The 121427-nt window shown below is 62.0% G+C and overlaps 6 protein-coding genes across 13 annotated transcripts; 4 read left to right on the forward strand and 2 right to left on the reverse strand.

Annotated features, from left to right (window-relative positions):
- The first annotated feature begins 5703 nt into the window (after positions 1–5703).
- On the forward strand, positions 5704–59011 carry CBFA2T3 (CBFA2/RUNX1 partner transcriptional co-repressor 3). 3 transcript variants are annotated; one of them, XM_068527494.1, is made up of 12 exons: positions 5704–5718; positions 39648–39794; positions 42847–42924; positions 47274–47515; positions 47623–47712; positions 51941–52122; positions 52799–53022; positions 55613–55698; positions 56288–56486; positions 56931–56999; positions 57272–57462; positions 58705–59011. In XM_068527494.1, the coding sequence occupies exons 2-12, from the start codon at positions 39674–39676 to the stop codon at positions 59002–59004; spliced, it is 1782 nt and encodes a 593-aa protein (XP_068383595.1). In that variant the 5' UTR covers positions 5704–5718; positions 39648–39673; the 3' UTR covers positions 59005–59011. The 3 variants fall into 3 exon arrangements, with proteins under 3 accessions (XP_068383595.1, XP_068383594.1, XP_068383596.1); XM_068527493.1 differs by lacking the exon at positions 5704–5718 and adding an exon at positions 6692–6773; XM_068527495.1 differs by lacking the exons at positions 5704–5718; positions 42847–42924 and adding an exon at positions 6692–6773.
- An 8021-nt stretch (positions 59012–67032) lies between these two features.
- On the forward strand, positions 67033–69809 carry PABPN1L (PABPN1 like, cytoplasmic). The gene is made up of 7 exons (XM_068528925.1): positions 67033–67281; positions 67695–67833; positions 68160–68212; positions 68714–68820; positions 68917–69004; positions 69498–69640; positions 69770–69809. The coding sequence occupies exons 1-7, from the start codon at positions 67033–67035 to the stop codon at positions 69807–69809; spliced, it is 819 nt and encodes a 272-aa protein (XP_068385026.1).
- A 3043-nt stretch (positions 69810–72852) lies between these two features.
- On the reverse strand, positions 72853–78503 carry TRAPPC2L (trafficking protein particle complex subunit 2L). 2 transcript variants are annotated; one of them, XM_068528356.1, is made up of 5 exons: positions 78444–78503; positions 76507–76679; positions 75277–75364; positions 75063–75142; positions 72853–74244 (listed from the first exon to the last, which is right to left on the reverse strand). In XM_068528356.1, exons 1-5 carry the CDS (start codon positions 78474–78476, stop codon positions 74199–74201), a joined length of 420 nt encoding a protein of 139 aa, XP_068384457.1. In that variant the 5' UTR covers positions 78477–78503; the 3' UTR covers positions 72853–74198. The 2 variants fall into 2 exon arrangements, with proteins under 2 accessions (XP_068384457.1, XP_068384456.1); XM_068528355.1 differs by having other exon boundaries at positions 76507–76737; positions 78444–78478.
- Positions 78504–78699: 196 nt separating this feature from the next.
- GALNS (galactosamine (N-acetyl)-6-sulfatase) lies at positions 78700–101029 on the forward strand. 3 transcript variants are annotated; one of them, XM_068528318.1, is made up of 14 exons: positions 78700–78902; positions 85269–85392; positions 86119–86193; positions 86705–86807; positions 89263–89406; positions 90182–90248; positions 90329–90456; positions 90732–90871; positions 92591–92694; positions 92970–93106; positions 93670–93772; positions 96771–96892; positions 97414–97531; positions 100065–101029. In XM_068528318.1, exons 1-14 carry the CDS (start codon positions 78786–78788, stop codon positions 100149–100151), a joined length of 1569 nt encoding a protein of 522 aa, XP_068384419.1. In that variant the 5' UTR covers positions 78700–78785; the 3' UTR covers positions 100152–101029. The 3 variants fall into 3 exon arrangements, with proteins under 3 accessions (XP_068384419.1, XP_068384420.1, XP_068384421.1); XM_068528319.1 differs by lacking the exon at positions 86119–86193; XM_068528320.1 differs by lacking the exons at positions 96771–96892; positions 97414–97531; positions 100065–101029 and adding an exon at positions 94228–94838.
- Positions 101030–101818: 789 nt separating this feature from the next.
- On the forward strand, positions 101819–104238 carry APRT (adenine phosphoribosyltransferase). Of its 2 annotated transcripts, none has more exons than XM_068528737.1 (5): positions 101819–101940; positions 102076–102182; positions 103263–103396; positions 103658–103736; positions 103853–104238. In XM_068528737.1, the coding sequence occupies exons 1-5, from the start codon at positions 101861–101863 to the stop codon at positions 103993–103995; spliced, it is 543 nt and encodes a 180-aa protein (XP_068384838.1). In that variant the 5' UTR covers positions 101819–101860; the 3' UTR covers positions 103996–104238. The 2 variants fall into 2 exon arrangements, with proteins under 2 accessions (XP_068384838.1, XP_068384837.1); XM_068528736.1 differs by having other exon boundaries at positions 103987–104238.
- On the reverse strand, positions 103691–109023 carry CDT1 (chromatin licensing and DNA replication factor 1). 2 transcript variants are annotated; one of them, XR_011071492.1, is made up of 11 exons: positions 108730–109023; positions 108139–108264; positions 107908–108059; positions 107211–107408; positions 106966–107111; positions 106708–106808; positions 106113–106301; positions 105685–105825; positions 105406–105607; positions 104436–105040; positions 103691–103777 (listed from the first exon to the last, which is right to left on the reverse strand). XR_011071492.1 is itself a non-coding variant. In XM_068528735.1 (10 exons), the coding sequence occupies exons 1-10, from the start codon at positions 108958–108960 to the stop codon at positions 104877–104879; spliced, it is 1650 nt and encodes a 549-aa protein (XP_068384836.1). In that variant the 5' UTR covers positions 108961–109023; the 3' UTR covers positions 104411–104876. The 2 variants fall into 2 exon arrangements, 1 of the variants encoding a protein (XP_068384836.1); XM_068528735.1 differs by lacking the exon at positions 103691–103777 and having other exon boundaries at positions 104411–105040.
- Positions 109024–121427: the final 12404 nt, after the last annotated feature.

The raw sequence follows: 121427 nt of genomic DNA on the forward strand, positions 1-121427 counted from the left end.
CTCCAGCCCTGGGTGGACGGCGGCTTTTGCTGGTTCCCTCCCTCCGGGTCTCACTCCCACTCCCCTGCCCCGCCTTCTGGCCTTGACCGAACTCTGGGGGGACCAAATAAGACAGTGCCGGCCACTTGTTCCCATCCTGCCCCAGAACAAAGCATTTCCCAGAGGCTGTTTCCCATTCCCAGAATCCAGGTAGGAAGTTCAGCCTGCCCACCTGCCGGGCTGATTCCACCTGAAGGGCTGGCCTGAGCACCAGGGAGAGGAGCCTGCCTGTGAGCGACCTGAGTCATGCTTTGGGGTCCTGTTTCGCTCAAGGCGGCCTTACCCTCCCCAGAATCACGTGGAGGACAGGGCAGAGCAATGCTTGTGTGATGCAGGCTCCGGGGCCTCCCAGCCCTCCTAATCCCATCTCAGGGGAAGGACCCAGGCAGTGCCCGGCTGTGCGGCCTGACCCAAGAGGAGAAATCAGTAATGGCAATCCCGTCTTTATTTAAAGTTTTGATACTTTGCTCATATGGATTTCTGTCATTTATTCTACTATTTTAAAATATTGGGTTAAAATGTGATTTATCTTGTGTACTGAAGGTTTTTTTGGTGCCCATTAAATTCTGTACCTCAGTACTTGCCAGGTCCCCATCCCAGGAGCCTTCATTTTCACAATCGCTTCAGGTGATTCTGATGTATATTAAATTTGAGACCCTCTGCATCAAGAGTGATAATTAATAACCTGCAGCAGCCCTCAGATGGCTGAGATCAAGACCCTCTGGAAAGGAAGGCATATAGTTAGAATGCTTTTGCTTGCAAGAAACGGACTCAGCTAAAACCAGCTCGAACAAGAGGAAATGTATTATTGAACCAGCAGTTCCATAAGCATGGTGGGTTTCAGGAAGCACGGTGGGATTCAGCAGCTCAACAGTGCCCTGAGGGGCCCCCATCCTTTCCGTCCATCTCCCCCCGCCCCGCCCCACATCAGCGTCACCCTCAGGGTGCTGGCCATGGGGCAACACCAGGAGCAAGGACACAGAAGCTTCCTCTAGGCACGTGGGAGCCAGAAAATTCTCCAGAACCCCCTCTCCGCACATCCCACTGGCTGGAGTGGGATCACATGCCCGCTTCTGAGCCAAGAACGAGCCACTTTCTGAACCTGCGGATGGACTGTGGCCAGCTGGGCAGGGCCCAGGGCTGAGCGGTACCTGGAGCAGCTCTCGCGGGGATGTTCAGCATGGAGACCTACGCCAAGTGGGGGCTGGGCCTGTGAGGAGGAAGAGGGGCGAGTGAGCGGTGGGTGGGGGTCCAGAGGCCCAGGCAGGCAGGGTTCCCCGTGGACACACCAAGAAGGTATTTCAGAGCTGGTTGACAGGGCCCGTTGGTGACAGGTAGAGCTGCCTCTGTGAGGACGAAGGAAGGCACTTCTGCCCCCAATGCAGCCGCACCTGTCTTCCCTGCCTGTCCACTGGGGCAGTGTACTCCCTGCACAATCTTACTCTGCAGCCCTGAAGCCAGGTGGACGGGGTGACCTCACGGATCTCCCGCTCAGCCCTGCTGGTGCGTCTCTGCCTGGGGCTCTGGGTGGGCCTCCCCTTCTGCAGGAGGAACCATCCCTGGATCCGGGTGGGACCAGTCTTGTGTGAGGGGCCGGGGGGAACCAAGAGATGCCCCCAGGGCTGGGGGGGCTTCACACTGGAGCCCAGGACTCTCTCTGCTCAGGCTTCTTTCCCTGCCTTCGTGGTCGACTTAAAGCCGCAGAATCTGGTGCCCACACCAGCCTCAGCTGATGGCCAGGGCAGGATGCCACCCACCTGGGCCCGGGTGCAGCCCCTTTTCCCAGCGTCCTTTGCATAGTCACCCCTCTCTCACTTACCGCAAAAAGGCCGGTGTCTCCCTGCTGGGCCCCCCACAATGCCTCCTCTCCGTCTCCCCACTTGCAGCAAACACAGCCTCTTGCAGTTCGGGCCATTTCCAGTCTTTGCCACAAAACTGAAGGAGGTCTATGGACTTGTCAACTGACAGTCCTTAAAAATCGCTCTTGTGACTGGTCACCTTGGGGTTCGGGGCAGAAAACTGATGGAAGGAGGCCGCGGTGGTATCACTAGGGCACGTCAGCCTCCGATGCTGATCTATTTACTTGTGTGATTGGGGTTTCCCACACTTTCACATTAAAAACCCACGATAGGAACGGGATTAATGTGGAACTTTGTCTTTTCCTAGCAAGAAGTAATATGTATGCAAGGATACACAAACTACTCCGCAAAAATCTGCCCATCCCTCTTTTTAGGAGAGATATTTCTAATAAAAATTTACCTTTTATGTTTAATAATTCTCAAAATGTGTAATAAATTCACATGGTTTGTATCAGCTGCATACTACCAATAATTATAATGATAACCCAATCCAGAAGACAAACTGGAACGCTAGAGAATGTTTAAAATCTTGATATTCCAATGTTTTTACATAGTTCTGTGTGATAGGGGAATCTAAATACTTTCAAACTGAAAATACGTTAGGACAAAATTCTATTGGGTGGAATGGAAATACACGGTGAGGGGGGGAAGGAGCTGTGTGAAAATTCAGGTGTCAGAGAGGAGGCTTTATATACATATATATTTTTAAAGATTTATTATTTATTTATTTATTTTTGGCTGTGTTGGGTCTTAGTTGCAGCACGCGGGATCTTTGTTGAGGCATGTGGGCTCTTTCGTTGCAGTGCATGGGCTTCTCCACGTGGGCTCTAGTTGAGGCACGCGAGCTCAGTTGCTCCACGGCATGTGGGATCTTCCCTGACCAGGGATCGAACCCGCGCCCCCTGCACTGGAAGGCAGATTCTTTACCACTAGACCACCAGGGAAGTCCCTATATATTTTAGATAACAGTTCTTTATCAGGTATGTGTCTTGCAAACATCTTCTCCCATTCTGTGGCTTGTCTTTTCATTCTCTTAATAGTGTCTTTCACAGAGCAGAAGTTTTTAAATTTTAATGAAGTCCACTTATCCAATTTTTCTTTCGTGGGTCAGGTTTTTGGTGTTGTATCTAAAAGCTCATTGTGTCAGCTAGGGAGCTGGTGAAAATTCAGATGTTAAGAGTTCATTCGCGTATTTTTAAATGGACAATGATGCCTATCAAAACGCTCTCACTTCTAGCCCATCAGCCACCCTTTTATTTCGAAATATTCATATTTAACAATATGTCAGATTTTATACTCTTGGCAGCTAATTTAAACTTCTGCCAAAGATTTTTACATATAACAGATACATGTTTGAGGAAGTCCACCATCACTCAGAATTATTATTTTTTAATATTTATTTAGGCTGCGCCAGCTCTTAATTGCGGCATGCGGACTCTTAGTTGCAATATACGTACAGGATCTAGTTCCCTGACCAGGGATCGAACCCAGGCCCCCTGCATTGGGAGTGCAGGGTCTTACCCACTGGACCACCAGGGAAGTCCCTCAATTATTTTTAAAGACAAGTGGTCTGCAGTGGCTGGTGGTCTGGATGCCCAGGCCAAGTTGGCCTGGTGGGACTCCAGCTCGGCCAAAGAGCCAGGGGTTGTTCCTGGGCCATTTCCAGAGTGAGAAACCAGCCCATGGGAGGCAAAAGGGAGCCCAAAGTGTAGCGGCAGCGTGGGCATTCAGCCTCCACCCGTTTGGGTCTGTGTGGCCATGCAGCCGGTCGGAGCCTCAGTCCCTCCATCTGTAAAATGGGGGTTCCAGTAGCATCTGCCTGGCAGACGGGTGAGAACTAAGTGGGAAAATGCAGAGCTTGTGCTCAGCTCAGTGCCTGCCCCCGGCAAGCCCTCCTCAATGTGACAGCTCCTGCAGTGACTCACCATGACTGTGATGTGGCCAGACTGGCCTGGCCGTCCGCCTGACCCAGTCAGCACAGGCCTCAGTCCTCCCAGGTGGGGACATGGAAGCCTTTGGGCTGGCTCGGGGCCTGAGCGTGGTCTCTAATGATTGCAGTTTTATTCTTGGTGTTTTGGGATCTGTCATGTCTCCAGTGGTGTTCAGCACCCTGCTTAAATCAGTGACAATGCAACTGAAAATTTTTAAAATATTTATCTATTTATTTATTTATTTGGCTGCACTGGGTCTTAGTTGTGGCATGCGGAGTCTTAGTTGCAGCATGCGTGCAGAATCCAGTTCCCTGACCAGGGATCGAACCGTGGTCTCCTGCATTGGGAGCACGGAGTCTTACCCACTGGACCAGCAGGGAAGCTCCTGCAATTGCTAATTTAACACAAATAACTGACAACGATGTGCTGTTTGTGGGGGTCAAGGTGCAGCGGACCCCAGGCTGGACCCAGCTTCTGCTAATGCTCTGTGAGAATCTGGTGCTTGTCCTTTGGTCCACCTCCCTGCCTGGCCGAAAGCCCCTGAGGCTGGCTTCAGGCTGTCTGTTTGATGCTCAATGCTCCACCTAGCCCGCTGGTGGCAGGTTAACATATCTGAAATCCAGAGGCATCTGAGGATTATAACGGGGAGACTGTTCTCTTTTCTTAGTGGCGCTTAAAACGATGGTGCATCTTAAAATCTGTGGTGCCTCAGAGTCCATGAAGTAAGGGAGCCGGTATGAATAAACACTGATGTATGAAGTCTGGAACACTTGCTTTTAGATCCACGTTCTTCTGTGACACGGGTTCAGGACCCTTTGCTCTTCTCCCAGGACAGGAGGGGTCCACACCTGATCACATTCTGAAAGCCAGGGGATGGGAGATGCCAGACATTTGTGTTCCAAGTAATCCTTCACCACACCCCTCATTTCCACAAGGACAGAGGCCCAGGAGGTCAAGGGACTGGTGGGGGCCACACGGCTAGTTGGTGACCCAGCTGACAGATCCCGGAGCAGTGCCCCTGGGGGTGGCCACCAGGATGGGGCAGGGGTGCCCCCCCCCAGAGCCTTGCATTGTGTTCCCACCAGCTTCCTCTGCCTAGCTCGCCCCAGTGGGCAGGACTCAGTCAAGAAGAAGGATATTTTTTGGCACATCGCTGTATTTTTGTACTTGGGAATTGGGGACCTTGGACCTTTGCATGCAGATTTATGCCAAATGAGATGCAAATCAGGGCTGTACTGTTCTGAAGTTCTGGCCCCTCTGTCTCCTAAGACCGTGACCTTGGGACCCCAGCTTGTCTCTAAGAAATAGTCTGTGTCTGTTGGAGGAAGAAGGAAGGGAAAAGGCACCGATTTTGCTAAAATGTACCAACCGGGCAAATGCACCAGATATGCCGCAAAGCACTTTAAGGAAAGAGGCAAAGTGGGTGCGGGTAGGGAGGTAGGGCGAGGGTTGCAGGCAGGGAGAAGCGGGGCGCACAGAGGCCAGGGCAGCGGCTTGGGCGTTCCTGCAGGGTGACATTAAACGAATGGGACGCAGATAAATGCCGAGCACACGCAAACGCCCCAGGCCAGAAACTGTGAGCCGGGATTCTGCGCCCCCGCACTCCGCTCAGTAACTCGGTCAGCGTGGGGCAGAGGCCACCAGGGCGCGCGGTGCGGGGCGCGGCGGGAGGGCGCCCCCTGCCGGCCGAGCGTGGAGGCGGCCCCAGCCCGGCCCGGCCCACGCGGCAGGCGGCAGGCGGCAGGCGGCAGGCGGCAGGCGGCAGGCGGCAGGCGGCGGGCGGGGGGGCGCGGCGGCCGGAGGAGGGACGCCTGCCGCTCGCCTCCCGCCGGGACGCCAGACGCCGCGGCTGTAAAACTGCGAGGCGGGCGCCCGCCGACTGCTCCGAGGTGGGTGTGCGCGGCGGCGCGCTCAGCTCCAGGCCCCCACCCGCCCGCCCAGGGCGCGGCCTGCGGAGGCGGAGGCGGCGGCGGCGGCGGCGGGGGTGGGCGCGGGCGAGGGGCCCGCCGAGCGCGCCACTCGAGCTTCCTGCACGGCACCCTCACGGCTCTCCCCACGGCAGCCCGCGCTCCCGGCCCACGGCACCCACACTGCCACCCCCGCGGCACCCGCGACCCCCCGACCACGACATCCCGCGCTCCCGCACTCTCCGCGCTTCGCGGCACCCTGCGCTGCCCTCACGGGCTGCCTCTCTCTCCACAGCAGCCGCTCTCCCACCCCGGCACCCCGCGCACCCGCACTCGCCCCGCTCACACCCGCCCGCGCAGCCCCCACACTCGCTCCCGGCCGCCGGCTGCGCCCTAGAGCCTCCGGCCCCCAAGGCTGGCCCGCGCCCTCGGCCGACTTCTCAGGACGCGCCCCGGGGTCCGCGGCCGCCCGAGTGGCTGGGACGGCGGGGGCGGCCCTCGGCGTTGGGCGGCGGCGGGCGGAGCCACTCTCCCGCGCCAGCCCCGCACGGAGCCCGGCGCCCCGGGGCGGAGCTGAGCGCGATGGGCGCCGAGCAGGAGGCAGGTGGCGCAGCGGCGGCGGCGGCGACGAGGGGCAGGAGGCGGAGGCGGGGCGCGCGGGGCGGGGGCCGCGGGGCCCCGTGAGACGCTCGGGCGAGCGCGCGGCAGCCGGAGCCGGCGCCCGCGAGCCAAAGGCGCGGCGGCTGGATCGGGCGCGGGCCGCGGAGGCCGGAGACCGCCCGGGGCGGCGTGCGCGCTTTGTTCCCGCGCGGGCGGCCGGCGGGCGGAGTGAGCGGCCCGGAGCCCGACTGGGCATGGCCCGGGCAGCCGCCCCGCGCGCCCCGGCCCCGTCTCGCGCCTGAGCGCGGCCGGCGCGAGAAGACAGCGCGCGGATTGCCCCCAAGTTACGGAGACAGGGACCGAGCTCGAAGGAAAAGCCACTTCAGGAGCCGGGTCGCGAGAGTGCAATCGCCTCCCGTCCGCCGGACCCCCGGACCGTAAGTGTCCCGTCTGTCCGCGCGCTGCCGCGCTGTCACCCGACTCCGCCCGCGGCTGCTGTCCTAGGGTCTCCCTGCAGCCATGCAGAGTGCGTGGGCCTCCCGAGGCACCCCCTCCCCACTTTACAAAGTTGGAGCCCACAGCGGGGTGGGACCAGCCCACTCAGCGCCCGCCCACTGACCACCCCCAAGGTGAGCGGGAGCTTGACCTGCTGGGGGTGTGGTCAGACCTAAGGTGGGACCTGCGTGCGGAAGGTGGGGAGTCCTGCGGGTTCCCCTGCGGTGCCCGCGCTTCCTGACAAAGAGGCCTCGGGCCATGTGACAGGGGACTGTTTGGGGGGCAGAGAGGGTGACCCTAGGACAGATGGAGGTGCCTGTGGCCAGGCTGGGGAGGAGGGCCAGAGCTCCCTCTAGCCCCTCCCCCTCTTGTTTTGGTTCCTGGACATGCCTCCCAGCGCAGGAGCCGTTAAACATTTTGAGGGGTGAAGTCCTGGGGGGGTGGGCCCTGCCCCACTCCCCGTGGGTGGGGAGAAGGTCTTAAACAACAGCCGCTGGATCCTGACAGCTCCGGGGCCTCGGGCGCAGCCCCGTGGCAGCGATTCTGCTCACACGCTTTGGGAACCGTCCATCTGCATGTTGGGCAGGCTGGGAGCCAGGCTGTGGGAACGGCGGGGAGGGAGGTGTGAGCCGACGTGGAGGGACAGATGGCTGGAAATTCAGCCCTAGACGGGCTTACGTGGAGCAGGAGGCGGCGGGGCTGGTGGCAAGCCACGCTCTGAGCCACCGGGCTCTGAACACACAGCCCCAGGCTGTTCCTCCTTCCGGCCCCTGGGAGCTGCGTGTGTGCTCAGACCCCTGTAGGAGTGGAGACCCCTGCCACTCCCCCCGCCCAAAATCCCCAAAATAACTGTATTCCCCACCGTTTGGGCTGAGGCTGGCCGACCTCTGGCCTGTTCCAGAGACCAGGGAGAAACATATTTCCTTTGAGAATAGAGATCCCGTGCTCCTGTGGGGGGTGATCTGAGCAACCATCAGGCCCTGACTTTGACTGGCGGCCAGGACACCAAATCATTATGTCTAACTGGGCGTGTGTTTCCTCCCCTGGACCCAGAAACAGGAGGTTCCCAGGGCGGCCGCCCTCAGAGGACAGGGGCTGGCCGGGGACAGAGGGAGGGCAGCTATTCTGTGTCCCTCGTCGCTCTCCCAAGTTGCCGCAAGGTTTGAGAAACTTCTTGAGGTTGGGCCCCTGGGGGGGTTAGCTCTTGCCTGCCCTGGATGCCAGGCAACCCCCGGCATCTTTTCAGGGGCAGGGGCAGGGCACACATAGAGGGCTGGCACTGTGATGGGCACTGGGGTCTCGCTGTGTCACCCCACCTCCCACCTTCTGTCCTCTGCATGGGGGGGGTCCCAGGGAGGCAGGGGGTTCTGTTCTCTGTTCTGTGCGGCTGACAGCCTGGTCCCTAAAGAGCCCGGCTGCGTGGGGCTCTGTTGCCGGGCCACCCTCATACGATGCGAGGGAAGAGGAGGGTAGGGGCGCTGAGCACAGGAACAGATGTGGTGCCTGGGGCTCCCGAGAGCTAGGCGGACTCTGGGTGGGAGGGGATATCACATTAGGACCAATTTTCTGTCGGAATCCGGCGCTCTCTGGAGTTGCCTTGATCTGTGTGTGATGGGGGGAAGGGACGTGGTACCCGGTTGCTCGCAAGCCCACCCAGGGTCCCCGGGCTGGCGAGCTGGACGATGTGGGGCAGACATCTTCCTCCAGGACCCTCTGGGGCTGCTCCGGGCCACCCACCAGCCCTTCCTCTGTCACCAGGTGATCCGCATGATGAGTTACCACTGCAGGAAATCTCTCTGATTTGGGTCCACATATTTTCATTTCTGCATAACTGGAAGAAATTAATTTTCCTTCGTACGTAAGGATCTGGAGACGCCGGCAGGCTGGGTCACTAATCCACAAGATCCAAGCCCACGAGGCTGCTGTAGGGGGGCGGCTTTGCACGCTGGTCACCGGGCAGCAGTGGAGGGTGGTGTTGGGGGAGGCATCTCCCTGCCACCTGGAAGTGCCCTGGCACTCTCGGCACCCTCCCCCTTCCAGCCACTTGTCTGCCCCCTCCAGGACCTGCAGGGTGGTGGTTGAATTCAGTTCTTCTGAATTCCCTTGCCAGTCAGTGTGTGCATGTGTGTGCACACATGTGTGCTCAGAATCCAGAACGTGGGCGAGGTGAAGAGCTAGCACACAGTAGGTGCTTAATGAGTGGTGCTCTGGGGGCGGGAACTGGCGTTTCCGTGGGGCAGCTCGGTCCTGCCCATGGCCCAGCTCTCACCGCGTGTGGTCTGTCCCGCCGCCAGCACGAGTCAGCCTGGGGACCAGGCATGCGTTGCCCAGCCAGGTTCAGCGCTCACACTCACCGCCTGAGTCTGCAGGACAGCCTGCGGGGCGGTGGGACTTCGCCCGTTTCACAGACGCCCGGGGAGGTGTGGGCTGTCGATTCCATGAGGGGAGCCCGGGTGCCCCACCCCCACCCAGACAGCAGCTGCCTTGGCCTCCCTGCGTCTGTGGCCCTCGTCCCCGGCCCGCCTGTCAGGGTTCCTCCCACACCTGGGGGGGCTGGTGGTGACTGCTGGGTGCTAAGGAGGGGTTAACGCCCCAGATGTCAGAACCCTCACCTGGACACGGTCTCAGGCTCGTGGGGCACAGTTGTAACTGACACCCAGGGCACCACCTGGGGCTGGGGGCCACCTGGGATCAGGGCCGGGGACGGTGAGCACCTCTGCCCTGTCTGGGTCACAGAGGCCCAAGGCCAGCCCCCTCCCCCGTGCCACCACCCTGGGCAGGGGAGGGGTAGGAGGTGGGGGGCGTGGTCATTGTCACTCAAGTCCCTCTAGAAGCCACTGGACATTGTCTGTTAGAACACTGGCATTGCTGTTGGGCAGCTGGTGTCACCTCCCAGACCCGGGTGGGGGGGCCTGAACTCTGTAATTTGTAAATGCGGGAATGTGGCCACTGTTGCATTTACTGGACCAGACTGGCTCTGGAAGGTGCTTGTCACCCATCGCTGCATTGCTGGACAGGTGGTCACCCAGGCAGAGGGTAGAGTGATCATGACGCAGCACCAACAGCAGCTCACACCCTGATGGCAGGCTGTTTCCTCTCATTTGACCTCAGGACAACCCTGAAGGTGGGCACCCTTGCTGTCACATTCTCCAGATGGGGACACTGAGGCCGGGAGAGGTCCACCAGAGGGTGGACAGGCACCTTGAGCTTTCCACCAAGTTCCGACTCCGGAGGGCCAGTGTGGGGCCTGCAGGCATGCTTCCTTAGAGCCTCCGACAGATTCCCATGTCCCCCCACCTGGAGCCTCTGCGTCCGAGGGAGGGGCAGGAGGAGGCTGGTAGCTCGTGATTGGTGGGTGTCTGTCTGGGGTGTGGCCTTTGAGGGCCCAGGCTCACGGGGAGCGGGGAGCTCAGAGGGGTTGGTTGGTGGAGGCTCCTTTTTTGCACGAGGTCACAGCTCCTAGAGGCGTGGGTCTCCGGGTCCAGGCCAGGCTGGGCGGGCACCACGCTGTGTATTCTGAGGGTCAGGCTCCAAGACTGTTGGACACACCTCCAAATCCTTTCTGGGCATCATGCCCCCAGACTACTGGGCAAAAAAGGAGCAGGCATGCTTCTGCTGCCACGGTTCTGAGGCCGGAACCCTGTTCCATGGGGGCCCAGATGAGGCAGTGCGGAGGGCAGGGCCCCTAAGCCAAGCACACAAATGCCAGCAAGGGCTTGGCATCTGTAAACAGACTCCTGGGCAGGATGTCACCCTCGTAACCTCCGTGGAAAGAGCCAGGCAGAGGCCTGGCGCTAGGGATGGAAACTCAGGATAAGGAAAGCGAGGAACAGTGGGTCCCCGGTTCCCGCGTCTGAGTTCACGGCGTACCCGGGGCACTTGGTGCATGGCTGAGTGGCGCCTCCGACGAACGCACCGTGTGCAGCAGTTTCCTGCAGCAACAAAACAGAAGTTAGGACTTCTGCTCTTTGTAATCCGGGGACTGCACCGGCAGCCAAATGTCGGTGGGAAGGAAAGCAAAGATGCTTTTGGCTGCAATGAGGAAACCTTCTCTCGGGGCCAGGGCGCCCGCAGCCCCGCCCGGGGGATCACCCACACGCTCTCGGCTTCCGGTGTCCGTCCTGCTCACCGTTCACACCCGCTTCCAGCCTCCCGGAGCCTGGGTGCTTGGACCTCCCACTGCCGCTGAGGCCAGAGCGTCGTGGATGTGGCAGGAGGAGGTTTGGGAGGACGTCCGGCGCTGGGCGCCTTCTGTTTACTTGGGCAGAGAAAAGTCCACAGCGGGGGCAGGGCAGGAGCCGCAGCTGCCGGGGCAGGTCTGGAGGGCTCCTTGTGTACCTGACAGCCCTGGGCCACGTGTGGGACCCACAAGGAAGTACTCACCCTGTGGTCCCGACCTGGGAGCACCCGAGAAAGCCAGGGTGAAGCCACAGCAGGAAAGGAAAGCCCTCCGGCTGCTGTGGCCCCTCTTACAGGCAGGCGGGGGACGTGTTGAGAGGCTGGAGAGGTGGGGGTCTTTAGGACCAGAGGAGGCCCCAGCCCCCCCCCCAGCTTGGGGAGCCTCTGTCTTGTTCACCCAGGCTGTGTGGAGGGGGAGAGGCACCACCCTGGCCTCTCTGAGCCCCACTGCTGAGATTTGAATCCTGAATTCTCTCCTGGTGGCTGTGTGACCGTCAGCACATCACTCACCCTCTCTGAGTCCATTTCAATGCAAAATACAGTCGCACTGGCTCCTCTCTCTTTGGGTTGTAGTGAGGGGTGAAAGGTCGGGTGTATCTGGCTGACTGGTGGCTCTGGACGTGGCCGTCACAGCCCCTCTCTGGGGGACACTCAGTGCCAATGCCGTCACAGCTCTGCAGTCACGCCCTGTTCCTCTGATTCCCAGCTTGCGCCTGTGTCCTCCTGCCCGAACCGGGGTGATCCAGAGAGACAGGCTGTGTCCTCCAGCATAGCCCAGGCCCCCACGCCTGCTGACCCTCCTCCCCACGCTGGGGACGCAGCTAGCTCAGAGCCGGGGACCGGGGCTGCATGCCCTGCACCCCCATGCTCCGCTCCCCTCCCAGCTCACAGGGGGAAACGGGGGCTGGATTCGTGACATCCGGTAGCATCATCACATCCCACCTCGGTGGCAGAGGTGGGACTCCAGCTCAGGAGCCCAGGTCACCTGAGTCCAGAGCCTCTGTGTTTCCGCCACACCTGGTTCCCCCAACAGCTGGTGCAACTTCTCCCTGGGCCTTGGGCTTCCCGAGCCCACCCAGCCCAGCCCGGACTCGTGAGCGCAGTAAACACAGGGGCCCTTTCCTCCGACCCCCCTGCCCCTGAGAAGTCAGAGTGGGGCACCGGCCACCCCTGCCCTGGGCAGAGCACAGACGGCAGCATTCCGTGTCTGAGCTGGCTGTGCACAGGGCGGAGGGAAGGGCAGGTGTTTGTGTGCTGGCACTTGCACACCAGGCTGTGCTGGCAGCGCGGACGTGGACGGCGGGGGTGGCCATGCTCCTGGCAGAGAGGTCCTTCTGCTGACGTAGAGAACATCTGGGCAGGAGAGTACAGGGCACGCGGTCCGATCCACTCCCTTGACGAGCAGCCGTGCTCGCCCCACCAGGTGCCTGTCTACAGGCAGGGGACAGGACGACACCGCCTTGCTGTGACCCCATCTGCCACGCGCCTTGGAGTACGCACTGGACAGCACTACAGGCGTTGCTTTTACCTGGGGAAGATCCCCGCTTGTGAAGGCTCAGGGTCGGGGGTCTGGCTGAGACCCTCTCTGCGTGGCCCGCCAACCGTTGATCTTGTCCACTCACGTGCTCTTTGCCCAGACGACTCCCCGGGGTCCGATCGTGTGTGGACGGAGAGTCCCTGAGCCCTGAGACAGCCTCTCTACGTGCCGGTGTCTCTTTGGACCATTCGGAGACCTCACGGAAGTTTGGAGTTTGCTCGGTTTGTGATCCGAGTAGCTGTTAGAGGGTGGGACATGCCATGTGCCCTCTGGGACCCCTGAGGCCGTGTCCCACAGGAGATGCTCTGAATGACGCTTCTCCCAGGACGTGTCGGCCCCCACGGCCTGGTGAGCCCAGCCTGCGCCCAGCACCCACAAGCAGAGCAGACTGTGTCAGTTACGATTGTGGCCGCAATGAGAAAAGGGAAAAAGGAAAAGGAAACCCACATAATTTTACGGATGTATGTTATTTAACCCAATATATCCAAAATATTGTCATTTCAACAGGCAATTGTTTGTTTTCAATTATTGAGATCTTTCTTAAAAAAGACTTTGAGAGATTTCCCTGGTGGCGCAGTGGATAAAAATCCTCCTGCCCATGCAGGGGACACGGGTTCTATCCCTGGTCCGGGAAGACCCGACATGCCATGGAACAACTAAGCCTGTGCGCCACAACTACTGAGCCTGCACTCTAGAGCCCGCGAGCCACGACTACTGAAGCCCATGTCCCACGACTACTGAAGCCCGCGCACCTAGAGCCTGTGCTCCACAACAAGAGAGGCCACCACAATGAGAAGCCCACGCACCGCAACGAAGAGTAGCCCCCGCTCGCCACAAGTAGAGAAAGCCCGCGCGCAGCAACGAAGACCTGACACAGCCAAAGATAAATAAAATTTTAAAAAAAGAAAAAAGACTTTGAAATTCCACGTGTGTTTTACACTACTCTGAGTCTGAGTTCTGAGCAACCACGTTGGCTGGCTGGTGGCCACCACGTCGGACAGAGCAGGGTGCGGACACAGGGAATTCTCAAGTGGCCACAGCACTGAGGGCTGCTGTGATGGCGCTGGGGGTGCAGGTGTGTGGCATTGTGAGGCATGTGTTGGGGACAACCCTGCGGAGGTGACAGACCACACGGAGGCCAGGGGGCCGGGGCCAGGCGGGAGGACTGTGGGGCATGATGGACCCAGAGGGGACTCTGGTCTTTGTCCCTGGAGTCTCAGAGACCCAGGAAAGCCCCCTGAGCTGGGCTGGGTGGGATGGGGTGGGGTGGGGTGCTGGTTAGACTTGCATTTTGAGAAGATGGTCCTGGGGGACAGATGTGGGCAGACACAGGGCCTGGAGGACGCAGTATCCAGACACGGGCACCGAAGAGGGCGGAGCTCATCCAGGAGAACCGTGCCCCCCTCTGCGCATCGAGCCCAAGCCCCCAGCACGGGCTGGAGAGGCCCCTTCTGTCCCACAGTCAGCATGTGGGTAGAACGGTCTGAAGCCAGGGCACTTATGCCTGAAAAGGTGTGCTTCCCAGCTCACTGCCCTTCCGTCGACTTGGTGAGGAGGGGGCCGGGCTGCAGGGAGGTCCCTGGTGGAGGGGGAGCAGCTCCCTCCGGGGCCCATGGTGGACCTCACCCTGCCTCGGGAGCCCTGTGTGTGAGTGTGCACGTGGGGGGTGCACACGGGGCACGTAAGTGTGTGTGCAAGGCTGTGAAAACCAGGCAGAAGAAGGATGTGTGACCTCCCTCAACTGTCCCGAGGGCAGCAGCCCCGGGGGCACTCATAGGGGAGCTGTGCAGCCAGCCTAGACTATCCCAGGATGCCTGTCACCACCATCTGCATGGACGCCTGTCACCACCATCTGCATGGACTGTCCCAGGATGCCTGTCACCACCATCTGCATGGACTGTCCCAGGATGCCTGTCACCACCATCTGCATGGACTGTCCCAGGACGCCTGTCGCTACACATAGACAAGGACTGTCCCAGGACTCCTGTCACCACCATTTTCAAGGACTGTCACAGGACGCCTGTCACCACCATCTACATGGACCACCCCAGAATGCCTGTCACTACACCTAGACAAGGACTGTCCCAGGATGCTTGTCACTACCATCTACAGGGACTGTCCCAGGACGCCTGTCACTTCACATGTGCCTGGCTTTGTTGTGGGAGAGCCTCGTTCAGGGTGTCAGGCGCCCAGTTGGAATCTCGGCCCACAGGCTCGCCCTTGGCTCCAACATGTTATGTGGTTTCTTGGAGCCTCGGTTTCCTCTCTGTTCGTGTGAAACCTTTTCAGAATCTCTGCGATCGTGATCGTTAAATCCCTGGTTAGGGACCAGCACAGTTCCTGGCCCGGGCGGGTCGGTGGAGGTGTCGGGGCTTGTACGGCCCTGGGGGCTTCGGGGTGGAGGGGAGGACAGGTCAGGGTGGTCACGCGGTCCTGGGCTTGACCTGTGCCAACGCCCCGCGTTCCGAAGGCTTTTGTCTGATTCTCAAAGCGGCTGAGGTTCCTTCAGTTGCCACCCGAACCCCTCTCCGGCTGGTAATCCTCACGTCACAGGGGCCTTTAGTACAGTTAGGCCTCCTGGTTCATGAGGTTATTTAGGCAGACTGTCCTCAGGGTCCCTGCTGACTCCCGAAGGGCATGCCTCCGGATGCGGGGCTTGTGTTGGAAGGTAGCGGGTCACTAGCCAGTGGGGCCCGGCCTCACCATCTTCCTTCCTGGGACCACCAGCCCCAGGGGAGCCTGGGTTGGGGTCAGCAAGGTAGCCACCCTCCTGCCCACTTGCAGGGCTGGGACCCCCAGGTCACCAAGAGCCTTGAGCCTGGGAAGAGGGCCATGACCCTCCCAGTTTGCGCTGCTGCGGGCCGGCCCTGGCCGCCAAGCGGGGAGGGCAGCGTGTCCCCCATCACACGTGGACTCCCCATCCTGGGCTGTTAGCAACGCAGACGGGCCACGGGGGGAGGACAAGGTCGCGTCCTGCCTGCCTCCGTCTCCCCACTGGGTTTCTTTTTTATTGTAAAGTACACAGAACATAACATTTACCGCCGTAACCACTTTTAAGTGTGCGGTTCGGTGGCATTTAACACATTCACAATGTTGTACAACCATCACCACCATGAAACTCCCAAACATTCTCATCACCCCAAAAAGAGGAGACCCATACCCACCAGTATTCACTCCCACCCCACCCCACCCCCCGCCCCAGCCCCTGGCAACCACTGCTCGGCTTTCCGTCGCCGTGGACCTGCCCGTTCTGGGCGTTTCAGGTACACGACTGGCTCCTGCCCCTCAGCGAGGTTCGTCCGTGTTGTCACACGTGTCAGTGCTTCACTCCTTTTTAACAATGAGATTGGACTGCGCGGATCTGCACGTTTTGTGTGTGTCCATCGTCAGTTGAGGGACAGCTGGGCTGCCTCCACCTGCGGCGAGTGTGGCTAATCCGCTGTGAACCTTCGTGTGCACACTTTTGGGTGGGGGTGTGTTGTCAGCTCTCTTGGGCTCACTCCTGGGGCAGGAACCGCTGTGCCGAGTGGTCACTCGGTTTAACTCACTGTCCCCCAGGTTTCGAGGGACAAATTCACAAGAAGAGCCTCCCGCCCTGGTCGCCCGGCTTCCCAGAGTCGCCTAACCGGGTTGGCCCACTCCTTCCACAGGTGACACACCCTGGCCCGGGGCGGGGCGGGGTGGTGTTTACTGGCTGTCGGGGATGCCCTGCCAGGAGCCTGGAGGGTGGTTGGGCCGGCAGGGCTCGTCTGCCCGCAAGCTGTCCTTGTATTTGGTTCCGCAAGCAGTTACCGCGTCTCCTTGGCACCTGCGTCCCGCGTCCGTGGCATGAGCAAGATTCTGCACCTGGTCTCCGGCTTCACCCTTGCCCTCCCCCCACTCACAGGGCAGGCGGTTTGGGGCCTCCACGTGGCAGCCGGAGAGGCCCCCGGAAAACTAGTCAGATGTGGCTCCTCCGGGGACAGAGCCAGATTGCCCAGATTGCTGCGGTGGCTTCAAGGCCACATAGCCCTGCCCTGCAAAACGTTCCCCTGACCCGCCTGCCTTGCTGTTTCCCCGGCACACCAGGGACTGGCGGGTCCCTCTGCCTGCGTGCTCCCCCCACCCTCACACGCGGCTCCCAGTGCCCCCCTCCGTCCCGCCCAACAGTCCTCTCTGCATGAGTGCCCACGGCCGCCCCTCCCCCTCCCCCTCCCCGCTGGGCCTCTTCTTTGCACGGCACCATATCTCCCTCCTGGAAGGTCAGCTCTGTGAGGGCAGGACTTCCGTCTGTCTGTTCCCCGCTGTGCCAGAGCCCAGGCGGGAGCCTGACACACAGGAGGCCCAGGGGATCAGGAATGTGTGTCACCTGTGAGCGCCCCCATCTCACGGGCGGCGATGCCAGGGTCGCGGCTGTGGGGATGCCCTCGCCGGGTGCTGGGAGAGGGCTGTTTGAACAGCAGGGCCCGCCTGCCTGCAAGCTGTCGCTGTATTTGGTTCCACAAACAGTTATCTCATCTGCTCTCCAGCCCTGGAGTCGGGCCGTGAGTCCTGCCTGCGTGGGGGCCGCGGGGGGAGGCGGCCAGGGTCATGCCGTCCACCTCAACCTGACCCCGCTGGCTCCCAAACGGCGGCGTCTCGAGGGCTCACTCCGGGGGCAGCTGAGAGGCAGGAGAGGGCACGCCCCAGAAACAACTCGCTGGGACAGGTGAGCTCGCAGAGAAGTTATCCAGCTCCGCCTGCTGTGGCCAGAACACCCCTCATTCTGTGGCGTAGAACCACCAGGTGCCGGCTCTCGGATTCCTGGGTCGGGAGTTTGGATGGGGCCCGGCGGGGACACTGAGTCTCCACCTCGTGATGTCCTCAGATCCTCCCTCTGGCCACCCAGGATGGGGGACTCCTCGTGTATAAGGAGCCTGTGTGGCGTGGCCAGGAGCCCCCCTCCTGCAGGAAGAATTACGGAAGGTTTCAGGGTGGGGGGTCAGGACAGGCCCCTGGGGGTTGGGACCCTGCAGAACCTGGGCCTGGGGCGGAGGAGGGGAGGGCGGTGGAGATCACTCCAGGTCACCTCTGCTTCAGTCTCCCCAGCCAAGACGGCCCCGTCCCGGGAACCGCTGAGAGATTAGGCATTTTCCTTCCCAGCTGCCAGGGAGCCCGGGCCTCCGGGGCCACTGCAAAGCCAGGAGCAGGCTGGCACCTCGTGGTATGCCTGTCCGCCATCAGCTGACACAGCTTGTCCCCCTGGGCACCCCGGCTCCCACCCCACGTGGGGTGGTCCCTGGAGAAGGACGGATGGACCCTCCCCTCCCAGAGGCGCCGGCCCCTCCCCTAGCCTGTCTGGACACAGGGCAGAATCCGAATACCCAGGGCCTGGCCAGGGTGCATGAGATGATTATTTTTCATTTCTCTCCAAACTGGAAGACAGTGTAGCTCTCGAGCTGCAGCAGAGCTTGAGTTCCTCACTCCTCTGAGCTCCCTGCATGCTGGGGGTGGGTGGGCCTGGCCAAAGCCACCGTGACCCCAGCTTCGGGGGGGCTGGGGGTTTGCGTTCTGACTCCAGGCGGTGCTTTCCCGCCCCCCGCCTCCGCTCACATCTGCTCACAGGGCTCCCCCTCCAGCGTGACCCCGCTTTCCAGCCGTTGTTTCCTTCCTGGACGAAGCCCGGGAGGCTGACCCCAGGGTGGGGGTCACTGCTACCCGGCACAGCCCACGCCCAGCGGCTGTGAAACGCCGGCACAGAGCTGGGTGACATTTAGCTGAGACGAGCCGTCGATTAGAACGATTAGAACGTAGTTGGTTCGGTGGTGCTTGCTCGTTCCTTCGACAAATAGCGCCTGAGGGCCTGCCGTGCGTCGGGCGCTGTTCCAGAATCGAGCGGACGGACCGCTGCCCTTGTGGGGCTGCTACTCTGTTTGGGGAGCGACAGACAATAAACGAAGGGGACGAGGAACATTTTCTCCACCAGGGCCCGCGGGGAGGGCCTATGGCTGGGGGGAAGTTGCTGTCCTTGCCAGGACCAGCTTCTCTGATGAGGTGACATTGAGCTGAAGCCTGGAAGGGAGGGAGCCAGGAGGCCACCAGGGCACAGCCCCTCTGGCATAGGGAACAGCCTGTGTGAAGGCCCTGGGGCAGGAGTGTGCCTGGCACATTGGAGGACCAGCGAGGTGGCCTTGTGGCCGGAGAGACACGAGGGAGGCGTGCAGAGAAGGGCAGAGGATGGCCTGGGAGCCGCCGGTGGGCACTGAGGACTTTGGCTGGTGGAGGTGGTGGCATACATACTAAGGCATGGGGACTTCCCTGGCGGGGAAGTCTAGTGGCTAAGACTCCGTGCTTCCTCGGCAGGGCGTGTGGTTTCGATCCCTGGTCAGGGAACTAAGATCCTACGTGCCACGTGGCCTGGCGAAAAACAGAAAAAAAACAAAACTAAGGCATGAAAAAGTCATGAGCTTCCTGTGCGCCAGGCTTTGCACTGAAGCACTCGCAGGGCTGATCCGACGGGAGCCCTGGCATCGCCTGGGGTCTGCCTGCCCCCCACCCTCATGACCGCACGGCAGCGGCCAGTTTGTCCCTGAGGGAGATCCCCGCGTGGAGCTGCGCCTTCCCAGGCTTGCGGGCCTCCTGGGCTGCGTTGCCCGCAGCCGAAGCCTCCGTGCGGGAGCCCAGGGTGAGGCCGCACGGGACACCTGGAACCGGTCCCGCCGGTCAGGCTGTGACCCCGTGGCTGGCAGCTTTGGCACTCACCCCGTCCTCCTGATCAAGCTGACCGCCGGCGCTCCTTCTCCGTCCGCCCCGAGGCCTGCCAAGAGGGAGGAGGGGGAAGCTCGCTTGTGCCCTGAACCCTGCGCTGCTGGGAGGGGGTCGGAAGATGGGCATTTCAGAGACCAGGAGGGCCCGCGGGCATCCTCAGGGCATTGGCAGCTGAGGGGAAGGTTTGTGGAGCCGGAATAGGCCGGAACTGAGCCCGGGTTGCCCCTCGGGTCAGTGCTGCTCACTCCCCGGAAGCTTGCTGTGCTGGACGGTTGTGGGTCTGAACCACAATGAGCTCAGAGCGCCCGCACTGCCGCGGGGCGTCCCCGGGTCCCAGGAAGGGCAAGCGAGCGAGTCCCGCACACCCGCACAGAGCACCGTCTGCACAGGGGCCGCCCTGCAGGCCGCGGGGGGCCGTCAGGGTGAGGCCTACGGACACAGGTTTTCCCTCCAAGGCGCCGGGGCCTCCTTAGCTGCTCTCTTTTTAAAAAAGTCACCTGGAAACAGTCACACTACCGGGGCGGGAGGGTGTCACGTGACAGGGAGCGCCCCGCGGCCTTGGCCGCAATCAGGGCCCCCCCACCTCTCGGCCTCGGGAAGCCCACCCTGAGGGGAGCACGGGAGATGAGGGCGCAGCCCCGGATAAAGTGCCGCCCGATTCCACACGTGCCCTGCGCTCACGACAGGCCTGGCCTAGCCTCCCAGGGTCAGAGGGGAGACCCCGGGGCCAGTGGTGGCCTCGGCTTTCCCTGCTGTCAGGTGGGGGGATGGCCTCAGAGCCCCGGCAGAGCAGGAGAACGCTCCTTCCTCCGCAGAAAACCCCTCGGCTGTTTTGACTCAGAAGGGCCCCACCCCCAGATCTCCTTGAGGTTCTGTGCGACCATTTGGTGGAATGAGTCAAAACATCCAGAAGGTTCCGCTCAGGAGGGAGGTGTGGAGCCGGCTCCCTGCTCGCCTCTCCCAGAGCAGCTGCCACCGCGGCTGCAGCAGCGCCGGCCCATCTGCCCGCCTGGTGCCGTCCAAGGCGGGAGGCGGGGCTGGAAACAGATCCTCTGCCCTCTGTGGACACAGCCTGTTCTCCGGATCAGGGGACTGAGGGCCGGCGGGTGAGGCTGCCGCTCTGTGACCCCGGGCTGGCTCCTGCCCTCCCTGTGCCCCTCGGAAGCGGCACAGTGATTCCACCTCGGGGCTGATGTAGCAGGTGGACACTCTGAACCTTGGACTTGACCAGTGAGCGCCCGCTAGCCGGCGGCTTCTCATTTCTGCAGGACCGTCCCTCTGTTATAACTGCCCACCCACGGCCTGTGTCACCTCTGAGGGGGTGGCTTCATCTAGCCACACACAGAGGAGGTCACTGGGGTTTAAACCCCGACGTGCGGCCCTCCCGTGGCAGACGTGGCCTCTGGGATGCGGGGTCCCTGCTCTGACTCGGGTCATCATGAGCCCTTGCCTCAGGCCCCGGGCGTGGGGGACATGAGGGTCCCTGTGGTCCTTTCCCTGTGGCCACTGCCCATCTGAAGTCCTGACCAGCAGGTCTGGGTTCCTCCCCGCGAGCAGGCGGGCCCTCTGGACCACGCGGGGCTGCGGGCTGCCAGCAAGATATCTCTTGGCCTGAAGGACGGGCCTTGGGGACGGCTTTGCTTCCTGGCTGCTCCTCAGAGAGCCCCCCGGGCATGGAGATGTGCTCAGGGTGAGCCAGCACAGGGCTCCCCACGTCAGGCCCAGCTGCCCCAGCGCTCTGTGGGGAGCTGCTGTTAGACGCATCTTATGGCTCAAATTGGCCAAAAGGCCCCAGAGAAAGGCCCAGACCCGTGTGAGGCTGCTGGCCGGCGGGTGTTGAAGTGACAGCACGCTGCAGAAGGTCTGCAGGAGGCCCCCACCCGGCGAGGCTGAGGTGCGGGCACGCCAACAGCATGCAGGCGGGCCCTGGCCCACGCTGGCCTTGGCCTCCAGCAGCTCAGGAAACTGCCCGGCCACGTGCAGGAGTTCAGCCTGGTGGCCTGCCTGGAAGAGGAGGCACGCAGGGAGGCTGGCAGGAAAGCCCCAGAATCCTCGCGCCCATGTCGCGAGGCAGGGTGAGGGTCCCCCCACTTCCCGGGGAAAATGCTGAGGCCGAGCCAAGCGAAGGGACCCACTCACAGCCTGCGGCCAGAAAGTGGACAGCCGCCCAACTCAAGCCCGAAGGCTGTGGCTCCCCGCAGCAGCCCGCTGCTTGTCTGGGAGAGGAGCAGGTTGGGTCCAGGCAGCTGTGTGCGCTCAGGCTGGGCGCATGCGGAGCTGCATCGTTGGGTGGAGCCCCACCCCTGCGCTTCCCAGCCGTGTGCCCGGCGGTTACTGACCCTCTGTGTGTGAGTTGCACCTGTAAAACGGGGGGAGTAACATGTCTTATGTTTTGACGTTATTGTTAAAGAGCAGAAAAACCTCACGGGGCTGTTGGAAGGATTAAATGAGCTAATATGTTGTTGGTCACTTAGCACTGGCTGTACACCTCCCCCTCTCCCAGGGCGGGACAGGATTCCAGGTGGGGCCTGTGAGCTGGGACCCGGTCTTGGAAGGGGTTGGCCCCTGGCCTCTGGCCTGTCCATTTGTGGACTGTTCACCACCTCTCAGAGAAGGCCTGGTGCAGGCAGCCTCCTGAGCAGGTGCCCACCGGCAGTAGGAGAGGCAGACTGTTCTAGAACACTGTGGGTGAAAGGTGGACTGAATCCTGGGTACCTCTCCATCCACTTCCTATGATGCCCATGGCAGACGTGGCTTATCATTCTCTGCCCACTCCGATGCCCACGGCAGACATCACCAATCAGTCGGACACATCTTTCCCTTTTCCCTTTTCCTCAGCAGCAGCAGTCTCGCTGAGCGGCTCTGGTGCCCACCTGCCTGATGGGCCTGGAGTGTGAGTGGAAGCCCACCGACCACTCTGGCTGGGTGGGCTCTGGGGGCCAGCCAGCTCTGACCATTTCCGCTTCTGTGAGCCCTGGGAACCTGGGGGAGATGTGGGGAGAGTGTCTGTGGGAGGCCGGGATGTGCCCCCCACCCTGGAAGGAGAGACCCGGGCGTGGAAGGAGGGGGCACCCCAGGGGCCCATCAGACGTGAGACTCGAGATCCCGCCAGCCCCAGCCCCCAGGGACAGCGTCGGCTCCCGAGCTTGGCCTCTGTGATGTACTCGGTGCTGTCAGTACACCCTGGAATCAGGGCTCCCCCGGGTTCAAATCCAGCCCCTCAGGAAGGGTGATGTGACCATGTGACACCTTGGAGGGGTTGCCGCCCTCCCGAGCCTCCTGAGTGGGAATAATGACATCTCCTGGGCGAGCCTCCCTGGATGAGGTTCACTCAGACCGTGTACCGTGTACCGGGCGCCTCCTGCCCTGGGCCGGGCTTCGGGGAAGCAGGCAGAAGAGGGTGAGAAATTACAAACAACGGTGAAGGCTGCGGAGGAGGGGCGCAGGCAGGGGGCGGGTGAGGGGCACTCCTGAGGCGGCTCTAACCGGCCTGGGGACAGGCCGGTGCTCAGGGTGCAGCCATGATGCGATGCAGCGTCTGACCGAGCTGCATTCCCCCCCTCCCGCTCCCAGGCAGGCCTTCCTGGACCAGGCACAGGCCTCCATTCCCTGGCCGCCTCCTTCCCCCAGCAAAATATGGCCAAGATGTGAGTGGGGCGCCCGCCCTTAAGGTCCCTCCTTCCTCTCCAGTGACGAGGGGGGTGGCTGGAGATGAGGGGGGGAGGGCAGAAGGGGGCTCCACCCCATCCAGAGGCCCCTGGAGGAGGTGCCCACCCGGCAGCCCCAGATCAGGGAATCCCGGCTGGCACCGCGCCATCACCTCCCTGCCATCCTCATCCACCAGGAGCCAGACACAGCCCAGATCCTTGCCAAGCTGGGGGCGGGGCGCGCGCTCGGCTTCGCCTACTCCTAGCCATCCTTTCTGCTGCCTGCGTGTAATTAACAGACTAATTAAAAGCAGGATGAGTTAATTGGTATTCATTTATGTGGCAGATGTTTTTAATTGAGGCAGGAAACAATTTACCTGTTTACATAAACAATGGCAAAGGCAGGCTTGTAAAACACATTTTTTAAACTATTTTCCTCCCCTTCCTAAAAAGAATGGAAATCACTTGGTCTCCCCGGCGCCTCTGTGTGAGAGCGCAGGCCCCGCCCGGGAAGTTCGTGCCAAGAGGAAACATCTGTTTAAAAGGTTTGCTTCCAGAGGACTCTGTTTTCCTTAAATCCAGTGAAAGGAGGTTGTTCCCAGGTTGTGTGGACGCTGGCTCACGGGGTTGCCTCCCCAGAAGGCTTTCGTGTCCCCTTAGTGTCATCCCCAGGGCCCGCTGGGGGCTCTGGCCTCCAGGCTGGGTGGGCCAGGCTGGGGGAAGACCACCCAGCAGGGTGGGGGGCAGGGCTGGGAAGTGGCAGGGGACGCCGTCCTGCCAAGTTTGGGGCTCCTCTGGGTGCGGAGGGGGAGGCTTCCTTTCCACCTGCCTTTGTGGTGGCGTGGCGTCCCTCCGTCTCGCGGCAGGGCTCAGAGGAGCACCTTTGAGAAAGCAAGTGCTCAGGGTGTCTCCTGTTGTAGATTGGCACTAATTTGGCACTTGCTGTATGCCTGGCTGCTGCCTGTACTAGTTTTTACTCTGCGTCTTTTTCTTTTTTTTTAATTTATTTTATTTATTTATTTTTGGCTGCGTTGGGTCTTCGTTGCTGCACACGGGCTTTTCTCTAGTTGCGGCGAGCAGGGGCCACTCCTCGCTGCGGTGCATGGGCTTCTTATTGCGGTGGCTTCTCTTGTGGAGCACGGGCTCTAGGCTCGTGGGCTCAGTAGTTGTGGCTCGCAGGCTCAGTAGTTGTGGCTCACAGGCTCAGTAGTTGTGGCGCATGGGCTTAGTTGCTCCGTGGCATGTGGGATCTTCCCGGACCAGGGCTTGAACCCGTATCCCCTGCATTGGCAGGCGGACTCTTAACCACTGCGCCACCAGGGAAGCCCTCTGTGTCTCCTCATGACCCTCGGGGGCGGGGTCAATCCTCCCCATTGCACAGGTGAGGTGACTGCAGCGGGACTGAGCATAGCCTCCAGGTCTCGTACACACGCACAGAGTTGTGTTTACGTAGAAGTGTCTGGAAGGATCCTGGAGACCCGTCAGCGGTGGTTACTGTGGGTGGGGGCTGGGAGGGGTGGGAGCGGGTTATAGTCACGGGTTTCCTGTGTGACTATGACCCCCACCTGGGGCTGGCTGCCACGCTCACCACGGGCACGTTGCTGACTCTCTGAAAGTAGGGAAATAGTGGGGTTCCGGGGACTGCGTGAGGTGACAGCGGGAGTGGGGGGGGGAGACTTATGGCCCATGGCACGCAGCAAACGTGCAAGAAGCTCTCTGCACTGGAAACGGGCTGTGTGTGGCCCCTGAGGCTCCTGGCCCCCCTGCGGGGGAGGGTCTGGGCCGTGACTTTTGGGTGACATGTGATTGGAATTTCTGGAACGTTTCGGCAGTTCCTGGGGAAGAAGATGGACTGTGTGGAATCCATCAGGGAGAAGGGCCCTGGGAAGATGGCGCCCAGGATGCAAAGAGGCTGGGGCCCGGTCCCTCCCTCCAAGAGGTGGCGTGAGGCCACACTGCCCCCAGGCCTCTCCCGCGTTGCGGGTGTTAAATTGTAAAATTAACCACAGGTATCTGAGGAGGTGAGCAGTAGACAGAGCTGCTGGGGCCAGAGGTGCCTGTTGTGTCCCTGGGAGCGCCCAGCCTGCACCAGTGCTGTGTGACCTCGGGTGCAGACCTGGACCTCTCTGAGCATATGGGAAGGGAGGCAGTAATGGCCACCCCAGTGCTATGAGCTTTGACCGCGATAGAATGCTGTAGCTGTAAGGCCCCCAGGGTACCTCGCCTCCTGTCTTTACCGAGTTCTCTGCCAGAGGAAGTGTGAGATTTTCCAGTGGCCCCCAGCCTCCCCCGTGAAGGTAGAGGCAGGAGGACGGGAGGGCCTCGGGCCCAGGGCTGCTGCCCCCGCAGTGGTGGGGTCTCTCCTGGGCCCGGCTTCGTCCCTGGGTGTGCGGGTCAGGGAGGGGCCTGGGCAGGGCCTTCCACGTCCAGGAAGCGAGAGGGCACAGAGGGGGGTTGGTTGTCTCTGGGTGGGGCGAGAGACCACAGGCCTGCCCCCGCCCCAGTCCCGGTCCACAGGGGCTCCCGCAGCAGGCACCGGGGCAGCGCCATGTCGGGCTGACGCCCGCCGCAGCTCAGCCAAACCAGCTCTCGGGTCATCCTTAACGAAAGTGGGGCGTGAGAGCTGGAGACGCCCCGGCCCTCGGAGCAAAGCCAGCCCAGACCACCTCCTCAGCCCCCGCCTCTGCGGGGGGTGACTTCTAAACCTGCTTGAGCGGGTGCACGTCACCACCTGGGATCCCTCAGCCCTCGCGGGCAGCATCCTGGGGGCCACACCCCCTCGTCCGCATCGGTGGCTCCCGTCACGGGTGACCGGGGTCCTCACGGGCCACGTGTGCCAAGGGCGGCCGTTCTGTGTCTCGGGGCTGGCGGGAGAATCATGTGGCACTCTGGAGAGACGCCCTCAACGGTCCATGCGTGCAGGGTAAACCGCCAGCCCCTAATTATTATTTAGCATTCACGGGAGCAGCATTATTATTTTATATTTTGGCAACATTCCTCTGGGGAGTTCAAGGTGCTGTGCAGCCAATCTGCATGTTTTTTAAGCAACAAAAATGCCTTGGGAATCGGCTAAGCCTTCGGTGGTGCCTCGTTGCTGGCAGGGGAGCATCCCAACCGCGTGGCCTAGGTTTCCAGACCCTCCGGCCCCCCCGCCCTGCTCCCCACCTTCGTGCACAGGCGGTACTAGATTGTTCCTGGAGTTCCGACTGCACTGCTTTTGCCAAGCTGCGCCCTCCACCGGGACGCCCTCCCGGCTTCAGCTGTGCAAGTCGCACAGCTGCAGCTGCACCTCTTCTTCAAGGCTTCCCTGCCTCTTCCAGCGACGCACTCAGCCCAGGTGCGCCTGCGCGGATGCAGGACTTCCCACTTCACCCAAACCTGAGCACCGACCATCCTCAGAGGGTGTCGTGGCCAATGAGTTGCTTGCGTTTTGTCAATTCCTTTTTTAAAATAAGGAATCTGGACTAAGGCATCTGTTTATTCGCTAAGTGGCACTTTGTAATTGTCTCTCCGTTGCTCACGTTACTGTCACTTTCGTTCAGAGCTGGGGAGGGGCACAATGCTGGTGGGCGGCAGGCAGTTTAAAAATAAATCAGGAGGTGGTTTAAAAGCGGGGCTGGTCCAGGAGGGAGGCAGAGAGTAGGGGGCCTTGCTGCCTTTGCCCAGGGGCAGTTTTTGTTTCCTTCTAGAGGTTCTCTGTGTACATATCAGATCCTCTTTTATTCCAGGGTGTCCTGCAGTCTTCCTTGGGGTCACAGCCCTTCCCCCCAGGAAACGCACACACGTGCACACTCTGCCCGGCTGCCTCTACCAGGTGCTGCCGCAGCCCTCGGGGGACACATCTTTTTGTTCAGGCCTCAGTGTAGATGTCCTGGGCTCCAGGAGGACTTCCCCCACCAGGCGAGGCAGCTCCTCGGGTGCCAGGGTCCCCCGCCCCATCACATCCCCGCCAGGTGTGTGTGTGAGCAAAGCAGGGTGTTGGGCTTAACAGGCGCGCACCTAATCCTCGCAGGGACGTCGGCCTGAGTGTGCAGTTGAGGAAACCAAGGCTCAGAGGAGGAGGCCCAGCCAAGGCCACCCCAGTGACGAGGGCATGGCTGGACTCCGGCCTGCCCGCCCCCAAGGCTGGGCTTTTCCCCCCTACCGCGCAACCTCGTGTGGTGGCCTGTGTGTCCGTCGCCTCCCCCACCGTGAGCTGCAGGAGGGGACTCTCTCCATCGTGCTTGGGTCACAGCGCCATTCCCCCCGCCTCCTGCGCACCCACTCACGTCTCTCTATCCACGTGCCCACACCCCTCGTGCCTGCCCAGGCACCACCACGTTTATCATCACAACCTGTTCACACTAACTAGGTGTGCCAGCCTGCAGCTGAGCCACTCCCCCTTGCGGGGCAGGTGTGCATGGGTGGACGGGAGGGGACTCCCAGAGTGCCAGGACCGGTGCTGGGAGAGGAGGGCGCCCTTCCTCCCACTGCCCCCCCCCAACACACACACACGCACACACACACGGCGGGCGGCCCAGATGGCGGGCGCCTCCCCCTCAGCTCTCAGGAGCTGCTCTTGGCTGCGCAGCCCGGGCAGCTGGGCGAGGAATGTGCTTGCTCTGTGCGCCAGCCGCGGGGCGAGCAGGGGGACATCTGGGTCACGTTTGCGGCCGGCGGAGAGCGGGGAGGCTTTCCATTCCAGCTGCTGTGAGCTCTCCGCCCTCCCCGCCTCACAACCCTGCTCAGCGCTGGGGCGCCGTGGGCTTGGCTCTGTGACCACCCAGGCTTGGTCCAAGAAGGAAGTCTCGCCCCCCTACTTGTTTGGGGCATCTGCGCTCGGCTGAAGCTCTGGGCTCCTTGGTCCAACCAAACCCCCAGACCCCTCTTGAAAACACAGACACGGGCATAATGGCTCTGACCAGCCTTCTACTTCTACCAGGAACCACGGTCACCTTTTGTTTCTCGTCATTTTTCTGCACGTATGTTTATTTACAAGATGGAGTTTCATGTGTTTCCACCTCTTTTGATTTTCCTTATTATGAGGTGGTATTCCGGGGCACCATTTTTGCTAGTAATCGGGTATTTGAAGTACAGCACACACATAGAAAAGTGTACGTGGGAGCGTTCACAGGGTGTGCAGATACCAGGCAACGTTCCCTGACCTGCCCCAGGCCCCGAGCCCTTCCCCGTCACTGCCTGTCACAGGACTACCACCCTGACCCTAATGCCAGCTTCTGAACTCCATGTAAAGTAGAATCACGTGGCCCGTCCTCTTTGGGGTCTGGTGTCATTTACTCAGCCCTATGTTGGTGACATTTGTCCGTGTTGGTGCATGGAGTTATGTGTGTCCTTTTTCCTTGCTGCATAGTATTCTGCCGTGTGGATCTGCCCCTTGACCTATTGATGGGCCTCTGTGACAGTGGCCAGTGAGTATTCTTGTCCTTTGCTGCCGATGCCCGGCTGTTTGCACTTCCGTTGATTCCCTGCCTCAGAGCAAACCGCTGTGCCTTGGGTGTGCAGTGCTTCAGGCTTGTGGGCATGGAAAAGCGGTTTCCAAAGTGAGAGTACCCACCGCGTGATTTCAGGCTCCGCAGGATCCCCCTGGCCGGAGGATGTATTTGACCTGTCCTCTGTGGGCTCATCCCCCTCACGAGCAATGCCGTGGCAAGCTTCCTTGCAGGTCACTGTCTGGGCCGGATGATGTCCTCAGACATGGTCCCTCGGGTGGCCTGCTCATCTGAGCCCAGACGTCTCCACGAGAACAGGGAGCAGAGTGGCAGGAGCCCTGGTTCAGCTGGAACCTGCCTCTGTAACATCTGATCCTTGGGCCTCTACGGGCCCTCCCAGCTCCAAAATGTTGTGGTTCTAAGTACCAGCGTGTACCTGTTAGTTACTGCTGGGTAACAAACTGCCCAAAACTTAGTGACTTAAAACAACCACCTTCATCTTGCTTACAGTCTTCGGGCGGCTCATGTGTGAGATCCCGGTCCTGGCTGGCCTTGCTCCTGGCTCTGCTGAGGGTGGCTGGGCCCCTCATGTGCCTGGACCCCCAACTGGGGCAACTGGGCTGGCCCTGCCCCATGTGAGCCTTCCTCTCCGGCAGGCTCAACAGGACAGCAAGTGGAGCTGACCGCCTGGTGTCCGGCTCAGAGCTGGCTGACATCACTCCTGCCGCATCCTAGTGGCCAGAGCGAGTCCCAGGGCCAGCACGGACCCAAGGGCGGGGAAATCGACTCCATCTCTGGGTGGAAAGAGCTGCAGTCACATTGCAAGGGGTGTGAGTGGGTGGGCGGGGGGGCGCGAGAATCGAGGCCGTTTTGCAATCCGTCCACCCCCCCAGGTGGCGGGTGTCTTAGGCAGCCACGACCGAGCTTTACTGCTGTGCGGCAGGCTCAGAACAGCTCCACGGTCCCCACCCACCCACACACACACACAGGGGCACTACCTGCTGGGGCCGCTGGGCAGGGGCAGGTCCCGAGCCAAGCTCCGCCCAGGCTCTCCTGCCACAGCCACCAAGCTCTCCAGCGTGACCATGAACGGGCTGGGCCCGGGGCCGAGGCAGCACAAGGGCAGGCGGGGCCGCTCTGGGTTTCTCACAGGTCAGTTGGCACACCTTTGTGGAACATCTTACTGACCACCAGGCGTCGGTGCTGGTCTGGGGTTAGCAGTGCACAGAAAGACGAGGCCCGTGTCCTTGGGGCGAGGGGTGGTGAACACGAGGACCTGCACGGGCCACCATCGCGGGTGCTGACAAGTGCTCCACAGGAGATAAAGTGGGTGATGCAGCAGGAAGGGCAGGGGTGGGGGCTAGGAGGGCTCCTTTAAGGGGGAACATTGGGACCGAATCCTGAGTGAGGAGGAGGAGACAGCCTTGTGTGGACGTGGGGGGCATCCCAGCAGGTGCGGAGGCCCTGCGGCCGCACAGGAGTATCTGGGACGGGGTCTCCCAGCCTGGGGGCGTGCAGCCAGAACAAAGGGGAGATTGGACCGCTCCTGAGGCGACCCCTGGGCTGGAGCACAGTGGTAAGAGTGTGTCTGGCCCCGTTTCACAGCATCTCGGTGGCATCTCGGTGGTAGAAGGGAACTTCCCGTCCAGGCAGACGGCTTCCTCTCAGCACCAGCGGGATTCATGAGCCCCTGCTGATGCGGGGGGCAGCCTGGCCACCGCAGCGCCCCCTCTGAGGCTGTGAGGGGCTGCCCTGAGCAGCAGGACATTCTCTTGTGGACCCCCCACCCCACCCCCAGACAGAGGCTCACCGCCACCCCTCTGGGCAGGCTCTGAGGGTCCAGAGTGAGGGACCCTTCCTGCGACCAGCAGGGTCGTCAGCCAGAGGGCTGCACATGTGTGGGATCTGCCGCATTATGGCCATGTCACCCCGGGCACGCGCCCTGTGCCTCGGTTTCCCCATCTGTAACTCGGGTCTTACACGTCCGGGCTTTGTCAGGATGAGGCGGTCTCGACACCCAGGCGCATACGCAGCTCCCAGCAAAAGGGAGCCCGTTTAAAATCAGAGCTGTGCCCCCGCCTGGTGCCCAGGCCTGTGGGCCTTTAGAAGGAGCCTCTGGCTGAGCATGTCCCGTCCCTCCGCGCCTCTACGGGGCGGCTCTGCTCTCATCCCCATCTCACAGGTGAGAAAACCGAGGCCTCAGGTAGAAAAACCACTGACACACCGGCCGAGAGGCTGAGACGGGTGGAGGGAGGCCAGCTGGAACCTCCCCGACACAGGAGCCACAGTGGCCTTGCTCCTTACGGTTCCTTTTCTAAGACCACCCCCGACCCGAGAAGAGGGAGTTACGGGCCCATTTTACCGATGGGTATACCGAGGCTCAGAGCCATGCTGGGGTGATTTTATGGATTCACAGTTAGTCGGTCACAGAGCAGGATGGGGGACCCAGGTTTCCTGGCTCCCGGCCCAGTGTTGTTGCCATGGCAACGGGTGACCTTGTTGTCACCCACAGGCCCGGCGGTCACAGGGTCCTTGGAGGCAGGCCGGCCGGGGTGGCTAAGCGCTCTGCAGCAGGAAGGGCGGCAGCGGCAGCGGGAAGGGCAGCGGCGGCGGCAGCGGCAATGGACCGAGGAACAGCCCTCCTGGTCAGACCCCAGGACCGGGAAGGGCCACGCGGGAGGATCCAAGGGACGTGGCTGGAGCGCCAGCGGGGGCGGGAGGGCCGCCCAGACCAAGGGAGGGAAGATACTAATCCTTGTGTATATTATTACTGATTCCTCGGTCGGCGGAGACCTTGATTGAAACCAGATGTGGGAAGCGGCCCAAGTTCCAGCTCCTGGGACTCATTAGGGCTGCCCGCCCCCCAGAATTCTCGTTGCTTTGCAGAGCATTGGGGATCAAAGACAAGCCGTCCCCTGACCTTGGCCTTGGAGGGGGTGGGGAGGGGTCAGCCTCCTGGTCAAACCCTCCCATCTCGATGTGAGGGGTCACCCCATGTCCTTGGAGCCCCCCGAGTCCCTCCACCTCTGCCTGAGAGCCCCGTCCGGCGGGGTCACAGGCCCCTCTGAGACGCGGCTGCTTCCTGGGGTGCATGCCTAGTTTTTCCCTTGTTTGTCCCACACGCACCCACTGGGAGGCTCTGGGAGGGTCCATATGCCCCTCTTCCTGCTCCAGGAAGTTGGCCCTCAGGCGATTGCCCGGCTTGCTCGAGACCCCCAGGGTCCAGGAGCTGTGACTCGATCACAGGGTCCAGGAGAGAAACCTCCCACCCACCCTCCGGGAAGCCTTGAGGGGAGGGGAGGGCATTCTGGGGGCAGGAGCTACCTAAGCAGAGGTGTCTGCCCCCGCAGTCGCGCCGCCCCATCTGCGAGCTGGCAGTGGGTCTGTCCCACCTTGCCCAGGCCCCACGGCAGCCAGTGTGCAGTGGTCAGTGGCCTCAAAGGAGGTGAATCTGTCCCCAGGGGGTGCTCGGGGCTGACCGGGTGATGGGGGCGGGGCCGGCCTTCAGGAAGGACTTGCCTGCACCGCCAGCATCGCCTGCATCTCTCACGGCTTCCGAGGTCCCGCCTGACGGTCATAAGGCCAGAAGCCTGCCTGGGACCGCGTGAGCAGAACAACGTCCACCCCTCGTGTGGACGCAGAGGGACCCCGTGGGCGCCCGGCGCGCAGGAGGGCCGCTCGTGGGCCGAGGCACCTTGCTCTCACCTCCACGAGCTGTCACTGCTGGGGGACGGTGCCCGTGCTCGGCCACGCTGCACTGGGGTCCGAGGGCCCCCGCGGTGTCCATGTCTGACACACGGGCACGTCTTTGAGCGGGTGCTGCCCACGAGGGATGCCCTGAAGCCGTGGACTTCACCGTGCGCTGCCTGAGTTCCCCACAGACATACCCGCTTCTGTCTCCTCTACGCTTGTGGGGGGTCGGGGGCTGTTTGTAGCTAGAAGGGGCTTTGGGGCTCATAGCGGTGTTGTAATAGGGGGTGTAAGAAGAAAGGAAGGGAAGGAGGGAGGAAGGGAAGGAGGGAGGGAAATCCTGGCCGGGACCCAGTGGTGCCAGAGTCAGGACTCTGCAGCCTCGCTGAGCTGTGGGCTTGCGTGAACCCCGACCTCCAACCCCTCAATTTCCTCATCGCTTCAGCGGGCAGCGACGTCCACCTGGACGAGGGCTCTGCCACGCGGAGGAGGAGGCTGAGAGAGCGTTGGCACTCGGCAGCCGTCGGGGCCTTGGAGGACACGGAGATGAGGCCGTGTGGGGCCCCGAATGTCACACGCAGAGTTTGGACCTGATGGGAAAGGAAATAGGGGGCCTGGACCCTGGAGGCACCTCGCTTACTGTGACTCTGGGCCCCGCTGTCCCCATCCATAAGCGGGGTGATAGCGGCGTCTTCCTCGAGGGCTGGTGTGGGATGAAGTGTCCCGGGAGCCCAGGCTGGGCCCGGATGGATGGGGTGCCCCGCTCTGGGCAGGATGTCTGTGGGGATGGGACACTGCGATCCTCCCGGGAGAGTCTGGCCTGAGCAGGACAGAGTGTGCCCGGAGGCGCCGGGGACGGGTGGCTGTGTGCCCTCGCTTGGGACACCTCGGGCTCTTCCCGGGACACCTGACACCAGCCAGCTGCTGCCCTGCCCGCAGGCCTTCCGAGGACGGAGGACGGGGCTCCAGAGGACACCTGACTGGGGAGGTTCCCCTCCGGTCTCTGGCCGAGGCTCTGGGCTGGGGGGTCAGGACTGGCATCTGCCGAAAGGGAGCCTGTGGGCCTGGGGAGGATATGACCGTCCCGCTGTCCGTGGACCATCTCCCCGTTCTCTTGGCCCTGACTCCACAGCATTTGTGCAGCACCTTCTGTGTGCTTGGCCCTACTTTGGGCACTTGGTTTCACTGAGAAAGATGTTCGCATTCGGGCAAAGACGTGGAGGAGAGTGTGGGAGGTGAGGGCAGAGAGGGGACAGCCAGTCACAAAGGGTCCTGCGGGCACTCTCAGGATGCCGGCCGAGGGGCAGGGGGCTGGTAATGCTCTTAGGAAACGTGTCTCAGGGACCAGCTCGCCCCTCTGCCTCCAAGAAAGCCCAGCGTCCGGTCCACCTTGGCAGGAGCTTCAGAACCTCGGCCGGCTGCCCGGCCCAGGGCGGAGGCCAGCACTTCAGAGCCGGGCCCAGTGGGGCTCTCTCCTCGCCCCCTACCTACAGCTGAGGCGGAGGCTGAGGCCGGGCAGTGTGCCCAGGGGCCACCCGCTCGCAGGGGAGGGGCCGAGGCACAGGGCTCCTCCTCCAGGTGCAGGCCTCCTGCCGAGCCTCCCACGGGCCTGGGGAACCCTGCCTGCCTGCAGGTCAGTGCCAGGAACTGGGTGTGGGTGCGCCACAGGTCACATCCTGAGACCCCACAGAGAGAGTGGCCTCTGGGCCCTGGGCCTCGGTCTCCTCATCTGCCACCTCCCAGGCCGGGGGACCCGTGTGGCCTGCTCGGCTCAGGCCTGGCTCGCGGTCCGGACTCTGTCACTGTAGCTGTGTTACCTGTCGGTACCGGCCCACCTTCCCACTTCCTGAGGCTTCTGTGAGGGTCAGATGAGGTCACGGCAGAATCAGACCGCAAAAGATCAAAGTGGGGCCCGCTGTTTCTGCGGCAGCACGGGTTGGGAGTGGGCTGTGCTGATGCTAATGGCCCCCCTCCCGTGGAGGGCTCTAGAACCCCAGGGCTGGGAGCGCTGGGCTGTGGCCAGTTCCCAGACGGGCAGGGCGGGCTGGGAACACAGGAGGGCAAGGACAGTGATGGATGGGGTGGCTTGTTGCGCACGTTCCATATTCTTTCCCACCGGCTCCGCCCGGCCTCAGAGAGCAGCTTCCTCTGTCAACGGATTAGTGACGTGTAGTGGGAACTGGAGCCGCGGTCTGGGAAAGACGCAGGGTCTCCCAGGGGCCCTGGGGAGCGCCGCAGGGGTCTGGGAATGTTCTCGAGGGCTGGGAGTGCAGGGCAGTGGGTGGGGCTGCGACAGAGGCCGGAGGAGGAAGTCCAGCTCCGAGGGGGGCCGCTCACGTCTCACCCTCTAGCTCACTGGATATCACCAGCAGGGACCACCCCCCGCCCTACAGGATCGGAATGGGGCGGTGGGGAGGGGGGGACGGACGGTTAGAAGAAGAATGGATGGGGGGCACCTCCAGCGGCAGCCCTCGGGGCAGGTGGTAAGACGCTGGGGCCACCTCCAGCCCTTTCTCAGCTGCGTGAACAGAGCAGGTCACCTAGCCTCTCTGTGCCTCGGTTCCCCATCCGTAGGATGGAGCAGAGCACCGTCTGCCTCCGAGGGCTGTGAGAGGGTCACGAGTCACTGGCTGGGCCCCTCGCCCCTGTCTGCCTACCTCTGAGCCAGGACCATGGGTGAGGGGTCTGGCACCCCTAGAGATGTCTCCCGCCCGCCAGCACAAGGGCCGTCATTCCGGCCAAGGCACTGTGCGGGACTCCAGGAGAGCTGGCGGGGAGCCCCGGTTGGGGATAAGCCCAGACGTGTCTTCAGATTCCGCCCCATCTCCTGCTTCATCTCTGTGCGGGGTTCTGGGGCTGCCAACGGGGCTGGGGAAGGGACAGGGATGCCGTGGCCGGCCCGGTTCCTCCTCCCTGGAGCTCTAACGTCTGGAAAGAGCCCGAGGAGTTGGGAAGGTGGTCCTTGGTGCTCCCCTGCCCCAGAGTCAGGTCGCCCGGGGCATCACCCACTGACTCAGAGCAATGAACCGGCCCCGACCTCAAACCCCAGGCAGCTGCCCTTTCCGTGTTCCGGTCGGCCCATGCAGGGAGCCCTGGGTTGGCTTCAGAACTTTCTAATCTCCCAAGCGATTGCAGGGCCCGGGGGCTTGAGGCTCCGATGGAGAGTCCCCAGGCTCGGGCCCTGCTGCCCTCAGGCCCTGAGACCCTGAGCAAGTCACTTGTCCTCCCCGAGCCTCAGTTTCCCCATCTATAAAATGGGCGCGATGGCAGGACCTGCCTCCTGGGGCTGCTATTGAGGTGCAGTGCGTCCTCGAGCAGGGGTATGGAATTCTTAGTCAAAGTTGGTCCCTGGGGTCCTGAGGGGTGGGCAAGCTGATGCATGAGGGGCGGGCAGGCTGATGCATGAGGGGCACGTGCTAAGCCCTCACGGGGGAAGCTGTTATTTATATATTAATCTCATAAGAAAAAAGGAACTTAAAGCTTGACATACATTCAGCTGCCTGGGCCCCATAACCGACCTGCTAAATCAGAGCTCCCTAAAAGGGGGCTTGTGTAGGAGGACCCCTGATGTTGGGTGGAGGATCTCTGGGGCTGAGGGCCCCCAATGACCCTAGAATCAGGAGTAGGGGAAACGCAGACCTGGAGTGGGTGCAGGGGGACCGTTCGAGCCTGGGGTCCCGCGGCACAGGATGCCACGGTACAGGGGCCCTGACAGCGCCTTCTGGGGAGGCCACAAGGATCCAACAAGATGCTGTGTGGACGTGCAGCACATGGGGCCTGGCTCCCCCCGGGGCTGAGGACCCCTGGGAGTGGACGCTGGGGACAGAGGTACCTGCGAATGGGGTAGGGGGGAAGAGCTGCCCCACAATGCCGGCCCAGGTTTTCTGGGCGGAGTCTGGACCTTACCGGGACGTGCCCCCTGCCAGCTGAGCTGACCACGCTGGCACCCTCGGCAGCCTTGGTGGGAGTGGGAGCTGCCCCCTCACCGGCCCCCAGCACTCAGCACTCGACAGCGGGCCACTCCCCAGGCCCCCACGCCCTGGCCATCTCCTGCTCGTGCTGGCTTGTGGGTGCAGGGTCCTGCCTACGTGGCCCCACACAGGCTGCCAGATGGGCAGTAAGGTTGTGCCATAGCCCTCGGGGGTCCGAGCCTCGCAGTGGGTCTTAGGGGGTGAGGGAGCAGCCTTTGGCTGGCGCGGGCCCTTGAAAGGGGCTGGGCAGGAAGCCGGCTCCTGGGAGAGTGAGGCTGCCTGTCTGGCAGCTCGTTTAGCCGTGTGCCCTCAGGCCACACAGGCCAGCAGGCGGGCAGGCTTGGCTCCAGCACAGGCTGGTCAGGGCTCCACACGCAACTCAGGGGTGCAGAGGTGGTGAGAGGACGGTGATAACAGCTGCCACCATGCGTGGCGTGACCACGGTGGGTGCCCGGCCCCCCACTGAGAACGCTTCTCCTCCTCCTTTGATCCGCGCTGCACCCCAGGGAGGCGAGGAGCCCGGCTCAGATGCAGCCACTCGTCAGGAGGGTGGGACTCAGCTCCCTCTCGCCCTGCTGTCCTCGCGCGGCCAGCCCCGAGGAAGGCAAGCGTGCAGGGCGAGCTGTGGGTGCATCCACAGCCCCTCAGCAGCCCCCGTGTCGGCCCGCCTTGGAGCCAGGGCAGCCAGGGCCCCCCGACCTGCCCCCTCCAGCCCCTGAGCAGGGAGACCCCTCCTCTAGCAGGGCTGCCGGTGGTGACCTCATTCTCGTGTCCTGCCCTGGTGTCCAGCACATGCGTGGCCGGCCTTCCAGAAGTGCCAGCCCAGCCAGAAACCCTGCGACAGGTGAGCCAGGAAACAAGGTCATCTCAGGGGATCACATTCCGGGGGAGCTAGAGAGCCTCATGTCTCATGTGGGGGCACCTCTCCTGAGGACATGAGGTCGGAGCTGAACCCCCAGGAGGGAAGGGGGAGTGGCCCGGGGGGTGTGCGAGGGCTCGGAGCTGGGGCTCTGGGTGTCGTGGGAGCGGGCCGGGGGGTAGGACCCTGGGAAGCCCCACGTGCAGTGGAAGCTGCTGGAGGGTTTCAGGCAGGAGAGACGACGTCTCTGGATGCCGTGCAGAACCTTCACTGGCTCCCTGCTGCCCACCAGCCCGGCCCAGGCAACCTCCTCTCAGTTCCCTGCACAGCTAGAGGCCCTGCACGCCCCCTCCCGCCTTTGTGCTCTCTGTTCCTTGACCACAAATGCGTTGCTCACCGTCTCCGCACCACCTCTGCTCTTCCCCGAGGTGCTCGGTCACTTTCCGCTTTCTGGGTTGGGGTGTGTGCCGAGGGCAGCCTCAAGAGCGGGGTCCCGGCACGCAAGTTGCTCCATAAACCATGACCGAATTTCACTGAGAGCTTGCCGTCGGCCATTACAGAGTCACCTCAGAGAGGTGAGGTGACTTGCCCGAGGTCACACAGCCAGGAGGCAATAGAGCCAGACTCAAACAAGATTCAAGACTTGTGGGGTTTCTGGCACCTGTGGCCCTACTGTGCACATACCTTGGGGACCCAGGACCCAGGGCTGGAGGTGGGACCTGGGAGAGCCGCAGGGGTGCCCCCACCCACCCAGCCCAGAACCTCCACCCACCTGGGTTTGATTCCCGGAACTGCTGCCTCTCCTGCAAGGGGGAGAGTTCGCGTTGATGACAGCCAGGCCTTGGAACCCTGCAGGCCCACCCAAACCATACGTGCTGTGTGCCCTTGGTGGATTGCTGCACCTCTCTGCGCCTGTAAAACAAGGCTGGCAGCAGCGTCCCCCTCACAGTGTTTCCTGGGAATAACAGGAGCCATGACTGTCACGTGCCAGGAGCGCGTGTGTGTCTCCTTTGTAAGTGGACGGCCTCGGGCCTGCTTGCCGGGCACCAGCAGGGCAGTGCCCGCTCCGTCCACGGGCCCGGCAGACACCATGGGGTGGGCGCGAGACTCCTTGCGATGTGGCACCCTCGTCATCGCGGGCACACTCGGTCCACCCTCCCGCCTGGAGCGGCTCCTGTCCATCCGCTTCTCCGGTCTGCTCCGCCCGTGATGTTCCAGCGAAGCCCCAGCATGGAAGGGCTTTGGAAGGTCCGACCAGGCCCCGCATCCCCAGCGTCCCAGCCTGGCATCCTAAGCGCCCTCCCTGGCCTGATGACGGGACTGCCTGCCCCAGGGTGGCCTGGTCAGATGAAGGGCTGGCCAGGATGGGGCTGCACCCCACAGAGGTGGCCTGGAGCCCACGGCGCTGGCCACGTTTTCCTTCTTTGGTTGTCACTGGGGACTGGCCGCCAGCCCTGTAGCCAGGCATGGCATTGACGGGTCCCCACAGCTGTGGCGCACGTGTGCCAGGCCATCAGCCTCCTGACAGGCGGGCTGGTGGGGGGCAGGGCGCCCAGCGAGAGGGAGGCCAGCTGAGTGGACAGCAGGTGCCGCGAGGCCGGGTGGCTGCTGGTGACCGGCTGCTTCCCCCTTCCGTGGGGCCCAGTGGGGAGGGGGCTTCTCCGCTCTCACCCCCTGGGCCCTGGAGTGCCGAGGGCATCTCCTCTGTGTGAAGGAGGACGTGGGAGCGATGCGGGGGGGAGGTCTGCACGGTCTGGGGCACAGGTGGTGGTAAATGCCGTTCATTAGCATCTTGGCTGTCCACGGAGGTGGCTGCCCGGGTCTGTGTGTGTGTCTCCAGCTCTGCCCAGGTCGTGCGGGACCCCGGGAGGGGAGGGTGGGGAGAGGCAGAGGGACAGAGCGGTAGTCCTGGTGACGGCTGGCAGGTGTCAAGCCTGGCCCCATCGTCCCCCTGGCCCCCGGGAGACTCTGTCAGTGTCAGCAGGACGAGCAGTGGCTGGGGCACTGTGGGCTGCGCCTGTCTGTTACAGGCGGGGACGCCCACCCACAATCCCAGCCGCTGCTCGCAGGTCTCTGCGGCCGGCCCCGGTGCTGGCTGACCCTGAGCTAAGATGGAGGGGGAGGCCCAGAGGCTCACCCCCCTCCACCTGCAAAGAATACCTGGGCAGCTGCCGCCCCGGGGGCCTCCCTGGCAGCCTGTTACAAGTGCAGAGTCTCAGGCCCGCTCCGGACCTGCCGAGTTCAGAAATGCGGATGGCGAGGCTGTCTGCGCATGCCCTCCAGGAGGGGCTGATGCAAGCAGAGTGGGGAACCGCAGGCTTGGGGGATGCCACCCGACTCCCCGGTCTGCAGGAGAGGCAATCCAGGCTCCCCCAGGGCCACTCCCACAGTGAGAACTCCAGCCCGGTTCTGGCTGGCCAGAGTTCTGAAAGCTACACCCTCCAGCCCACCTGAAATGGGCTGACCCAAGCCTGCTCTCTGGTCCTAGGTGGGTGGGCTGTCAGCCACCTGTGAGCACACCTGGGGCTTATCTGGGGCAGGCTGGGGCCTGGGACGGGCTCTGTAGGCAGAGCCAGAAGCCACCTGGGGGCCACCTGGGAGTCGCCCACCTGGGCCCCCAGCAACATAGGCCCACGTCCAGCTGCTGGGGGCCTTAGCCGGGAACCAGGTGGGGCTGGGCGGCGCCGACCCCTGTGCCCCTCGGCCTGCTTCACCCGTGCTCTGTCTCTCTGTCTCTCTCTCTCCTTTCCCCCACCCCGGTGGCCATGGCGCCCACAGCGGACAGGAAGGAGAAGGCCTCCGCGATGCCTGGCTCCCCAGCCGAGGTGAAGACGCAGCCCCGGGCCACGCCCCCCAGCATGCCGCCCCCGCCGCCTGCCGCGTCCCAGGGGGCCACACGACACCCCTCCTTCACGCCCCACACAAGTGAGTAACCCCAGGGCCGGGCCCCGAGGGGCGCAGCGGGGAGAGGCAACTCCGGGGGTCCCTCGAGCCCATTAAGGTCCGAGCTTCCACTCTGGACCTGTAAACGCCCCTGTTGGGCCTTTAAGAGGGAGGATCTCATCATGGGTCAGGGCCCAAGCTTTGAGGTTCGGATACCCAGCAGAGCTTGGTAGCTGTGTGGCTTTGGGCAAACTTCTTAACCTCCCTGGGCCTGGTGTTCCTCATCTGTAAAGCCAGGCTGGTCATGGCCCCTGCCTCACGGAGCTGCTGTGGGGGCGAGTGAGTTAATAGAAGTTCTTAGCATGGTGGGCACACGGTGAGCATTCCGTCAAGGTTAGCTGCTATACTGGAGCTCAGAGAGGGATGGGGGCTTCCCCATGGTCACACAGCAGGTCACTTGCATGTGGGTGAATCCTATTGGGCCTGCACGCCCTGGAGGGCCCATCGGAGGCAGCTCTGGCCTTGAAGGAGCTCTGCAGCCAGGCCTGAGCCGGGTGTGTGGGTGGGCCAGGGGCTGGGGTCAGGGGGCCCTCTGACAACGTGGTGGGTAGACCTGACCCCCAGGTGGTATCTCGCTGGCCCTGGGCCTTGGGTTGAGCATCTCGGCACACACAGAGGGTCTGGGTGGGCTTCGGAATTCACAGCCACCACCTGAGCCCCGGTCCTTTGAGTCAGAGCTGTTGGGAAGGAGACCCCTGGCTTGGGCTGGTGTGGGGGACAGTGTTCCCTGTTCCCTCGACCAGGGGCTCAGCAGTGTGTCCTAGGTGTTTCTGGCGGGCAATCCACGTGCCTCCCCCACCCACATGTTCAGAAGCCAGAAAGCCCCACACCAGGGGACCCTTCCCCAGGCTTTGAAACCCAAATGAAGCCCGTTTCTGGGGCAGGAGCCTCAAATGCCTTGGCCTGGTGGCCCCTGGTTCCCAGCGGGTTCATCGGGCTCCACTCCGCCCACCTGGGGTCCTTGGCTCTGCCTAGAGCCCAGGGTGGGCCACAGGGCCTGGCCTGCTCCTTTTATTCCTGGGCGTGAAGGGTACTGGTTCTGCCCTCCGAGGCCAGGCAGCGGCCCCCACCTGGAGAAGGAGGTCGGGCTGGGCCCCTTGTTGTAGGATGTTGGCTGTGAGCTGGTCTCTGTTGGTAGATAGGGCAACACCACCTGCTCCCGGGCGCAGCCGCCGGAAAGCAGGGCGACCCCTGCACAGCAGGAGCTTAATAGTCAAGTACCCCTCCCCACACATCGCTTGGCACAGAATGTTCCAGCTTCTGTCCCCCCGGGGTCGGTCTGAGTGAGGGTCCCCACATGTGACGGAGACTGGGGTGGGCCCGGCCCTGCCTCCTGCCCCGGGATGGGACCCAGAGCAGCGGGGCCCTGCCCTCCGCCATCCTGGGCGCGCAGCCTGCACTGGCCGCACGGGAGTGGCCAGAGGTGGCCGCGCTTTGTCTCATTCACTCTTCTCACCCGGGGACTGTGGCCGGCCAGTCACCCCTCCCTCTTTTCCAGAAGAGTCAGTCCTTACCTCGCACTGAGCCGCAGGCCGGTCTGTCTCCGTCCACCGACCGTTGCCGCCCCATGCGGCCTCTTGGGTCGGGAGGGGAGGCTCCAGCCGGGCTAAACTCCACCCGCGTACGCTCAGCCCAGGCGGGAAAGGGAATTCTTCCTGACGGGGCGACAGCAGCTCCCCCTGGGAAGAGGACCCGCCCCGCAACTGTTGTCCGGTTCCAAGCAGGAGAGACCAGCAGACCATTTGAGGGTCTGGTCGAGGGCTCTGACCCAGGGACCCCGACCCTCGTGGGCGCGACTCCCTGGCCTGCTTTTCTTCCCGGTCCAGTAGCCCGTGTTCCAGAAAGTGCTGGTCTGGGAACCAGATGTTCCAGGCTGCGGACTGGGCCGGGGTCAGCTGACACCACCGGCTCGCCTTCACGAGGCCTGCGAACAGACGTGCGGGTGGCAGCCTGCGTGTGGCTCAGGGTCCGTCCCCTCTCGTTGGGGTCCCGGCTCCGTTTAGAGCATGGAGGTTATGAGAGACAAGAGGGTCTTTCTTTGCTAAGCTGACGCCTAGTGCTATCTGGCTGCTGGGGGCTTTTGTCTTAAGTGTCAGGCTGCCTCCAAGGTGGCCTCAGATTTGCTCCCTAACCCACGAATTCCCTGAAAGCAGGGTGCTTAACTGCATCTGTGCACCTGGCTGATAACAGCCAGAGTAGACGGAGCCTCTGTGTTCCCTGTGGATTCCTGCCAAGAACCTCCCCAGATTCCCCAGGACCGGCCTGCGAGCCAAGCTGACCAGAGACTGACCTTGAGCCATGGCTTGAGGGCTGTGGTTCTTCTTGCCTGGTGACTGCCCTGGGCATGAATTCATTTTAGAGTTGGAGCTGTGGTGTGGCTCGGGAGGGGGGCAGAGGGCTGAGAGAACTCTGGGGAGGGATGTAAGGAGCTACTCGGCATCTGGGAGGACCCTTAAGGGGCTAGCACTCCATCCTGCCCTTGATTACCCCCTGTGATGGGGGCTCAATCTCTGTTTACAGTGGTACAGCTTGTCTCCTTGTGGCTTTTGCCCACTAACTCCAGCTCAGACGAATCAAATCTCTCTTCCTCTTTGGTGCTTCTGCCCTTCACGGCAGCTCAGACCTGGGCTTCGTTTCGGAACCACCATTGGTTTGTCTGTCAACCTCAAGCCCATCACCTGGGCTCCGGGTCCCTGAGGATGGTGCCGAGTGGGGTCACCAGGCGCCTTCCAGAAACACAGCTGTTTAAGAGCCAGGGTGTCCCACCCATACCCAGGGAGGTGCCAAAATTCTTGTGGAGCCCCAGAAGTTCCCACCAGAAATGACCCTAAGAGATCCCCTGATCCAGCCCATTTTACAGAGAAGGAAGCTGAGGCCCAGAGAAGGTTGTGGACTGGCCCAAGGTGGTGACAGAGTCCCAATCCCCAAAACGCTGTCGAGAGGCAGGGGAGGGGCCGACCGTAGACACCCCCCAGGGCAGAGTCCGGTGCCTGGCCTCCTTCCTCACAGCGTGTTTTTCTTATTTTGCTTACAGATCGAGAGGACGGGCCTGCGATGTCTCTGCCCCACGGCCGTTTTCATGGCTGCTTAAAATGGTCTATGGTCTGTCTTTGTAAGTAAAATAACAAAAACCACGGCCTCCGGGGGGTCCTCACCCGGTGCCCACTGCTCTGCCTGCACCCCGGCATCTGCCGGGCTAGGCCTCTCTTAGGGGACGGGTCCCAAGGGACAGACCCAGGAGAGCAGAGCAGCCGGGATCCCCAAGTCACAGACTGAGTTCACACCCAGCCCTGCCGCTCACACGCTCTGTGACCTCGGGCAGGCGGATGGCCTCGCTCAGCTTCCTTTTCCCCAACGCAAAACTGGGCGAATCTGGCAGGTCCCAGAGTTGCAAGAAGGTCAAGTGTCAGTGGCCAGTCCGCAGCCCTTCTCAAGGGCGGACCCCAGCCTGGGGCAGACCCCATTCTTACCCTTCCAGGCACAATGTCCAACAGGCAGGGACCACCACCTGTAGAAAGAAAGTTATGGAGCCAGTGCCAAGGGTGATCACACGGAGCTCTGGGTCACGTCAGCGTGAAGTCTGGCCCACGTGGGGTGCTCAGCGGATGTTGGTCACTAGTGGTCATTCCCGTCCAAGTGCCCAAGCCGCAGCTGATGCCCTCAGGCGAGGCTCTCATCGGGCGATGCTGGCAGTGTGTGTCAGTCAGCAAGTGCAGCGGGCTCGCCCATCTGGACCGGCCTGATGTAAGCCCAGGTGTGGCATCATCTAGGGCCTGGCGTGTCCACGGAGCTGCGGTGCTGTGAGGCCTGTGAGCTTTGTGTGGACAGGAGGATGGTGATTCCCAGCACCAAGGCCGGGAGGGGGGCTGGCTGGAGGGGCTGTTTTCGGTGCCTCGTCCTAGCCCCCCCGGCCCAGGCCCCGGGACTGGGGGAGCCGTGGGGTGCTGCGCTGTGCCCCCAAACCTCGGCCGGGACACGTGTGGTCTATCTTAGTAACACACCTGTTGTGGGAATGAAAGCACTTGTGGCCGAGGGTTATTTTCGGCGTCTCTTTAGCAAGCTGCTGAGACTGCCCAGCAGCCTGGGAGGGAGTGCAGCGAGCGAGGGCAGGCCGGCCGCCGGGAGGACCAGGCGCCGAGGGCAAGCGGGTAAGGGCGCCACAGGGAGGCCAGGCCAGGGGCTGGCGGGCGGGGTCCCAGGAGGCATGGATAGCCACACGTCTTCGAAGCCCCTGAAGATCCAGACCCCGAGCGACGGCCCAGCTCTGCCGTGAGTGACCAGAAGCCCCCGCTGCGGTGAGGTCCCCATGCAGCAGGCCACCTCCCGGCCTGGCTGGGGTGACCGCCAGCGGCTGTCATCAGTCTCGACCGGGGGGGGGGGGGGGGGGTGTGTGTGTGTGTGTGTGTGTGTGTGTGTGTGTGTGTGTGTGTGTGTGTGTGTGTGTGTGTGTGTGTGTGTGTGTGTGTGTGTGTGTGTGTGTGTGTGTGTGTGTGTGTGTGTGTGTGTGTGTGTGTGTCGGCATCCACCGAGGGGTCAGCTGGAGCTCCACAATGACAGAGAAAATTAGCACAACAGCAGGGTCTTCTGGTCCAAGGGTCCCCTGAACACACCTCGGAGAGGGTGAGGGACAGGGCCCTTCGTGTTCTGTGTCTGGAGCTCCTTCCATCCCAGAGCGACAGGAAGTCCCTGGAGCGACTGTCCTGCAGAATTACCCCCGAGCCGGAGTGTCACCTGTGGGTCCTGGAAGGAGCTCCTAAGGTCGCCCAGACCCGGGGGGCAAACAGGTTTCAACCTGCACTGTGTCTCCAGGGAGGGAGAAGCGGCACCAAGGGCCGAGTGAAGGGCACGGGCCCCAGGAGCGGAGCAGGGCGCCACACCTGCAGCCCGCCCCCTCTCGGGACACAGAGGCAGCACGTCTGTTTTGGCGCCAAGCCTGGCTTTCAACCTGTGCTTTCCAAACTTCTGTTACGTGGGGCCGGTTATTGATGAGCCATCACCCAACACGTAAAAGCAATCAGGTCAGGCGTTTCCGGCGCCTTCCGGTGGGAGAAGGATACCCTGGGTCCTGCGAGGGGGAGCGCGCAGCAGAGGGAGCAGCCGGCCCTCCGGGCCCAGAAGCCCCGCCTCTGGTCTGGGCCGAGGGCCGCTTGCTGATGAGGAAGCGGAGGCTAGGCCCGCGTCTCACCCGCACGGCACGTCTGGGCTGGTCCAGGACGTCCACTCCCAACCAGGGTGCTTGTCTTGCGCCCGCAAGGGCTGGGCCGCGTTAGGCTGCCTCTGAGGGTCTGCGGAGTGCCGGGGCAACGGGGGACGGGAGGCGACCTTGAGCACCGTGTGCGCTGTTCGGGGGCTGCGAGGCCCGTCGCCTGCGGCTTAGGTGGCCGGTCCCTGGCCCACAGCTCGGGGCGGGGGGGAGCGTTCGCAGGTGTCGCCGGCAGGCGGGTCATGGAAGCTGAAGGTGCAAGCAGAGCCGACCAGATAGCAGGCTCGGGGTTAACGGGGGTGGGCCAGTTCCAGCTCCCAGGGGGATGGCGCAGGCCTAGGACTGGAGCGGGAGCTGCATCCCCCAGGCCTGCAGGGGCGGGTGGAGCCGGCAGCCGGGACCTGGAGAACCAAGCCCTGGGAGAGCCGAGGCCCAGGGAGGAGGGATGGGCATGCGGCCACCTCATGTGCTCCCGCCCTTGCAGGCTGGGCGAGGCCAAGGCGGCGGAGGTCACCCCCCAGAGCCAGGTCAGGATAGCCGGGCTGGCGTGGTCTGGAGGGGCAGAGCGACATGCCCGCCGTCCGTGCCGTGGCTGTTCAGAAGGGGCCACTTCCCAGAGCCGAGCCCAGCAGCATCCCCACCCCGGAGAAAGGGGCTCCTGCTCCCCCGTCTCCACACACGCAGGCCCCGGCAGATGCTGGAGCCCTGGAGAAACCCGGCCCTGAGGAAGCAGCAGCTCTGAGCTGTCCTGCATCCCCAGATCCCTAGCCCGGCGAGGCGTGAGCGCACAGCCTCTGCACAGACCCAGCCAGACAAGGCGGGAGGGCCAGGGCACGGGCCTCGGGGACCACAGTTGAGTGAGTGAGAAGTGTGCCTGCATGTGTGCGTGTGCTAGTGTGCACGTCTATGTGTGCTGTGTGGGTGTGCACATGGGTGCGCCGTGGGCTACATTGCATCGTGCCCGTGTGTGCATGTGGGGTGTGCTTGTGGGCGTGTGTGTGCACGTGTGAGTGTGTACATAGGTCTTTGTGCACGTAGGGTGTGCACTGGGTCCGTGTGCACATATGTGTGTGCATGCATGCAGTGCATATAGGCCTGTGTGCAAGCACGCGTGTGAGGTGCGTGCACGTGTGTGCACATTTATGTATCTGCATACACGTATACACGTGTATGCGAGCATGAGTGCACGTGTGTTTGGCATGTTGCGTGAGGTGCGTGCAAGGCTGCTGAGGGAGGGAAGGCGCGGGGAGTGAAGGGCATGGGCGAGGGGCTGGGCTTTGGGACGGTCGTGTAGGGAGCACGCACGTGTGCAGGAGCTGGAGTCAGGTGTGTGAACAGGAGTGTGAAGGAGCAGGTCCCATGCAGCCTGCGGCGGCGTGAGCGGCCGCAGGTCGGCCGCGGAGTCTGTGGGCTGTGCCTTGGGACCCCCAGAGGCGTCCAGTCCACCGTCCCATGTCCAGACCCCCTCCACCATCACCAGGGGCCCTGGGAGCCCACGACCTCTGACCTCTGTGCAGGCCCTGGTGCAGGGCAGTGGGGTGCAGGTGGTCGGGCTCTGGAGGGCTCCCCGGCCCTGGGGGCAGACTCAGCTGATTACAGTCCTGCCCCTGGTCCACTTCACAGCAGTCCCAGTGTCTGTCACCACAGGGACCCACACTGCTGCTCCCGGGGCCCCTGCATGAGCTCATCGCAGGCCCCTCAGGTCACCTGCTTGTCCTCCGCACGCAGCTGGGGCCCGTGTGCGCACACGTCCACCCGTGCAGCAGCCCCAGACAGTGTCCCCGCTGCCAGCATCCAACCCTGCTTGTCCCGGGGGTCCAGGCTCCCCTGCCCCACCTTGAGCCCCGTCAGCCTGGCACGGGGGCCCTCAGCCAGGCGATGGCACCTGCGTAGGCACTGGGGCGTGGCTTGGGGCCGTGGTGGGGGGTGGGTGGCCACTGCCCTTTTGTGGGGATGAGGGACCTCTCCCTGGAAGAGGAGGGTGGGCCCGCAGATCCCGGTTGTGGGGAAGCCCCTCTACCTGCTCACAGGAGATGCGCGTCTGCCAGGCAGCGTGGGGCCGTGGTGTCCCCCGGGTGTGGAGGGCCCGACTGCGTGGCCCAGAGCAAAGCCGCAGGGCCGCTGAGCCCGGGCCACACCTGGATCCCGTCCGTACTAGCTGCCCCACTCTGCCGGGGGCCCCAGTTTGTGCGTCTGTAAAGGGTGTCCGTGGGGCCCAGCTGCCCTGCCGCGTCTTCACCCCGCCTCTCCCCGCGCAGTGATGAACGGCAGCAGCCCCTCGCCCACGGCCGTCAGCGGCACCCCGTCCACGCCCAGCGGCTTCAGCAGTGGCCCAGCCACCTCGTGCACCGCCTCTCTGTCCACACAGCAGCTGCCCCCGGCCTGCGGGGCGCGGCAGCTCAGCAAGCTCAAGCGCTTCCTGGCCACCCTGCAGCAGTTCGGCAGCGACATCTCCCCGGAGATCGGGGAGCGCGTGCGCACGCTGGTGCTGGGGCTCGTGGTGAGTCGGGTCGGGGCGCGGTGACCCCGGGCCGGGCCAGCCCTCGGGCTCTGCCCTCCTCTCCCCGGGCTGAAGCGAGGTGTTTTCTCCCCGCCTCCCCACCGCAGAACTCCACCCTGACCATCGAGGAGTTCCATTCCAAGCTCCAGGAGGCCACCAACTTCCCGCTGCGGCCGTTCGTCATCCCCTTCCTGAAGGTAGGGACAAACCCACTTCCCCTGCGCTGGGGCCCCAGGAGCCCCGAGTCTTTTCTCTGCCAGCTCAGATCAGCCACTGTTCTCGAGACTCTGACACCCCTGTCCCCCGGGGGGAACAGGGCTGACCCGTCGCGGCCGACTCCTGCAAGCTCGCTGCCAGGCCGGACTAGTCAGCCACCCAACCCTGTGCTCTGAGACCGAGCTCCCAGGCTCAACCCTGTTATTAGTGGCCAATACACTCAGCCGCTCGACAGCTGTTTTTTGAGCACCTGCTATGTGCCAGCCGACAACAACGGCCGTAGACTCTGGAGCTGCAGAGAGGGTGCATTCTGATGAGGGGGGAGGAGGGCGAGGGAGGAGAGCGGGGAACAGAGCCAGGCAGCGGGGACGGCACATGGAAAGGCCCTGAGGCAGGGGTGTGCCTGCTGTGTTTGAGGAGCAGCGAGGTGGCCGTGTACCTGGAACGGAGTGAGGGGAGAGGGACAGTGGACAGACGGTGGTCATGTGGGTGAGCAGACAGATGGGTGAGTGGGTGTCAGTTGGAAGGCGGCCGTGTGGTCATCACGGAAGATAAACAGTGGACCAGGGCCTCTCGGTAGTTGGTGTTGGCTGGGCGGCAGCAACACCAGGGTGTGTGAGCAATGCAGGTTCCCGGGCCCCAGCCCAGACCCACTGAGTCAGAATCTGCATTTTAACAAGGTGCTGGGCAACGTGTGTGCACAAAACCGGGACAAGCGTTAGACCCATGTCTCCCCTGCAGTACTTCTCAGGACCTTCACTCCCCTATGAGGGTCGCACATCTCCCAGAGGGGGTGGAGATGAAACGCTTCCCGAATGTATTTGACCCCAGGTGCCCCTGCTAGCGCGCATCTCCTCAGGTCAGGTTCCACAGAGCTCGCTTGGGAGATGCCCGCCCTGCAGCGCCTGGCGGGCTCTCGTTTCCCAGGCCCAGGTGGTGCTCCCAGCCGTGGGCCATGCTCGCCTGCACAGCTGCACCCTGGTGGGGCCTGCCTTTCAGAGGGTCTTGAAGACAGGCCAGACCAGACGTGCCCCGATGCGAGCCCTGACCCTGCCACTTAGCCCCCACTGTCCTGGGCCAAGCTAGTTCGCCCCTCTGTGCCTCAGTTTCTGCAGCTGTGAAGTGGGAGCCATTCTCAGGCTATTGGGAAGGTTGTGGGGAGAGACGCAGGTAAAGACTTCGGGACGTGCTCGACGGACACTGGGCGTCGTCATCTGGGGATTTCAAGTGTTCTGCAGACGACGTGTCCTTTGCAGCTGCCCCTGCTGAGCCCCCAGCAGCCCTCGGGGCGGGAGGGGGGTGGCACAGACACTGCCACTGTTCCCGGTTAACAGGCGGGGAAACTGAGGCCCCGAGGTCCCCTCTGGTGGAGGGGTGGAGCAAGGCTGGAACCCGGCTCCCTCCAGCTCCAAGCCTCCCAGCCTGCCCGGGGTGTGCCCAGGCCCGCACCTCGTTCCAAGGGGACCCCACATCCGCTCCCTCCTCCCTCCTTCCCGCCCACACCCCGCTGAGCTCACTCTGAGCTGGGCTGAGGGTTCGCCCATCTGGCAGTCATTTGCAATTCATCAGGAGCCCTTCCCGCTCCTCCCTGCTTTCAACTTACTGCTGACTCCACGCTCCCCATCGTGGGGGACGCAGTGCCTGCTATTCTGTCAGATTAGATATTTACAGCAGATGTCCCACCCGCCCGTGTCAGCTGCCCTTGTTTATCAGAGGGGCAGGAGAAGGGAAAACACTCCGCATCCCCGCGCCCGCCCTGGCCAGGCCCACTCGCCCTGGCATCCCAGCACCCTCCCAGGCACACCCCAGTGAGGCGCCAGACAGGACGCACCGGCCTGGCAGTGCCTGCCTCAGTGTGCCCCCTGCCCACAGCACTGTCATGGGGCTCTCAGAGCTGTGGCGCCCCGATTGCTCTCCTGGTGATGGGGCAGCTGGGTGAGGGCCCTGGGCCGGCGGGCTGTCAGGGACAGAGTCCATTCGTCTGCCTGACGTGGGGCTCCTGGGCGTGGCCAGTCCTGTCGCCGCGGCCCTGCCTGGGGAGTGCCCCGCCCCTGCCCCCCCACTCACTGTGGGACCCTGGCCTCTTGAGCACGCAGAGTGCCGCGGGGAGCCTGGGGGGCGTGCCGGCCTGCTGGGCGGCCTCGGTTTCCCCACCTGTGACCTGGGAGCAGCGGGGGCAGCGCCTTCCTGGGGATTGACGGCCTCCCAGGCCCAACCGTGGTGCACCCACGTGGTGGCCCTTGGCGCCATCTCCTATAGCAGAGGCAGGAGCAGCGGCCAGCCCACCCGGCTCAAACCCAGCTCTGCCCTTGGGCAACTGAAACTCCCACTTCCCAGTCCCCTCCCAGGTCCCTGGGGTGTGACAGCCCACCACCTCAGGTGGGACTGGGAGAGTTAACTCATGAGAAGCTCGTGGGAGCCTCACACCCAGGATGGGAGGAGCCAGAGCTTCTTGCAGCTCCAGCTGCAGGTGAGGCAGAAGTCAGAGAAGTTAAGTGACTTGCCCACGGTCACACAGCACAGCCACGGTGGGCAGACACAGGGTCTGCAGTGGAGTGTGGGGCAGTGTAGGAGGTCCTTGGGAAAGCAGTGGAAATGTCATAAACCCTCACCAAATGGGAGACACCTGCTCCAGTAACACCGTGACTGCGGGTGTTTTTGCAAACACTGATTTTCCTCTGGCCGGAGTTCCCGTCTGTGAAGAGGACAGCATGGAACCTTCTTTCAGGTGGCAGAGCTGGGATTCACCAGCTCGGTCCAGCATCTCAGCGGCAAGGCCTCCCAGGCCCTGGAGACAGAATTGGGACTGCTGCCCAGGAAGGAGAGGACCACCGGCCCCCCATAGTCTCTATGCATTTCTTCTGGGCCCTGGGCCCCATTCCCCCAGCCAAAGGCCCCAGGTCCCCTGCACCCTCTCCTGAGCCTGACGCTGTGCGTGGCTGAGTGGTGGGGCTTTCCGGAAGCTGGGAGATGCCGCCCCGCCCAGCCAGCCCTCCACCCGTGGCCCCGGCTCCCAGCTGGGCCCAGCCGGCCAGGAATCCAGATGTTTCCATGGCCCTAACAGCAACCAGCCAGTGCCCGTGCTGTCCCCGCCCTGCTGCACCGGGAGAGGAGGGGCTGGCGAGGGGGAGGGAGGATGTTTGGCGTCCTCGGACCTCCTGGGACCTCCTTTCCCAGCTCATGCTCCTAACGTGTTCGACAGATGGCGGGCTGGCCCCTGTTCAGCTATCCAAGTAGAAAAAAAACAGGCCTGGCAGCCGGCGCTGCTTGACAAAAACGCATTGGCTGCTTGATCGGGTCCGGGTGGATGCGCTAGTGGGGGCTGGTGGTGCAGAGGCGGGAGAGGCTGCTGAGGTGGCTTGGAAACACCATGAGAAAGTTGGGGAATTGCATTTATTTACAAATACTTAGAACTCTGGCCCTCCCAAGCGGCCTGCTGCCGGGCCCCCATCCAGCCGGCATCCTCCCACGGTGGCTCTGGGGAGACTGCCGAGCCCCCGGGGCCCTGCCGTGCTCGCTGGGAGGCCTAGAGCAGGGCGGAGGCAGGAGGGCACGGCAGTTACGCACGGTGGTCACAGGCGGGATCTGCGTTCGAATCCTGTGCCCACCCCCACGTGCCATTCTGCTCCCTGTGCTGTGGTATCCTTACCCACAAACGTGGAACCCAGTGGTCGTGTCCGACCCCGGGAGGTGGCACGCGTGACGGCCCAGAGTGGTGTGGGTACACTGATGCCTTTATTCAAGGCTGGGCTGGGAACCCGCAGAAAGTGGGCAGGCAGGACCAGCCGGCACACGTTGGGGTCTGCGGCAGGTGTGCTGGGGTCCTGCTCGTCCCCTGCAGTGAGCTGTGTGCAGGGCTGCCCCGCCCCCCTGAGCCTCAGTCTCCTCCGTGCGGGCGGTCGTCTGGGGCCTGTTTCCTCAGGCGCAGGCAGCGGGTCCTGGTGAGGACCCCTCCTCGGTTTCTCCAGATGCCAACACAGGAGGGAGCTTGGTGAAGGGGAAAAACCCCAAACCACTGGGTCTTCTGAGGGGCATGGTCCCGCCCTCATCCCCAGGCTGTAGCAGAGGAACTCGAGGCCCGGAGCGGTTGTGCAGCTTGCCCAAAGTCACACAGCAAGGCTGGCCGTTGGCGTCCCTGCCTCACCTCCAAGCACCTGGCGCCCTGACCTCAGTCGGCAGCCAGTCCAAGCCCCTCCCCGTCCCCCGCAGGCTAACCTGCCCCTGCTGCAGCGGGAGCTCCTGCACTGCGCCCGCCTGGCCAAGCAGACCCCCGCCCAGTACCTGGCCCAGCACGAGCAGCTCCTGCTGGATGCCAACGCCTCTTCCCCCACCGACCCCTCGGAGCTCCTCCCGGAGGTCAACGAGAACGGCAAGAGGAGAACACCTGACAGGTACCTGGGGGGACGGTGGAGGCCCGGCTCTCTCCCTACCTGACTCCGGAGAGCTGCGCTGGCGCCGAGGCTTAGCGGGCGCCCCAGTTCCGGGGCTGAGAGAATGCAGGCCGACACCACGTCGCGTTCTGTGGCAGCCGCTGCTGAGTTGGTCACGTTCAGCCTGAAGTGCAAGGGCACTGAACAGGCTGAAGCACCGGGAGGCCGCCCTGTCTGGCTGTGGCGGGTTCTCCTGAGGACTCGGATGCCCCGGGAGGACAGGGGCGGAGGCAGGACAGACACTGCCTGGCCGGCATGCCCTGGCTATTCCCTTCGTGCTGGACGTGCACCCCGAGTGTCCAGCAGCCCGAGGTGCCCAGGTGCCTGGGCTGGCCCTCACTGCTGGGTCATAGCGTGGGTACCTGTCCTGCTGATGGGGGAGGGTGCCTCCCCCACTCTCTCCAAGGAGGCCCAGGCTTCCTGACCACCTCACCCCAGGAGCCCCAGAGGAGGAGAAAGAGGGGAGCACGGGGCCGGGCCCCTAGCGGCCAGGTCTGATCTCTCCCGTTGTTCACCTCGGTCTGTCTCCTCCTCACTCGCTCGCTCGCTCTCTGCCCGCGCCCCAACCTTCCCCTCACCCCTCTGTCCACGGATCTTGGCCCCGTGACCACTGTCCCCTGCCTGCTCTTGGGACCAGGACCAAAGAGAACGGGTCAGACCGTGACCCTCTGCACCCGGACCACCTCAGCAAACGGCCGTGCACCCTGAGCCCCGCCCAGCGCTGCAGCCCCAGCAACGGGCTGCCCCAGCCCACGCCGCCTCCGCACTACCGCCTGGAGGACATGGCCGTGGCCCACCACTTCCGGGACTCCTACCGCCACCTTGACCCCCGGGAGCTGCGAGAGCGCCATCGGCAGCTGGGTGAGCGGCGCGCTGCGGGGGTGCACGCGTGCGCCGAGTGGAGGTCGGGGGCGGGTGGAGCAAACGGGGCTGCCGTGTGCACGTGAACGCTGGCGCTGCCCGGCCACGTCTGTCCGGGGAGGATGGACACTGAGGACGTGGGTGCAGAGGAGGGATTTGCGCCCAGAAGCCTGAGGGACAGCCATCTTTCCCGGGGGGGGCAGCCCGACACCGCCACCCTCAGGACCAGGAGGGCCCCTCCCCATGGCAGGTGGGCACCGTGGCTGCATAGGTGCCTGTCCTGGGGGCTCTGCAGGGCCAGGTATGGCATCTAGAGCCGCTCGGGATGCACTGGCAGCCGGGAGAGATCCGGCATGTGGGGGGTCCCCAAGTCGCGGGAGTTGCAGCCCCCGCCTCCAAGGCCCAGGCGCCCTGAGGGAAAGCAGAGGCACCACTGAGCACACACGGCCGGTCCTGCTACACCAAAACACCAAATCCGTAGAGGGTGGTCCGTGCAAGAATGAAGGAGATGAGGGAGGCTGGGCGCTGGGGCGACACCCCCCGGGGGCAGGACTGCCTGGTCCTCCGAGCTCCCCCAGGTGTGCCCTTGGGCAGGTCACGTGCTCTGCATGCCTGCTTCCTCGCTGTTGGCTGGGTCTAAGAGCAGCCCCGCCTTCACGGGGTGAGAGGGGGTTAAGACCCAGCTGTTACTGGTGGCGGTGTGGCAGGTCCCAGTGGTCCTCTTGTTGGCATTGTATGTTTTGCTGGGTCCTAGAAGGCAGCACCCCGATGTGTTCTGACACACGTGTGTGATGTGTTAGCATGCCCACATTACAGATGGGGAGACTGAGGCCCAAAGGGGTAACGGACAGGCCCAAAGTCGTCTAGCTACCACGACTGACCTTCTGACCTTCCTCTGTGCTGGGTCAAAGGGATGAATAGGATTAGCCTCCACCCCAGGGACCCCCCCCCCCCAGCGTTTTGGTGCAGGAAACCTGGAAACAGCTGCCCCTGAGGCAGAGGCCCAGGGCACCAATGGTGGGCCCAGAGGAAGGGTCAGCAGAGGCCTTGCCCCTGCCTCCTCCCCCCGGAAGCTTCCAGGGCCCGGGCCCAGGCCCGGGCAGCAGGTGACAGCGTCTGGCTCCCTGCAGCCGGGTCAGGCAGGTGCTAATTCCCACCCGCTTCTGCTAACGCAAAAATAAACGCCAGCTGTCAGGCAGATCTCAGCCACTATTTTGGTTGGGGCGTTGGTGCAGGCCCCAGCTCCTTGGGCAGCAGGGCAGGGTGGTGGACGGCGGGCTGTGGCTACTACCTCCCACCTCTGCTGCAGTTTGGGTAGGCATTTCAGGTTTGGGGGCTAAAAAAGGCCTAAGTAGACCCCAGCCCAGGTAGCATGGGCCGTGCTGGGTCACAGTGGGCGTGAGCATATTCGGTATTTCAAAAAGTGTAGGAGGAGCTGCTGTGAGGAAGCCAGACGCTCTCCCGCTGGCGTGAATTTCTCAGCTCGCAGTTGTTTGTTTTGTTTCTGATTATGGGGTGTGGGTACCCCATTGTTTCAGTCTCTGGAGCTATACCAGCCAGCAGCTAAGGGCACAGCCCCAGCTCCAGCCGACCTTTGCTTTACTTTACCTTGCTTTGCTTTGCTTTACTTTAACATGTCCCTGTAACCAGCCTCAGTTTCCTCATCTATAAAATGGAAATAACGGCAGAACCCCTCCCCCCCCACACACGGTTGGAGGTTGAGGCAGGGATGAACCCGTAAAGCCCTTAGCACAGAGCCCTGCTCCACACTCAGGGCTCTCCCCTCCATCTCGTCTCCCGGGAGTCTTATCACACCTCCGGGAGGCAGGCAGGGTGGGGAAACTGAGGCCACAGGCAAGACAAGGGGCCCAGGTCCCATGGGGAATGAGTGTCAGGGCTCTGGCTTTTCCCGACCCCACTGTTTCCCAGGAGACCACACTTAGACCCGCTCACCTGAGACCCAGCAGATAAGCCGGATCACTCCTCTTACCAGGCTGGAGCTCGGCCCAGGGGATACAGAGGTGAACAGGCCACACTGGCCCTGCCCTGGGGACTGACACAGTCTGTTGGCAGGACTGAGAATAAGCAAAGAAGCACCTATAATTACTACACAACCAGAGATACATGGGGCTTAAGGAAGCCTGAGAGCCCAAGGCTGCTGAGGAGGAAGGAGCCTGTGACCTGTGCTTTGAAGGATGCACAGGAGTCCAGATAGCTCAGGGGAAGCAGTAAAGTATGGGTGAAGCCAGGCAGCCACAAGGAGGCCCTGAGCAGTGGGGAAGCCCCTTGACTGAGGTCTGAGGCCACTATGCCAGCAGCAGGGGGCAGAAAGAGAGTGGCTGGATTTGGAGGTGGGGGAGGGGTGGCCAAAGCGCGGGATGGGGACACGGGTCTCTTCCTCCGAAGCATGAGTAGAGGCCAGGCCTGTTCCTGAGCCCCCAGGGCAGTGGGCAGAGGGTCAGTGCCCAGGGTTCTCTTCCTCACCTCTCCACGGGAAGACACAGCCCGTGGGCGGGGCCTGCGGCAGGGGCGTGATCGGGGGCGGGGCCTGGGAGCGGGGGCGGGGCCTCAGCATCAGCTCCCTCCGCAGCAGTGCACGGGTCCCGGCCTGAGGAAGTGATTGACCACAGGCTCACGGAGCGCGAGTGGTCGGAGGAGTGGAAGCACCTCAACAACGTGAGTGTCCAGGTTCGGGCCACGGGGCGTTGCAGCAACTCCCAGGCGCTCTGCCCAACCTGCGGGCGCTGCGGGGGCAGGGCTCGTGTGCGCCCCCTTGGCCCTGCGCCCGCCTGTCTAGGCTCGCCCGTGCGCTCCTGGTCGGCCCCTCAGCACCTTCCCTTCTAGGGCCCTGCGAACCGTCTCCTGGAGAAAGGTCCCCTGGCCGCGGGGGTGGGACCCCTTTGACACCATTTTCAGGGTCATCCCTGCCCTGCGTCCTTTTGGGGAGGGGACCCCAAGAGAAGGGTGGTCCCCGGAGCGGAGCTAGCCCGTCTACTTCGCGGGGCAGATCGCACCTCGAGGGCTGCAGGGAGAGCCCCAGCCCTGGGTCTGGCCAAGCCTCCCCGCCGGTGTGGTGCCCTGGGCGCCTCCCCAGCCCCGCCCAGCTGCTCAGGTGTTTTTCCGGGCAGTGGAGGTGGGTTTTCAGGCCGCAGCCTTGAGCCCCCTTGGGCAGGCCTGGCGGGCGGGCTGGCCGGGCCCGGAGTGTGGGACAGTGTCCCGGCTGTCCTCGTCATCGAGTGGCTCACCCGGCCCCGCGTGCCCGCAGCTCCTGAACTGCATCATGGACATGGCCGAGAAGACGCGGCGGTCGCTCACCGTGCTGCGCCGCTGCCAGGAGGCCGACCGCGAGGAGCTCAACCACTGGATCCGGCGCTACAGTGACGCCGCCGAGGACAGCAAGAAGAGCCCCGCGCCCGCCGCCCGGCCCCTCGGCAGCTCCGTGGGCGCTGAGGGCTCTCAGCTAGGTGTGCTCTGTGGGCGCGCACGGGGCACCGGGGCCGAGGCCATCATTCGCCACGGCAGCGCCCTCACACGGCCCTGCAGTGAAATAACACCCAACACCCTGTAACCTGGAAAAGAGGGGCCGCCTGCTGCCCAGACACTGCCTGACCCGCTGGGAGGCCCAGCTCTCGGTTCCGATAGGCCAGGGGCCCGGCGCTGGGAGGCTCCTGAATGATGACCGTGGAGACGCAGAGGCGCCAGGCTCGGCCCAGCTCCCAGCCGAATCCAAAGCCCATGGGCTCCCGAGGGTCTCCTTTCCTGACATCACCCTGCTCCCCCCACCAGCAACTGATAACAGGGTTTCCACCATGGGTACATTGGGGGCCCCCAAGATCACACACCCTGCCCCCATGGCCCAGTCGGGTGGGCCCTGTCCTCTGTGTGATGCTGGCCTTCCTGTGTTTCAGATGTCCACCGGGAGTCCGTGCCTCGGACCCTGTCCAGCTACATGCCCGAGGAGATCTGGAGAAAGGCTGGTGAGTGGGGGTGGCCCGGGGCCCCAGACCCTCTCGCCCTCCCTGTCTGCGTCTGCGTCTGCGTGGGGGTCCCTGCGGGCGCTCCCAGGCCTGCTGACTCAGAATGTGGGCGTGGGCCCAGTCCCCGCCCTCCAGGGGATGGTCCTCTACACTACAGTAGAGGACGGGCTTTGCAGGTTTCCCGCGCGACCATTCGCGCCCCCGGGGCGGTGGGCAGGGGAGACCCGTCTGGGCCGGTCCAGGTGCCGACCAGCCGGGGGCGTCCTTTGCAGAGGAAGCGGTGAACGAGGTGAAGCGGCAGGCCATGTCAGAGCTGCAGAAAGCCGTGTCTGACGCTGAGCGCAAGGCCCACGAGCTCATCAGCATGGAGCGAGCCAAGATGGAGCGGGCCCTGGCCGAGGCGCGGCGGCAGGCCTCCGAGGACGCCCTCACCGTGGTCAACCAGCAGGAGGACTCCAGCGAGGTAGGGCCGCCCGCCCCCCCCCCACCCCCGCAGTCCAGGGCCGGAACCCCACTCTACCGCCTCCCGGTCACGTGCTTCCCAGCCACGTGACCTTGGGCAGCCCCGGGGCCCCTTGACCCCGCACGGCCTGGTGAGGCAGGTCCTGTGGGTGTCCCCATTGTACAGGTGTGGAGACTGAGGACTCCAGAAAGTAGATGGCTCACCCCAGGTCACTCTCTAGGAGGTGGTGGGGCCGTTATTTGAACACTGGCAGGCTGGCAGACACCAAGGCCCCCTCTAAGCTGTGAGAGCAGAGGCAAGCAGTGGGGCGTGAGAGTCACCGTGCTGGTACCTGCGCGTCCACTGCATTCTCTCGTCTGAGAAGGGCTTGGACGGCAGAGAGGTCAGGAGGAGGGAGAGGCTCTCTCCAGGGATCCTGGGACTGTCCTCGGGGAGGGCACTTCTCCAAACCCCCTGGATTCGTCTGTGCTGAGCTGGCCCCGAGGAGGCAAGGAGAGCAGGGACACAGAAGGACAGCCTGTGGTGCTTCAGGCCGTGGACGTGCGTAGGGAGGACGGTGGGTGTCAGGGAAGCCCGCTAGTGGTACCGTCCGTCCGAGCAGTCCTTGAGGGAGTGAGCCGGCAGGAATCTGGGGAGCAGCAAGGGTGGGGCGGGGGGCCTGCCTGCGGAGCGTGGCCAGCAGGAGGCTGTGGGGGCTAAATGGGCGCTTGGGCCTTTCTCCAGGGCGGTTTGGCTTCCCCGCCCCACAGACTGGGCTGCTGCCTCCGGCCTTTTGCTGGAATCCCCGCCCACCTTCTGCTCATGTGGGCAGCAGGGGTCGTCGCTTGTTACAGAAAAAGGGACCAGAGGCCCAGTGGTAGGGGAAGGACGGGACCGCGGCGGCTGTGGCTGAGCAGCCCACCTCTTTACTCCGCCAGGGCTGCCACGTTCTGGTATCGGAGCCCTGGCGAGGCCAGGAGGGCTTACCAGAAGAGAGGGAAGGGGCTTTGGCCCACCATGCACCTGTCTGGGGTGGGCTGGAGTTGTGGGAGCCCGTCCCCCCAAAATGGCCCAGCTGAGGGGCCGTGTCTGCAGAGGGTCATCGCAAGCTGGGGTTTTTCTCTTCTTGCTCGGTGATGTCGCGGCTGGGTCTGAGCAGGTGTGTTTGGAGTGTGTGCTTCCCTGGTCTGCAGCCAGGATGGGTACTCTGGGGAACTGGGGGGCCGGCCCGGGCCACCTCTGACCGTGCCCCCTCACATCCAGAGCTGCTGGAACTGCGGGCGCAAGGCCAGCGAGACGTGCAGCGGCTGCAACGCGGCCCGCTACTGCGGCTCCTTCTGCCAGCACAAGGACTGGGAGAAGCACCACCACGTGTGCGGCCAGAGCCTGCAGGGCCCCTCGGCCGCAGTGGTCGAGCCAGTGCCCGGACAGTCCGATGCCACCCCAGGCCTGGGCCCCTGCCTGCCCCCGGCCGCCGCCAGCCCCAGCGAGGCGGGCTCCACGGGGCCCTCCCGCCCCGGCTCCCCCGGCCCGCCCGGCCCGCTGGATGCTGCGCCCCGCTGACCCGCCCGGACCCGGTGCCCATCGACCCACCCGGCCCCGCCCGGCCCGCTAGACGCGCGCCCAGCCCTGGGAGCCGACCTGGGAGTCACTGCTGCTACTGCTTCTCTCCAAAAGAAAACACAGAACCAACAAGACTGCATCAATGCAACTTCCTCAGCTACCTGACGATCACGCCTCAGCCTCTTCGTGCATCCTCAGAAACCACCCGACGAGCTTTAGGCAGCCGGACGGACGCTGGCCAGAGGTGACTGGCTCGTCCACACCCTCCTCTCCCTCTTTCTCTCTCATTTTTCTCTCTTTATGACTTTCACACACTTTCTCTTCAATGAAAAAATCTAATTGTTTGGTGGCTTATATTTTCATTGAAGAATTTTGGGGGGCTGTTTGGCAAAAGAGCTACTCAGAAATGGACAAAGAAAACTGTGGGGTTTTTTTCCCCCTTCCTGATTCAAAAGGGAAAAAGAAAACTGTTCTTTTATAGCCGGAGATCTGAGCCGCTGTGTCACTGAAACCACCCCCGTGGTGTGTGGCCGGTGCAGTGAGGACGGTTAGAAAGATGTCAATTTCAGACTCAAGAAGTAATTTTTGGTTTCAGGATTTTTTTTTTTCCTTTAATGTCAAACTGTTTGGCTTTAAGTAGAAATCCAAAAAGTTTTTTTAAAAAAAGGTAAAGGAAGCATACCTGTAAACTACCTTGCTAGCTAGCCAGCCAAGGACGCCGGACACACCTCTGCTCCAAAGGAAATCCAAAAAGCAAACACAAGAAGTCAAAATCCAAAATTTTTTTGTCACTGCCAAAGTATTTATTTCACTGTTTTACTCTATGCCTGGGCTTGTTCAGATGTCGGTCTTTTGCTTTGATTCTGTTCGGGGGGGTTGGGATATTGGGGTTTGAAGTGTTTTGTCCAACAAGAAGCGACTTCTTTCTCTTCAACTCGACAGCAGCACCTCCGCCGGGGCCGGGTGGGGTGGGCAGCTCGGCCCTCGGCACCCACGCGTGCGTGCCCGTGTGCGTGTGCACCCGGGGCACGCCCAGCGTGCGTCTGCACACGTGCAGGGAGGGTACCTCGTCTGTCCTCACTCCGTCTGTGAATTCCCATCACATTTCATTCTTTCCATTTGTGAAAAAGAAGTGCTCACATGTCCTTCCCAGAGAGAACATAATTCTGAGACAAAACTGTGACAATCTTTTGGGTTGATTCTTGACTGCTTTTCAAAGCACGAGGAGACAGCAACTGCGCCTTCATCTGCTGCTTCTCGTCGTCCGCCTCTACCTCTGCTGCCCGCTCCGAGAAGCCTCCCGCCCACCTCGTCGTTCCGTCCCAGCCCCCGTGTCTCCTGCAGCTCCACACTTTTGCAGAAAAAGGAAAAAAACGACAAAGAAAAGCAATCTGCCCTCCCCGCACCTTCTGGAGACTTGATCAGCTGTATATAACCCTGCATTTTTGTCCAGCTGTTCCTCAGGGGATGTTCTCTCCGAAATCCCCCCGCCAAGCCTAGCCCTGTCCCCCCACCCCACTCAACTCCCCCAGCGATCTCAAGGAGGAAATAAAGGAATAAGGAAGTTCTGATCTGTACCCAGTGGGAGAACAAACAGCAAACACGGTCTCCGATCTGTGTTTTCTTGCATGGCTGTAAGGAGTTCCCTGGACTGGAGTGCAATAGTGACCAGCTACTGAAACCGGGTGCCCAGGGGCCCCACCGAGAGGCAAGAAGTCAATAGTCTGCAATAATGTGAATGTATATAGTCCTTGCAGAGGTCCAAATGATGATATTCATGATGATGATAATAAAGAAGAGATGTTTGCCAAATAAAAAAAAAATTAAGAGAAACCATGGAAGTATGTAAAGTTCAGGAACTAAGTTTTCAAAGAAAGCTGAACTGCGGCCCTACGGGGAGCAATGGGTTTGTTGATCGCTGTTACTTTTCAGAGTGGTAAGAATTCACCCTTTGAGTATTGCCAGGAAGGATTCCATCGGTACACAGACCAGGTGCCATCCGAGCCCCACCTGGCAGGAGCCCTAACTCTGACCATCGAGCTAGACCTATCTCACCCTCCAGAAAGCTCCCGGGCTGCCTGGGGCTGCAGGGCTGCCCGCCTCTCAGAGGCTCACTTCTGTGGGTTTCAGAAGACCAGGGGCCGGGTGGGATTTGGGCTCTCGTGAGGCAGCGGGCGCCCACCCGTCATGTTTCCAGTCTGCTTTCTCTCTCGCAAGACTTGAACCTGTCAGAAGGGCAGTTGTGCACGTGCTGTGACGTAGCCCCGCCTCTCCCCTCGGACTCCGTTCCCACGAGGTTGTGCTGGTGGAGGGTGGCGCCCTGGGCACGCTCGGGTGTGGGTGCGGAGGTCTGAGGCCCTGAGGTCAGGACTGCGGGGTGAGTCCTGGCTGGGAGGAGCCCGCCACCTGCAGCCCCGCGGGTGTGCTTTGCCGGCCTGTTTCTCTTCCCCTCGCAGGGTCCCCTTTGAGGACAGGCAGGCGTGCCAGGGCTGGCCAGCTGGTGGCATCGGGCCAGACCAGCCCGCAGGGCCGGACCACAGGCTGAGGGTCCGAGGTGGGGACGGCCCGTCCCACCCCAGCTGCTGGGAAGAGGTCCCTCAAGCCAGCTAGGAAAGGCCATCTTCCCTGTGTGGCCCCCATACCTGTATCTCATATACCAAGACCTGCCGCTGGCCGAGGCTGCAGAAGCCTGGCACGAGGGGCCGGCCAGAAGCCGACAGACGTAGCCCCTGCCGGCAGAGAGTGTCCGCAGGGTCAGAGGGTGGCAGCCGGGTGGGCTGGGCGGCTGGCAGCGAGGAGGCTGAGGCCCAGGGGGGGTGGGAGGGGTGTCCCCGTGGGCGCCGAGTCAGTGGATGCTGGGTGTGGGCTGGGTCACATGAAGCAGGCGGCTCCTTGCATCCAGGGCCCCTTCCCTGCTTTGGGAGCCGGCATGTCTGTTGGTCACTGTGCGCAGGCCCTGTTTGGCCAGAGAGCTCACGGAGAAGGCAAACTCCCAATGAGTAGCTCTGGTCGGGCAGTGGGGGAGCGGCCAGAGCTGGAGTTGGCTGGTGGTCTGTGTTCCCCCTGCCTTTCTTATGCAAAGAGGGCGTCTGGACAAAAGGGGGCCCAGTTCAGAGGCCGGCCTGCCCTGCTACCTCCTGAGCTTATGGGCCGTCAGTGTGCGCGTGAGGGTCTCCTCCCCAGGGGCTGAGATCGGACACGCTGGTGAGCCCAAAGCTCTGTGAGATGTGGCTGCTCGCAGACCCTCCCTCCCCCCCCAAGTCAAACCGAAACGGCAGCATTACCCCGTTCTGAGGCCAAAGCAGGCCAAAGCGCCGGCGGGAGGGCAGAGTGAGGCGGGTGGCGGCCGGAGCTCCCGGCCCACAGGGCCGAGTCAGGGAGGATTCACAGGCTGGGACAGCGGATGCTGGCGCCTGGGCCCCCTCACCCCCGGTGGAAAGCCCCCTGACGTGGGACCCTTCGACCTTTCCCACCCCCTCCTGTCTCTGGCCTTTCTCTTAGGACGTGTCATTGTCGGCAGGTGGTGGTGTCTGGGGGTGTTCTGTTGGCAAAGACCAGTGCCTACCATTCCCCATGTGGAAGGCTGGCACACCCCAGACCCCGTCTGAATCACGAGGGTTCCCATCCCCAGGACCAAAGGAAAGCCTTGGGTGCTACCGGGGAAGAGAGGAGAGCTGGAGAAAGCCTTGGGGCCAGGAGGGTAAGGGCCGTAGTACAAGAGGAGCCGGCCTCCCAGGAAGGGGCCGCCCTGTGGGGTCGCTCATCAGGGCCCAAGAGGTCCAGTGGTGGAGGGACACAGGTGGGAGGGGGCGTTGCTTCTGGTTTCATCCCAGTGACACCGTGGAGAGGGATCAGGACAGGCCCTAACTTCCTCCTATTTGCCAGTTTTTCCAAATACATCCTCAAAATGACACCAAAGTCCAGTCCCTGGCGCCACCCACCTTGCCCGTCCCAGCTCACTGTAGCATGTTTGGCCATGATTCTGCCCATCCCTTCAGCCTACCTACAAGTACTTATTGATTCTTTTATCAGTTCACCCTTCTGACCAATCCTGTCATCTCTCTGGCCATTCATCCATCCACCCATCCATCTGTCTATCCATCCACCCATCCATCTGTCCATCTCTCCATCCATCTGTCCATCCACCCATCCGTCCATTACTCTATCCCAGCTATCATTTGGTCCCCCGTTCATCCTTTCACCATCCACCCGTCTGCACACCACGCATGTGTCTCCCATCTAACCCACACGACCACGCCTCAGTCCATCCCCAGCCAGAACCCAGTGTAGCGTCACCAACTCCCTCAGGGATCCAAAGCCGTGGGGGTGCTTTGGGTCCCCTGTGGCCTCGGCCACCCCCTCCCAGTGCCCCTCCCATTGGTCCAGGCCTGCTCCGGGGACAGATAAGGTTCTGCTGCAGACGTGGGCAGATTGGACCAATGTCCTAGCAACAGCTCTGGCCAGTCTGGGCCCGCCTAGCAAGTGTGGTGGCCGTGGGCCAGGAGAGACGCTGGAGGTGGCCCGCACAGCTGCTCAGGGGCCCTGTGACCGGGACCACCAGTCGGGGAGAGCACATTCCCTGGCAAGTCCCAGACATTGCGGGGTGGCGCCAGCCACTCCTCTCCTTGTCACCAGGGGTCACTGCCTGGAGAAGGTGTCCCCAGGAAGGGAGGGGCACGACAGAGCCCCGTGCTGGCCTCCCTAAGACACCAGTGCTCCTGGAGCCCCTGCTCCCAGGTGCTCGTGCTTGGCTCTGCCTCACGCCTATGCCCGTCTTCCATCCAGGGGTCCCAGATGCTGGAAATTACCCCTCAGAGCTGGAGAGCTGTAGAAAGAGCCCCTGGCCAGGTTGGTGGGGTGGGTGTCCCTGTGGCCCTAGAGGCCCAGCACACTCTCCCCAGCCCCGGCTCTCCCTGGGCCCCTCAGCCCCACACCTGCCTGCGGGCTCCCGCGACCTATGGGGCTCTTCCAGCGCCCCCCACGGGATCACCTCCTGCTGGCAGGAGAGGAGGAAGAGGAGGATGCAAGGAGCCTGGATGCCGTGCACGGACGAGGCCCGGGGAGCTGGCAGGAGAGGAGGAAGAGGAGGATGCAAGGAGCCTGGATGCCGTGCACGGACGAGGCCCGGGGAGCCGGCTGTCTGGGCAGCAACCTGCACAGTCCCCGGCGTTCCAGAAAACTCTGGAATCTGCCTGCTTCCTGTTGCTTTTGCTTCAATTCAGCCGGACCCTGGAGTGCCTCCCCAGAGACCCCTTACAGCAGTAACTCGACGTCGGGACTCAAGGGGAGCCTGGCTTTAAACATTAGAATGAAGGACAAGGGGGGCCTAGCCAGGCCAGCCTCCGGGCCGAGGGGCTCGGGCAGCGGGAGCTGGGGCCCGGCTACACGCTGCCTCGTGGGCAATGGATTGACTGTCCACTTCTTCTTTTTATGTGATTTTATTTTTTAATTCCCCCAAAGGGGTTGGACCGAGAGTGCTGGGTCATATTCCTCGGTGCCGGGCAGGGTCCTGGTGGCCGCCCTCCCCTGTCCCCCCATCTCTCTGTTCGCGGCCGCGTGGGTTCTGTGTCGTGGAATAAAGCCGCCGTTCGCCATCACGGGCTCCGCCTCTCCTTGGGTCCCCGGCGACTCCGCCTAAGCCCGTTTCACACATTGATTCACCAGATTTGTGTTGGGGGGCTTTCTCGGTGCCAGGCAAGAGGGACAAGACCCTGCGCCATGGGGGTGGACGAACGTGTGGTGCAGGGTCGGGGCGTGAGCGGGACGTGGCAGATGACCTCTGCCTCCTGAGTTCCGGCCAAGTGGGGTGAACTCTCAAAGGTTGTGTCCTCGAGGTGGTCGGGACGACCTCGGACCCCAGATGATACACTCGTGGCTTCAAGGGCCCGAGCCCCCCCTGCCTGTGGCCATGTGGGCACCTCCCACAAGACCCTGAGCGTGGACACCTTGGCCCTGAGGAGCCAGGGTGTCCCAGACGTGGTGTCCCGGCTCACAGGGCAGGTCCCGCCCCCAGCGGGTGTGCAGGGCTAGGGCTCTGGGCTCACGGGCGGCCCCTGGGAGGAAAGGGGTGTTATTAATACTTGGGCCCAGCCTGGAACATGGTGTATTTTGAAAGGCGTCACTGGAAAGGCCAGCATGGGGGCAAGCCTGTCTGCACGCCAGGCAGCTGGCCGGAGCCCCAGCCGGGCCTGGTGTGTCAGCAGTCCCGGCACAGAGGGGATGACGGCGATTTTCCATTGCAGAGGTCTGAGCTCAGAGGGAGGCTGACCGGGCCAGTCCCGAGTCCAGCCGGCCCTTGGCTTGGACACAGCCGCCCTGGTGTCCCGCCTCCCACCTGGAGGTAGAGGGAAGGGCCTGGGCCAGGGGCCTTCCATGGGGTCTCGGCCCACAGGAGAGGGGGCCTGACTGCCCCGAACGGTGGGAGAAAGACCTGCGGCAGCTGTACTTCTGTCCTCATCCAGCCAGCCTTGGGCTGGGGCCCTGTCCTCAGTGCTGCCCTTGAGGCACTCTGGCCGGCCAGGGGGGACCTGGGGACGTGTAACTTACACAGGTCGGACAGAGGGCGAGGCCCGGGCGCCGTGGCCACAAGAGGGAGATGGAGCAATCGGGAAGGCTTCCTGGAAGCAGCAGCACAGTGAGAATAGTGCCCCCTGGAGCCTCACACATGCAAGTGCATGAAGCTGTGTGCAGCCTGGGGAAAAGGGGGTGTTGCAGGCAAGGAGGGCCGGGAGCTGGGAAGCCAGGCCTGCAGGCTCACAGCCAACTCAGGCCGGCTCCTTTCCCTGCAGGGCCCGGGGTGGGGTTCAGCCTCCACAGAGGTGAGAACAGAGCCGGGAGGAGAAAGGCAGCCACGGCGTCCCCCACTTCCTTCCAGGGCGCACGCCTCGTCCCCCCATCCACGGCCCCCGGGGTTCGTTCACAGGCTGCAACTCTCCCCTCCCCCAACTCCACATTCCCAGGGAAGAGACCCTACCAGCAATGGTCTGGAGGGTGGGATGTGGGCTGGGTGGACAAACGCGCCCAGAGGGGCCCCCCATAAACACGTCAGGAGGATGGAAAAGGCATGGCAGGAGCTCCCCCAAGACGACGCCAGGGCGAGAAGAGGCCAGAGCAGCTGCTAGGGAGGACGGACGGAGGATACCAGGGCACCCAGGGACACAGGCCTGCAGCTGCCCTCGGGGAGAGAGAGGAACTGGGCGGGACTTGACAAACTGCCTTCAGGCCCCCAGTATCCAGGCCTGATCTGCACAGAATTCACCATCGTGCCCTGCGGCCCGGGCAGGGATCCGGCTTCATTAAGTGGTTCCCACCTAAGAGCTGGCCCAGAATTGGGGTGGGGAGGGGAGGGACCGCAGGGAATCCAGGAGGGGTCAGGAGGAGGGACGGGACGTCTCTCCTTCTGGCCCAGGACCCTGCCCTGGCCTGGCCCGAGAAGCCGCTGACCTCGTGGCACCCCCCTACCCCCCACCCCCAGACCTTTGTTCAAGCTGTTCCCTCCGCCCAGGCCACCCTCGCCTCGGCTCTGCCTGACCCTCCTTGAAGGCCGGCTCAAATGCCACCCCTTCCAGGAAGCCTGCTCTGACCCCCTGTGCCCCCTCTCTGCTCTGCACACTCGGGTAACTTGCTCACGTCTGCGTCATCCTAACTGGCCGGCCACTGGAGGCGTGACACAGGGAGGTGGGGGGACCTGCGACCCCTTAGCTTCCTGGCTCCTGCATCGTGGCGGGTGAGGCCGAGCTGTCGCCAGGAGGCCCTCCCGGCTCCGCCTCAGCTGCACCCTCTCCACCTGGAGTGTCCCAGAGGGGCCAGCCAGTGAGGAAGAAGGGCACCAGGGCGGGGATCCGGCTTCTGACCCCTCAGGGCCCAGAAGCCAGGATGGAGGCTCAGCCCCAGCCGGGAGGCCTCTGAAGCCTCTAGTGGGAACACCTGGCCTGGGGGAGGGCTTAAAGCCCGGGAGGGTGCAGGCAGGTGCCGGCAGCGCGGAGGCGAGCACGGAGGCTCTGCCTGCCACCTCCTGCCCCATCCGCCATGTGGCCCTTCCTCAGCCGAGCTCTCTTCCCGCCCCCCACTGAGGCCTGGCTCAGGAGGGCTTCCTCAGACCCCGAGGCCCAGGGCTGGGGGGCCTGGAGCCGGGCCGAGAAGACCCCTCTGGGCCCGGGGCCTGGGGACGGGGAGGAGGAGGAGACGGGGGAAGCGGAAGAGCACGAGGAAGACGCAGGCTTCCTGCTGCCTCTCCTGGAGAGGGGGCACCTGGCCGAGTGCCCGTTACCTGACCAGGTAACAGCGGCGCGGAGCACCTGGTGGAGGCCGGCTGGGATCTCGGGAACCTGGGGAACCCCGTGCATGGGGGCAGGGGGACAGACGGCTGCAGCTCTGACCCCAGGGGTGAGAGGGCCAAGAGGGCCACTGTCCCCATGCCTGGAAGAGGGTGTAGGGACGCCCACCTGTGCACAGGCTGGAAAGGGCAGGGTGGCCTCTCCGCCCTGAAGGGGACTTTGTGTGTTGGGGGTGGATTACAGGGGCTTCTCTCCAGGCCCGAGTCCGTGTGGCCTTCCCTTTCCCCGCCCCGGGGAGCCCCCAGCATGACCCTGAGAACAGGCAGGGTCAGGGCCCCTTCCCCTCTGCCCTCCCTCCAGGGGAGCCTGGGGGCTGTCCCGCCTCCGGGCTCAGCCTGGGCCGTGTGCTGGCAGGAGCTGGAAGCCATCAAACTGAAGCTGTGGGCCATGGAGCAGGCCCAGCGACCGAAGCCGCCCGGGGAGCAGGGCCCAGAGGGGGAAGAGGAAGACGCCACGGCCCTGCTGGCCGGGCAGCTGCTGAGCCCCGAGACAGGTAGGAACCAGCGGGCCAGGCCGACCCCTTCCCTGGGCCGTGGCCCCCAAGTCCTCGGGCGCGAGGGTGAATTGGGATGAGCTGCGAGCTGCTGCAGGAAAAGCGTGGGCTCCCGGGGAAAGGCCAGGGTTTCCACGAGGTCTGGCCTGGCAGTGGGTCCTTCTAGATAGGCCCCAAGGGGTACTCTTCCCCAAGAACCCAGGTGCCCCTCTTCCCCGAGGAGCGAGGACTGAGCCACCAACGTGAGGTGCCTGCCCTTAGCAGCTGCCGCCGGGAGCCCCCTGCCCAGGGCAAGCCCCCTGGTCCTGAAACCCCTCTCTCCACAGACAGCCCCACGGAGGCGGTGGAGGCTGATCACAGATCCGTCTACGTGGGCAACGTGAGTGGGGGGAGGGGGGCGGGATGGGGTCGGCCCAGCAGCACCGGGTCTGCAGCCGCCTCCTGCCTGTGAGGATTAAAGGAAGGGACAGTATGGGTAGCAAACTCAAAAGCCACATAGGCCCGGAAGGGAGAAGCAGGAGGGGGGTTCTGACGAGGGGGCTGTCCCCATGAGGGAGCGTGGACCCTCTGTGGTCAGGCCTGATTTCCCACTGTGGGCTGGGATTCGGGATTTCCACGTGAGATCTCCCAGTGGGCAGATTATTGGCAACGAGTTCCACTTGAAAAAGCCACGCGCCCTTTGCACAGGCCAGTAAACCTGGGGAGCGTTCCTCTGGGTATCCAGTCCACTTCCCCGGCAGGGGTGGGGGGTAGAGGTCTAGGCTACCACCCTCACCCTGGGGCCCAATCAACCCCTCTCTACCAAGAAAACGTACTGCAGGAGACCCTGGGAGGCGGAGGCCCCTGCAGAAGGCCCCCCACCAGGGTCCATGCCTGTCAGGTGGACTACGGGGGCACAGCCCAGGAGCTGGAGGCCTATTTCAACCACTGCGGGGAGATCCAGCGGGTCACCATCCTGTGCGACAAGTTCTCCGGACACCCCAAGGGGTCAGTTGGGGCTTCGGGGAGGGGCCGGGTACCCAGGGGGCGGGCACAGCTCTGCGTGGGTGAGCGTGGCCCTCACCTGCCCCCGCCCTGCCCCAGCTACGCATACATAGAGTTTGCCACCGAGAGCTCGGCCCAGGCCGCTGTGGAGCTGGACAAGAGCGTCTTCCGAGGCCGGGTCATCAAGGTGTGTGTCCCCCACCAGTCACTGCGGGGGCGGGGGGTGGGGCAGGGCTCTGCTCTGAGCTTCTCTACGTTAACCCATTAATCCCCGAGGGGACAGGAAAAGCAGGCACGGAGAGGCTGAGGCACCTGCCTGAGGACACGCAGCTGCCCCAGCCTGACCCTTCTCCAGTGTCCGGTGTTTGCGTACATCCGCTGGGTGGTGTCGGGGTACCTCAGACCCCAGTGGGTTTGGCCTGGGTGTAGCCCTGGGGAGGCTTCCTTCCTGACCCCCCCTGCAGGGGGAGATGTTGGCTTGACAGGGACTGGGAACAGGTTAAGATCTGATGCCTCAGGGGCCTGGTGGGTGCTGGGGCCTGTGTTCACCTGCCTGTGAGCCTTCAGCAGGGAAACCCAGGAAGGCTTCCTGGAGGCAGCTTTAGCCCTGGTCTCGGCCCTGGGCTGGGGAGGAGGGTGTGAGAAGAGAGGTCTCAGGCGGACTCGGCCTTTGATTCCAGGTGCTGCCCAAAAGAACCAATTTACCAGGGATCAGCTCCACGGACCGCGGGGGCCTTCGGGGACACCCAGGCGCCAGGGGGGGACCCTTCCCCCACAGCAACTTCCAGGGCGGGGCCCGTTTCAGACCACGGGGGCGGAACCGGTGGGCTGGGCCCTGGGAGGGCGGAATCCTATTGGAGCGGGGCCCGGTGGGCGGGGCTCTGTTGGACCTGGCTGGGTCCGGTGGGCGGAGCCCTGGAAGCCACTCGCCCCCCGGTCTCTCTCCGGGCAGGGGGCGCGGAAGGTTCTCGCCGTGGTATTCACCGTATTGAAGGGAGGGCCCGATTTTGAGAGTGGGGTTGCGGCTGGGTCAGGAGTAGACAGCCGTGCTCCTCGTGGGACCATTTACTCCGCGCAGAATAACTATCCGTCCCCCTTCCCTCGGCGGGAGGACGGCCCAGACCCCACGGCCGAAGCCACCGGTCACGAAGCAGGGCACGGGGTGGGCCTGGCACGCGGGCTGGTCGGGGCTTTGGAGGGCACCGGGCAAAGCTGCGAGCAGGTGAGGCCCAGGCAGCGTTGGGTCAGCTTCGGGTCGGCATACTCAGGACTGTTCCACTAACGCCTTTTACAGAGAAGTAGAAATGTGTGTCTTACTGGTAAAGCATAAATTATTAAACTTGAATATTTTTTAAAAGCACATGGCAACAGACCGCCCCGCTTTATTCGCCTCACCTGGACGCTGTTTCCTCGGTGCACACTTTGCAGAGAAGGCGGGGGATGGGATGCAACTGTGGATCCCAGACCCAGCTCTACCCCCTTCACTCCTGGCAGCCAAGCGGCAGCTTTGGGCTTTACGGCGTCACCGCCAGCCCCCGCGCCTCACCTCGGGTCTGGTGGCCTCCGGGGCACACACTCCCCCATGACGAGTGACACAGACGCCGCCTTGTGGGCCCTCACCTGTGAGGCCCTGCAGAAGGGTGCGCCCGGGGCACCTGGCGCAAGCCTGGGCCTCATCACACAGCGACGCAGAGGGGCTTCCATGGCGGGCGCCCTGCCTGCACTCCTCTCTGCGGCAGACGCCCCGCTCTCTCCCTCCCTGAGGGTGCAGCGTGCTCTCTGCCCTCTGACTGCATTTGGACTGGGGAAAGGAAGCTCTGGGGCCCAGCTGCAGACACACCCGGTCCTGGCCTTAAATAACCACTAAAAAATCTCAGCCTGGGCTTTTCTAAAGCAACCCTCTTTGCCTTGTACTTTTTTGATTATCAGGTCCTTAAGCTACCCACAGGTGGACGGTCCCCAGTCCCCAGTGTCCCCTCTCCAGCACCAGTGAAGTGTTTTCTCGGAAGGGCGCGCCTCTGCTCTCCATCCGTGTGTCCATCTGGCCAGGTTCACACTCCCCTTGTGATCTGGGGTCAGCACTGGCCCTTGTAGTGGGGTGAATGACAATCCCCCCAAAAAATATGTCCACATCCTAATCTCCAGTACCTGTGGATGTGACCTTATTTGGAAAAGGGGTTTTTGCACACGTGATTAAGCTAACGATCTGGAGATCAGATCTCCCTGGATCACCTGGGTGGCCCTAAACCCAGTGACACACACGGTACGAGACACACCGACACACGGAGAAGGTGACGTGGAGACAGAGGCAGAGATTGCAGTGATGTATCCATAAGCCAAGGAACCCCAACAGTCGCTGGCAGCCATCAGAAGCTGGAGAGGCTGAAAAGACCCTCCTTCAGAGCCTGCAGAAAGAACCAGTCCTGCCGACACCTTGATTTCTGACTCTGGCCTCCAGAAATGTGAGAGCATAGATTTGTTTTCACGTGCACACGCACACGCGTGCGCACACACACACGCACCACCACCCGCCCCTGGAGAATGTGGGTAGGAGGGGCTGAGTGGCAGGGAGCTTGCCAAGGCTGCTGGGTGGCTCAGGGCGGAGCCAGGCCTGGATCACGTGCAGTTGGGGGCTGCAGGAGAGGGAGGCCGTCCAGATGTAGTTCCTGGAGCTGAACTTTATGAAGCACCAGCTCCTGCCGCTCTGTACCTTGTGCCAGTCTCCTCCTTGGCAAGGATGTGCATTGGTCTTGACGCATTCATTGTGCAGTTTGCTTTTGTGTAAGGACCTGCAGACAGGCTTCTACCCCAAGGAACTTGTCCCTTTTCAGAAGTATCTTCTTAATCCCTTCTGTGTGGCCACTGTGAGGAGAGTGGGCCCTTGAGTCCCTCCTTTCCTGTGGATTTCAGGCCCAAGCAGCCCACGTGGGCGGCCAGGGCTCCGACCCACACCTTCTCAGCTGTGCCCAGAGAAAGCCAAGACACGCAGGATCCTCTTGCCCGTCTGGCCCGGGGAAGAAGGGAGGAGAAGGAATGCTGATGGGGAGGGAGGACAGAACTTCAGCAGAAGCACCTGGAGCAACAGCCAAGGGCTGAGTAGGGGCTGCATGTGATGGGGCTCAGCCCTGGGGTGCGGATGCGCCTGGGGTGGCAGGGGATGGGCAGGCAGGTGGCCCTCAATGAGGCTAGCCTCACAGTACAGAGATGCAAAAAGTTCAGATGAAACTGCCATCTGACAGTTCTGTTGGCAAAGCAAAGGCTAGCAGATTACGTCTAACCCTTGATTTTCTCAGACTTAAAATGGAAATGCTACCTAACAATGCATGTGAAAACCCTCAAATGTAAAACCATTATGGGTTGTTCTGGCTCCATCTACAGAAAAACCCAAATAGCAGTAGCTTCAACTAGATAGGGGTTTCATTTTCTCATTAAAAAAAAATGCTGAACATAAGTAGTCCAGGGCTGGTATGTCAGCAAAGACCCAGCCTCCTTCTAGCTTTCTGTTCCCCATCCTTAGGGGATGAATGTTGCCTGCATGCTCTCAAGATAGCTGCCTGAGCTCCAGCCATCACGTCCAAGTTCCAGGAAGGAAGAAGGGTAAAGATGAAGGTACTGCCAGCTGAATTCCCCCTTTTAAGTATCCTTCCTGCAAGTGCGTCCCAACACCATCCACTTACATGCCATAACTACCTACCCTTGCGAGGGCAGGAAGTATATTTTGTCTAGCCAATTGTCCCCAGTAACACTAGCGTTCTGTTAGTAAGCAAGCAAGGGAGAATGGATGTTGGCTTGGCAACCTGTAGTCCCTGCCTCAGCCATTACTCAGGCAGGAGAGATTACTAAGTAAAAGCTCAACCAGAGAGCTGAGGATGGACTGTGGGGAGAAAGCGCGTGTGAGGGTGGCCTGCATCAGACCAACACCTGCCGGTCGCACTTCTCAGCCCTCTTCTAGGTCTTGCAATTCCACCTGTGGCAGGCGAGGCAGGGCCGGGGGGGAGCCCGGGACGCGTGTCTTTAACACACACTCTTGAGCTGTTTTTTGTTTGTTTGTTTGTTTACTTCTGTAATCCTGTGCCCGTAGGAAAGGAAGGAAACCCGAAGACAAGCAGAGCAGAGTGCATCCCGATTCCAGCCCTGGGCCGACGACGCTCACAGCTCACAGCCTCCCCGTTCCTGGCGGGTCTGAGCCACCCTCCCACCTTCCTCCTGGTCAGAGACCCTCTCCACAGTGACTGAGGGGGCGGGAGGGGCTCGTGGTGTCTTGGGGTGCCTGATCAAGGAAGCCAGCCACGCTGAGACCACACAGAGCAGACTGTGGAGGTGGCTCAGGCCCAGGAGGACCTCTTCCACTTCAGAGACGCCGTCACCAAATGACAAAGTGCACTAGAACCTGGGTCACCTGATCCCAGAAGGGGCTGTGGCCTCAGTCACGGTCAGTTACTTAGAACTGTGATCAACCTTGACTGAGCAGGCTTCTGGGGAAGCAGAAGGCAGAAATCTGATGACAGCAGCCCCTCCTCACGTGTAAGCGCCCCTTCCACAGCCTGCCCAGGGGCCTGGGGGTCAGCAGGGAAGGGGGCTCATCTCCCAACACCCGCCTGGCCCTCGGGCCATCAGGAACCTCAGGGCACTAACAGGCAGGAGGGGACCCTTGGAGTTTGCTCATTCGATGCCCAGCAGCAGCTGACGAAGACGCTGTAGTTACACGGTCTCGGGAGGGTGGCCTTCCAGGGCCGGGCAAGACCAGAAGGAGGAAGGCCCCTCCCCCCGGGGGAAGGTGTGCAGGCCGTCCCATGTGCCCCTCTAATCCGGCTCTGGGCACAGAAGGCCGACCCCTCCAGATTTGCCCACCTGCTGAGCCACTGGAGGGGGCGGCCGCCCCACGGGTCCTCTGCCCCTCCCTTCGCAGCCTCTTCTGGGCTCCAAGCTCCGAGAGCTCCTGCCACCCGGCTCCCCCTGCCCCTTCGTGCCTCGTGGGGACAACAGCTCCTGCTCTACCTGGTCCCTGATCTGCTCTGTCCCTGAAAAGTCCACATAAACTTTTTCCTTTTTTTTTTTGGCCGTGCCATGCGGCATGCAGGATCTTAGTTCCCTGACCGGGGATTGAACCTGCGGCCCCTACAGTGGAAGCGCAGAGTCCTAACCACTGGACCGCCAGGTAAGTCCCTAAACTGTCTTTAGTTAAACCTTCTGCTGACGCAGAAGGAAAAAGCCAAACCTGATCTCACAAGACCTTTAGTCAACAGGCACTGTGCATGAGGCCCTGCCCCCAGCGGCACGTCCATGACACCCAAGAGGAGACAAGTGGAAATAAAGATACATCCGAACAACACGGTTATGCACAGAACGATTCCTTCCAGCCACGGGCTGCAGAGCTCTCCTCAACAGACCTGTATCATCATGGACGTCACCATGCCATCGAAGGCCCTGCAAAGAGAAACAGACAATCAGAGAAGCAGACCCAGGCCCTCCATCCCTGGCTGGCAGAGATGTCAGTCTCTGAGGTCCAGGTGAGTAAGATTGGCTGAGGCCAGGACGTGCATGCCGCCACATCAGGCGGTGAGAATCTGAGTCTCCCACCTCACTCCTGTGCGGCTTCCCACAGTGCTGCCCTTGCTGGGTCTCCAGGCCGGGGTGGGACCCAGGATGACCCAAGACACATTGTCACCACTGAGGGAAGGCGCCATAGGAAGGGGTCATCTTCCCTGGCTGGGGTCACCTGCCGGCTACAAGGAACCCCTTGGGAACTGTGTCTGGGATGCAGGGAATTCCCAGAGCAGGGTTGGAGCACGTGCTCGTGAATGCGTCTTTGGGAAGCATCATTGTGACATCCAGATGTTAGGTCTGTGTTTACCTGAAGGCTATTTGGAAGACACCTGCAACCTAATTTCCTAATCGTCTAAGTTCAACGTCAAAGACAAAATCGGGCGGCGACAGGAGGACGTTTTCTCCCGGGAGGCTCCTGTCCATATGCCTGGGCCCTCGCTGGGATCTGGGGAGGTGCCCCAGGACCTGCTGGGCAGACCCGGGAGACCAGATGGGCAAGTTCTGCACCCCCCTCAACTCCCCTTCTGTTGATCTGGAGATCCAAGGAAGAGTTTGTTTGGAAAAACAGGGTTCTGCCTCTTCAGAATGGCTGCCTTAGAGGGACAGTGCCCATCGCTTAAAAAGACCTTCCCTCCCTGCCTCGCAGAATCACTGCCTCTCAGCAAGGCGGGGGCTACCTGAGAAGGCGCCACGCCCACCTGGACTGAATGCGGTCCCCCGGGTTATAGAAGGGGTTGCACATCACGTCTGTGTAGGAGTTGTGCAGCTTCCGGAACATCTGAAACAAGAACCAACGTGTTTAATTCACATGTGCAAGTACACACAGCTGCTGCCACGCTCGGGCTTCTCAGCATTTCTGAACAAAGATGGAAAACCGAGCGGCCAGGCGCGCCCACCGGCCCCCACACTCACGCTGCGAATCTCGTTGTCTCTGAGCGCTGTGTTGGAGGAATCCACCACCATGACAAACTTCACCTTGGAGTTGGTCACGTAGCCGTATCTGCACAGCTGGTTAGGGAACACGCTCTTAGCACGGGGACTCTGTGACAGCCCCAAGCACGGCATCACCGTGCAGAGCCTGCGAGAGGAAGGCCATCTGTGCATGTCCCCCGGCTGCTCAGCTGCTCTGGAGAAGCATGACAACCTCCATCACAACAAGTGCCCCAGGCTGGGCCAGCCCCACAGTGCCAGGAGGGCACGGGACTGCACCAGGTGTGGCTGGACACTTCCTTCGACAGCTTCTGGTGTTTACCGCGGGAGCAAACGGCAGGGAGCTTAGCCTTACCATGATTCAAGCCCCGGGGCAACCTGCCCAAACCCTGGGCCACCTCGCCTTCTCTCTGCATCAGTTCCCAGCTGGGAAGGGTTAACTGCAAGACCAGAGGTTGCACAAATGAAGCGAATCCTGCCTAAGGTACCCACACCTCTAAAGGCCACTCTATCCTGCGGAACAGTGGCTCCGGGCAGTGACACTGGGCGAGCTCGTTACTGCTTGTGGGAATGTCTTTGAACTCCATGGGTTTCGAGCCATTTGTCCCAAGGACTGGTCAAGATCTTACAGTGACTGGTGAGGCTGGGCCTGGCAAAGAGATGAGTGGGGACTTCCCTGGTGGTCCAGTGGCTAAGACTCCACGCTCCCAATGCAGGGGGCCCGGGTTCGATCCCCGCTCGGGGAACTAGATCCCACATACTGCAACTAAGAGTCCACATGCCGCAACAAAAGATCCTGCACGCTGCAAGGAATATCCCACATGCCGCAACTAAGACCCTGTGCAGCCTAAATAAATACTAAAAAAAAAAAAGTGTAAACAATGACCCCCTGCTCAGGAGGTGGCGGCCCCGCTGAGACGGCATGAAGCCAGAGAGTCCCCAGTTCCTCCACAAACCCAAGGGACGGGTGGGGACTGTCACAAGGCAATTCAAGCCTGCTGTTCTCACATTATCCTCCTAATTAAAGAAAAAAGGGTGTGAGGTCCTAATTGTCCTCAAGCTGCTCTAAAACCCCACTGGCCAAAAGCCCGCATCTTTTTTCCTTTTCAAGTGATGTTACGAGATGCTTTTCAAGGGGACCTAACGCCTACAGTGCGCCCTGCGACTGCAGGCAATCCCCAGACTCGAAGCCGCTGCCAGGCGCGAGGATACACCTTGTAGTCCTCTGTGGGGTACAGCAAGCCCAGGTAGAGCTCCCTCTGATCCACCAGGGCCTTCCCCATTGCTGAGATCTTCTCGTCCACCACGTCCAGGGACGTGTGCACCATGTAGTGAAACTTGAGCTCATTCTCCGTGGGGACACTGCGGATGTAAAGAGGGTAATTCTGCAAGAAAAGGATGACGGCGGCTGAAGTGACAAGGATCCACCCCATGTGCGCTGGCCTGGAAAACAAGGCCACGGGGCACTCAGGAGGGCAGATCGGCCAAGTGCCAATTAGCCATGGAATACGCTCTCACTACCCAAAACCCACTGCTTAATCCTCCAAACTGGGACTTCCCTGGTGGCGGAGTGGTTAAGAATCCACCTGCCAATGCAGGGGACACGGGTTCGAGCCCTGATCCAGGAAGATTCCACATGCCACAGAGCAACTAAGCCCGTGCACCACAACTACTGAGCCTGCGCTCTAGAGCCCGCGAGCCACAACTACTGAGCCCACGCACCACAACTACTGAGCCCGTGCGCCTAGAGCCCGTGCTCCCCAAGAAGAGAAGCCACCGCGATGAGAAGCCCATGCACCGCAACAAAGAGTAGCCCCCGCTCGCTGCAACTAGAGATAGCCCGCGCACAGCAACAAAGACCTAACGACGAAGACCCAACGCAGCCGAAAATAAATAAATAAATAAATTAATTAATTTTTTAAAAAATCCTTCAAACTGCCGTGGGCATTGCCTTCAGGGCACCCAATCTAATCTGAGGAGGTTTTCATACTGTCTGCAAAGGGGCATGGGTAGGATGGGCAGAAAAGAGAAGAAGACGGCTCTGAGAAGTGCGTCTGAGCGCAGCCTGTCACTCACCTTCTGAGCAGGGCCCCATCCTAGCACGTGCCCTCCTCCTGGCCCCATCATACTGGCTGTTTCCCAACACTGCAGCTCCTGCAGTCTCAGAGGCACTGGCAGGTTCCCTCTAAACCCGTCAAGGCTCGTCTCAGACCTCCTTCATCTCTGCAGAGCCATTTCCGAGCAACCTAACCCCGGAGTTACCAGCGTCTTCCCAGGCTCCCACAGGCCTGGCACTGCACAGATATAGCGTACACAACCCTGTCCCTACCCTGATGGAGATGACAGGTGAAGCGGACAGTCCACAAACCCACCAACAAATAACGCAGCAAGTGCTAAGGCGGAAGCCAGCATAACAAGAGCTTCACGGGAAAACCGCCTCAGAAGCCTAGTCTTTCAAAAGGCCGGGGCGGACACCACGGCTCCGTGCAGTAGGAGCGCGTGGATGGCCACGCAGCTCAATCTTAGGATTCAGAAAGAGCTTTCCAGAGAAAGTGAAATCGATGGTGGCCAGTGGAGGGGACGGGAGTGGGGGAGAGGGAGGAAGGGGTTCCAGGTGCAAAGGTCCAGAGGTGAGAGGGCACAGCCTGCCGGGGGGGAGCTGCAGGTAAGTCCGTCAGCTGGAGTGGAGGGTGTCTGTGGTACGGGGAGGGGATTATTCAGACGTGATCCTAAGGCAATGAGAAGCCACCGTTGAGGTTTCTAGGCAGAGGTGTGCAACGGTCTGACTTGTGGCTACTGAGCGGAGAGGAAACAGTCACTCGTTCGGGCGTCGACGGCCTGGCCGTTGGGAGCGCGCGGCCGAGCAGGATGGACAGAAGTGGACGTGTAGACTCCGGAGCAGGAAACCACAAAGCCCGCGGACAGATGGCTGGGCGGAGCGGGGGCCCGGACGGAAGAGGAAGACCCGGCCTGTGACGCTTCGGCAGCGGCAGGTGCAGGTCTGGGCGGCGCCTCCCCCGGGCCCGCCCCTGGCCACCTACGCTGGGCAAAGCCCCCGAGCCCACCCTCCGGAGCCCTTGGGGCAGGGAAGGAGGGTAACCGGAGAGCCAGGCTGACGCTGGAGCGGGCCTGCCCGCCGGAGTACGCACCTCCTTGGCGATCACCGCTACGCACACCGCCATCTTGGGAGCCCGACGGGCCGCCTCACGTGACGACAACGACGGTCACGCGGCCAGCCAGGCCCCGCCCCGCCCGCATGTCATTCGGCTGGCCCTGACCCCGCCTCTCCTGTCAGTCAGCCGGCCTTGCCCCGCATCCCTGTCACTCAGCCGGTCTCACCCCGCCCCACCTCTCATTCTGTCGGTCAGGGCCCCGCTTCTCCTGTCACTCAGCCGGCATGGCCCCGCCCCGTCGCCCGGCCGGAAGGATCGCCAGCTTCGCCAGGCCCGTTCCCGCCGCTCCGGGGCTCGGTGTCGCTCGGCGTGGTTGCCATGGCGGCGGTTGCTGCGGCGACGAGGTGGCGGCTGCTTCTGGTGCTGAGTGCCGCGGGGCTGAGGGTCACAGGCGCTCCGCAGCCCCCCAACATCCTGCTCCTGCTCATGGACGACGTGAGTGCGGGTGTGGGCCGGGCTCCCGGGAGGGCCGCGCTCCCGCGGGGTTGGGGGCGGCCGGCGGTGTGGGGGTCGCGCCTGGCCCTGCAGGACGCAGCGTGGCCCGTGGGTGAGGGTGAAGTGAGGTGTGGTGTCCAGGCCGGGCCAGGAGAAGACCTTCCTGCCCTGTTCCCTCCCCCGTCCCTTCCGCTGCCCCCGAGGCGTGCTGCGATGCTGGCCGGTGAGGACCAGCTCCCCAGGATCCCTGCTCTCGCCTGCCGCCCCCCACTGCTGGGGGTGTGGGTGTCAGGGAAGCGGTGCAGAGCTGACTAAGACCCCGGCCTGCCTGCCCGCCCTGGCAGTCGCCTCCCGCTGCCTTTGGCCTGCTGGACCTGCCCTGCCCCTGGGCTGCCGCCGCCTGCTTGGTCTGGCTGCTCCCACCCTGCTGAGATTTCTGACCAAAGGTCAGGTCTTTGTGGGGCGGGGAAGAACTGAACCGGAGGAATGTCCCCCGATGGGTGTGGGTGTAGCCCCAGGCCACCCTGGTCACACCGGTGGGCCAACCCTTCCCGCAGAGCCGAGCTGTTTGCGCCTTCTTTGCGACTTGGTCCTGGTGCTCCTTCCCAAGGCAGCGGGACTGTATTTGGGGGGCACTTTTGGGGGAGTGAAATGGAGGTTCTGAAATTAGTCCACGTGAGGCGTTGGGGTAAAGTGGGGATGCAGACAAACCTGGGTTCAGGTGCCTGCTCCTCTGAGCTGTGCGGAGACCGCGGCCCTTTGGGCGTCCCCTCCGCCCCGTCCTCAGGGCTGAGGCAGTGCAGAGGGTCCTGCCCATGGCTCCTAAACCCTCGAATCCGGAGTGATACCAGTGTCTGTAGTGGGGGGGGGGGGGCCCTGGCTTCAGGATGGGGTTGCCAGGAAGGCCAAGGCGTGACTGGAGGGTTAGAGCTTCCAGCACAGCCTTGACCTCTGGGGGGCGACGGGGTTGCTGGAGCTTGAGTGCTATCACCAATGGCAGCGATTTAATCAACTGTGCCTGTGTGACGATACTTCCATCAAAATCCTAAGTAACTGGGTTCAAGGGGCTCCAGGTCGGTGTACACGTGGAATTGCTCAGAGAGGGCAGGGAAGTCCCCCCGACACCTCACCCGAGGCATCTCTTCCACCTGTTGTCCCTGAGTTGTATCCTTGATAGTAAACAGGTGATAGTAAACACAGCGCCACCCTGAGTTCTGTGAGCCGTTCTAGCAAATTATCCAACTTTGGGGGCAGTGGGGGTGGGTTGTGGGAGCCTTGACTTACAGGAGGCCCAGGATGTGGGCCTGGCATGTGAAGTGGGGGCAGTCTTGTGGGGCTGAGCCCTTGACCTGTGGGGTCGTCAGATGCCAGGTCCGGGTAGGTAGTGTCAGATGGAGCTGAATTGTTGCGCTCCCAGCCGGTGCCCAGAGGCCAGAGAAGTAGTGGTGTGGTCACCCCGCCACACACACATTTGGTGTCAGAAGTGTTGTGAGTAAAAATAGCTCAAAGTTCCCCAAAAGACAGCAGAGACACTCCCAGGAGCCTTTGGACCAAGGCCACGGGCCTCACATGGCTGCTGGGCGGTCCTGGCTGGTCGGAATTGCGAGGTGCTGTGTGTGTAAAAAACACGCTCGGATTTCAAAGACCTAGTACAAGAAAAAGACATAAAGTATATCTCATGTAATTTTTTTATTATGAAAATAATTCTTTATTACAAAAAGTTAACATTCAAATAAGCCGGAAAAGATCGCAGAAACCCGTCTATAGTGGCACCACCCAGAGGTGACACAGACCGTGCTTCTCTTCACTCATAACTGTTCAGACACGACGGCTTCCGTAGGGACCCCGAAGCTCCTCTCCTCCGGAGCCCGCCCCGATGGCTGGTACGGAAACTTTGCTTCATGACGAACACGTGGGTCTTGGAAATGCTCGCTGTGTCAGCGGGTCAGCCTTCTCAAAGCTGAGGTTCCTGGGCAGGAAGGCTGTTTAAGTACATAAATTATTGGGGCAAGGCTTAGCTGAGCACTTAGCCTCTCCGATTTCTGCCCCTCCCCTTCTCTCCAAGGTGACGGTTCATCAGTGAAGGTTGATGCTGCAGGCTGGTTGAGATGGTCGTTTTCTGGGTTTATGGGGCTCCATAAAGTACAACCTGTGCCCGCACCCACCTGTTTCCCTTTGCCCGTTAGCGGGGCCGCTGGGCTGCAGGCCCAGCCAGTGGCTCCCTGGTCCCTGTCGGAGGCCCTGAGTGGCGCAGCGGGACCGGCACTGGGCACGTCTTATTCGAGGGGGGCTGACCCGGGGGCCCGTCTGCCTGGGTGCCCAGGGTGGGTCCAGGAAACGGGAACAGTGGGCCAGGAGGCCCCGATGCCCTGCCTCTCCTCTGCGGGTTCCTCCTGTGACTTTGGGGCTCTTTGGCAGCTGAAGCCCGGAGAAGTCGGGGAGACCTCTGTCCTGGTCAGCGAATGACAGGAAACACACTCAAAGCGACTTTAGCAGAAGTGGGGGCCGAGGCTCTCCCGACTAGACAGGCTTCAGGCCCCCCAGCTCTGTGTCCTCACCCGTGCGGTCATCAGGCATGGCAGGAGGCGCAGGCCCTGGTAGGCATCAACTTGTGGAATAATTTAGAAGAGGCTGAGAAGCTCCGTTCTCTAAGGCTGATGGGTGATGGGGCCGGGGGCGCAGGGACAGAGCTCCCTCCTGCCTGGCTGGGCCCGAGCGCCGTGTGTCTCAGTTCTTGTAAAACAGGACTAAGAAGGATGCCCTGTGACTAGCGGGAAGGGTAAGGCCAGGCTTCACAGGGGCCAGCCCCTGTGTCCCCACGGTGGGCCCATTCAGCCAGTGCCCCCGTCCTGACCCTCCAGGGCCTCGCACACGTGTCAATGTGGACACACGCACGGGTAATAATCCCTTGTAGCCATGTGTGGCCCCTGCACTGCCCAGAAGTCTTTTTTTTTTTTTTTACTATTATTTTTTTAATATAAATTTATTTATTTATTTTTGGCTGTGTTGGGGCTTCGTTTCTGTGCGCGGGCTTTCTCTAGTTGCAGCGAGTGGGGGCCACCCTTCATTGCGGCGCGCGGGCCTCTCACTGTTGCAGCCTCTCTTGTTGCGGAGCACAGGCTCCAGACGCGCAGGCTCAGCAGTTGTGGCTCATGGGCCCAGTTGCTCCGCGGCATGTGGGATCTTCCCAGACCAGGGCTCGAACCCGTGTCCCCTGCATTGGCAGGCAGATTCTCAACCACTGCGCCACCAGGGAAGCCCCTAGAAGTCTTTTTTTTTTTTTTAATTTTTATTGGAATGTAGTTGCTTTACAGCGTTGTGTTAGTTTCTACTGTACAGCAAAGTGAATCAGGTATACGTATACATATATCCTCTCATTTTTGGATTTCTTTCCCATTTAGGTCACCAGGGGGTACTGAGTAGAGTTCCCTGTGCTATGTTCTCATTAGTTATGCCCAGAAGTCTTGAAGTTCCCACCGAGTAAAGGAAAGGCCGAGGCCAGGAAGAGGACCGTAGGCCCGGGTTCCCGGCTGCCTTGGGAGCGCAGGTGGGCGATCACGTGGGAGAGGGGAGACATCCTTCACACTCTGTGGGAGACCCTGCCCAGGGTGCCGTGGAGGATGGTCTCATCGAACCCGTGATAGCCGTGCAAGGTGGATGTTAACATCCCTATTTTTATAGCCAAGAAAGCCTACCGATAAGTAATAATAGAATTTGATTCAGCAGGAAAGAGCTAACACAGCAGGCCAACGACTGCGGGCCTCAGAGAGGCTCACCTGTAAATAGGTGGGCCCTTGGCCGCCATCTGGAAACTTGGATTTGGGGAGTATCCCAGCATTCCCTGTGCCTAAACTGTTTATGCAAACGTAAGATTTGTGCTGATCCCCACCTTCCTCCTGGGAGGCTGGGATTTGGGTGGTGCCAGCGGACCCAGCCCCTCTGCCTCTCTCTGCTCCTCCCACCTGGCCTGTGGGTGAGGGTCGGCAGCCCGCCTGTGCCCCGTGGAGGCGCGGGGAGAGGGGGGCAGCAGGGAGAGGCCTGGAGCCTGCAGCCTCGTGCCTTTCACTCCACTTCCTGCCCCTGTCGGCCACACCTCCCTCCAGGGGCAACTTTCATTCCAGCTCCTGTCGTTGGCGAACGGAGAAGCCTTTTCAGTAACTTAAAAATAAACCACCTCCAAAGGGACTCTATGGCTGGAAGGGTCTTTGAGAACAGACAGCACGGTCCAAAGGCAAAAGCCCCGAGGCAGCTCTGGGACCCGAGTGTCAGGATGGGCCTAAGGCTGGGAGACGAGGGGACGTGTCCCCCTCCTGGCTCTCCCTGACGGAGAGGGCGCCGTGTGAGCTACTGCCCAGTGCAGGGGACATGAATGATTACAGCCAGACCACACACCTACCTGTGACCATCCTGGGCAAACCTGCATGCTCGGCCCCCACGTGTGACCCAAGGCTCCCCGAGCTTCGTGCACGCCGGCCCAGCTCTCCCCAGCGTCTCCGTGCAGACCTGCCGAGCCTGCTGTGGGCTGGCAGGCCGTGGCCCATGAGTCCGGAGAGCTTTAAGGGGCCCCGGAGAGACAGGCACGGCCAGGCCTCTGCAGCACCAGGTGCCTGCGCTTTTCCAGTGGCTCTCTACGGAGACGTAGTTTCCATCACGCACAGTTCACCGGGTAAAGGGCGCAATTCCGCGGTTTCTAGCACCTTCACAGCGTCGTGCAGCTGTCACCACGGTCAGCTGTAGGTCATCTTCATAACCCTGGGAAGAAGCCCCGTCCCCGCCCTCCCCCCCACTCCGCCCCTCCAGGAGGGGCAGCCGGTGAAGGAGAGCCAGCTTGGAGGGGGCTGGCGCGGCTAGAGAATCCAGAGGGGAAGCAGGGCCGCGCCCGCCAGCAGCACCGAGGGGAATCAATTTGTCGGGGTCACTCCTGCCCCACGCCACTGGCCGCAGAAGGATGCGTTGGGTTGTAGAGCGAAGTCACGTCTCGTTGCCCTTTTCAGGTATTTCTTTAGCGCTTTATGATGAAAGTTGTTAAACACCCCGTGCAGCGGAAAGGGTGTCGCAGTGCACACCTGTCGCCCCACCTGGACTCTGCCTGCTCCGTCTCACATCTGTCCATCGTCCGCCCCTGTGCACGTGCTAACCCACCTTACCACCTGGCTGGTTTTATTTTGGCTCAACGCACGTAACACGAATTCACCCTTTTAACATTTTAAAGCTTGCAGTTCGGTGGTGTTTAGCACATTCACCGGCTTGTGCAGCGCCCCCGTCCAGTAGCTGAGAACATCCCACCCCTCGAAGAGAAACCCCTTTCTCACTGGCAGTCACTCTCCTCCCCCTCCCCCAGCTCCCGGCAACCACGCATCCGCCTTGTCCCCGGGGACTTGCCTGTTCTGGACGTTTCACATCCATCGTATGCCCCACGGCCTTTTCTGACCGGCTTCTCAGCAGCCTGTTTTCGCGAGTGTCAGCACCTCGTTCCTCTTCACGGCCGAGTACTGGTCCGTAGTGCGTGTATCAGGTCCCTCGTGCCTAACAGATGATCACAGACTTGGTGCCTTGGAATAGGAATCTATTCCCTCCAGTCGTGGAGGCCAGAGTCTGAAATCAAGGGGTCGCAGGGCCAGTCTCTCCGGAGGCCCCGAGGGAGGGTCCTCCCTCCCCTCCATCTCCTGGGGGCTCCTGTGCTCCTTGGCTTGTGGCCACAACCCTCCAGTCTCTGCCTCCGTGGTGGAGGCCTGGCCTTTCCTCGTGTGTCTGTCTTGTCTCTGTGTTCCCTCTTCTCACACGGACCCCAGTCACTGGATTTAGGGCTACCCTAGTCCAGTGTGATCTCATCTCAGCTAATTACATCCGTGTTTCCGAATATGGTTACGTTCTCCGGTTCTGAGTGGACATAAACTGGGGAGGCTGCTGTTCACCCCGGTCCTGGATGGATAGACCACATTCTGTCTACTGTTGATCAGCGATGGACACAGGCTGTTTCTTCTGAGCAGTCGGGAGTCCTGCTGCTGTGGACATTCGTGCGGCGCCTGGGTGCCGGCAGCCCAGTTCTTGGGGCAGCGAACTCGGGAGGAACCGCGGGTCTCGGGGCCTCGCCGGGTTAGCTTCACGGGGCCTGGCCGCTGTTTTTAAATGTGAATTCACACCGCAGAGTAGGACGGCCTCCTCGTCTGTGCGGAAGGCAGAGGTGTGTGTCTTGGTGCCGGTGCCCCGTGAGCACGTGGGGCCGGCGTCGGAGCCGGGAGGAGGTGGGCGCTGGGCATCTGCACCGGGGAGCGGCTGACCGCGCACCGGGCCGCACTCAGGGTGCGCCGGGGGCCGCAGCTCCGGCTACGTTCTCATCCCACCTCCACACGCTCTTTCCTGCAGATGGGGTGGGGCGACCTCGGGGTGTACGGAGAACCTTCCAGAGAGACCCCGAATTTGGACCGGATGGCTGTGGAAGGGATGCTCTTCCCGAACTTCTACACGGCCAACCCCCTGTGCTCCCCTTGTAAGTCAGGGCCTGCTGAGGCCACCAGGGAGTGGGGCCGGGCGTAGGGCATGCTGGGCGGGGGGACACAAGGGGGGCGGGCACGGAGCGCTGAGACTGAAGCGCGGTGGGGAGGTGGGGAACGCGTAGACCAGAAAGTGGGGCACAGGGTGCGGGCACGGAGCGCGGGGGTGGCAGCCCTGACTTGGGTGTCGGCTCCACCGGCGTTTCCTGCAAGGGGCAGAGGGCTGGCAGGCGGGCTGCGGCCTCTTCTGTCGGATCCTGGCGCTTGGGAGCGCCTGGGCTCCGTGCTGTGGGGAACGCGGGGCCATCAGGAGCCATCAGAGGCCACCAAGGGCTCGGAGCCTCTGGGGGTGTTTGAGGCCCAAGTGGCTGCCTCGGCGGCGGCGGCTGTTCATTCACGGAGCTGAGTGCCGTGGCTGGTTCGGGGGAGGTGCTCGGCCGGGGAAGGGATCGTCAGCTGGGGGTGTAGGGGCCTCGCAGGTGGGGAGAACCTCTGATCTGGAGGACGAGAGGTGACCCCGGAAGGGGCGGCGCATGAGGAGGCCTGCGGGCTGTCCCGGGAGCCGGAGAGAGCGAGGGGGAGCTACAGCCGGCCCTGCTGCTGGTCTTTGCGGGGCCGTGCTCCCACCCGGCTCTCAAGTGGCTGCCAGGGACTCAGGTACCACAGGGCTGGCCTCGGGCTGCACGCGTGACCCGTGTTTCTGTCGTGTCCCCTCCGCGTAGCCAGGGCGGCTCTGCTTACCGGACGCCTGCCCATCCGCAGTGGCTTCTACACCACCAACGGGCACGCCAGGAACGGTAGGCTGTGCCCTGGGGCAGAGGGAGGGGGCGTCTGTCACCTGTCCTCTCCGGTGACCTGGCTTCTCCTGGGCGCACTCGTCACCCAGGGTCGAGGGTTCTGTCTGGGTTGTAACTCACTTTAAAGCAGAACGCAGAGCTTCCATCAGAAACAATGTGTTTTCAGCGAGTGGGGAGGACAGTGAGGGTGGGGCCGGCTCCCGCCCTGTCCCGGGGGCGGGGGCGGCCCGGCTCTAGGGTGGGCTCCCCGACCAGGTGGGGCTTCAAGCGGCCCTTGGAGGAAGGTGTGGTCTCAGAGCCCGAGTTCTGGAGACCCCGGGGATGGGCCCTCCCCTGACCCCTGACCCCTGACGTCCAGACCCCCCTCGGGGGCACGTTTGCCTGTTCGCTGTGGTAATGGTGCTGGCTGTGAGGAGCGGCCGGAAGACCTGAAAAGTGCCCCTGCAGTGCCGCCCCGACCAGGGCTCTGCCGCTCGACCCTGCCGGCTCACACGGTGCATTCCTCCACCAGCCTACACGCCACAGGAGATAGTGGGCGGCATCCCGGACTCGGAGCTCCTGCTGCCGGAGCTGCTGAAGGAGGCCGGCTACACCAGCAAGATCGTGGGCAAGTGGTGAGTCCCACACCTGCCTGCTGGGCGCGCCCCACGGACTCCTTACTAACGTTGCCCAGTGGGAGCCCCTCAGGTGGGAGTAGAGTCCTTGAATTCCAGGTCTGCTAAGATGCCCAAAGCGTCCCTTTAAAAGCTGCTGTGGCCACGCCCCTGGGACCTCCCGTGGCGAGGCTGGAGAGGTGGCTGCCACCGCAGCACCGAAGGAGCCATGTTACTGCACACGTGTGCCGTCACGGTGACAGGCCAGCGAGCAAAGGGACTCTGTCTGGTGGTGAAACCAGGAAGCAAGCAGGGGATAGAGGGGGGTCGTGTGGTGTGGAGTCATCGGGATCAAGTGATCGTAAAAGATCACGTTGTCACAGTCGGTGTCGCGCCTGTTAAGTGGCTTCTCTCCTACTCCCTGGGGATGCCTAAGTACGCAGCCCTAGAGGTTGATATGAAGGTCGGATGTCCTCTCTTTCCTCTCCCGAGTGTTGGAGCCCTTGGAGACCAAGCCTGCTTCCTACAGGAAGCCTTCCCTGACTGTCCAGCCCTGATCATCTCTCCTCGGCTGCTGCTGTGCTTTGGAGCCTCTCCCCTTGACCCCTCTGGCACTCACCACCTCGAGGGCAAGCACCTCATCTGCGCCCCTTGGGGACCACTGCTCCACGCCGTTGACAGTCCTAGTGATGGGGGATCTGCAGAAACTGGGAGAGGAGTCCTCAGGGAACCCGGGGACCTGGAGGCTGCTTCCTCATCCCCGAGACGGGCTGGCAGCTATCCTGCCGGCCGAGTGGTCGAGCCTGGAGGCGGTGGGGGCTGCAGAGCAGAGCTGACGAGGGTGCAGGATGTGGGAGCCTGCAAGGCCCAGCAGTGCCGGGAAGGCCTGGGAGACGGTGGTAGGGCGGCTACAAGGCCCGCCGGGGCCGTGCCAGGGCTGCGCCCACAGAAGGAGGAGCCCCCGCGATGACCGGCGCTCTCTGCCCAGCCTGGAGGCTCTGCCCTGGTCCAGGGGCCTCCCACTCGTGGTCACTGTCACGGGGCAGCCAGAGCTGGAGTGGGAGCCTGTCCCCACGAGCTCCCGAGATGGGTGGACTCAGGAACAGGAAGGGACGCGGCAGGGCCTGGAGAAGCAGCTGGCACGGACTAAGGGAGGTGGACACAGTGCTGGTGGACCAGCCGGGGTCAGGGCGTCCATGGCCAATGGGATGACGGGCTCTGGGAGGCCCGGGGCAGGGGGCTCGGCCCCTCCTCTGCCAGGTGGGTGTCCTGGCCTCAGCAGGGTCCCGTTAGAGCCACAGGGGGTGTTGGTGGCCGTGGCCGTGACTGCCTGACAGCCAGCCTCGGGCCCCAGCACCACGGATCTGGATTTCCTCGGCCTAACCAAGGCCTGGGGTGGATGGAGCCTGGGCTCCCGTGAGGGGCTGCCCCGAGTCCCAGGGGCTCGACGTGCTGCCACTCAGCTCGCCGGCGGGCAGTGCTGACCCCACAGCTGCCCTGGGACCAGCACTTTGAATCGATAGCTTCACACGAGCCAGACCTTCATGGGTGTTTCTGTTGCATGAAGGCCGTTTGGGCTGAAGGACGCAGGCCCAGGAATGTCCCACCCAGCAGTGTCCAGCATGGAGGGGGCGTCATAGCTGCGGGCCCAGAGAGGAAGCACGGGGCGCAGCTGGCTCTCCTTTGCGGAGACAGCGCTCAGGGTAGAGCCGGTGCGGGTGCCCCTGGTACAGGGGCTCCAGAAGCCGGGCGGCCATCGGCAGAGGCAGAGTGTTTCAGGACCAGCAGGGGGTACCGAGAGGTTCACTTACCGGCGCCCAGACTCAGTTCCGGCCCCATCCTGCTCTGCTGCCTCGTGCCGCATCCGCCTGACCAAGTGACCGAGCTGTGCGGCAAGCTCACGGTGACGTGGAGTCGGCCTGGCCCGGTGCAGCCCCCCAGCGCTGTGCCGGCGATGCTGGCTGCGAGAGGCTTTCTGCACACGTGACCCCAGGAAACCTGTCTGCTTCCCAGGGAGGAGGAACCTCACCCCGAAACCCCTTCCCGAAGCTGCGCCTTCTCAAGAGAGACCCTCCCGCTGGCGAGAGGACCCGACGTGACGCACCCGCGGGGAAGGGGCTCCTGGGTGGGAGCAGGGGGCGGGTCTGAGCCCGGGTCTCGGGAACAGCTGGGCCGTTGCCTGCAGGCACCTTGCCATGTTCTCCTCTCATCTCGTCCGGCTCCTGCCCAGGGCGCCGGGGCAGTGAGCCGCACTCATGGGACCTGGTCACTGTCCCCGTGTGCGCCCCTCAGCTGTCGCCTGGGTGGACCGTGCGGGCAGGGGGGCCAGGCCGCGGGGCACCTGGGCTCAGCACACCCTGGGGCTGGCTGGAGCCTTGTCTCCTGAGCTGCTCTCTGAAGGCGAGGGTGTTTGCTTCCCGGAGCTCCGGGGCGCCCATGCAGGGGTCCCTGAAGTGCCCCGGGTTCCTGTCTCTAGGCATCTGGGTCACAGGCCTCAGTTCCACCCCCTGAAGCACGGATTCGATGAGTGGTTTGGATCCCCCAACTGTCACTTTGGACCTTACGACAACAAGGCCAGGCCCAACATCCCTGTGTACCGGGACCGGGAGATGGTTGGCAGGTAACAGGCCCTGCCCACTGCTGCTGCCCACCGCCAGCTCCTCGTCCTGCCCAGACCTCGTCCTGTGACCTCTGACTGACAAGAGCCCTGCCTCCGGGGGCTTCTAACCGTCTCAGGAAATGTGCTGGGAGCCCCAGATGCTCCCCGGAGCGAGGCGCTCCCCCCGGCTTCCGGGGTTTGGGCCCCGTGCCCGGAGGCGGCGAGGGGGCTACGCCCTGGACGGTCAGCCTCACTCCGAGTCACCGTCTGGGGGGCTCGGCTGCAGGACCGACCTGGTCTGGCCATCGGGTGGCTGCAGGCAGGCCCTGGTCTTTCCTGTTGGGCCTAACTTCCCTTTCTTTCTTCCTTTTTAAATTATTTTTGCTCTGGTGGAAGCGCGGTACACGTCACTGGACCGCAGAGCTGGGCCAGCATTGCTGGGGTGTAGCTCACCCAGCAACCCCATCCCAGACCGCCTCCGTCACCCCAGAGAGATGCCCACACCTGTTAGCCGTGCCCTCCGTGGCCGTGGACTGGCCACTTCCTCTCGCGCCGTCCTGCCTGTCCTTTGGCGGGGCTCCCCTCCTTCTCCCAGATGGTGGGGTCACCGGGGCACCAGACTCAACCCCAGTGGGTCCCCGACGGGCCTGGGAGCTTCCAGGCTCCGGTTTTGTTCCTGACGTGAAAGTTTCCATCTCTCTTTTAAACGAGGCCCCTGACTTTGCCCAGGAAATCGGGGAGGAGGGGCTTTCCTGCCCTGAAGGCCAATTTCTGTCTGGATCTGTACTGTTTTCAGATTTTATGAGGAATTTCCAATTAACCTGAAGACTGGAGAAGCCAACCTCACCCAGATCTACCTGCAGGTGACCACAGCAGGGGCTGGCCTGGCTCTGGGGTGGGAGGTGGGCCTGGGGCAGGGAAGACGGTGCGCGCTTCTCCTCAGGAAGCACTGGATTTCATTAAGAGGCAGCAGGCAGCTCACCGCCCCTTCTTTCTATACTGGGCCATCGACGCTACACACGCGCCTGTTTACGCCTCCAGGCCTTTCCTGGGCACCAGCCAGCGAGGGCGGTGAGTCCTCGGTCACATAGATCTGGACCCCGGGGCAGGGGGGTCAGCTGTGCTTGATTACCACCAGAGGCTGGGCCCTTGGTACCACTGTCAGCTGTGGACAGAGTGAAGCATCTGTGCCTCTGCGGTGGTGGAGGGAGGGGTCGGCTCTGCCCCGATTCCGTCTGAAACTTGCCTGGAACGCCCCCTCCTCGTCCCTCTCTGAGGTTCGGCTCCGGCCGCCCTCTGGTCCCGGAGGCCGCCGGCCCCTGCTGACCGCTCCCTCCTTCCCGCAGTTACGGGGACGCCGTCCGGGAGATTGACGACAGCGTCGGGAGGATCCTGCATCTCCTCCGGGACCTGAGCATCGCAGAGAACACCTTTGTTTTCTTCACGTCGGACAACGGCGCTGCCCTCATTTCTGCGCCCAGACAAGGCAGGTGACTTGAGCAGATGGGGCTCCACCCGGGGCCCCTCAGCAGCCCCCCCCCACCGGGCCGGGTGTGAAGGGCTCAACCTTGGGGAGGGAGGGACACCGGCAAGCGCCCCCCAGGCGCAGTGCCCCTCTTCCCCACCGCCGGGCAGGTGCCTGGTCAGGAGGGAGAGCCCGGTGGGGCCGGCGGAGGCTGAGGCTGCGGCCCTCACCGCGTCCTGCCTCTGTGCTGGCCAGCCCTGGGGCCAGTCACGTCCAGACTTCCCTCTCTGAAGCCGCAACGTCCCCTGTCAGTGTTTCTGTCCTGATCGCAGCTGTAGCACGGTGGCTGTTGTCACGTGACTGGACACGTCTGCCCCTTTTCCTGTGTTTGGGGGCCTCCCTTCCCATGGGGGCGATGACCCTGCCGCAGCCAGGCCCGGGCTCGGCACCCCCCCCCGCCCCTCGGAAGTGCCCTCCCAGGCCTCGCGGTGGGTGGCGTCCAGGAGGGAAGGGACCGAGCCCCCCTCCCCTGCAGTGCTGGAGCCCCTGGCGCAGCGCGGTGGGGCTGCTCACTCCCCCAGACCCTCCCTTGGTGTCCCTGCCGGGCCTGCCGCCCTCCTGAGGACCCTGACCTCTAGGCCTCTCAGGTCTGAGGCTTTTTCACCTTGCGGAGCTGGAGCGAGGTTGTTAGACCCGGCGGCGTTTCACAGTCCTGTGAGGGTTTCACACCCCCGTGGTGATGTGTCTCTTCTTCCCTTTCGTCTTAAAGAAGCTGGGCCCCAGGAGGGCCCTGAGTCACTCAGACAGCTCTGGAAGGAAGGCCACGGACAGCAGGAAACCCCACAGGGCTGGGCCTGTGTGGGGAGGCACTGGGGGACCTTACAGCCACGTGTCCTGGGGGCAGAGGGGCCCAGGGGTCTCCAGGGACAGGAACAGCGCGACTGGCTCCGGCCGAGAAGGAGCTGCAGGGGCAGAACAAGACGATGAAAATCCATGTACCCAGCCGCAGCTGGAGAGACCGGAGCAGGAAAGAAGTAGGCCCTCATTGACCTCTGGCCTGTGACCCTTGCTGGCCCTGTGCTGACCGGCGAGGTGGGCTTCGGGTTGCCGTGCGGGGACGAACCACAGGGTCGCAGGGTCGCTGCTGGAAAATGCTGTGCTGTTGTGTCCATCTCCCCATCCTCAGGGGTCCTGAGGTTGTGGGACCCTCCCTCCGTCATGGCAGCAAGCCGGGGATGTGGAATTAGCCAGGACCGGGCTGTCTGCCCTCAGCACCGCCCACAGCTGGGTTCAGGGACCACCTGCTCAGAGCAGGGCCTGTCAGAAGCACGGGATCTGCACCCCCAAACCCCAGGCACACAGGAGCTGCTTGTGCACAGTGACATTTAGGGAACCTGGCACCTGCCAGGCCCGGGGTCGGGACTGTGTCTTAACGTTTCCACGTCTTTCACTGACACGTCCACGTGCTGTGTGTGTGCGCGGTCGCGGTCTATGGGGGCGTGACCTTACGACCACAGCTCTAGGTCAGAGCCATCTCCAGGTGTTCTGATCTTGAACTTGAGGCCTGAACCCCAGGGCTGGTCCTTTGTCTCCACGATGGCCTCAGTGCCTCAGCAATGTCACCTCCAAAGGGCCGGGCGGGGAGCCAGGTGGACAGACGTGTCCCGAGGGTGAGTGCCCGGCAGGGCGTGTGTGGCCCTGGGGACTCAGGCACGTGGTCTGATGGGCAACTGTCCCCAGGTGGCAGCAACGGGCCCTTTCTGTGCGGGAAGCAGACCACGTTTGAAGGTGGGATGAGGGAGCCTGCGATCGCCTGGTGGCCCGGGCACATCCCTGCCGGCCAGGTGAGTCAGAGCCGGCCTTGTGCCAGACCTGCGGTCACCCTGGGGCGTGAAGCCTTGGTCCCCTCTCTGGCCTGCTCCCTGTGCTCATTCTGCCATGCACACGTGTCATCGGGCAGGGAAGGCCTCTGTTCTGCGTGTGTGGACATGCTGCGGGCTGTGACCGCGCGTGTGTGTGCGTGTGCGTCAGCGAGCACGCCTGGGGACCTGGCCCCGGGCCGCCATCTGGGCAGGGCAGGGCGGGCATCCTCAGCGCGTCTGGGCCACGTCCATCGCAGGTGAGCCACCAGCTGGGCAACATCATGGACCTCTTCACCACCAGCCTGTCCCTCGCAGGCCTGGCGCCACCCAGGGACAGGGCCATCGACGGCCTGGACCTCCTCCCCACCGTGCTCCAGGGCCGCCTGACAGACAGGTAGGTTCCCGCCGGGCACGCGCCCCGCCTGGCGCCCCGCACCTGGTGCCGGAGCCTGGCTGACAAAGCAGGTGTCCTCGCCCAGAGGGAGGTGAGACCCGGGCATTTTGGCATGAGACGCTTGGTGGGGTGGAGAGGCCTTGTTTCCCCCTGCGGTGTCCCTCACCCTCTGCCCGGCCCCAGCCTACACCCAGCTCCGCGCCGGGACGCTCCAGCTCAAGACCTGCTACTGTTTTGCTCAAACAAAATGAGTTTCCCAGGCTGCCGTGAAGGGGCGCGGATTCTGAAGTGTGTATAGCGTAGCCAGAGCGGGCTTACGGCCAGGAGTGGACGGCTCACTCTCTCTTTTCTGTCTTGAAACCTGGCATGAGAGCTTGCTACCCCTGGCGGGGGTGGCAGGGGTGCCAGCCGCCACGCTCGTCCCCACAGGCCCGCCTGCCATGCCCGGGTGCTACCCCCTTCCTCCGCCGCCAGCCTCCCCAGCACCGAGGAGGAGGGGTGGCCGTGGGGGCTCCTCCACAGCCCGGGGACCCTTTCAATTGACTCTGCCTGTCCCCCGACAGGCCGATATTCTATTACCGTGGCAACACGCTGATGGCGGTCACCCTCGGCCAGTACAAGGCCCACTTGTGGACCTGGACCAATTCCTGGGAGGAGTTCAGACAGGTGAGGGGGTCCCGGCTCCGCGGACTCCTCGTCCCTTGCGTCCCGCCTTGGGGAGGCCTCTGTGCCCCCGGCTCACGTGCTGACCTGCTGTCAGGGACTTGGGGGTGACGAGGTGTAGCCACTAGGACAGCGCCCACCCTGGCCCAGGCCGCCAGGCTCAGGAGAGCAGGCCTCGGGCAGCTCAGCCCCAAAGCCGGGGCAGATGCCTCAGGGGCCCAGGCGGACCCGGCACCTCCCCGGCCTCCCCTCCCGTCCACCCGCCGGCCCGGCCAGGCGCTCGGCGGCCCCCCAAGAGGCTGTCGCGGTGTTTGCTCCCCCGGTCCTGACGGTGAAGTGCCCCTGCCAGGCCCGGAGCCCCACTCGGCCCTCCCAGCTCGTGGCCGCCCACCACCTCCTCTCCGCGTGCCCGGGCCCCCCCCACTCGCCCTCCCCCAGCCAAGCCTGTGCTTCCCCAGGTCCCATCACTGCCCTGGGCTGAGCTGTCCTGAGCACCCCGCCGCCCAGCGGGCAGCGCCGCAGCTGGCTGGCCCCTGAACATGCTAAGGGGCCGAGAGGCCTAGGAGCGCCGCCTGAGAGCGCCCTGAGGCAGGCGGTGTGGCGACCCCTGGGGACAGCGCACGGCCTCCCTCGCCCCCCCCCAGGCCCCTCCCCACCCCGTAGGGTCCCTGTCGCGTCCAGCTGCATTCTGGAAGCCACCACTCACCCCCCATGGGCTGTTGGGCCTCTTGAGGGCAGGTCTGGTCAGCCCAGCCTGCACCCAAGCCGGAGCCCACAGGGGCTGGGGAGCCTCTTCTAGCCCAGAGTGTCTGCAGGCAGCGAGCAGCCAGCTGCACGGCCTGTCCTGACTTGGCCACGTTCACGGTGGGGTCAGAAAGTGTCGGGAGAGGCCCCCTCGGAGTGGCCAGGTGACGCCCGTGCGCAGGGCTCAGCGGGTGGCGCTGCTTCCATTTTCCGAGGGTTGTTTGTGGGGCTTCTGGTTGGTTTGGTCTGCACGGCCGCTGTCCTCTTGGGAGACGAAACCCGCAAAACCCCCGTCTCTTCTCCAAGGCGCACAGGCGTGCAGGCACTGGGGGGTCCCTCCCGCGGCGGGTTGCACGGTTGCGGTTCCAGTCAGATGCCTGGGGGGGGGGGGTGGGGGCACCCAGGGCACCCACAGGCTGCTTTGATGGCCCTTCTCCCTGCAGGGAGCAGTAAGGCTGAGGGGGTGTGTGCAGTCGGGAGGGGACCCAGAAGCTATGACAGCGGCCTTGTGGCCATCCACAGCTCCCTGAGCTCCACGGAGACTTGGATCCGCCTCTGGCATCCCTTCCAGGCGATCAACACATGAGGGGCAGCCCTGTCCGCAGGCTGGGGGCGTGGCTTAGCTGAGGACACAGGTCTGGGGTCCCCAGGTGCAGGGTTCGCCTGAGGGGACCTGGTTAACTTCCCACTGTACCCTTGTCTGGGGCATCTCCCACCCCCCCTCGACCCCCCACCCCCCAGTGCCTGTGGGCCCACCTGCCCGCGTCCTGATCAGGCCTGGTGCCACCGTCACCAACAGGCCCGTGACCTCCCCTCGTGAGGTGTCTGAGGCCCGGGGGCCGAGGCAGGAGGGAGGGCCCGTGTGTCCACGGGACCTTCTGCGTTTCTGGACTAAATCCACGAGCGTCGGCTCAAGGGCACGGCTCGCCTCCCTCCTCCTTCCCATCCTCCCAAAGCCAGTGTTGTGCTGGGGCAGGGCTCCCCGCGCCCCCTCTGCCTGGCTGGGCTGCGTGGGGCTCGGCTGCGGTGCCCCTGGGGCGAGTCCTCCCTCCCGGGAGTGGTTGTGAGAGAAAACTCCTGTACTAATTAGCGGGATCTTAATTAAATAGCTTATTTGATTTGCATCCAAATTATAATTTGTGTTTTCTGTCTAGACTTGGATTCTTCTGCATTAACTGCTCAGCTTTTTTATGCTAAACGTGGTTGTTTCTCCCACCGTTAAGTCCACTTTTGTTCTCCAGCTGGTCTGCTCCCAGAAGGTCAGAGGTCACTCACTTGGGACCCACCTGAGTGTCCGTTCTTGGCAGCCCTTGACAGCTTAGATTCCAGCCGCTGACTCAGGGGCTACAGCTCAGGGCAGACAACTGGAATTTCTGTAGCTCCTCACCTCCCTGCTTTACTGAGAAGCGGAATATTCACTGCTCCGCTGCCTGGCCGTCCAGGACAGACACACGGGTGTTGGGAGGATTGCCGTCAGACCGCACTGGGGCCTGCAGGAGAAGCAGGAGGCACGTCTCTGTCCCCAGCCCCGTTTTAGGGTTAACGTGCCCCGCCACGGCCCTGCTCCAGACCCTGTAAACAGTGTCCCACGTTGCCTGGAGACCAGTGCCCAGCTGCTTATGGGGCCCTGAGGTCCCCAGTGCTTCTGGGGTGGCAACCCTTGGCCTCGCCCGACTCTGCCCAGATGGCAGCAGGCCTTTCCCTGAACCAAGGCAGGGAGCCCCGAGGGGCAGCCTTCAAGCCTGGGGGACACGCTGGCATGGGAACCCCGTCTCACACGCGCGTCAAAGGCTGAAGCCCGAGGGCAGAGGCCGCCTGGAGGGCGCGGAGCAGGGCTGCGCACCTGAGCCTTGGTGGAGAAGATGCTGCGTCTCCTGTGAAGGGTGGAGGCGGTGCGTCCGGGTCCCCTGTGTCTCCTCTGGCTTTCAGGCCTGCGGTCCCTCCTCCTCAGCTGGCCAAGGAGTCTGGGAGGAATGCCGACCGCTGTGCACCTCATCTGCTACGAGGCAGATAGGGTGGACGTGAAAAGCTTTGCTCTAGAAATTAGATAGAAGAGGGACTGAAATATTTTAGAGATTCACCACCCGCTCCCCCAAGAAAGTACTGAAGCCCTAGGGGATGGTGCACAGGGCAGATGGCCTGCAGCCCGGGGCTGGGTGGCAAGAAGGCTCCGTCCCGCAGCGCGGCATCCGCGGTCCTGCTGTGCTCGGCTGCGAGCCCCGCACGCGTCACCTGCCCTCTCGGCCTCTCGTTTCAGGGCGTGGATTTCTGCCCCGGGCAGAACGTGTCAGGGGTCACCACCCACTCGCAGGAGGAGCGCACTAAGCTCCCGCTGGTCTTCCACCTGGGACGAGACCCCGGGGAGAGGTACCCCCTCAGGTGAGCCGGGGGTTACGGGGCCCCAGGCCCCCTCGTGGGGCGAGTGCAGCCGACCGAGCAGGGTGCCGAGGGCCCGGGAGCCACGTGGTCTGAGGGCGTTTGGGGCAGGACCAGCCGCTCGAGAGAGACGAACCGGGGCCAGAGGATTAAGAGGGACCCTGAGAGAGGAGAGGTGGGGCGCTGCAAAGCCCGTGCAGCTCGGGGCGCCTGCGATGCCGGACGGTGCCCCGGTGGCTCCTGCTGAGCAGCTGGCTGGAGGGTCACGGATGCTGTCCCGGGCACGACGTGGCTCTGCCTGAACCCTCATGTGCTGGGTGGTTCCCGGGGTGCACGCCTCTCAGGGAGGGCGGGCGGGACAAGGTGGGGGCCCCAGCCGCTCTTCCCGGGAGGCTGCTGGATGGTGACGCCGGGGTGGGGGCTTGTCCCTCAGTCTCCCCGCCAACCCTGGCCTACCTGGGTGGGCTGCCCCACTTGCTCTGTCCCTCCCTCCACCTTGGTGACCTGGTGCCCCTCGCCTGCAGCATTGCCAGCACCGAGTACCTGGACGCACTTCGCTGGATCACCCCGGTCGTCCGGCAGCACCAGGAGGCCTTGGTCCCCGGCCAGCCCCAGCTTAATGTGTGCAACCGGGCGGTCATGGTAAGTGGTTCGTACGTGGGCTGTGGGGGGCATCCCAGGGCCATGTGAGTGCTGACCGGTCTGCTGCAGGCACGAACCCCACTTCCCTCCTGCTTCTCTGTCTCCGACCTCACAGGAGTGGCAAGGGGGTCGCTTGGCACCTCTGCAGGTGCAGGACGAGCCAAACCCATGTGGGATGTGGGTGTTGAAAGGCTGGGCAGATGGCCTGGGGTGCAGCAAGCCCACTGGCCACCTCCGAGCACAGCCTCCTCCAACTCCATGGGGGCTCACCCACAAGTCCGTCCCATAACTGGGGTGTCTGTGTGGCTCCCTGCTCCACAAAGATGGGCGATCTTCCGTCCCCGCGGCAGAAGCTCCGGCAGCACCCCAAAACCCGCAGAGCAAAGCCAGTAGCTTAGCCTGGCTTCCAGCCCGTGAGTGCCCCCGCCCCGCACACCCCATTCCCCAGACCCGCCTGGCGGTTGTGAGCACGGCTAAGCACCTTGAAGCTGCGGGCGCGGCCGGGCCAGCGGAGCCGCTGCCTCGAGCCAGGAAGTGACTGTGTGAGCACTGCGGGGTGGGTGTGATGGGTGCGTGTGATGGGTGCGTGTGACGACAGACGAGGCTCGGATGTTGGAAGCATTCCCTAGGGGTGAGGAGTGTCAGAGGGCGGGTGGCCTTGGGGGCGGCCGAGGGTCGTTGGCCAGGGCCAGCGGGGCAGCCTGGTCGCGGTCGTCCACATCTGGGGCTCACAGGGGAAGACGTTTGGGGCGGGGGCCAGCAGGGCCTCCCCCTTCCCGTGGAAGGACGCCAGGCTGGCATTCTGGCCTCTGGACTCAGCAGTGGAGCAGGAGGGCCCCCCTGGCTCAGGACCACTGCGGTCCCTCGGGTCCCAGGAGCCTGAGAGACCCCCGCCTAGGGAGGAGCCCCTGGTGCCCCCTGCAAACCCGTCTTGTCCTCTGTGACATGGTGCTGTCCGCACCCCAAGACGCCATCTCCTGTCACACCTGCCCTGTGGGCCGAGTCTCCAGGTAGCAGCCGTTGCCTGGTGGCTCAGAGACCAAAGGGGTCTTAGTGACAGTAGGGGGGATGGGGAGGGACTGACTTGACCGGGGTGCTGCCGCCACCTCCTGGTCGCGGCAGGAATTGCCACGGCCCGGCCGACCCTGGAACAGGAGAAAGCAGGGACCCCCGCCCCAAGTGAGCTGAGGACCCCGGAACAGCGTGGGTTGGCCTAAGACTCTGAAGCGAGCACTGCCACCAGAGAGGTGCACGGACTTAACAGTGTGTGGATGCCTGTGGGCATTTGTGTGTGTGTGCACATGCAAGCATGCAAAGCCCTCCCCGGTCCCCGCACTCGGCCCGGGCCCCGCTCGTCCAGGCCAGCGGGTGAGGGCTCTGGGTAGCGACCTCTGCTCTTGGGACAAGAGCAGCCCAGGCAGCCCACCTCCCTAGAGCTTCATCAGACACCCTCCCTGACACCCCAGGCTCACAGGTTGGGTGCAGAATCTGCTTTCTGCGTGCACCTGGCCCCTTTCTCTGCTCTGCCTCAGAGGTTGGGAACTGCTTCTTATCTAAACCTGGCCCTGCCAGGCGGCCCGTGCAATCAGAGGGCCACCTGATGCTATTCAGGGCAGGGGAGGGCTTTACCTGCGGTTCTCACTGGCGCTGATATTCTGATTCAGACTCAGGCCCTGGCAGGGGCGGGAGTAGGGGGAGTGCCCCCCCCCAGGGTGATTAGGGGGATGGGTACACCTCCTGGGTGAGGGGACACGACAGAGCCACAAAGGCTCCCTCTCAGGGGCATGAGTGTCCTGTTGTTTTTTTTTTCCTTGTCTTTTTTTTTAAAGGAACATTTATTTATTTATTTATTTATTTATTTATTGGCTGCGTTGGGTCTTCGTTGCTGCGCGTGGGCTTTCTCTAGTTGCGGCGAGCAGGGGCCACTCTTCGTTGCGGTGCGCGGGCTTCTCATTGCGGTGGCTTCTCTTGTTGCAGAGCACGGGCTCTAGGCGCGTGGGCTTCAGTAGTTGTGGCACACGGGCTCAGTTGCTCCGCGGCATGTGGGATCCTCCCGGACCAGGGCTTGAACGCATGTTCCCTGCATTGGCAGGCGGATTCCCAACAACTGCACCGCCAGGGAAATCCCAGTGTCCTGTTCTGTTGCCAGGAAATCATTGCCACACAAAGCAAGTCTGCCCACGAAGATGCAGCCAGGAGAGCCTGTGCTGAAGCAGGCCAGCTTTCCCTGGGGCATCAAGGCCGCCACCTCTAGAGCTTACCGGGAGGCCAAGGTTGTGGGCAGTTAGCGGACTGTCCCCTTCAGTGACAGGCAGGCCCTGTTAATACCAGGCTGCTGTGGGGCAGTGTCTCCTGTGCCGGCCTCAGGCATTGAGTCGCCTCCGAGCCAGGTGGAGACAGGTGATTCCACACTGCAGCCACCCATTGGGGTGGGGCAGGTCACAGGCCTGGTCAGAGCAGGAGTCTGGAAAGTGCTGAGTCCACAAGTGCTTGGAATAACTGCATGTCCGCTTTCTGAACTTTCATTACCCAGAACTGGGCGCCCCCAGGCTGCGAGAAGTTAGGGAAGTGCCTGACGCCCCCGGAGTCTGTGCCAGAGAAGTGTTCCTGGCCCCACTAGCACCGGCCTGGGCTCAAGACAGGCCTGGGCGTAGGAAGGCTCTGGCCTCAGGGCTCCTGTGCTGGAAGAGCTCCAACTCCCTCTGCCCTGCCTGCTGCCAGACGGAAGTCACCTGTAGCCAGCAGCAGGACCTGCAAGACTACGCCTGCTGCAACCCGGCCCTGGAGTCAGCTCCCAGCCCACCGGGCCTGCCTGACTCTGCGGCCGCAGGCTCACATCAGCCCCTGAACCGGAGGCTGCCCGCCTCGTGTCCTCCCACTCTGCTCCAGCTACCTCCCGGCTGCCCCTTCCAGGGCCTGAGCTCTGCCCCAGGACCCAGAGGCCTGACTCGCTGTGGCTGCCCCTGCAGTTCCCTCAGGACTTCAGCCCTGGTGTCGAGGGTGGCCGTGCCAATCCTGTGTTGCCCCCTGGAGCTGTGCCCAGGGGATACCCCAGCGCCCCTCCCCCGCATACCCCCCCCATGGTAGGGGGGTGTGAACATGAAGGGGGAGGAGGCCAAGGGCCTCCCTGTCCCGGAGCCTCGACAGCCAAGGCTTCCCCAGTCCAGTGGGGACAGCTGAAGCCACCAGCTTCCTTGGAGATCAGGACTGCCGACCCCAGCACACTGTGGGGCCTGCCTGTGCTTCAGAGGTGCCCCGCCCGCCCTCCCGTCCTCGAGCCCAGGGTGGCAAAGCTTGAGGATGAGCCCATTCACCAGCGAAATCAGGAGAGCCTGAGCAGGGCTGTGAACGGCCTCCAGGGACTCCCCCTTAAGGCCCGTGGGCCGTTTCCATTGTGTGGAGTTTCCACTCTGCAGACTGTCACACCAACTCTGTACTGTTGTAAGACTTGGCGAATTATGAAGAGACCAGGTTTAGAATAAAGTAACAAGCATTTTAGCCTTTTGCTTTTAAATGAAATTCTATTTGGGGGAAGTTGTCCCCCCTGGGTACCACGGTGGGGGCTGGAGTGGGCCAGGCCAAGCATTCCATCCCTCCCTCCTCTGCTGCCCTCCCCCTGCAAGCCCCGGAGAAGCCAGGCACCAAATGCCTGGGCTTCCGCCTCTGGCTCGCCCCGCCCCCGGCCGTTGGTCCTCTGAACTCCCTTCCAGGCCTCTGCACCGCACTCCTGCTCGGAACCCCTCCTTGCTCCGGTCCTCAGGCACCGGCGCGCTCCTGGGGAAAGGGCCGGGCCGTGTGTGTGCGCCGTGCGCCCCGTGCGCGCGCCGGCCCCCTCGCACCGCGCTGCAGGAGCTCAGCCGAGACCCGCCGGGGAGGGAAGAAGAGCGAGCGAGGCAGTGCGCACCGCCCGAGGCCTGGGGTCCCGGCCACATCTGCGCCGAAGACCTGCGGGGCGCTCTCGGCTTGGCCGAACTGGGCGAGGATTTCCCCGAAAGTCCGGCCGGGGCTGCGTAGACGCCGTACTCCATCAACCCTGACTCGCACCTGGGCCCCGCGCGAACGTCCTTGAGGCGGGGACGCCAGTGTTCAGGGCACAAGAAATAAGCACGTGTCTTAAGACCGACCGCAATTAAGATTCGATGAAATACGGTACCTCCTACGGGAGATGGTGGGTCCCGCCCACCCGAACCCAGACCCGCCCCCTCGTTCCACGCAGGCGCGGAGCCGCCTTGGGCGCCCGGCCCCGCCCCCTGGGGGGCTCCTCCCCCACCCCGCGCAGGCGCGGAGTCTACTAGCCCGCTCGTGCCCAGGAGACGCGCGGACGCTGCGATGGCGGATTCCGAGCTGCAGCTGGTGGCGCAGCGGATCCGCAGCTTCCCCGACTTCCCCGTCCCCGGCGTGCTGTTCAGGTACGGGCAGCCGGGCCACGTGGGGCGCGCGGGCGGAGGAACGGAGGGACGGACCGGGCCGCGCGACCCGGGATGTCGGGGCGCGGTGGGCTCTTCGTGGGCTCGAGAGTCACCAGGCCTGTCCTTGCGTGCCAGGGACATCTCACCCGTCCTGAAGGACCCCGACTCCTTCCGCGCCTCCATCAGCCTCCTGGCTAATCACCTGAAAAAGGCCCACGGCGGCAGGATCGACTACATCGCGGGCAAGTGGAGCGTCAGGGGTCCGCCGGGTCCCCGGACTCTCCCTGGTGCTGCTCGCGTCTGCTATGAGGGCGCAGGGTCGGGAGTCCTTTACCCTGGGCAGGGTGGCTTTGGGGGTCTTCTAGGGGACCCACCAGATGCCCCAACGGTGCTTGGGTTGTAAGAACAGACCCGTTGCCGCATCCCGACTTTGCAGCCGTGAGAGGCGCGACAGGCCTCTCCAGCGGCCGGGGAACGCCTCTGCTGGGTGGGTGCCGGCGGCGGGCTGAGGGCAGGCACGACAGATGGGGCCCCAGAGCTGAATTTCCCCAGGGGGTGTCTGACCAGAATCCACTGGGCCAAGCGTGCTTTCTTGTTTTACCAGCGGGCGTTGAGCGCCTGCCGTGTGCCAGGTCCTGTACCCAGTGGTGGGTTTTAGGAAAACCCAGGAGATCGTGGAAGATCCTGGCAGGTCCTATTTCTCTTTGAGAGCCCCACCCCTGATCCTTCCTGGTTCTTGGATACCCTGAGGGGCCACAGCACTGCCCTGTAGGCTGGAGGGCTCCAATTTGTTGAGTCCTGCAGAGGATTCTTCCCTTCAGAAGCTGTCCCTCCCTAACCACACTCCCACGTGGGGAAGAGGCCCTGAGCTCCCCCATCACAGCTCAGTCCACCCCCGGAGGTGGCCGGCGCAGTCACTGCCTCTCCTTCTGGACTAGAAGCTCCTGGGGCAGACGCTGAACCGCCTGCTAAGGGTGTTTCAGGTACCACCAGCCACTGGTGAGCAGCTGAGCTTTGGAAAGAGGTTAGGTGACTTACCCAAGGCCATACGGCTATTTACACTGCCGGCTATTTACACTGCCGTGTACGGAGTGGCTCCTGCCCAGCTCCTGACCTCTCCAGCACCCAGCAGTCCCTGTGTGGTAGGTGATCTGTCAGTGTTCCCAAAGTGGATGGATGTCATTGGTCTTTCATCTGGAGGCAACAAGGCTGTGTGTCCTGGGTTGTGATGGCTACTTGTCACTGTTCAGCCCTGACCCATGGGGACCCCAATGCTGCTGTACCACACAGCTGTCCCCCAACACCCCAGGTCTCGCCGACAGGCCTAGACTCCCGTGGCTTCCTGTTTGGTCCCTCCCTGGCCCAGGAGCTGGGCTTGGGCTGCATTCTCATCCGGAAGCGAGGGAAGCTGCCAGGCCCCACTGTGTGTGTCTCATACACACTGGAATACGGGAAGGTGAGAAGGCTGGGGGCTGCCTCTGTGGACCCTCCATTCCCAAAAGGAGAGTCGTGGACTCCAGTGGAGCTGCCGTGGTTGGTTGGAGTGGACATGGGAACTCAGAGAGGCTGAGAAGTTGGGCCAGGCTGGCAGAGCCAGGAGACAGGGTGGGTTGGAACAACTGCGGCCCAGGGGGTGGCCCCTTGTCAGTTGCCGAGCTCTGCACACCAAGGCCGTTTTGGGGAAGCTCGTAGATCACGTGCCCGCTTTCATCTGCAGGCTGAGCTGGAGATCCAGAGGGACGCCCTGGAGCCAGGGCAGAAGGTGGTGGTTGTGGATGATCTGCTCGCCACTGGCGGTGAGGATCTTCCCCCAGCGAAGCGGGCCCGGCGTCAGGGTCTGGCGGGGGTGGAGGATGGGTCTCAGCACTCTAGTTTCCCAGGGCCCGTCTCCACACCACCCCTCCCTCCCCAGGAACCATGCGTGCAGCCTGTGAGCTGCTGGGTCAGCTGCAGGCCCAGGTGCTGGAGTGCGTGAGCCTGGTGGAGCTGACCTCTCTGAAGGGCAGGGAGAAGCTGGGGCCTGTGCCCTTCTTCTCTCTCCTGCAGTACGAGTGACCCCGGCCCCAACCCCGCACCAACTGGAAAAGAGGATCAGCCTGGGCGGCTGCAGCGACCCCCACTGGCCACCAGGGGGACCAGAAGTCCAGCGGGGGGTACTTATGCGTCTGTGGCTAAGTGGTTTTCTCCTGAGCGGGGCTGCTGCCTGGGGGGGCCTGCTGGGGCTTCTGGAAGCCCCAAGGCCTGGAGCTGCAGGCTCGTTGACAGTGGAATGAGAATGAGAATAAATGACTTTCTAGAGCGGAGTCTCCTCCCCAGTGTCAGTGTGGGAAGGTGCAGGGGCCCACCAGGCAGGCTGGGCGCTTTCTGACATTAGCATTTGGTGGTTCTCAAGCCCTGTGAGCCGCCGTCTGCACACACAGGGCAGCCCACCCTGGCTTCCCCTGCTGCTGTAACTCATCACGCACGCGTGTGGACTTCAAACAACTTTATCTTACAATTCTGGAGGCCAAGTACAAAACTCAGAGTGTGGGTAGGCAGGGCTGGTTCCTTCTGTGGGCTCTAGGGAGAACCTGCTTCTTGGTTCTCAGCTCTTGCTGGCATCTTCCAATCTCAGATTCACCATCTGCCTGCCTCCCTCTTACGAGGGCCCTGTGTGACACCCAGCCCACCCAGATACTCCCGGACCACCTCAGGATCCCACGTGGACACCTGGGAGGGTTATCCGCCAGCCACACTACCCTCCCCGCGCCCCCCCACTTCCCTGCACCGTGTATGAGGGGGGCCTCCACCACACTGGCCAGAAGCCCTCGAGCCCAGCAGCCAGAGCCCTGACCCTCACGGGGACTCGGGACAGGGAAGGCAAAGTGCATCGTGTTCCTAGTGGAAGTAAGACACAGGCCCAGCGGCCCGGCAGTGTTGGCACCTGTGCGCCGGGCTCACAGCGCCGCCTCGGCACGGGCAAGGCGGGCCAGCTGTGCCATGACACCTGCCAGGTCAGCGGCCTTGTCCAGCTTGACGTAGGTGTCCGTGCGGATGCGGTGGAGGCTGAGCCAGTCGGGCAGCAGCTCAGAGAGGAGCTGCACGTGCTTCTCCATCTCCCCTGCGGAGGGGGGGGCGGCACGTGAGGCTGGGTGTCAGGGCCCTGTGAGGCCTCCCGGGACAAGATCAGGAAGGACTCCAGTAGTGACCACACAGCCTTGCCGAGGAGCTGGCCCTCCCGCGGAAACCCCGCGGTGGGAGGCGCCCAGCAGCTGAGGGACCAGAGACCTTGGAGGCAACAGGCAAGTCCTACGGGGCCTGGGGGCCGATGGAGGGACCACAGGGGAAACAAGGCTGGTTGGGTTGAGAGGGTGGGAACAGCCCCTCAAGGCTGCAGGAGACGAGGGGGCCAGACAGCCTCAGGAGGTGAGCCCAAGGGTACGGTGCCCGCCCTCATCTGGGACGTGGGGAGGGCCCTGCACGTACCGGGGCTCATGGCCGCGCGGTAGCTGCCCGCCATCCTGGCGCAGGCCACCTCCATGGTGAGCGCTGGCTTGCGCTCCGACACGAAGACGCTGCGCAGCACGCGGGCCAGTTCGGGCAGCCGCTCGAGCCGCTGCAGCCGCTGCTCGTGCTCTGGGCGCCGCGTCATCCGCGCCAGCTGTTGCTGCGCCTCCTTGGCCCGGATCTGCCGTGGGCATGGACGGTCAGGGGGCGTCGTTTCTCACCCCTCACCACCACCCCACGGGGACGCCCAACACTCACCCGCTCCAGCAGGGCCTGGGACACCCCCTTCAGAGCGGCAGGCGGCGTGGCCGGGGGAGTGGCTGGCAGTGCCGGGTTGGGGGGCTGGGGGCTGCTAGGCTGGGCCGTGCGCTGGGCCAGGTCACTCAGAGCCTTCTCCATCTGGAGCAGGTCAGAGGGGAGAGGTCAGGAGACGCCTCCCCCCGGTTCAGCCACAGGGGAGGCTCCTCACACCCCGTCTGTGTGGACCCCCCCCCAAGAGTCCTTTGTCCAGCCCAGGGTCACCCCGGCACATCAAGGGCCTGTGCTCACCGCCCCAGGGCAGAGCCTCCTGGTGGGCGTTGCTCTGCTTGTGGGGAGGGCATGTCCAGCTACCCTGAGGCCCACGGCCAAGGGTGGAGCTTGTCAGGCACCAACGTGGGGGTCAGGCCGCCCTGCACCAGCCTTACCCTGGGTGACATCAGGCTGCGGGCACGGGCCAGCACCTCCTGGGCGGAGGCCAGCTTCTCCACAGCGGGCGGCTGAGGCAGCTCGGCCGGCTCGACATCAGGCACTTCGTCCACATTGAAGCGGGGGTGCCAGCGTGTCAGCTGGTCCTCAGGCACCTCCATGGGGGGGTTCAGGGAGGCCAGGAAGGCCTGTGTGGGAAGGGGGGGCACCAGGTGACCCTTGGCACATCTGCCTGTGGGTTTGCAGAGCTGTCCGGGTTCCTGTCCCAGCTGGGCAACCTCGGGCAAGTTTCACTTCTCTGAGCCCCAGGTGCTCAGCTGGGCTGAGGGTATAGCACAGAGCACCCAGCAGCACCCGCTGGACTGTCCCCAAGCTTCCCGGGGCCAGAGGCTAGCAGCCTCGAGCTCCCTGCTTGTCTGCTCAGGGCCAGGGTCCCCGCCCAGCCCCGCGCCTGCCCACGAGTAGAAGACAGCCGTGGAGAGTGGTTAAGAGAACTCTAGAACTCAGCCTCGGGAGGAGCCCATTTCCTGCGGCGGCAGATGGGGCCGCGACAGCAGGGACAACGTGAGGACCTGAGCCGGGGCACCCGCTCACCCTGTGATGCTCCCGGACTCGGGCTACCAGCTTCTGGCTGAAGACCTGGCGCCGCTGCAGCAGGTGCGACGCCGTGAGCTGGGGGGCCGCACTGCCAGCCTCTGTGGGGAGAGTCCAGGCCTGAGCCCCTGGGCCGGGCCTCCCCAGTCACCCAGCCCACCCCCACAGGTCTCAGACAAGGCCCAGTGCCCGAGGCCTTACGCCCACGCTGAAACCGTGCAGCGTCCTGGGCAAGAACCCGAGGCCCAACACACTCACGCTGGTCCAGCAGCGGCTCGATGGTGAGCTGGTAATCAGACCTCCTGACGCCATCCTTGAAGGTGGGGATGTAGCGCTCCTGGCGGAAGCGGTAGGAGCCGGGGTACACGGTTTTGATCTGACCCACGTTGCGCTCCTCAAAGCGCCTACGGCACAAGGGTGCGGGGGGGTCAGAGAGCCGGGGTCGGAGGGCACACAGACTCCAAGGGCAGGACGAGGCCCTGACCCCCCAACCCCCGGCTCACTTGCGCATCATGTCCTGGACGCCCTGCTTGACCTTGGTGAAGGTCACAGTCTCAGAGCGGTTGTAGAGCATGCTCACGATGGTGTCCATGCTGCGGAACATCTCGGCCAGCACCTGGTACTTGTAGGGCAGCACGAGGCCCGGGGGCCCCGGCTGGGCCAGGGCGTGGAAGCGCTGGTAGGCAGGCATCTGCTCACCACTGCCAGGGAGGGAGCGGGGCCATGAGAGAAGCACCAGACCCACCCCCTCCAGCACCCGACGGCAGGCAAAGTGGTGGGGGAAGACCCCAGGGCACACTGCGCACCAGTTTACAAAGCCCCTACACGCCCACTGTCTCCCGGTCACGAGCACTACCAGGGACAGAGACAAAAGCCTGGCCTCAGACCCAGCTGTCACGCAGGGCGGTCCCCGACCATCCCCAGCCCTGGCTTCCTCGTCTGTAAGAGGCCTGTGATAACTATGTGACCTGGAAGGACAGACACGGTGCCAGGCAGCAGGTCCCGGTAACTGCTGGCTGTCCAGGTGGTCTGAAATTCGCAGGAGCTGGCCCTCTCACAGACGGAGGCGGACACAACTGCACCACGCTGACTCCTTGGAGGGCACGGCCCTACCCCACCCGAACCACCACAGCCCAGCCCCGCCAGGCCTCCCACCAGGCCACCCCTTCCTGGGTGCCTAGCCGCCCTCCCAAGACTCACCACAGCCCGGCTGGGTGCCCCCTGTCCTCCGGCGCGCTGGGTTCCCCAGCATTCTTCTGCGCACTTGCCTTCAGCTCCTGGACCCGTGCCCCCAGCTCCTGTGCCCGCTGCAGGCACGACTTGAGCTCAGAGAGAGTGACTTTGGAAGGCACCTGCGGACACAGAGTGCTGTCAGCCCGCCTGTCACCCCAGGCCAGTCCACCTCCCCTGCCCTCAGTGCAGCCTCCTCACCTTGTCCTCCTGGGCTGCCAGGCAAGGTCGCTGACTGGCTGAGAGGGTGGCCTTCTTTGTCTTCGTGCTTTGGGGAGAAGAGTGCTCTGGGGAGCCAGCGGCAGCTGGGGAACTAGGGCCAGCGACCTGGTGGGAAGGACCCCAAAGGTGATGAAACCACAAGACTCTGGGGTGCACCATCTCGCAGAAAGCAGCTCTCCTGCCCCCTTGGTTAACTAGGCCACGCCCCACTCACAGCCAGGTCGAGTCACCCAGGCCTGACCCCTCGCCCAGTCTCGCAGACGAACCTGGCGTTTACCAGTCCGCTGGGCTCTGGCCCTCCCCCAGCATCTGTCAGATCAGGCACGCCCCCCATCACTGGAAGTCCTCTAGAAGGGAGGCCCCGCGAGGCTACGGGACGCCGCCTGCCAGGTGCGCGTGAGCTGGCCCTAGTCCCTCCTCCCGCGGGGGGCCTGGGTTCGACCCGGGTCGGTGCCCTCCTCCTGGGCAGGTCTCTCCAGCAGCCCCGCCCCCTCCCCACCGCTCCACCAGTTCCCTCCCGTCTGTCCCCCCTCCCCGGCCTCAGTTTCCTCCTCCCCTCCGCGCTCTCACCGCGTTGGCCGGCAGCCGCAGCCTCCTGCGCGCGGGCGGCGCAGGCTCGTCGCGCGTGGGTTCGGCGGGCGAGCGGGCGCGCTTGCGGCTGCTGCCGGGGCCGGGGGCCGGGGCGCGGGGCGCGGGCTTGGCGGGACTCGGGGTGCGCCAGGCCGGCTTGGTGCGCGTCGGCTTGTCCCGGAGCCCAGGACGGCGGCGCGCGAAGAAGTCGGTGAGGCGGCACTGCGCCATGGCGGGAGCGGCGGGACCGGCACTGCAGGACCGCGACTGCAAGACCGCAGGCGGAAGTGGAGCCGCTTTTCCCGCGGATTTTCGCGCCGCGCCCTGGCCCCGCCCCGGCCGTGGGCGGAACCATCGGCGCCTCGGCCAAGGGGGTTGGCGCAATATGGACGGGCCCGGGCGCGTGCGCGCTGGCCCTCTCGGGCTGCGCCTACCGCGCATGCGCCGCAGCGAGGGTCTGGGGTTGTTTGGCGGTCAGTGTGCCGTTTCCCGAGTCCTGGGTGGGTGTGCGCTGGCCGGCACGGTTCCGGGTGGGCGCCGAGCCAGTGCTGTCCTGGCAAAGAGGAAAATGCTACGCTGCTTCCACCTGAAATTTAAATTAATACGGTGCAATGAAGCTGGCGCCCGGCTGCGCGGACTGGGAGGGCGCTGCACACGTGGCCGCGGGGGCGGGCGTCTCGGCGTGTCCTGGGCCTGGCCTGGCGCCCAGTGTCCGGACCAGGACCCTGAGGCTGGTGGATGCGCCTCGAAAGAAGGTGTTCGGCAGTTAGGCGAACGGACCGAGACCACTGAATTGCACACTTCTTTAAGGGTGAAGGTTATGTTTCAATCAAGCTGTTATTTTGAAAGAGAAAGTTGCTCTCAAATGGCGAAATTGGAAAGAAAGTTCTTAAAGCCTGAAGCTTGGGTTATCTGGCAGGCTCAATGTCTGTGGAATTACAGAAAAATGCAGTCAGCCCGGTCCTGAAGTCTGACCACAGGTCTGGGAGGAAACTGAATCACAAGGGTTGTCTTTGGGAGGGGGTGAGGGCTGAGACGGGAGTTTCACTTTGCCATCTCTTCCAGGTTTTCTGTAAGGAGCATGAATCGTGGCTCTACAAAAGTAAAATTTAAAGGAACAGAAACGTCAGTTGGGGTGGTGCTTGCAAAATGACAAGAGTGAGAAAGTTGGGGGCTGATGAGACAGTTTGGTAGAGAAGCATCGTTGCCCACATGTTACAAAGGGCACAGCAACTAGATCCATATTTTGTTAGCAGCCTGTAGCAAGTTATTAGTGGGCCGAGGCCAGCATTTTTAAGGCTACATTTTGTTACAGTTTTGTTTTGGTGTGTGTACTCTGAGCCACCAAGTAAAGTGTGTTTTTTTAAATTTATTTTATTGAAGTATAGTTGGTTTACAACGTGTTAATGTCTGTGGTACAGCAAAGTGATTCAGTTATACATACACATTCTTTTTTTATATGTTCTTTTCCATTATGGTTTATCTCAGGAGATTGGATATAGTTCCCTGTGCTCTACAGTAGGACCTTGCTGTTTCTCCATTCTATATATAATAATTTGAATCTGCTAACTCCAAACTCCCCATCCAACCCTCTCCAGCTCCCACTCCCCGTTAGCAACCACAAGTTTGTTCTCTGTGTCTGTGAGTCTGTTTCTGTTTTGTAGATAAATTCATTTGTATCACTTTTTTTTTAGATTCTGCCAATCAGTGATATCATATAGTATTTGTCTTTCTCTTTCTGCCTTACTTCACTTAGTATATAATCTCTAAGTCTGTCCATGTTGCTGCAAATGGCATTATTTCACTCTTTTATGGCTAATATTCCACTGTCTGTATATACCACATCTTCTTTATCTGTTCATCTGTTGATGGACATTTAGGTTGTTTCCATGTCTTGGCTATTGCGAATAGTGCTGCTATGAACATAGGGGTGCATGTATCTTTTCGAATTAAAGTCTGTCTGGATATAGGCCCAGGAGTGGGATTGCTGGATCGTATGGTACCTCTATTTTTAGTTTATTGAGGAACCTCCATACTGTTTTCCATAGTGGCTGCAACCCATTTACATTCCCACCAACAGTGCAGGAGGGTTCCCTTTTCTCCACACCCTCTCCAGCATTTGTTATTTGTAGACTTTTTTTTTTTTTTTTAGTATTTATTTATTTGGCTGCACTGGGTCTTCATTGCAGCATGTAGGATTTTTTTTTTTTTTTTAAGTTGCGGCAGGTGGGATCTAGTTCCCTGACCAGGGATTGAACCTGGGCCCCCTGCAGGGATTGAACTGGACCACCAGGGAAGCCTCTCACCTGCGTGAGGTGATACCTCATTGTAGTTTTGATTTCCATAAAACGCATTTTTAATCAAAACAGTGGTTGGGGGTTGTAGGCAGGCATCACCCTGAGTCAAAGTGGAGCCTGCTGTGCGTTAAAGAGGGACAGCGTGTGGGAGTCTAGACCTGCCTGGGAGCCTAGGCCGCAGGCATAGCCTCTTCTTGAGACCAGAGGCGATAAGGGGACCTCGTACACCTCGGCCGGCTCGTAGCTTCTCATAAGGAGAGAGAGGGTGCAACAAGGTGGTTTCCCAGTCTCCTTCACGTTTTGAAAACAGAGAAACACCTGGTCTGGAGAGGTGGCAGCGGCAGGACCTGACTAGTGGCTGTGCGCTCGGGCCCCCCGCCTGCCGATTAGCCCAGCCCCTGCCCTCTGTAGATAAGCTGATGGGCAGGAAGCGGCCCGGAGGCCTCCCCGGTTTCCGCGACGCTGAGCACGCGCCACCGGCGTTTCACACGTCTTGCCACCTGCCCGCCCACCAGCCTGGAGCCACAGCGTGGGCGCTGGCTCATGCGCTCCCAGAGCTGTGTGGGGCCCCAGGCAGGCCCCAGGGTCCTGAGAAATCCAGGGAGACGCTTCGGGAGGGGACTGCCTTCCCGCCTGGCCACCACATGCTTTGTGATAGGCACACGCCGCCAGGCGTGTCCACCGCAAGGGGACTCCTGGGAAGGGAAAGCGTTGCACAGACTTACTCCCGTTGGGGGCAACTCGGGGGCCCTCGCAAGCCCTGAGTGGCTCTAGGATGAGCTGAGGCTGAGAAGGACGCTCACTGGAGTCTCGAGTCCAGAACATGAGCGTGACCCTTGTCTGCAGGGGTGGGACGAGGGGTGGGAAGTGCTGGGGGTCTGGGGACTTAGCACACCGACCCCTCACAGCCAGCCAGCAGGAAGGGGGCGGCCCCACAGCAGGGGCCTCAGGACCCGCCCCGCCGCTATGGCCACCGTCCATGCCCTGGCACAGGGTCTGGCTGTGCCACTGTGGCGTATTTTTAATGTCACCCCTGGAGAGCAGGCCTTTTGGGGTGGCTTCAACCCTGGGGCCAGCTGCTTCTCAGAAAACTGCCCACCCGCCTGCAGTGATGGAGTTTGGCAGCTGGGGCAGCGCTGGGCGACGCCCCTCCCCAACACCGCCCCCTGGTCTGAGAGGCGCACAGCTGAGCCAATCAGAGCCTCTTTTGGGACCTGGGACTCTGGGAGTTAGAACCCCCTTCTGTCTCCCCTGGTGGCAGAAAGTGAGATGGGGGAGGACAGCCACCTTCCACCATGTGTGTGGAGACAGAGCGAGCAAGGGACCCTGTGGCCCCAGAGACAGACAGCCAGGCAGCCGCTAACTCAGCTGTGGTTTGCCTTGTTTTGTTTTGTTTTATTTTTGCTGTGCCGGGTCTTAGTTGCGGCACACGGGATCTTTAGTTGCAGCATGTGGACTCCTGGTTGCAGCATGCATGCGGGATCTAGCTCCCCGACCAGTGATCGAACCCGGGCCCCCCTGCATTGGGAGCACGGAGTCTTACCTACTGGACCACGAGGGAAGCCCTGTCAGATGGTTTTTAATAGTTTCCAGTTTGGTCTCTTGTGAGGCCCACTTTTTTATGAGGTAGCCTTGATTCCTTCCTATACGTTTGCCTCTTTTTCTTAAAGTGCCTCTGAGTGGGTTTCTATTTCTTCCAACCCAAAGAGCCTTGATTAAAGCATGGTCAAAAAGGTTGGTCCATATGAGGCTGCATTAGTAAAAGTACAGAGAAGGGAGGTGAAAGCCCTTCTCTGACAGGGTTCCACCAGACATGTCAGGTTGGCTTATAGGTGTGGAACGCTAAGAGGATATAGCATGGCTGAAATGCCTGGATGGGAGAGAGACCAGATGGCAGAGGGGCTAGACCCCTTGTCTGTGGGTGTTTACCCCGGAGAAACTTGGAGATCTGGGAATGTGCCTTCATTCATTTTATCAACCAGTATTTACTGAGTGCCCCCTGGGAACCTGGCTGCTAAGGACCCGCTACGCACCAGGTTGAGAACAAGACAGATGAGGCCCCTGCTGTCAAGGAGCTCACATTCTAATGGAGAGAGAGAGAAACTAGTTGTAAAGAGAGAGAGAGAGAATTTCAGATAAAGAATATGAAACCTGGCCGTGGGATTGAGTGCCAGGGGGAGCCACTGTACATCTGAGGGTTCAGGGAGGCTTCTTGGAGGCAATGACATGTGAACTGAGACTTGCATGGCAAGAAGGAGCTGCCAGGGAAGAGAATCCAGAGCAGGAACTGCGAGTGTAAAGGCCCTGCAGCAGAGATCATGCGGGGCATAGCCCCTTTCATGACAGAGCCCTGGAAGTCCTGCAGTGCCACTTCTGCCCCTCCTGTGGGACGAAGGGGTTGCAAAGGTCCACCCGGGCTCCAGGGGAGGAGACGTAGGCCCCACCTCTAGACGGAGCAAGGTCAAGGTCACATTGCAGGATGAGCTGTCCAGAGGTGAGGTAGCAAGCTTCTGGTGATGAAGGACCGCCAGGAGAAGGGATTCAAGCACTGAATATTAACAGCCAAAGTGTGTGTGCTTACCACGTGCCGGGTATAGTCCTGAGAGCTTTACACATACCTCTGTATCTGATCCACACAGCCACCTAGGATGTAGATGGCTACCGATAACGCCCGTTTCATGGATGAGAAGACTGAGGCCCGAGAGCTTGAGCCACTTGCTTCGGGCCACACAGCCTGCAAGTGGCTGAGCTGAAATTCAAACCTAGGCCCCTGCTGGCTGGCCCACCCATGCGGGCTGAGCCAGAGCCTATCTGCCCACCCAGGTGGCCCTCATCCCTGACTGGGAGTGACTTGGTTCCGTCCCTCCACCAGCTCCTTGAGAGGCCCGTGGGCTTCATCTCTGCCAGCAGGGCCTGTTCTGGGTCTGCATACAGTAGCATCACTAGTTGTGGGCTGACCTAAACTTTCAACTTGGAGGTTGATCGAGGGGACCATCACCGTCTCCCATTTGCTTTTCCTGCAGAATTCCTCTTCCCCACATGTGGCCTCTCATTAGGCTGCAGCTGAACCTTACAGACCTTGGCAATCTGGTGCTGTCACTCAACCTGTCACTGTGCCCTGGTCTCAGCCAGCATCCTCAATGCTCCTCGCCTTTCTGCTTACATCCCAATGTGAGGCCGGATTTTCTTCACATGCTTTGACCAAAACAACTCGTCACGGCAGATTGGATGTGGAGCAGCTGTGAGAATCCAGCTGTCTCCTATTCAACCAGACATTAAAGTGAGTGGCAGAAAGGTAAGGAATGCCACTCTTCTCACTAAAATTTTTTGTCTTGGAAAATACAATTAGTTTTCATTTATAAAACATGGATGTATTATTGTTATTTTTAATGATTTAATACATAAATTTTTTAAAGCCTTAGTTTTAATTTTTAATATGGCAAATACTGATAGATATAACCCACATCAACAGAAGCCCCTAGGGGTCCTCAGAAATTTTTAGGGGTGTACGGCTCGTGAGGCAGAGCTGGGGTCTGGATGGGTAAAGGCCAGGACCTGCAGTCAAACAGCCCAAGTGGAATCTGGTTGGGTGACTCCACACAGGTGGCTGCACCACCCCGAGCCTCAGTCTTCTCATCTGTAACAAGGGATGGTAATGCTACTTGGCTCGTGAGGATTAAATGTGGGTAAAGTGCTTAGCACAATGCCCGGACCACAGCCACTTAAAATAGATGGGGCTTGGGGATTCCTTGGTGGTCCAGCGGTTAGGACTCTGCGCTTTCACTGCTGGGGCCCAGGTTCGATCCCTGCTTGGGGAAGTAAGATCCCTCAAGCCGCACAGCACGGCCCCCGCCCCCCCCCAAAAAAAAGTGAAAAATAAATAAAGTATATGGGGCTTGCCGTCATCACCACCACCACCACCACCACCATCATCATCATTTTAGCCACGCTCCAAAATACGAATAGAGTTGCAGTAGGTTCTGAGTTTGGACCACAGCCATGTCTGACCTTCCCGAACTTCCCTAGAACCCACCCCACCCCCGGTGCTGTTCCGGCCAGTCTGCCACCTCAATACATGCGTGGCATGAATGGCTGGTCCCCACGTGCTCTACCTTGGCGCCATTTGTACGTAACGACCATCACCCAGGGGTGTGTAGCGCCTTACCGTTTTTAAAGCAATTTCAGAAAACAAGAATAGCTGGCCTCTGCTGAGGTGTGCTGTGTGCAGGCCCTGGTCCCTGTGATTGGAACGCCTTATCTGTCTCACCCCTCAAATCAAACCTACAAGCGGTACCCCATTTTGGGGTGAAGAGGCCGAGACTCACGGGGCACAGAGCGGGTGCGCCAGGGAGCTCTGTCTGCACCCCGACCTCTGCCTCTCAGTCTGCCGCTCTTCCTTCCTTCCCCGGAGACCAGACCGGAATCAGAGACTAGTGGTGGAATTCAGGCTTTCCGGGACTCCCCTGGGCCCTGCAGAGAGCGCCTCACCTGCAGCCACGGGGGAGCTTTTAATGGTCTTGGCTTGTAATGCAAGGTCCGTGGCCAAGTATGGAGGCAGCTTTCACCTTCAGTGAAGGCATTTGGGTCTCAGCCAGGATCGATCTGCACTTGGTCCACCAGGCAAGCTTGGACGCCATCCCTGGATGGAACAAAGAGGGAGGCTGCTTCCCCCAGGGTGAGTGACTCGGGAAGTCTCCTCTCCCCGCCAAGCCCTGGTCTCCTCATCCTACCAGGAGGACCTCAAGGGAACCTCGTCTCAGCAGGCTGCTGGGAGAGTTCTGGAAAAGGGAACTGGGCCTGAAACTCCCGCGTGGTTTCAGATCAGGCGGGGGAATGCTCTGTGTCTTGCTCCACTGGGTGTCCAGAGCAGTGCTCGCCAGTAGAAATGCAACAGGAGCCACAAGTGTAATTTAAACTTTTCTAGTAGCTACATTAAAAAAGTAAAAAGAATCATGTGAGAGTAATTTTTAAAATATATCTTTACTTTGCCCATTTTTTTCCAAGATGTTATTTCAACCAGTAGTCAACATAAACTTATTATTAACGAGATATTTCCAGTTTTCTCACCATCATAATCATCACAAAGTACTGATCACTAATACCAATCATACTAAGTGTAGCATGTATCTTACACTGACAGCACATCTCAATTTGAAGCATGCTAAATTTTCATGGCGTACTCGATCTTTATTTCGAAATCATGAAATTGGAAAAGTGGACTCATGTGCCCAAGTTGTTCTAAGTAGGCTTAAAAGTTTTCCGGTAACGGCAAAGGGTGTTAAAATTAACTAAAGGCAAATGCAAGTGCAGCCCAGCTCCCAGCGGCTCCCCATTGCCCAGGGCCAGCTTGCGGAGCCCGGAGCAGGCAGGATGGGTGTGGCCGGGCACATGGAAGAGACGTGCGAGGACCCTGCAGCGCAGGAAGAAGCTCCTGGAGGCCGGAGGCGAGGGCCAACCCCAGGCCCAGGCCTGGAGTGGACGAGCATCCGCAGGGGCAGGTCTGCGGCTCAGCCTGGAGCTGCCAATCACGGAGGCGGAGACGTGGGGTGGGGTAGGGGGGAGCCTAGCGTGGGCGTGGTCCGAGAGGGGCGGGGCCTTGTCCGTCACGTGGCTTCGCCCACCGAGGCCGTGGGGGAGGACCACGTAATGGGCGGGGCGAGCTCGCAGGGGGCGGGGCTGCCGCCAGGGGCCGGGCTGGGTGCAGACTCACTGCGCGCCAGGGCGGGAAGGTTCCAGGCGCTGCCGAGTTCCGACCTCACGGGCCCACAGACTGGCCCAGCCGCGGCGCCGGCCGCCGGGGTCACCTGGTCACTGCAGCCCCAGGGTCCTGGCACGTCCCGGCTTGCCTGCAGGGACCGCCCCCATGTCCTGACTCCTGCTGCCCTCCCGCCGTACCGTTTGCCCACTAGGGTGACCCCACGTAGCAAGGCGTCCTCCGTGGTCAGAAGTCGTCCCAGGGAGAAAGCCTAGACCTGCGTGAACAGCCTGACAGTAGGGCCGTGCCTGAGACCGAGGGGCTTGCCCCGAGGAAGCCAAAACGCCCCCGCGTCCGCCCAGCGCGTTCCTTCCCTCCACCTGAGGGCGAGCATGGGCATCTGTGCTCCTGACGCAGGTGGGCACCCCTCCTGCCGTGACCCGTGGACTGCACTCGAGGGGCTGTAACGTCCCACCTTTAGCACCTTGAAGGTCCCGCCACAAGCCACCCCGTCCAGGGTGAGCTGGGGAGTCCTGCATCTGAGAGCTCAAGGCCTGGCAGAGTGGAAGGTTAGTTGGTGCTAAGAGCTCGGGCTTGAAGGGAGGCGGCCGTCCGTCCATTCAGCAGTATTTACTGAGCTCCCACTATGCACCGGGCACCAAGCACGGAGCCCAGGGGCCCGTGGGGAGCGGCCAGTGGGGAAACATACCTTAAACAAGTGTAAAAATAGGCCCCTGGGAGAGCCTGACCCAGCCGAGGTGGATTGGGTGGGAGTGACGCTCCCTAGGGGCCTGGCCATGCGGATGGGCCTCCAGGGAGCAGCTTGAGGATGCCACGGTGGGGTCTGGGTGGGGCTGGGGGCCCTGGAGCTCGGGCAGTGAGGGCAATATGCTGGCACGAGGGGGCGTACATGGCCTCAGAGGGCATTTTGGTCTCTCCTAAGGGCAGTGGAAGCCTTATGCCGGCAGTATTTTAAAAGACTGTCCTGGGTGGATTGGGGCCAGGGAGAGGCTGATGCAGTTAGTTGGGCAGAAGCCCGTGGCTTTGGATCAGAGGGGTGGGTGGACTCAAGACGAGAGCAGACGCTGACCCTTGCCTGCAGCTGCGTGTGTGGCTGTGGGCAGGTGACCGAACTGCCCGAGAGGGTGTCCTGCAGGTCCACGGGGCCAGCCTGCAGGGTGCTGCCTCAGGGCGGAGCTCAGGAGCAAGAACTGATCGGTCACTAGCACGGGGCAGAGCCGGTGCATCCAAGGACTGGACAAGGAGGGCCCAGCCCAGGACTTTGGGAGTTGAAGGGAGGGACAGACCGTGTGGCCAGGGCAGGAATGATCACCAGCCCACAGAGGACTCAGAATACCCCCGAAAAAGTCTGAACTTCCTCCGAGGCTGGTGGGGAGGGAAGCGGTAGATCCGTGTTAACAGTAGATCAGTCGGTTGCTGTGTGGAGGACGGTGCGGGGCGAGAGGCCCAGAAGAGGCCGTGGCAGCCCTGCCGCTGAGATCGGATGGCTATAGGAAGGGAGGAGGGGGTGCGTGTGACCCATCAGGGCCGCCAGCTGAGCCGCTCACCTGGTGATGCTTGCCTGGTCCTCCCAGGCCTGGGTTGTAACGCGTGGTCGCTGAGGCTGCCCTGTCCCAGCCAGCCCCCGTCCGCTGCCCAGGACACCTGGGTTGTCTGTCCTGGATTCCTTCGGGATGTTGCTGGGGCAGTGAGATCTCAGAATCACACCCCCTTCCCAACAACCAGAGTGAAGAAGATGTAGAAATGGTGAGAAATGCCGTCTTCTCCCCTTAGCACCTTGCTCAGTGTAGCCTGAGTGGAGCCCTGCGGGGAAGGGATCCTCCGCAGGGAGAGGCCCAGGAGTTCTCGAAACCAGGACCCGGCAGAGGGCGGGCCGGTCAGCCTGGACTGTCCTTGGGCGCAGCACCCCCTTCTCCGAGCTCAGTTTCTCCACGTGTTATAAACACTTTCGTGTTATTGATTCTTTTTAGAACCACTGGTGCACTACTGACCCCCGGCCCCCAGGTCCTAATCCATGAAGGGGTGACGGGCCGTCTCACTCATGCCCCATGTTAACCTGCCTCCTCTGTCCCTTCACTCACCTGCTTTGTGCAAGTTTGGTGCTGGACATTTTCCACAGCGCCCGCCCCTCATAATCCTAAGCATTGTCTGACGGTGGAAATGATCCCAGTTCATGGGGAGGGCCATGCTTCAGACACTCTCCCCGACCCAGCCTCTGCCCCCTGCCGCCCCCTCCCCTCCTCCCGTCCCCACTGCTGCCGGCTCAGTCCTCCTCCCGTGCCCTCCCAGGCAGAGCCAGGGAGGCACTCGATGCTGGCGTGGGCCAGGCGGCGGAGGGCTGGGCAGAGCCGTCGGTCTCAGCCAGGCATGTCACCTCTGTGAAGCCCCTCACCCTACTTGCCCCGCTAGCCTGTCAGCCACAGGGGATGCTGGGTGCGGGGCCGGTTCGTCTCTGCAGCTGGGCAGTGTCTGCGCCCGGGGCCGGGCCATCAGCCCCGACCCGATCATTTTGACCTGGTCCCTCCATCATCCCGACCAGCTGGAGTCCGGTTTTGCTGCCAAGATGGGGGTAGGGAAACCACTGACAAACTTCTAAAAGTTGGCTTCACGTGGAAAACCCAGTTATTCATCGGGCCACCTTTCCCCGCAGTGTGGGTTTAGAGCCCACGCCATTCCTGGAGGCGGCTTGTGAAGGGCTCGCAGCTACAGGCCCCCGTAGGCGCGTGTCTGCGTTGTAGGCGCCGATTGCCAGCCTCCCAACTCAGCCGGCCCGTGAGCCCGTGAGGCGGGCAGGTTCCAGACCGACTGGGAGCTGCAAGTGCAGAAGCAGGCGCCACTGCTGACTCTGGTCCAGTCACGTCCTGAGCAGGGACAGGGCCGAGGGCTGGGCCTTCGGGCAGCGAGGAGGCAGGGTCACTCGGCCGATTCCGGGTGGGCAGGTGGCTGGGAGGGGGCTCCAGTAGGACGGGTCCCTCAGAAGGAACCAGGCCTGGGAACCGCTGACAGGAGCATGACTTAGGCTTGTTCTCCGCTGGATCGATTCCTGGTCTTGTTTCCAGGAAAGGAGGGCTGGGGAGACTCAGTGGGAATGTACTTGGGGAATTTAAAAAATAATCCGCGATCTCATCAAGTCTCTGGCCAGGAGTCAGGAAAACAATATTCAGAAGAAACAGACAATGTGGTTGCCTCTGGGGAGGCCCCCGGTGGAGGACGCCATAGTGTGGGCTGCAGGGAAATCCGCTTAGCCTCGTGAGAATCTCTCAAGTTAGTTGTTCATAGTGGTAAAAACCCATAATATAAAATTTATTATTTTAATCATTTTAAGTGCGCGATTCAGTGGCATTAAGTACATTCACGTTGTTGTGTAACCACCACCATTTGTAACCATTTCCTGAACTTTCTCATCATCCCAAAAAGAAAGTCCATGCCTGTTAAGTAGTAACTCCCCATTCCCTTCTCCCCTCAGCCCCGGGAACCTCTAATCTAGCTTCCATTTTTATTAATTTGTCTATTCTAGATGTTTTATATAAGTGGGATTGTGCAGTACTTGCCCATTTGTGTCTCACTTCTTTTTGCTTAGCAGAATGTTCTCAGGGTTCATCCAGGTTGTAGCAGAATCAGTACTTTCCTTTTCACGGCCAGATAATGTTTTATTGTGTGGAGGGACCATACTTGGTTTATCCACTCATCTGTTCATGGACACTTGGGTTCTTTCTTCTCAGAAATAAGTTGTAAGTATAGAGACAGGTAAGGATGACGATGTTATCCTTGGGGAAAAGTTAAACCTGAGTGACGACGGCCCCTCTGATGACACTCTTGCCTTGCCTCGGCCCTTCCTCTCTCCACGGGGGACCTGACCACTCCTGCTTTTCCAAGACTAAATTACTATTTTTTTAATTTAATTTCTCTTTTATATTGGAATATAGTTGATTTACAATGTTGTGTTAGTTTCAGGTGTACAGCTAAGTGATGCAGTTATACGGACATATATCCATTCTTTTTCAGATTCTTTTCCCATGTAGGTTATTACAGAATATTGAGTAGAGTTCCCTGTGCTATAACAGTAGGTCCTGTTGACTATCTATTTTATATATAGTAGTGTGTATATGTTAATACCAAACTCCTAATTTATCCCCACCCGCACCCCGCATTTCCCCTTTGGTAACCATAAGTTTGTTTTCAAAGTCTGTGAGTGTGTTTCTGTTTTGTAAATAAGTTCACTTGTATCTTGTTTTTTTAGATTCCGCACATAAGTGATATCATACGATATTTGTCTTTCTCTCTCTCTTTTTTTTTTTTTTTTGGTCCATAGCATGCATGTGGGATCTTAGTTCCCCAGCCAGGGATCGAACCTGTGCCCCCTGCAGTGGAAGCGGGGATTCTTAACCACTGGACCAGCAGGGAAGTCCCTCTCTGTCTGACTTACTTCACTTAGTATGATCATCTTTAGGTCCATCCATGTTGCTGCAAATGGCATTATTTCATTCTTTTTACGGCTGAAGAGTATTCCACTGTAAATATGTACCACATCTTCTTTATCCATGCGTCTGTCGATAGACATTTAGGTTGCTTCCATGTCCTGGCTATTGTGAATAATGCTGCAATGAACATTGGGGTGCATGTATCTTTTTGAATTACGGTTTTCTCTGGATATATGCCCAGGAGTGGGATTGCTGGATCATATG

The sequence above is a fragment of the Eschrichtius robustus genome, chromosome 19 (assembly GCF_028021215.1).
Source record: "Eschrichtius robustus isolate mEscRob2 chromosome 19, mEscRob2.pri, whole genome shotgun sequence".
Lineage (NCBI taxonomy): Eukaryota > Metazoa > Chordata > Mammalia > Artiodactyla > Eschrichtiidae > Eschrichtius > Eschrichtius robustus.

Coding starts and splice junctions, on each gene's coding strand:
- CBFA2T3 (XM_068527494.1), top strand. CDS start 39,674: ATGCCTGGCTCCCCAGCCGAGGTGAAGACGCAGCCCCGGGCCACGCCC. Junction 52,123..52,798: donor AAGAGGAGAACACCTGACAG/GTACCTGGGGGG, acceptor TCTTGGGACCAG/GACCAAAGAGAACGGGTCAG. Junction 57,463..58,704: donor AGCAGGAGGACTCCAGCGAG/GTAGGGCCGCCC, acceptor CCTCACATCCAG/AGCTGCTGGAACTGCGGGCG.
- PABPN1L (XM_068528925.1), top strand. CDS start 67,033: ATGTGGCCCTTCCTCAGCCGAGCTCTCTTCCCGCCCCCCACTGAGGCC. Junction 67,282..67,694: donor AGTGCCCGTTACCTGACCAG/GTAACAGCGGCG, acceptor GTGTGCTGGCAG/GAGCTGGAAGCCATCAAACT. Junction 67,834..68,159: donor GCTGCTGAGCCCCGAGACAG/GTAGGAACCAGC, acceptor CTCTCTCCACAG/ACAGCCCCACGGAGGCGGTG.
- TRAPPC2L (XM_068528355.1), bottom strand. CDS start 76,727: ATGGGGTGGATCCTTGTCACTTCAGCCGCCGTCATCCTTTTCTTGCAG. Junction 75,365..76,506: donor CCCACAGAGGACTACAAGGT/GTATCCTCGCGC, acceptor CCAGCTGTGCAG/ATACGGCTACGTGACCAACT. Junction 75,143..75,276: donor GAGACAACGAGATTCGCAGC/GTGAGTGTGGGG, acceptor TTCTTGTTTCAG/ATGTTCCGGAAGCTGCACAA.
- GALNS (XM_068528318.1), top strand. CDS start 78,786: ATGGCGGCGGTTGCTGCGGCGACGAGGTGGCGGCTGCTTCTGGTGCTG. Junction 86,194..86,704: donor CAACGGGCACGCCAGGAACG/GTAGGCTGTGCC, acceptor TTCCTCCACCAG/CCTACACGCCACAGGAGATA. Junction 86,808..89,262: donor AGCAAGATCGTGGGCAAGTG/GTGAGTCCCACA, acceptor TCCTGTCTCTAG/GCATCTGGGTCACAGGCCTC.
- APRT (XM_068528736.1), top strand. CDS start 101,861: ATGGCGGATTCCGAGCTGCAGCTGGTGGCGCAGCGGATCCGCAGCTTC. Junction 101,941..102,075: donor GTCCCCGGCGTGCTGTTCAG/GTACGGGCAGCC, acceptor CTTGCGTGCCAG/GGACATCTCACCCGTCCTGA. Junction 102,183..103,262: donor CAGGATCGACTACATCGCGG/GCAAGTGGAGCG, acceptor TCTCGCCGACAG/GCCTAGACTCCCGTGGCTTC.
- CDT1 (XM_068528735.1), bottom strand. CDS start 108,960: ATGGCGCAGTGCCGCCTCACCGACTTCTTCGCGCGCCGCCGTCCTGGG. Junction 107,409..107,907: donor GGGCACCCAGCCGGGCTGTG/GTGAGTCTTGGG, acceptor CCTCCCTGGCAG/TGGTGAGCAGATGCCTGCCT. Junction 107,112..107,210: donor GTCCAGGACATGATGCGCAA/GTGAGCCGGGGG, acceptor CTTGTGCCGTAG/GCGCTTTGAGGAGCGCAACG.